The 109326-nt window shown below is 41.6% G+C and overlaps 2 protein-coding genes across 2 annotated transcripts; one reads left to right on the top strand and one right to left on the bottom strand.

Moving 5' to 3' along the window:
- The first annotated feature begins 7909 nt into the window (after window positions 1–7909).
- On the top strand, window positions 7910–86601 carry LOC135479080 (uncharacterized). The gene is given in 27 exon segments (XM_064758801.1): window positions 7910–8143; window positions 10755–10921; window positions 13676–13737; window positions 13740–13897; window positions 14553–14604; window positions 14607–14626; window positions 15493–15555; window positions 15557–15600; window positions 15602–15660; window positions 18331–18452; window positions 22646–22937; window positions 23637–23763; window positions 26359–26417; window positions 27176–28978; window positions 31681–31734; window positions 33776–33990; window positions 38119–38262; window positions 39565–39697; window positions 41447–41582; window positions 72119–72298; window positions 75553–75680; window positions 76991–77181; window positions 78564–78689; window positions 80175–80287; window positions 80825–81005; window positions 82467–82547; window positions 84179–86601. Coding segments are annotated over 27 exon segments (5091 nt in total). The 5' UTR covers window positions 7910–7936; the 3' UTR covers window positions 84353–86601.
- An 8367-nt stretch (window positions 86602–94968) lies between these two features.
- Window positions 94969–96969, bottom strand: LOC135479370 (oocyte zinc finger protein XlCOF6-like). The gene has a single exon (XM_064759195.1). The coding sequence runs from the start codon at window positions 96967–96969 to the stop codon at window positions 94969–94971; it is 2001 nt and encodes a 666-aa protein (XP_064615265.1).
- Between the last annotated feature and the right edge of the window lie 12357 nt (window positions 96970–109326).

The following is a 109326-nucleotide window of genomic DNA, read 5'->3' as shown; positions in this document are numbered from 1 at the left end:
AACTGGAAGTAGAAAGTCGCATAGAGGAAGCATGTTGCATATATAGTATATATTCATTTATTAAAAAAGGATCGATGCAAAATTGTACACACAATCTTAAGTTACAAACACTGTTACACGTGCACCATGTCCTGTTTTTCTTTCTAGCACTATGATCCCTGGACAGCTGGTTGTATGTATGTATATATGTATGCAGGTTTGCTTGGGGTACGTCGTACAAGCATGTATTTGACAATTTTTTTAATCGTATGACAACGAAAAGTCATAAGGTGTAGGCCTACATGGGTATACTGTGTCTTCTCCTGGAAGGGCGAGCCCATGCCATCACTGAAGTGTCATCCCAAAGACACCATACATGACACCCTACCCAGCCAAATACGGACACCTGGACAACCAGTCCCGCTTTTTTGCGCTAATGTTGAGCGCCAAACGAAGTAGCACCAACGTCTTTGGTATGACCCGGCCTGGGTTTGATCCCTCGTCATCCGACTTCAAGCTGCAGTTGTGTATCGCTTGACTCAGGAAGCAGTCGATTAATAAAGACAAATGCGAGTGACTTGAACCGAACTAGAATGAGACCATACATACCGTGTGAGAGTCTTTGTATCAGTCGGGAATTGAGTGTATAGATATACCCAAAGGGCCGTAAGTGGGAAGGTCTTCCAGCAACCTGCGGATGGTCGTGGGTTTCCCCCGGGCTCTGCCCGGTTTCCTCCCACCATAACGCTGGCCGCCGTCGTATAAGTGAAATATTCTTGAGTACGGCGTAAAACACTAATCAAATAAATAAAATGAATAAGATATACCCTATGCAAGACCAGGATGATTTATTTATTTATTTATTTGATTGGTGTTTTACGCCATACTCAAGAATATTTTACTTAAACGACGGCGGCCAGCATTATGATGGAAGGGAACCGGGAACAGCCGAGAATAAACCTACGACCATCCACAGGTTGCTGGATGACCTTCCCACGTACGAGGACTGTTAATGTTAGCTTCAGTGTTACAATCAGTAATAACAGGCTCAGTTACCGTAACCGGTGGTAGGGGTGACTGACAACTAGCAGCTGTAGAAGCATAGCATTAATGAGTACTGCCTTGGATATTAAGAACCAAAGCTTAGATTAAATCCTTTCCAAGTAAGCTATTGCCTTTCTGTACAATATGAAATACGGCAGGTACAGCTTTATCTTTATATGTGCATCTCTCAGGAAATGTTTATCAAACACATGTAAAGACAAAGGTGAAACATCAGAAGCAGTGTCAACAATTAAACTGAGTTTCACATAGCTCACTTCCACTGTACAATTCACTGTCTTCTTTGTAGGGGACCGGCCCAGCTAGCACAGTTGGAAGAAGAGGAAGTTGCAGCTTCCTTGCTTGGCGTTAAGCGTGAAGGGGATTGTGCAATAACTGGTTGACCTGTATCAGAATAATGGCTCGGGCGGGGTGCCTTACTTGCCTTCGGTAAGGCGGCTCAGTGAAGCGGCACTACATAAAAGAGGGGTGAAAATCCGTCCTGCAACAAGGAGGCACATTAAATGCTGTCTGAGGATTCCTTCGTCGTCATATGACTGAAAAATTGTGGAGTACGGCGTTAGACACCAAGCACTCACTGACTCTTTGTAGCGGTGAGTCTTTCTGCTGTACAGACAAAACGTTCAATTCATCGGAAAAGTCAAATGTCAGCTGTCGTATTTTGCCAGTCAGTAAGCATACAGTATCCAAGTGATTTTTCTTTTCACAAGTTCGGTAGGTTTTCCGAATAGCAGGACATTGGGGAAAGTTTGCCAGATGGGTTGGAGATCAGCGATAGGACTTTCTGGAACCTTTGGACTGGTTCCTGGACTGGTTTCCTGATTGTTTGTTTGATTCGTGCCGAAAGTTCCCCTTAGGTTTGGTATCGGTAACTGCTGCACAAACTTTACCAGGCTCGGGAATTCCAAAAATAGACTTTGCCTCCTCAGAAGATACATGAAACGCTTTGGTTTTATTTCTTAATGTACAGTTTATCATGTGTAATAACATATAACAGTGCAAACAGATTATCATGTGTAATAACATATAACAGTACAAACAGATTATCATGTGTAATAACATATAACAGTACAAACAGATTATCATGTGTAATAACATATAACAGTGCAAACAGATCATCATGTGTAATAACATATAACAGTGCAAACACATTATCATGAGTAATAACATATAACAGTACAAACAGATTATCATGTGTAATAACATATAACAGTGCAACCAGATCATCATGTGTAATAACATATAACAGTGCAAACAGATCATCATGTATAATAACATATAACAGTACAAACAGATCATCATGTGTAATAACATATACCAGTACAAACAGATCATCATGTGTAATAACATATAACAGTACAAACAGATCATCATGTGTAATAACATATAACAGTACAAACAGATCATCATGTGTAATAACATATAGCGGTGCAAACAGATCATCATGTGTAATAACATATAACAATACAAACACATTATCATGAATAATAACATATAACAGTGCAAACACATTATCATGAGTAATAACATATAACAGTGCAAACAGATCATCATGTGTAATAACATATAACAGTGCAAACAGATCATCATGTGTAATAACATATAACAGCATAAATATTTCATCTTTCGCTTTGGGAGGAAAAATGGCTTCAAAGTGCAACATTTTCAGGACCCATCGGTCAGTCCGGAAATTAAGTAGCTTGCAGCGTTGACGTCAACAAATGACCCTCTTTAAAATAACTCTGGGGAACAAACTGAATGGGTATGGTTAAATGGGGCATAATTTTCTCGATTTTCCATAGAAACATAATCTTTGTTTTAAAGTTCCTTTTCATGTAGGCTTTAAGAGTAGATTAATCTGACGAGCAGTTTTAATTGCCTTAACCATTTTGAGGACGGATTTTGTTGTTAGTTTTCTCAATAAGCTGATCACAGAAAGTACCAAAGTTAGCCTACATGCAGAAGCTAACTAACTCACGGAGAGCATCAATATAACTGTCAACAGTTTCATAAGGTACCGGTAAATGAGATCTCATATGAAAACGATTACGTATTGCACTGACACTCACTGTAGGCACGAAATGGGCTTTTCCTCTTATGTCTTATATAGACCGTTAGTTGTGTTATAAGTGGTTACAAGAACTTGTAAGTTTTAACTACGAAGCATCCCAAAGGAAATATAACGAACTGTCTTGCGTTCTGCGCAGGGGCAGTTTCAGAGCTGCAGCGGTTGTAAGCCTGTTCACGTTACCTTCCTTGATTAGATAACACCAGCGCTCTACCAGCCGGATGGCCACAGATCCCCATTAATTTCCAATAAGCGACAACGTTAACGTTTAGCGCTGTAGCTCAGCCCCAAACATACCGTGGTCAATAAGCTTTGGTGCATACCTGGCCCAGCCTGTGAGAAAGAAGCCGTTAAAATCTTGACATAGGCTGACCGTCAAAACCTGGACCTTTTTATGTCGGCAGCTGGGAGGGGTGCCCAGCAACGCCAAGGGGAGGTCACACGCAGCCTCATCACCACCTATCTCCTTGTGTCCTCTCGCCCAGAATTTCAAACTTTCATCAGTAAAACTCATACTTGCCCAAAGCTTAGACAATTTCCAGCATTTTGATACCAAGCATGTACCTGTACTACAAAAACGGCAGGCTGGCAGCAAAAAAAGACTTTACACCCTAAAATACACAGAATTACATCCATTACATTACAGAAGTTGTAATGGGGGTCTGTGTCCTGATAGGTCCAGGGGTGGGTCTCATGAAACTTAGGCCTACTTAGTGTTGAATTGCCTTTAGCTAAGTGCATCTCTACAACATACTTTGCCATGGTAGTTAAGGGATTACTTAACTAAGTTAGCTTCATGAAACCGGCCCCAGGCCTTGATGGTCAGTAAGGGAGGTACGTATAGCCAGGCAGCGAAGCAGCTTCGCTATCTGGCTGCCACGGTCCCTTCCATATGCGATGAAAAGAAGTTGAAAGACATTTAGGCCCAACAATAATATCAAGCAACTGGCGCTTTTGGTGCTAAATTCTTAAATGTTTCTGTTCAGGCAGATCCATCAGACAAACATCTGTGTTTGACGATGCATGTATAACACCACTGCTGTCAGTGCCGTAAACTATGCATTTGGAGACAAGTAATTCTGTTTGTTTCCACAATTTCTCAAACCAAATTTAGCTCTTGGCAAAAACCATGATGGAACTCTGGTTTAAGATCTACAGCTTGCGTGTGTGGCCTAGTGATTTTAAACATATGCAGATGCAAACAAAGAATCCACAAACACACATGTCCATACTGAGAAAAAAATGGATATCAAAGATCAAAACATTTTAAACAGGATTTGCAATTATTTTCGGTGCGCTCTTGCAACTGATTTCTTGGCCTCCAGTTATTCAGCTATTCGATTAAACAATATGTGTATCATGCATCAAATCTTGCCGTGTCCATGATTTATCATTGGATTGGTTATATCCTCATTCTGCTTAAAGCGTTTTCCTGCTTTCAGCATAATACTCTCTAAAAAGTACAGTGTACTAGTGGTACATAGTGTTGTGACAAAAATGCACATACACATAATTTTGTTTACCAGCAGTACACAAATTGTGTAATTCATGTGCCACATCCACAGTGAGTTGTGTATTTATGTGTTTACTGCTGATACACAAGTCTCTGTGGATGTGCAAATTTGTACACAAGAGAGTTCGAAAGGCAATTCCCAAGTGCATAAATGTACCATATGTAAGTGTTTTTTTTTTTTAAATGCATGTATTTATTTATTTATTTATTTATTTATAAGGGGCAACCCCTTGGCCAAGTAAACCCCATGTGTTGTTTTATGTTATGTAGGTATTATTACGGTTTTATCCGTTGTATTTTTCCTGTACGTCGAACTATCTGTCAATATTAATATTCTCTCTATAGTCACTGTCTCCTGGTTTAAACATATTCTAGGTCTGACATCAACCTGTGGATGGTTGTTTAGTTCCCCCGAGCTCTTCCCGGTTTCCTCCCACCATCATGCTGGCCACTGTCGCATGAGTGAAATGTTCTTGAGTATGGAGTAAAACACCAGTCAAATAAATAAACAAATAAATAACCAATCAAACTTGAATAAACCTGCTCTCACCACGTTTTGGATGAAATACTGTTTATATGCCTAACACTAATTCTGCTTGTTCAAAACTTTCCGCCTTTAAATCAACTTTGAAATGAAATGGAAGACTACTCTGAATCTATAACATGCTGGTCACCTGGGCGAACACCATCCCAGCCTCTTTAGAGGCGGCATAGTTGTGGCGATCGATATATCTTACCACCGTAGTCCCATGGCCCGACGATACTCGATGGAAGAAGCGATGGAACTCCTCGGCAAGCAATCGAAAGATTCGACGAAACAATTAATGATAGGCTGATCGTTCCATCGCTTCGCAGTATCAGGTCATCGCTTTGTTCCGTCGCTTCGCACTTTCCTCCCGTCACTTCACACGATCGTGTTTTCGATTCGTTTCATCGGCCTTAGGACAAGTGACGTTACTGCGTGCAGGATGTATTATGAATTTTTTCGCTAGGGGTCTACATGGTTGAATGTAGGCCCCCTATGTTTAGACACCGGAAGTATTTCAAAGTGTTTGTATACAGCTGATTAATATATCAAGGAGAAGAAAACATAAAAACGCTACAAACCGCGTGAGCAGTGACAGAATATTTCGGCACTTTATTTTGCCATCATCAGGAGAACTAAATTTCCTGGTGAACATTGCAGATATATATGCACGTATAGGCCTATAGGCACGTACAGGTGTCTAAAATACACGTGTTGAGCCATCATGAGATATAGATACAGGAGTATAAAATAGCAAGGTAACCTGTACACGTAACAGAGATATACAGATATGGTGATATAAAGTGGCAAAATGTAGGCCAAATACTAAACAAACTTAAGTACTATGTAAATACAAGATACTAGAACATTCACACGTTATCAGAACAGTATTAATTCCTTACTGACTTTAACGCCATGGTTAAGAGATGGCTTACACCTGCGAATTACCAAAGCTTCTTTAAACAACAAAATAGACCAGTGGCATGCTGTGTCATAGACTGATAATGTGTTGGCTAGAATACAGTCAAACATTTCAAATGGGTTGTTTTTACTTTTTACAATTTGTTGTAGGGCCTAAGCTCATGTAATATTGAAACGCAGTGTCAGCCGGTTTACTGTATACAAGCAATGAAGCTCTCCCTACATGATGTCAGACAGGCCGATACAGGCACCTCTCTCCAAGTGCAAAGACAATCCGTCTAATAATTGTTTTGGCCAAATTTACTAATTAAGGAACAAAATTTTAAAGATGTCAAGTAATACTAAAACAACTTCATATTTTATCGGACCCATGTCGTGAAAAGAAAATATCAATATCTTATCGAGATGAGAACAACATTTCAATCTTTCTTCTTGTAACTCGTAGAATTTCTCTGTGGTACGGTACATTAAGGAGTGCCTGAATGTACGAGCATGTAGCTTGTTTATACACTGGTCTACCATCAGCTGAATAATTTTGGTAACGGTATTCGAAACAAATAAAGGTAAGCGAATGAAGACAATAATTCCTTAGATTACTGTCAGCCATAGCCTGAAACTGTAGCATACCCGGAAAAGTACGGATACAGGCATAGTATAAATTTTAATCTGTAGTGAGGTTCCATTGGAGGGGAGTCGGAGTATGTCGACTTGTTACAAATCCTCAACCGCGTCAAGTTGACGAACATGGAGTTAGGTAGAAATTGTAAGTCTGGACAACAAGAATGAAGAATTCAGAGAATTGTCCACAGAACTATTTAAGAAATCAACTGTTGTTATTTTTGTCTGAGAACCCTTCGTAAATTTCATTTTAACATAGAGTCTGGATAATAATTTCCGTAAATTGACATTATTTCTAATTTTTATAAAACCTCCCAAAACGCGGGAATTGCGGGATGACAGGTCAGTGACTCTCCGCGAACTACGTTGTGATTGATCGCAGACTTTAATCTGACATGTAAGTAAGGGAGAAGTAGAAAAGTATTCGCTAATTTTGAGCCATAATCAATGCTAAGAAGCTTTTATCCACTGATTCATACTAAGTGGTAGCATGTCCTTGTTGAGATGGAAGCGGAAATTTTGAGTTCACTCATTACTTGCAGAAGTTTGAAAGTGTCGTATCTTCTGTAACTGAATTTAGATGCCGTTTGATTCTTTCAGTTTCACTTTCGATAATTTTAAGTTTAAGTTTAGCAAGTAGCCCCACGGGTCGTTAAATCAGTAAATAAAAAAAATATATACATAAAAAAACTAAACATAATGAAACCTTAATCCTAGGGGGCCTATGTCTTTTTAAGTTCTTGTCATTTAAGGTATATAGACTTGACTTTTGGTTATGGACGGAGTTTAGAAAACTTTTTTACCCACTTATCGGTAGCCATTTTATCTTACAAGTTACTTCTTGTTGATAGCCAGGTCGTGTAATTTGTAGTGCAGTTATTCAAGACAGCAAACAGGTGGGCGCTTTCCCATGATGTCCCACAAAAGCTTGAAGTCCCAAAGAACAACATACATTTTGTGTTGGGTTGTCAACATTGTTCATTACTCGTTATACTTTCCCTTGTTATCTTTCTCCTGATGTCAACATATGCTAGCCACTGCAGCTTTCCAGAGATGTGCCCGTCTGTGTGCAGTCCCCATTATGGTTAGTGTGGTAGTTGGTTCAGTTTTAAAATGAATGTCCCAAATCTCAGAAAGTGCCAGCATTACAGGTTTTAGTTTCATCTTTGCGCAGATGAGGCGACACGTCTGGTGGAATGACTACGGTGGAGGGGAAGGAGGAGGAGGAGGAGAATTGGGGCTCGGCGGCATGGAACCCGTTCAAGGTGTTAACGACATTGACATTGATATGTCGCTTTTTGATTTGGATCATCTAAATCGTCCTGGCCGATCAACATCAGCATTTTCCTACGTCTCTCAGCCAGAACCGATTAACCTAGAAGATGAAACAGGTGATGAAATTCTGTTTGGGTCATTGAGGGCAGATATTGTTGGCATCCGGTATTATCATGGAATGGTAGGTAAAATGGATCAATGGTTAACTCTTCCCATTGTGGAACAAGTGTAACTTTGAGAAAAACGAAAGATTGGGTTTGAGTACTAAAGTATCAAGTCAAAATGAAGCTGTGAAATGTTGAAATATCAGTGGTTAAATCTTCACTGTGTTGAACCAGTGAAACTGAAAAAAATGAAGGACTGAGTTTGAGAACCAAAATATTAAGCTAAAATGAAGCTATGTTGAAATATCAGTGGTTAACTTTTCACTGTGTTGTACTGAGAACAATGAAAAACCAATTTTATGTACCAAAATATCAAGTCAAAATGAAGCTATGAAATGTTGAAATATCAGTGGTTAAATCTCCACTGTGTTGAACCAGTGAAACTGAAAAAAATTAAGGACTGAGTTTGAGAACCAAAATATTAAGCTAAAATGAAGCTATGTTGAAATATCAGTGGTTAACTTTTCACTGTGTTGTACTGAGAACAATGAAAAACCAATTTTATGTACCAAAATATCAAGTCAAAATGAAGCTATGAAATGTTGAAATATCAGTGGTTAAATCTCCACTGTGTTGAACCAGTGAAACTGAAAAAAATGAAGGACTGAGTTTGAGAACCAAAATATTAAGCTAAAATGAAGCTATGTTGAAATGTCAGTGGTTAACTCTTCACTGTGTTGTACTGAGAACAATGAAAAAACAATTTTATGTACCAAAATATAGAGCCAAAATGAGACATTCTGTTCTCAGAGTTATACTACTTGTTAGGGTTAGAAATGATTCAAAAGTCTTACCTGTCGCAGTTGACAGGTTTTGACTTGTCATTTTTTGCCCTGACCTTTGCGCTTAAAGGTTAATAAATAGTGCTACTTGTCATGGGTCTTTTTTAAAACAATGTGCAAGTTCTATTCCATAAGAATCTATATCAATTTAAAAGAAATTGTAGTATTGCAGTGGTGTAACTTCAACTGGTGTAACTGGCATGCCAAATGCAGGCAAATATAGCTGCGGGCATGTTATAGGCTCATGTAGCCTGCCCCATCGGGCAGCCACTATTTCTTGACGACCATTTTCTCCTTTACAAATGAATTCAGCTTGTAAAATGTCTGATAGATGTCACGCGTTACCCGTTTACTCTTCTGTTGTTGATGTTAACTCAACAAACGTGCCTCTACCACACAAGAGTTCCACCTGTGGGTGATGGAGGTTTCTATGTTCTCCATGAGTCGCTTCTTTGTGGTACAGTAACCACGATGCATACATCCAGCACGAGAAAACAGGGCACGGGAGAGTTTGTATTTTTAACATCAAATCCATTGCTAAGGAGAAGCTGCAATTTTGTGGCGTGCACCGTTTTCTAATGAATTTACTCCCGAAAAATCCAAACAAAGGTAAAGCCACCGATTTTCTATCATCTGATCGTAAAAGGTTGTATGACTACAGTTCAGTTAATTAAACGTAGAGGTCTGCTTTCAAAAATTTCTGGAAATCAATTCGTAATGTAGGCACTTTGCCAAACGAAGTTGGCCATTAAATCCACTCCAAAACAGCGGCACACTCTGATTTCTAATGTGGACTGAGAAGAGATGGGTCTTTTTGATCACTCCTGTAAGTTTCAATCAATTTTAGACTAGTTACATGCAGAAAACCTGATAAAGTGTTTATTTTTTCTTTTCAATATCACTCTGTGCACACGCGACGCATTAGGTGCATCCAAAATCTGGGGTTTTTTGTGAGGCCACAGGCAGAAAACCTGGATAACAAAGCAGATGTGCACATGATATCTGCAAGCCTTGACTGGAACCTTCAGAATCGACTGACCCGGCAAATTGTTCTTTCTATTGTACATCCATCATGACCGATGAAATCATTGCTAGTTGTCATTTGAGACTGTTTTTGTGGTCTTGTCTTGTTAGGTTGATTTCCGTATCTTTTGTCATGCGGTTCTGAGATTAAAGAACACCTGACTTGCCATGACAGCACAAAGTTATTTTGACAAGGGAGAAGGATATATTTCTGTGGATTTCAACAACATTTTGACTTGGGAATGGATTTACACTTGTGGGAGTGGTAATAAAGGTCCTATTCTTTTAAATGCACTCCATAAATCGACGTGTGCATCCTTTTCAAAATGGATTTAAATGCCCACTTCGTCCTGCAAAGTGCCTCCCAGAATGGACCTACCGGCGTTTTTAATTCAATGATTAAACGTTGAGGCAGGTAAATATTAGAAATTGTTGAAAATTATAGACGTCAGCGTTTAATTTAGTTGAACTAGTATGACCAAGCTAGGAGAATGATCAATTTACATTATATGGTTATGCTTCTACATTTTAGTTGGTAATATTTGGCTTTGTCGAACATTGGCTGTGGGCAGGTAGATTAAGGCTGTTAAATGCCCTGACAGCAGACCCTTTTCAGTGAGGGCGGACTGACCTAAGGTGCGGGCAGCCCTGATGGCAGATGCTAAAAGAAATTAAGTTACACCACTGTTTTGTTACTAATGAAACTGGAGTAGCTCTCTAAAATACATGCAGAGTACATAATTTTTGAACAACTGTTTGAATTGTCTGGAAACTGCCAAAATATCGTATATACATATTAACATTAAGGTTGCCCTATTTTCAGGTGAACATCGGAGAGATGGTATCTCTAGAGCGTGACCCAGCCAATCGTTACGACCCTAATGCTGTCAAGGTGATCAACGTGGATGGTGTTCAGGTGGGACATATCAAGCGGGAACTGGCCAGAGCTCTTGCTGAGGTCATGGACAACAACCTTGCTAGAGTAAAAGGGTGGGTTTGATTTAGAAATAGTGACCAGTTTTGCTCACAACAGGGGCATAGATATGCAGGCCTCCTTTCATACCATTTAACTTCCTCTGATGTGACAGTTGTCTTCACAACCGAACAAAGGGAGATAACCTAGTCCTAGTAGATATGTCAGGGTGAACACAGTCCTTGAAACTCCTTGAAAGTGCTTGAAAAGTACAAAAGTCCTTATAAAAGACAAATACTCCTGGAAACTCCTTGAAAATCTTAGTTTGTCCCGAACTTAAATATTGTCTGCTGACTGCCGAGTTTGTATTACGGGAGCTCGCTGATAATTCTCCCATAATCAGGTCTTCCGCTCGCACTCGCCATTGTCCCAAATTTAGAACAATTTTTTGAAATGGCATTAAAATTTGAAAAAATGGGAATGTTTTTGGTTACAAATTTATTTACTTAAGAAAAAGTACAAGCATTATACAAAATCTACTATGAGAGTTTTAAGGAGGTGTTTAGCAGATTTTCGCAGTTTTTCTTATGAAAATAATCCACTTACTACATATCAAACAGCCTCATCTCGGCGAAACAACAGCAACACAGTTGTATGGCGATTACTTGACAGAAATCTACAAATGGAGTTCTGCATTGTTGCAAGTTGACTTACATTAAATAAATGTTGAAATAATTTTTGTTAAATAATGAATGAAAATCATGGCATTTTGTGGGATGCCTTTCGTCGCCAATTGTGAAAAAAAAAAAAAAAACAACTTATTAAGGGAAATAAATCAAGGTAGAGTTACACCTGTGAATGAAGTTATATCCTGTGAAAAATTTAAACTTTTCCACTTAATAAACTATTTATTTTGGATCCGAAGTAAAATTAAATGGCCGCTAAGGAAGTATGGCTATAGTATTTACCACAAAATCTGATGAGTGGATAAAGTGACTGGCTGAAAAAAATACTAAAAACACTGACCCGAAGGAAGCCCTGCATAATGATGTATGGCGTTGATTTTTTTTTTTGACTGAGCCAAGGCCGGTTCAAAGAATGTGTCGCATTCCAGAGGTGAAGGGCAGATATTTCTTGCAAAAGCAGGCGTACTATTCAATATAGCCTACATGCATGCAAATGAAAGCATCTATAATTCAGACTTAAGATATAGTTTATAAATTGTACCATTGTATGTTTAAACTAGCCTTGAAAATGACAAAAAACTCCTGGAAAACTCCTTGAATTTCATTTTCATATACCTGTACGAACCCTGTATGTGACCGGTGCTGGCCAATAAAAAGTGGAGTATCTCGTGTAATGTGGGATAATGTAAAATCTCACATTATTAACATCAAATTAATCAAAGTGAAAACATTTTAAAACTTTGAAAAGTCTTTAAAAATGTTAGTTAAAGTTGAAGGTCAAAGTCTGATGATTTATGTCTTTTGGAAAATGGCTATAGATTTCCACACTGGTAATGTCACAGCAGTGGTTAAGTTGGCCAGTCCTGTGTTCTGAATGGACCAATGGAACATTAGCAAGCTGGGTTGGAAACTGTTTTTGGTTTGTGGAAGCAGGAGATTTGGGTCACCAATATATAACAGGAAGGAGATGAATATAACTAACAAAATGAATGTGTTTCATTACTGTACAGATTTGGCTATGGTAGTAATCTGTTCTTTCTTAGTTTTATGGGTCTTACTCTATACCACCTCACCCAAACACACACCTACAACACACAAGAGCCAGCCCACCCACCCCTCAGGGGCCTCTGTGCTTAGTGTATTAGTGCGGTGCAATTTCCCAGGAGTCTCTCACCAATGTTGCCGAGTTCAAGTCCAACTCCAACCCATGATGACTTCCTTTCTGACTGTACATGGGAAGGCCTCCAGCAACCTGCAGATGGTTGTGGGTTTCCCCTGGTTTCCTTCCACCATAATGTTAAACTGCCGTTGTACAAGTGAAATATTCTTGAGTATGGCATAAAACACTAATCAAAGAAGTAAATAAATATCACCTCCTCCGTTGTCATCCTGTGACATAACAAGAGTTCGTGTAAACACAGCATACGCCCAGCAAATGCATTTGTTTGAAATTTTCATCCCAAGTGGCCAAATGTGTCCACTACAAATGAAAACTTTATGTAGAAAAGTTTGAGTTGTAGCCCGAAGATGAAATCGTTTCATGGTAACCATGGCAACTGTGGAAACTGATAGATGTGAGCCGTGATAGGTCATCTGTGTATATGTCTATCCACCAATATTACACTCTACACAGAAAACAGCTGGAGAAATCGGACACAAAATCATATCTATTTATATAGTATATTTAAGGAAAATGGGTATGTGGTTTCCATGACAACCGCTAAAATGGACAAAGTTGAGTCACGATACATCGTGATCTGTGTGTGTGTGTGTATATCCACCAAAAAATGGACGCCGGACACGAACATGGTCAGACACAGCGGCAAAATTGCTATGACTTACACCGATACGCTCCGCCTAATGGCAGGGCATATAAAATTTGTTAAGTACGATGTTTAAGCCCCAAGCACTCATTCACTCCCCATCCCCCCATCTCCTTTCCACAATTCACTTAGTGGTACACAGGGCTTTCATTATTTTTCTGAGCAGAAGGCTACCCGGGAATGAATTACATGAAGTGAAATAGGAGCTGTGGTCAGAGTTAGTGGCTTTCTGCTCAGTTTTGTACAGAAGTAGCTGATAACTGCCTCCTAATTAACCCTCAGAGTATAGCATCATTTTGACCGTTATTCGCATTGCTTTCAGGACAGTGCCATTCGGTGCAACAAATGAATTCACCATGCCAGTTGACCTTACCTTCTGGGGAAGACGGAGAACAAAGACATCACCCTCAACACAATGACTGCTCAGGGGTTCCACATTAGGCAGTCTATAGAGGAACTTGGTCCCTCCACGTCAGGAGCTGGCAGCTTGGCCGGGTTGAACAGAATGCTGGATACGAGGCGTGTCTTTCTTACTCCTGCAGAGGTTAGCTCCGACAGACCTGTCTAGAATTCCTTCAAGCTCTAAAACACTTTTTTCAGTGTAATTTATGCATACCATTATTATGAATATGACAGCAAAAAATGATTTGTTGGTGTCACTAAATTTGCAGGCTTATTTCTCTACACCCCCAACGTTCTCTGAGAATGTTTCAAAATGTTGAAGAATTAAGCTACCTGATTAACCTGCAGGAAGCAGCCTACAAAAATCATAAACTGATATTGAATTGATTATTCGTGGTAGGGTTTGTATGTAACCCTGAAAAGCCTGTAATTTTGAAGTAACTCTTCCAGGCCTTTCAAAGCCTGCAAAATCAGGCGTTATAGTTGAGCATGGAACATTTCATATTCAATCTGCAGAACCAGTCTGAGCTACTAGTTGTAGTTGGCTGATATTTTGTGGAAAAATTTGGTTTTCAGTGTCTTTCAAATTGCTTGACGCATTGCCATGCAAATGCGAAACAGTGAAAGTTTAATTAAGGTCATTTTGAATTGCATCAGGCTTCTATACATGTAAATGTAGACTAGGGAAGATGTAGATTTTGAGTGTGGAAAACCATTGAAGAAACCATGAAATTTGAACCCTGTTTGACAGCTAAGGGCAAGTGGTTGTTGTTTACACCTGGTGGATACACTTTCAGGTAAAAGGTGAACTGGACAAACTGTTTGATGACTTGGAAGAAGGCGATAAGACATCGAGGCTGAGCCAGCTGCGGTAAGCGATTCTCCAGTGTATTGGAATTAATTATATTTTCTGCAGGATGAGAAAATCTGTCATACACTCTGTCCTTCTTATCAATGATTCCCCATACAGATTAATCTGGTTGCAGATAACTATTATTTAAAGGAAGGGGCCTCCATGGTTGAGTGGTTAGTGTGCCAGCTTGATGCAGTGACTCCAGAGCCTCTTATCAATGTGGTTGCTGTGAGCCCAGCAACCTTCTGGACTCACAGTTCTTCTTTGATCATACGTTGTAAGGTTTGCCAGCAACCTTCAGATGGTCGTGGGTTTCCATCGGGCTCTAGCTGGTTTTCCTCACACTATAATGTGTATACACCATGGTATAGGTGAAATGTTGTTTAGTATGGCATGAAACACCAAGCAGGCAAATAAAAATTCCTCTACCGTCACTTTTTACTGATATGGTTGACATACCCAAAAGAAAGAGGGGCCTCTGTGGCCAAAATGGTTAAACCTCTGCGTGGCGCAATTACCTAGGATCCTCTCACCAGTAAGGCTGCTGGGAGCTCAAGTCTAGATTATGCTGGCTTCCTCTCCTACTGTACGTGGTAAAATGTTCCATCCAGGCTTTACCAAGTTTCCTCTCACCAGAATTGTGGCTGCCGTCATGTATGGGAAATACTTTTGAGTATGGTGTACAACAACAATCAAAGAATTCAACAAAACAAACAATGTTTTTAAGGATGGAATGAGAGGTTTGATATATTCCAGTACACTCTTATCACTTTTTCCCAGGAGCCTCTCACCCGAAGCTGTGTGTTCAAATCCAGCTCATAAATAAATATATCTTGCTGTATTTGCTGGTGGTGTTGTTCAATCAGTGTATCCTTTGTCACCAGGCTATTGTGACAAAGATGTACCCTCATCAGAAGCAGGCTTTACACTGGATGATGGCACGAGAAAAACGGGCAGACTCTTCCACCGTTCTGGGAAAAGAGGGGCAACAAACTACTTCAACTCCATCACTTTCATCAGCACACATAGGAAGCCCGAGAGTGTACATGGAGGTACGGGTTCGCCAAGCCATAGTAACTAGTATACAAATCAATTACCTAGCCAGCCCATTCACACTGACCCAAACAACAGTCATTCAGCCAGCCCATCCACACTAACCAAAACATCACTCACCCAGCCAGCCCATTCACACTAACCAAAACATCAATCACCCAGCCAGCCCATCCACATTAACAAAAACATCAGTCACCCAGCCAGCCCATTCACACTAACCAAAACATTACTCTCATCCAGCCAGCCCATCCTCACAGACCAAAACATCAGTCAGCCAGCCCATTCACACTAACCAAAACATCAGTCACCCAGCCAGCCCATCCACACTAACCAAAACATCAATCACCCAGCCAGCCCATCCACACTAACAAAAACATCAGTCACCCAGCCAGCCCATTCACACTAACCAAAACATCACTCATCCAGCCAGCCCATTCACACTAACAAAAACATTACTCACCCAGCCAGCCCATTCACACTAACCAAAACATCAGTCACCAGCCAGCCCATTCACACTAACAAAAACATCACTCACCCAGCCAGCCTATTCACACTAACCAAAACATTACTTACCCAGCCAGCCTATTCACACCAACCAAAACATTACTCACCCAGCCAGCCCATTCACACTAATCAAAACATCACTCACCCAGCCAGCCATTACACTAACCAAAACATCACTCACCCAGCCAGCCATTCACACTAACCAAAACATCAATCACCCAGCCAGCCCATTCACACTAACCAAAACATCAATCACCAGCCAGCCCATCCACACTAACAAAAACATCACTCACCCAGCCAGCCCATTCACACTAACCAAAACATCACTCACCCAGCCAGCCCATTCACACTAATCAAAACATCAGTCACCCAGCCAGCCCATTCACACTAACCAAAACATCACTCACCCAGCCAGCCCATTCACACTAACCAAAACATCAGTCACCCAGCCAGCCTATTCACACCAACCAAAACATTACTCACCCAGCCAGCCCATTCACACTAACCAAAACATCACTCACCCAGCCAGCCCATTTACACTAACCAAAACATCAGTCACCCAGCCAGCCCATTCACACTAACCAAAACATCAATCACCCAGCCAGCCCATCCACACTAACAAAAACATCACTCACCCAGCCAGCCCATTCACACTAACCAAAACATCACTCACCCAGCCAGCCCATTTACACTAACCAAAACATCAGTCACCCAGCCAGCCCATTCACACTAACCAAAACAGCAATCACCCAGCCAGCCCATCCACACTAACAAAAACATCACTCACCCAGCCAGCCATTCACACTAACCAAAACATCACTCACCCAGCCAGCCCATTTACACTAACCAAAACATCACTCACCCAGCCAGCCCATTGACACTAACCAAAACATCAGTCACCCAGCCAGCCCATCCACACTAACAAAAACAGCAATCACCCAGCCAGCTCATCCTCACAGACCAAAACATCAATCACCCAGCCAGCCCTTCCTCACTAACCAAGACAACAATCACCTAGCCAGCTCATCCTCGCTGACCAAAACAGCAGTCACCCAGCCAGCCCTTCCTCACTGACCAAAACATGCAATCACCCAGCCAACCCTTCCTCACTGAGCAAAACAGCAGTCACCCTGTCTGTGTTTTCTCACTAACCAAAACAGCAATCACCCAGCCAGCTCATCCTCACTAACCAAAACAGCAAGCCCTTCCTCACTAACCAAGACAGCAATCACCCAGCAGCCCTTCCTCACTGACAAAAAACAGCAAACACATCCTCACTAACCAAAACAGCAATCACCCAGCCAGCTTATCCTCACTGACCAAAACAGCAATCACCCAGCCAACCCTTCCTCATTGAGCAAAACAGCAATCACCCAGCCAGCTCATCCTCACTGACCAAAACATCAATCACCCAGCCAACCCTTCCTCACTGATCAAAACAGCAATCACCCAGCCAGCTCATCCTCACTGAGCAAAACAGCAATCACCCAGCCAGCTCATCCTCACTGACCAAAACAGCAATCACCCAGCAAGCCCTTCCTCACTAACCAAAACAGCAATCACCCAGCAAGCCCATCCTCACTAACAAAAACAGCAATCACCCAGCCAGCTCATCCTCACAGACCAAAACAGCAATCACCCAGCCAGCCCTTCCTCACTGACCAAAACACCAATCACCCAACCAGCCCTTCCTCACTAACCAAGACAACAATCACCTAGCCAGCTCATCCTCACTGAGCAAAACAGCAGTCACCCAGCCAGCCCTTCCTCACTGACCAAAAGAGCAATCACCCAGCCAACCCTTCCTCACTGAGCAAAACAGCAATCACCCAATCTGTGCTTTCTCGCTGACCAAAACAGCAATCACTCAGCCAGCCCTTCCTCACTGACAAAAACAGCAAACACCCAGCAAGCCCTTCTTCACTAACCAAAACAGCAATCACCCAGCCAGCTCATCTTCACTGACCAAAACAGCAATCACCCAGCCAGCCATTCCTCACTGACCAAAATAGCAATCACCCCAGTCAGCTCATCCTCACTGACCAAAACAGCAATCACCCAGCCAGCCCTTCCTCACTAACCACGACAACAATCACCCAGCCAGCCCAAACTTACTAACCAAATTTTTGAAAAGGTGACTTCCTCATTTTTTGTTTCTATTTCAGGCATCTTAGCCGATGACATGGGTTTGGGAAAGACACTGGAGATGATTGCATTGATTCTTACCAACTTTGACAAGGGCATGCCCCTGGCTGTACCTGTAGCTGGTGTGGTGAGGGAAACCAAGGTACAAAAATTTACTTCCTGACTAACTTTGACAATGGCATGCCCCTGGGTGTACCTGTAGATGGTGTGGTGAGGGAACCCAAGGTACACAAATTTATATGTCCCGACTGACTTTGACAAGGGCATGCCCCTGGGTGTACCTGTAGCTGGTGTGGTGAGGAAAGCCAAAGTACACAAATTTACATGTCCTGTCCAACTTTGACAAGGGCATGCCCCTGGGTGTACCTGTAGATGGTGTGGTGAGGGAACCCAAGGTACACAAATTTATATGTCCCGACTGACTTTGAAAAGGGCGTGCCCCTGGGTGTACCTGTAGCTGGTGTGGTGAGGGAAGCCATGGTACACAAATTTACATGTCCTGTCCAACTTTGACAATGACATGCCCCTGGCTGTACCTGTAGATGGTGTGGTGAGGGAACCCAAGGTACACAAATGTATATGTCCCGGCTGACTTTGAAAAGGGCGTGCCCCTGGGTGTACCTGTAGCTGGTGTGGTGAGGGAAGCCATGGTACACAAATTTACATGTCCTGTCCAACTTTGACAATGGCATGCCCCTGGCTGTACCTGTAGATGGTGTGGTGAGGGAAGCCAAGGTACAAAAATTTACATGTCCCGACTAACTTTGACAAGGGCATGCCCCTGGCTGTACCTGTAGCTGGTGTGGTGAGGGAAACCAAGGTACAAAAATTTACTTCCTGACTAACTTTGACAATGGCATGCCCCTGGCTGTACCTGTAGATGGTGTGGTGAGGGAAACCAAGGTACACAAATTTATATGTCCCGACTGACTTTGACAAGGGCGTGCCCTGGGTGTACCTTTAGCTGGTGTGGTTAGGGAAGCCATGGTACACACATTTACATGTCCTGTCCAACTTTGACAATGGCATGCGACTGGCTGTACCTGTAATGGTGTGGTGAGGGAAGCCATGGTACACAAATATACATGTCCTGTCCAACTTTGACAATGGCATGCCCTGCTGTACCTGTAGATGGTGTGGTGAGGGAAACCAAGGTTCAAAAATTTATGTCTTGACTAACTTTGACAATGGCATGCCCCTGGCTGTACCTGTAGATGGTGTGGGTGAGGGAACCCAAGTTTCACAAATTTATATGTCCCGACTGACTTTGAAAAGGGCGTGCCCCTGGGTGTACCTGTAGCTGGTGTGGTGAGGGAAGCCATGGTACACAAATATACATGTCCTGTCCAACTTTGACAATGGCATGCCCCTGGCTGTACCTGTAGATGGTTGTGGTGAGGGAACCCAAGGTACACAAAATTTATATGTCCCGACTGACTTTGAAAAGGGCGTGCCCCTGGCTGTACCTGTAGCTGGTGTGGTGAGGGAAGCATGGTACACAAATTTACATGTCCTGTCCAACTTTGACAATGGCATGCCCCTGGGTGTACCTGTAGATGGTGTGGTGAGGGAAGCCATGATACACAAATTTACATGTCCTGTCCAACTTTGACAAGGGCATTGCCCCTGGCTGTACCTGTAGTTGGTGTGGTGAGGAGGAAGCCAAGGTACAAAAATTTACATGACGTGATTAACTTTGATAAGGGGATGCCCCTGGCTGTACCTGTAGCTGGTGTAGTTAGGGGAGGCATGGTACAAAAATTTACATGTCGTGACTAACTTTGACAACGGCATGCCCCTGGCTGTACCTGTAGCTTTTGTGGTGAGGGAAACCAAGGTACAAGAATTTATGTCCTGACTAACTTTGACACGGGCATGCTCCAGGCTGTAACTGTAGATGGTGTGGTGAGGGAAACCAAGGTACAAAAATTTACGTCCTGTCTAACTTTGACAATGGCATGCCCCTGGCTGTACCTGTAGCTGATGTGGTGAGGGAAGCCAAGGTACAAATATTTACATGTCCAGACTAACTTTGACAAGGGCATGCCCCTGGCTGTACCTGTAGCTGGTGTGGTGAGGGAAACCAAGGTACAAAAATTTACGTCCTGACTAACTTTGACAATGGCATGCCCCTGGCTGTACCTGTAGATGGTGTGGTGAGGGAACCCAAGGTACACAAATTTATATGTCCCGACTGACTTTGAAAAGGGCGTGCCCCTGGGTGTACCTGTAGCTGGTGTGGTGAGGGAAGCCATGGTACAAAAATATACATGTCCTGTCCAACTTTGACAATGGCATGCCCCTGGCTGTACCTGTAGATGGTGTGGTGAGGGAACCCAAGGTACACAAATTTATATGTCCCGACTGACTTTGAAAAGGGCGTGCCCCTGGGTGTACCTGTAGCTGGTGTGGTGAGGGAAGCCATGGTACACAAATTTACATGTCCTGTCCAACTTTGACAATGGCATGCCCCTGGGTGTACCTGTAGATGGTGTGGTGAGGGAAGCCATGGTACACAAATTTACATGTCCTGTCCAACTTTGACGATGGCATGCCCCTGGCTGTACCTGTAGCTGGTGTGGTGAGGGAAGCCAAGGTACAAAAATTTACATGACGTGACTAACTTTGACAACGGCATGCCCCTGGCTGTACCTGTAGCTGGTGTGGTGAGGGAAACCAAGGTACAAAAATTTACGTCCTGACTAACTTTGACAAGGGCATGCTCCTGGCTGTATCTGTAGATGGTGAGGTGAGGGAAACCAAGGTACAAAAATTTACGTCCTGTCTAACTTTGACAATGGCATGCCCCTGGCTGTACCTGTAGCTGAGGTGGTGAGGGAAGCCAAGGTACAAAAATTTACATGTCCAGACTAACTTTGACAAGCTCATGCCCCTGGCTGTACCTGTAGATGATGTGGTGAGGGAAACCAAGGTACAAAAATTTACGTCCTGACTAACTTTGACAATGGCATGCCCCTGGCTGTACCTGTAGATGGTGTGGTGAGGGAACCCAGGGTACACAAATTTATATGTCCCGACTGACTTTGACAAGGGCGTGCCCCTGGGTGTACCTTTAGCTGGTGTGGTGAGGGAAGCCAGGGTACACAAATTTACATGTCCTGACTAACTTTGACAATGGCATGCCCCTGGCTGTACGTGTAGCTGGTGTGGTGAGGGAAGACAAGGTATAAAAATTTACATGTCGTGACTAACTTTGACAAGGGCATGCCCCTGGCTGTACCTGTAGATGGTGTGGTGAGGGAAACCAAGGTACAAAAAATTTATATCTTAACTTTGACAAGGGCATGCCCTTGGCTGTACCTGTAGATGGTGTGGTGAGGGAAACCAAGGTACAAAAATTTACGTCTTAACTTTGACAAGGGCATGCCCTTGGCTGTACCTGTAGATGGTGTGGTGAGGGAAGCCATGGTACACAAATTTACATGTCCTGTCCAACTTTGACAAGGGCATGCCCCTGGGTGTACCTGTAGATGGTGTGGTGAGGGAAGTCAAGGTACAAAAATTTACATGTCCCGACTAACTTTGACAAGGGCGTGCCCCTGGCTGTACCTGTAGATGGTGTGGTGAGATAAACCAAGGTACAAAAATTTACGTCCTGACTAACTTTGACAATGGCATGCCCCTGGCTGTACCTGTAGATGGTGTGGTGAGGGAAGACAAGGTACACAAATTTATATGTCCCGACTGACTTTGACAATGGCATGCCCCTGGGTGTACCTGTAGCTGGTGTGGTGAGGGAAGCCCGTGTACACCAATTTACATGTCCTGTCCAACTTTGACAAGGGCATCCCCCTGGGTGTACCTGTAGATGATGTGGTGAGGGAAGCCAAGGTACACAAATTTACATGTCCTGTCCAAATTTGACAAGGGCGTGCCCCTGGCTGTACCTGTAGATGGTGTGGTGAGGGAAGCCAAAGTACAAAAATTTACATGTCCTGTCCAACTTTGACGATGGCATGCCCCTGGGTGTACCTGTAGATGGTGTGGTCTGCATTGTATTTCTAAAAGGAATACATATGCGGTACTACATCTACATTAGTATCTGGTGTGGAAATGTATTACAGTTAGAACACATCTAAAGACAGGAAGGAATCTGTGACGTCAGTTTTGGCTAAAAATCCCACAATATAGCTGCAGTGTTTCCCCCCCTCTCCCACCCCATTTTATCTGCTATAAATATGCAAATCACAAGAACCATACATGAAGTCTGTATGAAGTAATCTCTCAGATAATGTGTATGTAATTAAAGGTGGTTGGTTTCTTTAATTACTAAGTTAATCACTTCTACTGAAACTGAAAACTGTCCTTTTGCAGAAAAATGTGAAGTGCACAAAGTCTCTTGCTGTGGCGAAAAAGCCCTCAGAAACCCCAGGATTTAAACCATCCAAAGTGAAATTTGATCTGAGAAGAAGGCTGAAGTTGAGGGAAAGTTTCACAGAGACGAGCACAAAGAATCCATCGCCAATACCTAGCATGCATTTCGACTCCAATGAAGAACCATCAGGATTTAAACGGAAAAAAGATCAACTGGTGGGTAACTTGCAGACAGATGACCCTTACAGATGTAGTCCTGTGTTAGATGAAGACGACAGTGTTACAGCCATGGGTAAGTATTGGAAGCATTTCTTAGTAGTTCTCTATCAGTGGTGACCGAGGGGACTGCTCTGTAGTTTCGAAAGACATGAGTGACTTCCCTTATCTTGTATTTACTGCCCTTGATGGTAGGTCTCTGACCTTTGTATCAGTATTAAAGTACATGGGACCTGGAAAATACTGTCGTTGACTTTTTCAGCTTCTCAAAGCACAGAAACAAATTGAAATTTTTTAGTCAAAAATTTTACATGCAGATTAGTCATAGTTGATCACTGCGTTTTTTTTAATTCAATCACACCATACTCCCAAATGCTAAGAGCTTTGGATTGTTGAACCACTGTACCTATCTTTGTATTATGAAATTCCCACGGTAAACGGCAGTGACAAGTTTCATGCACTTTTGCATAAATCTCACATTTTGAAGAAAAATTAGATGATTTGTGATATGTTTTTTGGTAATTATTTGAAAACCACAACTCGATTGGGAAAAATTCTGTAAAATTCATAATGCTCAGGTGAAGTTATTTTCAAAAGTTGCTTCATGTTCTTGGCTTTTCTATCTTCATTGGTTTTGGAGATATTGCTATTTTATGAACTATGAACAATAATGCTAAACCGAGCGACTTTAAAAGGTACCTCGGTAGGATAGCGTTGACGTTTTAGAAGCTGTTCTTCATGAGGGTGTAACAGTAATTCTTATTCCCCCTGACAGATGGTCTTGATGCAAATGTCACGGTGAAACTAGCAGATCCTGGGTATAAGCCAGCTCTGCCTGAGACAGAGGTCAGCTTGACCAGGCCAGCCCTGCGTTCTTCCAACATCAAGTCCAGACCTCAAAGGTAATATACTTAATTGTCATGGTTTTACTCAGAAACCTGTTTTACAAAGCCATCTCATCATTATTCTTAAGTCCTTGTTCATTAAATCCTTTTCCATGGTGACGTGCCTCCTCACCGGAAACGCTTCTGTGGCCTAAGGGTTAGAGCTTCTGGCTCAAAGTCTGGAGGCGGCCTCTGTGGCCGAGGGTGTTAGTACACCAGCACAGCGCAATGACCCAGGAGCCTCTCACCAATGCAGTACCTGTGAGTTCAAGTTCAGCTCATACTGGTTTGCTCTCCGGCCGCGTGTGGCAAGGTCTTCCAGAAACCTGCAGATAATCCAGGGTTTCCCCGATCTCTGCTCGGTTTCCTCCCACCAAAATACTGGCCGTTGAAATGGAATATTCTTGAGTTCGACATAAAACCACAAATCAAATAAATAAATAAATCAAAGTCTGGAGACCCTGGGATCAAACCCTGGTCCAGTCATACCAAAGACTAAAAATGATACTTGTTGCTGCTGTGCTTTGCGCTCAGTTCTGGTTGGCTCGGTGTCAGTATAACATGGCTGGGTGTGTTATCATGTCTGGTGCCTTTGGCATGGTACTTCAGTGGTGGCACAGGCTCGCCCTGCTATACACTGTTTGTACAGACACCCAATGAACATCATCGTCAAGTACGACATTAACCCTAAACATACATACATGTCTCCTAACAATACATGGAAGGTATACCAGGCAAATTCTGCGGCGGTTTTGCTAACACGCACTTACTTCCAAATAGAGATTATTTGAGGGGACTCCGTGGCTCAGTTGGTTAGCGCACTAACCCAGAAGCCTCTCACCAATGCGGTCGCTGTGAGTTTGACCAGCTCATACTGGCTTCCTCTCCGGCCGTATGTGGGAAGGTCTGCTAGCAACCTGCGGATGGTCGTGGGTTTCCACCAGGCTGGGCCTGTTTTCCTCCCCCCATAATGCTGGCCTGTGTCGTATGACTGAAATATTCTTGAGTACGACGTAAAACACCAATCAAATAAATAAATTATAAAGAGATCATGTTGTCATTAAGAATGCTCTGATTATATGGTTGTAAGATTTGTTCCTTTGCTTTATAGAAAGGAATATAAAAGAAATTATAGAATTTTAACTTGTTTGTTACAGATACAACATGACTCCCTTTTCAACAGTGAGTCGTACTGATTGAGTTTGCTCTGCAAATAAAAATTTGTACCTAAAGTGAACATAAAGTCTGCCACTAAAGCTGAATTAATGAATAAAGTAGTGTCCAGAGATGTTCTAAAAATATTTGAAAAATTCTACATGGCTTGTCAACGAAATAAATAACAAACAAACATCAGTACCTAAGTCACTCGTTTGTTGACGCCATTTTGCCCTGTATTGCCATCTAGAGTGACGTCACAAAACCTAGGAGCTCTCCCGTACCATCAGTATTAAACAATGTGGCAGTGAGAAAATACAAACAAAAACACCTGATGCCAAACCAAGAAGAATCAGCTCTGCTTCGTGTTCAAAGGGCTGATGTTTATTTTAGTTTGGCTATCTTTCAGGGCGATGTTCGTGAACATAAGTGTCATGTTTTAGCAGTACTGCTTGTCCTAGTCTTGCATTAGTGCAGGAATTTTGGCCTGGATGGCTGTGCCGACTGCAGGGAATTTACCGAATACAGTAGTACCGTCTGATTAATAACAGACTCTTTCATCCAGATTTTGGGAAGAATGAATGAATGATTATGGCTTAACGCCACATCGGCAATAGTTCAGCCATATCGTGGCGAAGATTTTGGGAAGATGTTTTTGTAATAAATCTGACTTTGCTAAGGAAAAATAATACAAAGTCACAATATTTTTCTTCAAGTAGTGACTCTCCCGAGAGTGGGGGTTTCTTGTCAGCTCATCCTGACAAGTTACTGCAGTATCCTGCCCAACATGTACACATTGTGAGCAGCTCAATTCTGTACTCATAATTGTGTAGTTCAAAATGCACCAGTTTTTAACTAACTGCAAAATCCAATTTATTGCATTGATATCTGTCTATCCTCTATAGGAAACCACACTGAAAATTAAGAGCTAACAGGTTTTTTGGCATGACCAATTATTAGCCAGTTATTATTTTACGCTTTCAGCACTTGTGATTGGCTACTCAGATTGAATTGTTTGTCAGTGCCATATCCCCATTGCTGAAGTTGGTTAGTGCGCTAGCGCAGCTTTATGACACAGAAGCCACTCACCAATGTTAAAGGGATTATTTGAGGGGGCCTCCATGGATCAGTTGGTTAGCGCGCTTGCGCAGCTTTAAAACCCAGAAGCCTCTCACCAATGCGGTGGCTGTGAGTTTGACCAGCTGATGCTGGCTTCCTCTTCAGTGGTATGTAGGTAGATCCATCAGAATACTGCAGATGGTGTTGGTTTCCTCTTAGCCGTATTCTTGAGTACGGTGTAAAACATCAAAAAAATAAGTAAATATATTTGTTTGTTAGTTACATGTGGGACTATCGTGTGCATTTCATTTATACACATCTAGCTTGATAATGTTCTCTTTTCTTCACTCTACCATGAGGCCATATCTGAAGGTTTCCAAATTTCTGTTTGAATTTTAGTTCATCAAGAAAGCCAGCCAGTGATGAAGAAGAGGACGGGGGTGTGCCTGTCAAGAAAAGTGAGTAATATTTCAATGATCCTTTGAGTTTGGTGTTTAGTTGATTTGCAACTTAAGCGGATCCGTGACATTTAGTAAGGTTATTAAGTAACCGCTGCAGTTCGCTAAATAGCATCACAGTTTGGCTCAGTGATGCGAAGGGAATCAGATCTGTCTGGTTCAGATTGCCTGCCCTCTTGACGACAGCTGTATTTATCCCATGGTGGCGTCTTTGACTAATAGGTTGTGGATGTTTTACCAATATCACACACCTGTACCAGAGTGGGCAGGATGGAAAGTTCTCTCCTTGGAATCTCTCTGTGAATTTGGAATCTGAATATTCAGTACAGGTTGTCTGTTTATATTCAGAAGAATTATTACAGAATGAATTACTTTTGTGAAGTTCTAAAGTTTCCGCCTGGAATCTATCATAAATATCATGGGATATTTTCGAGACTTTTGCCAAGTTGGTGTTGACTTGGACCTTTTTAAGTATAGGTATGAAAAATATTACATATGCTTCTAATGTTTTGAAATCATGTTTACTAATAACATCATACATGATAAGGTCTGCCAGCAAAGTGCGGATGGTAGTGGATTTCCCCCAGGCTCTGCCAGGTTTCCTCCCACTATAATGCTGATGGCCATGTAAGCGAAAGATCCTCGAGTGTCATTTAAAACACCAGTCCAATGAATGAATAAATAAATAAGTATTAGTAAGGTCTAAACCAGATATTGCATTCAAATGGTTTGAGCAGTCCAGCGTTTTTCTATTCCAGCAAGACTGATAAGTTCAGCATCTGCTGTGATCAAATCCAGTGAATGTCAGCCACCTGAATCCAGGAAAGGAAAAGGTGAAGGGAAGGGAAAAAAGCTCAAAGAAGTTGTGGCTTCAGCAAAAACAGTGGTTACCTGTGCTTTACCTAATGTACAGTTAACGTGCAGTGTACCAGAACCAGAGGTTACATGTACTCTTCCAGAACCAGAGCTCACATGTTCTGTACCAGAACCAGAGGCCACATGTACTGTTCCAGAACCAGAGGTCACATGTACTCTTCTAGAACCAGAGGTCACATGTTCTGTACCAGGACCAAAGGCCACATGTACTCTTTCACAACCAGAAGTCCAGTGTATTGTACCTGAAGCAGAGGTGGAGTGCACTCTTCCAGAACAAGAGGTGACATGTACTTTTATTCGGTCAGAAATCAGTTGTATTGTACCAAAAGGAAAGAGTACATATGCTGTATCAGAATCATCTAAAGACATAGACATGCCTGATATCACTGTCCAGGAAGGTAGTCAGAGTGCACAGAAAAACCATTCAAAGGCCATCACAAACACATTGCCAGGTGGAATTGTACAGCGGATTTTTCCAGATGGAACATTTGAGACGGTTTTCCCGTCTGGAGTTATACAGACAATTCTCCCTTCAGGGGCTGTGAAGACATCTGTTCCCTCTACAGGTGTTCAGACCATTCTGCCAAACAGTCAGGTGACTGTAGACCCAGTACAGCTGGCAGTGTTGTCTGACAGACATTCCAAAGGGGCCATTGAGTCCTCGGGAGTCATTACATCATTGCCCGCCCCACAGAATTGTGAACCATCTAACACCAAGCTCCCATCTCATTCACAAGACTCCCGTGCGTCAGTTATTCCTGACAGTACATCATCAGCACAAACATATCAAGCTTCTTCGGCTAAAATTCTGTCTACGGGTCCTCAAGGATCTCTCCTGGATACGCCAAGTATAACTGTCAAAGCTGATGCGTCAGGGAGTGGAATTCCTGAAAGTCCAGCAACACCTGTGATGCTCTTTATGCCTAACCTGTCTGCGGTGGTGCAGGCGTTCTGCGATGGTCTCCCTGTCCCGGTGACAAGGGGACAAAGTCCTTGTGCTGAACCTTTGTCTACTATGTGCGGTTCAGTTGGTCCCACTGCACTGGAAAAAGATGCAGCATATTTGGGTGCGACCAAGAGCCCTGTTGTTATGAACAAGGGTGCAAACATACAAACACCTAGTGCTGAGAACTCAAACATACAAATATCATCTTCTAGTGCTTCAAACATGCAGATACCTTCCCGTAGTGCATGGGTGTCAAACATACAAAAACCTGCTTTTAGTGCTGGGGTTTCAAAGGTGCTAACACCTTCCTGTACTGCTGGATTTTCAAACGTTCAAGCACCTTCCTGTAGTGCTGGAGTTTCAAACGTTCAAGCAGCTTCCTGTAGTGCTGGGGTTTCAAACGTTCAAGCAGCTTCCTGTAGTGCTGGGGTTTCAAATGTTCAAGCAGCTTCCTGTAGTGCTGGGGTTTCGAATGTTCAAGCACCTTCCTGTACTGCTGGAGTTTCAAAGGTCCAAACACCAGGAATTTGGAATGGAGTATCAAAGGCACACACAATATCCACCTGTACTACAACGTCAGGTTGTGCCTTACATATTGCGTCCACCTCTTGCGATGCAAATGGTTCCAAGCAGTCTGGTGCAAACCATGGCTCACAATCAAAGAAGGTCAACGCTGAATCTCTGACTCTATCACAGTTGCTACAGCTAGGAAAGTCCAAGTCCAGCTTTGTGGATCTGTGTGAGTATGAAGTTTTACCTTAAAGTGAAAGACAACACCTGACTAATATTTATGTCCACTGAAAGATTAGCATTCAAGGTATCTTAAACCAACATTAAATTTTTTTTTTTTTTTTTTAGATTTTTTCAACCCAATAAAGGTTTTGTGAAACGTCTTGATAGAGCTTCAGAGCGTCTCCATTATGGACAGCAAGGTGACGTCACGTTTACTCCAGCTCTCTAACGTCAGAGTTATTTTCCATAGCATACTGTTGAAATTAATGCGGTTTGGGCCGAGATGGTGTGCTTCTGTTTGGCATAATTTGTGATATCGTTTACTCCAGCTCTCTAACATCAGAGTTATTTTCCATAGCATACTGTTGAAACTAATGCGGTTTGGGCCGAGATGGTGTGCTTCTGTTTGGCATAATTTGTGATATCGTTTACACCAGCTCTCTAACATCAGAGTTATTTTCCATAGCATACTGTTGAAACTAATGCGGTTTGGGCCGAGATGGTGTGCTTCTGTTTGGCATAATTTGTGATATCGTTTATTCCAGCTCTCTAACATCAGAGTTATTTTCCATAGCATACTGTTGAAATTAATGCGGTTTGGGCCGAGATGGTGTGCTTCTGTTTGGCATAATTTGTGATATCGTTTACTCCAGCTCTCTAACATCAGAGTTATTTTCCATAGCATACTGTTGAAACTAATGCGGTTTGGGCCGAGATGGTGTGCTTCTGTTTGGCATAATTTGTGATATCGTTTACTCCAGCTCTCTAACATCAGAGTTATTTTCCATAGCATACTGTTGAAATTAATGCGGTTTGGGCCGAGATGGTGTGCTTCTGTTTGGCATAATTTGTGATATTGTTTATTCCAGCTCTCTAACATCAGAGTTATTTTCCATAGCATACTGTTGAAATTAATGTGGTTTGGGCCGAGATGGTGTGCTACTGTTTGGCATAATTTGTGATATCGTTTATTCCAGTTCTCTAACGTCAGAGTTATTTTCCATAGCATACTGTTGAAATTAATGCGGTTTGGGCCGAGATGGTGTGCTACTGTTTGGCATAATTTGTGATATCGTTTATTTCAGCTCTCTAACATCAGAGTTATTTTCCATAGCATACTGTTGAAACTAATGCGGTTTGGGCCGAGATGGTGTGCTACTGTTTGGCATAATTTGTGATATCGTTTATTCCAGCTCTCTAACATCAGAGTTATTTTCCATAGCATACTGTTGAAATTAATGCGGTTTGGGCCGAGATGGTGTGCTTCTGTTTGGCATAATTTGTGATATCGTTTACTCCAGCTCTCTAACATCAGAGTTATTTTCCATAGCATACTGTTGAAACTAATGCGGTTTGGGCCGAGATGGTGTGCTTCTGTTTGGCATAATTTGTGATATCGTTTACTCCAGCTCTCTAACATCAGAGTTATTTTCCATAGCATACTGTTGAAATTAATGCGGTTTGGGCCGAGATGGTGTGCTTCTGTTTGGCATAATTTGTGATATTGTTTATTCCAGCTCTCTAACATCAGAGTTATTTTCCATAGCATACTGTTGAAATTAATGTGGTTTGGGCCGAGATGGTGTGCTTCTGTTTGGCATAATTTGTGATATCGTTTATTCCAGTTCTCTAACGTCAGAGTTATTTTTCCATAGCATACTGTTGAAATTAATGCGGTTTGGGCCGAGATGGTGTGCTACTGTTTGGCATAATTTGTGATATCGTTTATTTCAGCTCTCTAACATCAGAGTTATTTTCCATAGCATACTGTTGAAACTAATGCGGTTTGGGCCGAGATGGTGTGCTACTGTTTGGCATAATTTGTGATATCGTCGTTGATTATCATGAGGCTTGTAAATCAACTAATTTTACATCTGTGGTGGTCAGAAAATGATACAGACCTGTCCCACAACACTGTGTGAAATAGCCCCTGGGCTATCTTAAGCAATCTCAAAATGATGTCTTATGCAGTAGTTCTGTGTTATCACATGCCACTTCATGGAGTGAATGGGTAAAGGCCGCACAATCCCATAGCAGTGTGTTTGATTGGATAAATTTCTCAAGATGTCTGCCTCGGTTCACACTAGTTATTTGTGCGGTATTGACATTTTGTTTTACATGATATTCAGTGAAATCTCATTAAAATAATAAAGTATGATACTTTGTAGAAAGCTTGAGAATCCTGCTATTGATTGAAATATGTTTTAGCCAGGTGCTGTCTTTGCCTTTAATAACGAAATGTGAACATTTTTGACTTTAATAATGCTATGTTCATTGCAGCAAATAACCACTCACATTAATTGACACCGTTGAGTCTTCTGTAATTTAATTTTGTTAACTAACTCAAATGAAGTACATGTTGCTGTTTTATCATGCAGAATTCCTACTGATCAATTTTTGCATGCAACATTATATCATACTTTATGAATATTACATTAACATGGTTAAATTTGTACAGTAAAAGTCTTCAACTTTATCCCAGAGAATTCCAAGTTTCATTTATTGATTTGATTGGTTTTTGATACTGTATTTAATAGTACATGTGTATATATTTGATTATAAATATTGACCAGCAGTTCTGGTTATGGGTCAGGTGTGATAAGAGTGGTGACCACTCCCAGACACCAATGAACCATGGTTAGAACCTAACTGCTCCAAAATGGCTGTGTATACATGTGATATAAATTGCGGGTTCTCGTTTTGTTGCAGGCCTGGATGATGAATTGCCTGATATTTGTGTTGTTGATGATGATAACGATTCAGGTAATGACAGCTATAGGCTGGATTTGTTTGCTTTGTTCTTATAGGGTAGTGGATTTCCGTGTCTTTGTGCATCACTGTACACAACAAACCAGCAAATCAGTAGTAACACAAGGACAAGGTCTTACGACAAATAGTATTTTGACAGGGGCAAACAGTTAGGTCTTGTACCCAAAGTCTTCCACCATTTTAATCACGTCTGCAACTATTATTTTGAAACATTCTGAGAGAACTTGTTGTGTGTGTGTGGGGGGGGGGGGGGTAGAGATATACAATCTCTTTTACAGTTTTAGGAAGCTTGTATCTTTAATGAATTGAACAAATCGTTCCTGGTGTCATTTTCATAGTAATAGGGTGCATAAATTCCCTCGAAATTAACAGTAAAGATTAACACTAAATACCGTTTTAACTGTTTTAATAATACCTTATGAATATCTGGAACATTTACCAGTGTCCTGCATCAACCCAAAGCTTATTTCCAGGCTTGCCCAACGCTATCATGCTCTCAAAACATGCCACAGTGTAGATTAGGTCATGGAAAGAGATGTTCAAGAATAACAGTACTTGTGTGTCTTTACAGGGTCAAATCCTACACAGTCCACATTTGATGTTATGTTTGGATCGATTTTGTCTCATGTGTTGTGACGGAGATGTAGGTTCGGCCTTTGTAATTAATGACATTCTGCAAAAGCTGGCTTATTTGCCTCTGGTATACTGTTGACAGTAAATATATTGGCAGTCGTACCGGATATGCACCTTAATAAAACCTGCACATGGAAAGGTTTTCCAGCAACCTGCGGATGGTCGTGGGTTTCCACCGGAATCTGCCCAGTTTCCTCCAACTATTATGCTGGCTGCCATCATACAAGCGAAATATTATCGAGTACGCTGTAAAACACGAATGAAATGAATGAAGATAATAAAACTATATGGCATAGACTTAGACAAAGGGTTGCCCATTCTCTTTGAGACACTTAAGTTCTGACAAAATTAACATGGAAGACATGGAGAAACCAGAAGAAAACTGGAAATGAGACGCCATGAATGTTGGCTAAAATCAATACATATGGCATGAGTAACAACCCACTAAAACTGTATTAGTAAACAACTTATTAAACTTCAATAACAATTAATTTATTTGAAGTTTATTTAAAGTGATATTGTTGCTAAAAGAAAAGAGCTATTATACACCTAACTGTTGGGGCCAGTGAATTGAAGTCAGCAGTTTAAATGCCGTGGCAGATTTGCCTGATTAAGAGGGCCGTAGAGTTAATCATTTAAGAAAATTTTTGTCAAGTCATAATCTCTGTTTCTAAGGAGTTGATGTACATGTAGGTTTGTATGGTGTGAAAGAACTGATATGGGGAATAATGAACCAAATGTGTGTTTGTGTTTGCTGGAAGAATTTTACAAGTGACAGAAGCATGAAATGTAACCCTATGTTTACTTACATACTGAAAGCACTTGTTCTGTTAGGAAGTGTGTAAATAGCTGTTTTAAGACTGCTGTTTTGTGTTGTAGCGCAATGATTGTACATGTATTATTGTTCAGTATATAAAAAATAGACATTGGTGAATATTAATGTATTATGTTTTGTAAGAATGTATACATATATGTACATACTGATGTTTACTTTCACTTTCACTTTCATTATGTGCTTGTAATAGACAGTAATTATGTGTACATTCTCACCATGTTAGATTAAAAGAGAGATTTGGTGTGCGGACTTTTAAATACAAGATGGTAACCAGTGGCTAGTGTGAACTCACTCCAACACATCAAAACATTTGAAGTCAAAATTAATTTACAGCATATTTGCAGAAATTGATGTGGTCTTACATATCGGAGCCTGTCACACACTGTCCTTACTAAATTGACGTGTTGGAGTGTTTACACCGGCTAGTGGCCGCCATCTCGTTAATCTCTGTACCCATCCTCCTTTTCGCATGGCCGTGAATAGAGTCTTTATACATGCTCATGTAGTATTGAGTGTTTAATACACAGAAAACAGCTGAATAAGAGAAGATGGCTATCATTGCTCCAGCAGGTGCTGGGCCCAGTGGGTTACAGTCTTCACACCCAGCAAGCTACAGTCGGCCTTCTTCCAGTGTATCACCACAGACAACATCCAGAGCTTCATCAGGTGCACCGTCCAGGGCGTCGTTGAGTGTGGCCCCCGCCCGGTCAGGCCACACACATTCAGATGGTCCCCGTGGTACACTTATCATTTGTCCTCTCTCCGTCATGAGCAACTGGGTGGTGAGAAAACGCTGTTGTATTGTCACCTTTGAATGCAATTTTCCTGTTTTTATTTTGATTTTGGAGGCAAAACTAGATTAGTGAGATTTGCCAGATTCAGGGCTTGACGAAAAGTATAATATTATCAGTCCACACAGAATAATGTCATGAGAATATGCAAACATGTGAAAAGGTGGAAGAATCAGGGTGTTTGACAAAAGAACTTCGCCTAAAACTGAGTTACTCATTTTGCTTGATTCTGTGTGTGCAGTTGATCTTGCATGTGTGTGCGGTTGATCTTGCGAGTGAGTGAGTGCTTGGGGTTTAACGTCGTACTCAACAATTTTTCAGCCATATGACGACAAAGGAATCCTTAGGACGGATTTCCACCACTCTTTTATCTATTGCTGCTTCCCTGATCCGCCTTACCAAAGGCAAGTAAATTGCAAGGTTTGTCTCAGTGGTTAAGATTTCCGAGGATAAATTAGTCCAACTTTGCAAAGTGATAAAAACAGGCGGACGAAGCAATCAGAAACTAGCTCACTCCAAAAAGGCTAAACTTTGGGTGAAGTAACCCGATAAAGCGAAGGAAGCAATCAGAAAATGCCTGACTCCAGAAAGGCTAAACTTTGGGTGAAATAACGCGATAAAGCGAAGGAAGCAGTCAGAAACTGGCTCACTCCAAAAAGGCTAAACTTTGGGTGAAGTACAGGAATTGTAACACTTCACTTAAACAGGGATAACATTGACCCATGAAAGTGCATGAATTTCTTCTTTCTTTTTTTTTCGAAACTGTTAAAAGACTTTGAATATCTTCAAATTACATGAAAAACATGGGTGTCATATTGCTTGTTAGCTTGCTAGTACATTGTACAGGTGCCATTCCCTGAAAACATATTGCTTGTTGTTAGCTTGCTAGTACACTGTAAATGTGCCATTCCCTGATATCACATTGCTTGTTGTTAGCTTGCTAGTACATTGTACAGGTGCCATTCTCTGATATCATATTGCTTGTTGTTAGCTTGCTAGTACATTGTACAGGTGCCATTCCCTGATATCATATTGCTTGTTGTTAGCTTGCTAGTACATTGTACAGGTGCCATTCCCTGATATCATATTGCTTGTTGTTAGCTTGCTAGTACATTGTACAGGTGCCATTCCCTGATATCATATTGCTTGTTGTTATCTTGCTAGTACATTGTACAGGTGCCATTCCCTGATAACATGTTCCTTGTTGTTAGCTTGCTAGTACATTGCACAGGTGCCATTCCCTGATATCATATTGCTTGTTGTTAGCTTGCTAGTGCATTGTACAGATGCCATTCCCTGGTATCATGTTGCTGGTTGTTAGCTTGCTAGTACATTGTACAGGTGCCATTCCCTGATATGTTGCTTGTTGTTAGCTTGCTAGTACATTGTACAGGTGCCATTCCCTGATATCATATTGCTTGTTGTTAGCTTGCTAGTACATTGTACAGGTGCCATTCCTGATATCATGTTGCTTGTTGTTGGCTTGCTAGTACATTGTACAGGTGCCATTCCTGATATCATATTGCTTGTTAGCTTGCTAGTACATTGTACAGGTGCCATTCCCTGAAAACATATTGCTTGTTGTTAACTTGCTAGTACACTGTAAATGTGCCATTCCCTGATATCACATTGCTTGTTGTTAGCTTGCTAGTACATTGTACAGGTGCCATTCCCTGATATCATATTGCTTGTTGTTAGCTTGCTAGTACATTGTACAGGTGCCATTCCCTGATATCATATTGCTTGTTGTTAGCTTGCTAGTACATTGTACAGGTGCCATTCCCTGATATCATATTGCTTGTTGTTAGCTTGCTAGTACATTGTACAGGTGCCATTCCCTGATATGGTGTTGCTTGTTGTTAGCTTGCTAGTACATTGTACAGGTGCCATTCCCTGATAACATGTTGCTTGTTGTTAGCTTGCTAGTACATTGTACAGGTGCCATTCCCTGATAACATGTTGCTTGTTGTTAGCTTGCTAGTACATTGTACAGGTGCCATTCCCTGATATGGTGTTGCTTGTTGTTAGCTTGCTAGTACATTGTACAGGTGCCATTCCCTGATAACATGTTGCTTGTTGTTAACTTGCTAGTACATTGTACAGGTGCCATTCCCTGATAACATGTTGCTTGTTGTTAGCTTGCAAGCACATTGTACAGGTGCCATTCCCTGATAACATGTTGCTTGTTGTTAACTTGCTAGTACATTGTACAGGTGCCATTCCCTGATAACATGTTGCTTGTTGTTAGCTTGCTAGTACATTGTACAGGTGCCATTCCCTGATAACATGTTGCTTGTTGTTAACTTGCTAGTACATTGTACAGGTGCCATTCCCTGATAACATGTTGCTTGTTGTTAGCTTGCTAGTACATTGTACAGGTGCCATTCCCTGATAACATGTTGCTTGTTGTTAACTTGCTAGTACATTGTACAGGTGCCATTCCCTGATAACATGTTGCTTGTTGTTAGCTTGCTAGTACATTGTACAGGTGCCATTCCCTGATATCATATCACATGTTGTTAACTTGCTAGTACAAAGCACAGGCGCCATTCCCTGAGGAAAAAAGCAATGTTAAGATAAATGTTCCTGGAAGTGGCTTAAAAAAGGGTAATGTGTGTTGAGCTCGGGCTCTGAGCACATGCAGAGAGGTAGTGTTCCACTGTAGATATTTTGTGTGCATAGGGATCATTGTAAACTAAAAAATTGACATCTTAACCTGTCATGTATTAAAATCAGTGTTAAGGTAAATGCTTGTATTGAGCTTGTGCGGGGGGTTCCACCATGGCCGAGTCTGTTAGCATGCCAGCGCAATAAATCAGGAGCCGCTCACTAAGGCGGTCGCTGTAGGTTTAAGTCCAGCTCATTGCTGGCTTCCTCTCCTGCCATATTTGGGAAGGTCTGCTAGCAGCCTGCGGATTGTCAAGATTTGCCCTGGTCCACAATGCTGGCTGCCGTCGTATCTGTGAAATATTGAGTACGACATAAAACACCAATCAAATAATAATATATAAATAAATAAGCAATTACAAATGTGCTTGACTTCATGTTTTGGATATTTAGTGCTCTATGTATTAAGCTGAAGTTTTACATTCATGCGTCACCTAGAGGTGAATTATTTGGAAGCCTTGCCTTGGATTGATAAATAAGCTGCCAAAATAGTACCCCTCAATCTCTACATGCAGGTTCATATAAATTGTTCTGGAAAGTGCTGGACCGTTTGGCATATCAGGTCCTTTGTACTGAGATCCACCATTTGCCTCATGTTCTTTGTACTGAGATCCACCATTTGCCTCATGTCCTTTGTACTGAGATCCATCATTTGCCTCAGGTCCTTTGTACTGAGATCCACCATTTGCCTCATGTCCTTTGTACTGAGATCCACGATTTGCCTCATGTCCTTTGTACTGAGATCCACCATTTGCCTCAGATCCTTTGTACTGAGATCCACCATTTGCCTCATGTCCTTTGTACTGAGATCCAGGATTTGCCTCATGTCCTTTGTACTGAGATCCAGGATTTGCCTCATGTCTTTTGTACTGAGATCCACCATTTGCCTCATGTCCTTTGTACTGAGATCCACCATTTGCCTCATGTCCTTTGTACTGAGATCCACCATTTGCCTCATGTCCTTTGTACTGAGATCCACCATTTGCCTCATGTCCTTTGTACTGAGATCCACCATTTGCCTCATGTCCTTTGTACTGAGATCCATCATTTGCCTCAGGTCCTTTGTACTGAGATCCACCATTTGCCTCATGTCCTTTGTACTGAGATCCACCATTTGCCTCATGTCCTTTGTACTGAGATCCACCATTTGCCTCATGTCCTTTGTACTGAGATCCACCATTTGCCTCATGTCCTTTGTACTGAGATCCACCATTTGCCTCATGTCCTTTGTACTGAGATCCATCATTTGCCTCAGGTCCTTTGTACTGAGATCCACCATTTGCCTCATGTCCTTTGTACTGAGATCCACGATTTGCCTCATGTCCTTTGTACTGAGATCCACCATTTGCCTCATGTCCTTTGTACTTTGTACTGAGATCCACCATTTGCCTCATGTCCTTTGTACTGAGATCCACCATTTGCCTCATGTCCTTCATTTACCACGTATTATAGGATCAGCTTGAGCAGCACGTTCATCCGAATGTCAAGTTGGAGGTGTACATGTACCATGGACCTAATCGTATTACTAACGCCGAATTTCTAAGCAGACAGGACATAGTCTTAACAACGTATTCCACCGTCGGCATGGACTCTAAGGTGAGATATGTCAGGTAATCGTGTATTAGTGGCAAATTAATGTCATCAGGCTTTGGACTTTAAACTTATTCAAAGATTATCTTCCTCTCCGGCCGTATGCGGAATGGACTGTCAGCAACCTGCGGATGGTCATGGGTTTCCTTTTACCATAATGGTAGCTACCGTGGTACAAGTGAAATATTCTCAAGTACTGTGTAGAACACCAGTCAAATAAATAAATAAAAGATTAACTTAATCCAAACCGATGTTGTGCAAAGCTACAATGACCAAGTGTGGAATCATAGTGATTTCCGTCCTCCGGTTTTCACAAAACATCTCTTCTTTTTAGAATCTGTCTGATTTCTTTGGATTTCTTACACAAAACATACTGATTTCTTTCCATTTCTTACACAAAACATACTAATTTCTTTCCATTTCTTACACAAAACATACTGATTTCTTTCCATTTCTTACACAAAACATACTGATTTCTTTAAATTTCTTACAAAAAACATAAAAGGTGCCTTTGCAAGTTTTTACCACTTTGCATTTGACCTCTGAAATAGAAATTATGAGCTTGTAAGGTTGTACAGAAGAGAACTGGGAAAGGTTAAGCATTCACTTTATTGAAGGTTACTACAACGTCAGTTATAAATGGTATAATTTTTCAATTAGGTCAGTCGGCTGGATGTATAATAACCTTAATTCTAACGTGTGTCACCCTGGATTTCTCACAGACTATATTTAAGGTTTCCCTGCAGATTTTTTCGACTTTTTCATGTTTGGTTATTGGCACCCTGCTTCCATGTTGCTCGTGGGTATGAATGCAGACACATCCCCAGGCAGTTGTTGCCGTGAAAATTTCTACTCTTCATGAGGGCTGTTCGCTTTGCAGGGAGAGTTAAATTTGGTATCATTGGTTAATCATTGTCCGATGATATCATAAAACCAGGTGTCTTCTAACACGGCATGCCTGAACTGGAATAGTCTGTCGTGGAGAAGAGCGATCAAGTGTTTTCGTTTTATTTACATGTTTGTGATTCCATAATTGGGAGTCTCTGTTGAGTATTGGTTAGTGTGTTAGCACGGCGCAATGACCCAGGAGCCTCTTACCAATGCAGCCAGTGTGAGTTCAAGTCCAGCTCGTGCTTGCTTCCTCTTCAGACAAATGTAGGAAGGTCTGCCAACCACCTGCGGATGGTCTTGGGTTCCCCCATTCTCTGCCCGGTTTACCTCTACTAATGCTGTGGTATAAGTGTAATATCCTTGAGAATGGCATAAAACAGTAATCAGATAAATAAATAAATGTTTGTGTGTTGTAAGTGTCGCCACGCGCTGAGGTCTATAGAGTGGCTGAGAATCGTCTTGGATGAGGGACACGCCATCAGGAACCCCTACACTCTGCAGACTAGGGCCATTATGGACCTGAGAGCCCGCAGGAAATGGGTGCTTACAGGTGAGTCAAGGGTTCAAATCCAACTTAAGCCATCACAGTTACATCTTCAATATCAAATGGTTTCAGATGTGATGCTTAAGTTTGTTTTTAACTTTGCTGAGCTTATAGCTTTGTAACAAGCCTGATTGCCATATACAATTCTCTTGTAATGTTATCACCAGTGTGAGAAAATTCTGTTTGATTGAAATGGCGAACACCTATACATGTACAGGCCTGCAATGACTGAACTATGTCAGATTTGATATAACCCAAATAAGCGGCAAAATTTCGGGGGGATCTGATATAACCCAAATAAGCAGCAAAATTCAGAAAGGTGAAATGCACAGGCACAAAAAGGGAGACACTTAACGTCTGATTTGATCACAGGTGACGGTTTAAAAAATTGTCTTTTATCCTCCACTAATAAAGAGATTTTGGCGAACACGGCAAGTCATATAGTGGAAAATACAATTACATCAAATTAGCGTGGTGCAAGAATTTTTCATGTCGCTGAAAGTGGGCATGCTGATGCCTTTGAAGAGGTTTTGGGGGTAAATGAGGACACTTTCAGCTTGAGACCTGAAGAAGACAGGATGGAACACTGTACCATATTAAACTTTTCACCCCATGAATGGCTCCTGGGATGAATACAGGGTCAAGTTGGCTATTTTAGTCCGTTTTACCTCACTACGCTGGGCAAAATTTTCCCAGTAAATCAAATGTGGAGAACTACAGAAAAATTCCTGGATCCAACAGTGTGTTCCTCCACTCTTTATTTGGCCATCTGATAGCTTCTCCCAGTATGCCATATCTGCACACAGATCGATTTTGTTTGTTTGTTTGATTGATGTTTTACACTGTACTCAAGAATATTTCACTTATACGACGGCGGCCAGCATTATGGTGGGAGGAAACCGGGCAGAGCCCGGGGGAAACCCACAACCATCCGTAGGTTGCTGAGAGACCTTCCCACGTACGGCCGGAGAGGAAACCAGCATGAGCCGGACTTGAACTCATAATGAGATGGATTTTGTCTCTGGCTGTTTATTGGCATGCTGATGAAGGAGAGAAACTTACCATGCACAGAGATTTTGTAGGTTTTTTTGATTGAAAAATGAATGTTTTCAGTAAAAATCTCAATTTCACGAACAGAAATAGATTAGTGGAAGGCAAACTGTGCAGCATTTCGGTCTTTTCTGTTGTCGGCTACAACAGCATGTTTCAGGTCCTTGACCAGTGAGGTTGTTTCAGGTCCTTGACCAGTGAGGTCATTTCAGGTCCTTGACCAGTGAGGTTGTTTCAGGTCCTTGACTAGTGAGGTCGTTTCAGGTCCTTGACCATTGAGGTCGTTTCAGGTCCTTGACCATTGAGGTCGTTTCAGGTCCTTGACCATTGAGGTCGTTTCAGGTCCTTGACCATTGAGGTCGTTTCAGGCCCTTGACCAGTGAGGTCGTTTCAGGCCCTTGACCAGTGAGGTCGTTTCAGGTCCTTGACCAGTGAGGTCGTTTCAGGTCCTTGACCAGTGAGGTCATTTCAGGTCCTTGACCAGTGAGGCCGTGTGGTCAAATAGGGCTCTACTTGTTTCATTTGTGGCTTTTAGTCAGGAGGTTTGTGAGGTTCTTGTCGAAGGTTGGTGGTTTTAACTGTGGTTCAAGTTTCCTCCACCGATAAACCTGACCTATACATGGAAGTGAAACATTCTTCATCAAGGCAACAAACTGTCATCAGTCAATCAATCAATCATCGATCATTTGTTTGTGTATGATACAGGAACGCCTATCCAGAACTCAATGCAAGACTTGTGGTCTATCGTGAATTTCCTCCAGATCAGCCCATTCACAGACAAGAAGTGGTGGGATCGAACCATAGAGCGGCCGTTGTGTAACAGGGATAAGTCTGCTCTACAGTAAGTGTAAAATACAGGGGGTGTGCCTGTTGAGAGCGTACCACAACTGTAGTATGTACAGGCTAGGCTACACCGTATGGCTAGGGTGCACTGTATGATTACACCACACCGTATGGCTACACTACACCGTATGGCAAGGCTGCACGGAATGGCTACATTACATCGTATGGCCACACCACACCCTCTGGCTAGGCTGCACCGTATGGCTAGGCTACACTGTATGGCTACACTGCTTCGTATGGCTAGGCTGCACCATATGGCTACACTACACCATATGGTTAGGTTGGGCTACACCATATAGCTAGGCTACACCGTATGGCTACGCCACACTGTATGTCTAGGCTACACCATATGGCTAGGCTACACCATATTGCTAGGCTGCACTGTATGGCTAGGCCGCACCGTATGGCTAGACTACACCATATGGCTAGGCTAGACCATTTGGCTACACCACACCATATGGCTACACCACACCGTATAGCTAGGCTGCACCGTATGGCTACACTATACTGTATGGCAACATTGTACGGTAGGGCTACACTCCACCATGTGGCTAGGCTGCATAGTATGGCTTGGCTGCACTGTATGGCTAGACTGCACTGTTTGGCTACACCACACCCTATGGCTAGGCTACACCCTATGGCTAGGCTGCACCATATGTTTAGGCTGCAGCCTAGGGCTAGGCTAGGTTCCAATGGTATGTAAACAGAATACAGGATGTAGAATGGCAGGTGAACAGAATACAGAGTGTGAAATGGTCAGTGAACATAATACAGAGTGTGGACTGGATGGTGAACAGAATACAGAGTGTGGAATGGTCGGTGAACAGAATACAGAGTGTGGAATGGATGGTGAACAGAATACAGAGTGTGAAATGGTCAGTGAACATAATACAGAGTGTGGAATGGATGGTGAACAGAATACAGAGTGTGGAATGGTCGGTGAACAGAATACAGAGTGTGGAATGGATGGTGAACAGAATACAGAGTGTGGAATGGTCAGTGAACATAATACAGAGTGTGAAATGGTCAGTGAACATAATACAGAGTGTGGAATGGTCGGTGAACATAATACAGAGTGTGGAATGGTCGGTGAACAGAATACAGAGTGTGGAATGGTTGGTGAACATAATACAGAGTGTGGAATGGCAGGTGAACAGAATACAGAGTGTGGAATGGTCGGTGAACAGAATACAGAGTGTGGAATGGTCGGTGAACATAATACAGAGTGTAGAATGGCAGGTGAATAGAATACAGAGTGTGAAATGGTCAGTGAACATAATACAGAGTGTGGAATGGTCGGTGAACAGAATACAGAGTGTGAAATGGTTGGTGAACAGAATACAGAGTGTGGAATGGTCAGTGAACATAATACAGAGTGTGGAATGGTCAGTGAACATAATACAGAGTGTGGAATGGTCGGTGAACATAATACAGAGTGTAGAATGGCAGGTGAATAGAATACAGAGTGTGGAATGGTCAGTGAACAAAATACAGAGTGTGGAATGGTCGGTGAACATAATACAGAGTGTAGAATGGCAGGTGAATAGAATACAGAGTGTGAAATGGTCAGTGAACAGAATACAGAGTGTAGAATGGCAGGTGAATAGAATACAGAGTGTGAAATGGTCAGTGAACATAATACAGTGTGGAATGGTCGGTGAACATAATACAGAGTGTGGAATGGTCGGTGAACAGAATACAGAGTGTGGAATGGTCAGTGAACAGAATACAGAGTGTGGAATGGTCAGTGAACATAATACAGAGTGTGGAATGGTCGGTGAACATAATACAGAGTGTAGAATGGCAGGTGAATAGAATACAGAGTGTGGAATGGTCAGTGAACAGAATACAGAGTGTGGAATGGTCGGTGAACATAATACAGAGTGTAGAATGGCAGGTGAATAGAATACAGAGTGTGAAATGGTCAGTGAACATAATACAGAGTGTGAAATGGTCAGTGAACATAATACAGAGTGTGGAATGGTTGGTGAACATAATACAGAGTGTAGAATGGCAGGTGAATAGAATACAGAGTGTGAAATGGTCAGTGAACATAATACAGAGTGTGGAATGGTCAGTGAACAGAATACAGAGTGTGAAATGGTCAGTGAACATAATACAGAGTGTGGAATGGTTGGTGAACATAATACAGAGTGTAGAATGGCAGGTGAATAGAATACAGAGTGTGAAATGGTCAGTGAACAGAATACAGAGTGTGGAATGGTCAGTGAACATAATACAGAGTGTGGAATGGTCAGTGAACAGAATACAGAGTGTGGAATGGATGGTGAACATAATACAGAGTGTGAAATGGTCAGTGAACATAATACAGAGTGTGAAATGGTCGGTGAACATAATACAGAGTGTGGAATGGATGGTGAACATAATACAGAGTGTGGAATGGTCGGTGAACATAATACAGAGTGTGGAATGGATGGTGAACAGAATACAGAGTGTGAAATGGTCAGTGAACATAATACAGAGTGTGGAATGGATGGTGAACAGAATACAGAGTGTGAAATGGTCAGTGAACATAATACAGAGTGTGGAATGGATGGTGAACAGAATACAGAGTGTGAAATGGTCAGTGAACAGAATACAGAGTGTGGAATGGTCGGTGAACAGAATACAGAGTGTGGAATGGTCGGTGAACAGAATACAGAGTGTGGAATGGATGGTGAACATAATACAGAGTGTGAAATGGTCAGTGAACATAATACAGAGTGTGGAATGGATGGTGAACAGAATACAGAGTGTGGAATGGATGGTGAACATAATACAGAGTGTGAAATGGTCAGTGAACATAATACAGAGTGTGGAATGGTCGGTGAACATAATACAAAGTGTGGAATGGATGGTGAACATAATACAGAGTGTGAAATGGTCAGTGAACATAATACAGAATGTAGAATGGCAGGTGAACAGAATACAGAGTGTGAAATGGTCAGTGAACATCATACAGAGTGTGGACTGGATGGTGAACATAATACAGAGTGTGGAATGGTCGGTGAACAGAATACAGAGTGTGGAATGGATGGTGAACATAATACAGAGTGTGAAATGGTCAGTGAACATAATACAGAGTGTGGAATGGTCAGTGAACATAATACAGAGTGTGGAATGGATGGTGAACATAATACGGAGTGTGAAATGGTCAGTGAACATAATACAGAGTGTAGAATGGCAGGTGAACAGAATACAGAGTGTGAAATGGTCAGTGAACATCATACAGAGTGTGGACTGTTTGGTGAACAGAATACAGAGTGTGGAATGGTCGGTGAACAGAATACAGAGTGTGGAATGGATGGTGAACATAATACAGAGAGTGAAATGGTCAGTGAACAGAATACAGAGTGTGGAATGGATGGTGAACAGAATACAGAGTGTGGAATGGTCAGTGAACATAATACAGAGTGTGAAATGGTCAGTGAACAGAATACAGAGTGTGAAATGGTCAGTGAACATAATACAGAGTGTGAAATGGTCGGTGAACATAATACAGAGTGTGGAATGGCAGGTGAACAGAATACAGAGTGTGGAATGGTCGGTGAACAGAATACAGAGTGTGGAATGGTTGGTGAACATAATACAGAGTGTGGAATGGTCGGTGAACAGAATACAGAGTGTAGAATGGCAGGTGAATAGAATACAGAGTGTGCAATGGTCAGTGAACAGAATACAGAGTGTGGAATGGTCAGTGAACATAATACAGAGTGTGGAATGGTCAGTGAACAGAATACAGAGTGTGGAATGGATGGTGAACATAATACAGAGTGTGAAATGGTCAGTGAACATAATACAGAGTGTGAAATGGTCGGTGAACATAATACAGGGTGTGGAATGGATGGTGAACATAATACAGAGTGTGGAATGGTCGGTGAACAGAATACAGAGTGTGGAATGGATGGTGAACATAATACAGAGAGTGAAATGGTCAGTGAACAGAATACAGAGTGTGGAATGGATGGTGAACAGAATACAGAGTGTGGAATGGTCAGTGAACATAATACAGAGTGTGAAATGGTCAGTGAACAGAATACAGAGTGTGAAATGGTCAGTGAACATAATACAGAGTGTGAAATGGTCGGTGAACATAATACAGAGTGTGGAATGGCAGGTGAACAGAATACAGAGTGTGGAATGGTCGGTGAACAGAATACAGAGTGTGGAATGGTTGGTGAACATAATACAGAGTGTGGAATGGTCGGTGAACAGAATACAGAGTGTAGAATGGCAGGTGAATAGAATACAGAGTGTGCAATGGTCAGTGAACAGAATACAGAGTGTGGAATGGTCAGTGAACATAATACAGAGTGTGGAATGGTCAGTGAACAGAATACAGAGTGTGGAATGGATGGTGAACATAATACAGAGTGTGAAATGGTCAGTGAACATAATACAGAGTGTGAAATGGTCGGTGAACATAATACAGGGTGTGGAATGGATGGTGAACATAATACAGAGTGTGGAATGATCGGTGAACATAATACAGAGTGTGGAATGGATGGTGAACATAATACAGAGTGTGAAATGGTCAGTGAACATAATACAGAGTGTGGAATGGATGGTGAACAGAATACAGAGTGTGGAATGGTCAGTGAACATAATACAGAGTGTGGAATGGTCGGTGAACAGAATACAGAGTGTGGAATGGTCGGTGAACAGAATACAGAGTGTGGAATGGTCGGTGAACAGAATACAGAGTGTGGAATGGTCGGTGAACAGAATACAGAGTGTGGAATGGTCAGTGAACAGAATACAGAGTGTGGAATGGATGGTAAACAGAATACAGAGTGTGAAATGGTCGGTGAACAGAATACAGAGTGTGGAATGGATGGTGAACAGAATACAGAGTGTGAAATGGTCAGTGAACATAATACAGAGTGTGGAATGGTCGGTGAACAGAATACAGAGTGTGGAATGGTCAGTGAACATAATACAGAGTGTGAAATGGTCAGTGAACATAATACAGAGTGTGGAATGGTCGGTGAACATAATACAGAGTGTGGAATGGTCGGTGAACAGAATACAGAGTGTGGAATGGTCAGTGAACAGAATACAGAGTGTGGAATGGATTGTGAACATAATACAGTGTGTGGAATGGTCAGTGAACATAATACAGAGTGTGGAATGGTCGGTGAGCAGAATACAGAGTGTGGAATGGATGGTGAACAGAATACAGAGTGGAATGGATGGTGAACAGAATACAGAGTGTGGAATGGTCGGTGAACAGAATACAGAGTGTGGAATGGATGGTGAACAGAATACAGAGTGTGAAATGGTCAGTGAACATAATACAGAGTGTGGAAAGGATGGTGAACAGAATACAGAGTGTGGAATGGTCGGTGAACAGAATACAGAGTGTGGAATGGATGGTGAACAGAATACAGAGTGTGGAATGGTCAGTGAACATAATACAGAGTGTGAAATGGTCAGTGAACATAATACAGAGTGTGGAATGGTCGGTGAACATAATACAGAGTGTGGAATGGTCGGTGAACAGAATACAGAGTGTGGAATGGTTGGTGAACATAATACAGAGTGTGGAATGGCAGGTGAACAGAATACAGAGTGTGGAATGGTCGGTGAACAGAATACAGAGTGTGGAATGGTCGGTGAACATAATACAGAGTGTAGAATGGCAGGTGAATAGAATACAGAGTGTGAAATGGTCAGTGAACATAATACAGAGTGTGGAATGGTCGGTGAACAGAATACAGAGTGTAGAATGGCAGGTGAATAGAATACAGGGTGTGAAATGGTCAGTGAACATAATACAGAGTGTGGAATGGTCAGTGAACAGAATACAGAGTGTAGAATGGCAGGTGAATAGAATACAGAGTGTGGAATGGTCAGTGAACATAATACAGAGTGTGGAATGGTCAGTGAACAGAATACAGAGTGTGGAATGGATGGTGAACAGAATACAGGGTGTGAAATGGTCAGTGAACATAATACAGAGTGTGGAATGGTCGGTGAACAGAATACAGAGTGTGGAATGATCAGTGAACAGAATACAGAGTGTGGAATGGTCGGTGAACAGAATACAGAGTGTGGAATGGTCGGTGAACAGAATACAGAGTGTGGAATGGATGGTGAACATAATACAGAGTGTGAAATGGTCAGTGAACATAATACAGAGTGTGGAATGGATGGTGAACAGAATACAGAGTGTGGAATGGTCGGTGAACAGAATACAGAGTGTGGAATGGATGGTGAACATAATACAGAATGTGAAATGGTCAGTGAACATAATACAGAGTGTGAAATGGTCGGTGAACATAATACAGAGTGTGGAATGGATGGTGAACATAATACAGAGTGTGAAATGGTCAGTGAACATAATACAGAGTGTGGAATGGTTGGTGAACAGAATACAGAGTGTACAATGGCAGGTCAACAGAATACAGAGTGTGAAATGTTCAGTGAACATCATACAGAGTGTGGACTGGATGGTGAACAGAATACAGAGTGTGGAATGGTCGGTGAACAGAATACAGAGTGTGGAATGGATGGTGAACAGAATACAGAGTGTGAAATGGTCAGTGAACAGAATACAGAGTGTGGAATGGATGGTGAACAGAATACAGAGTGTGGAATGGTCAGTGAACATAATACAGAGTGTGAAATGGTCAGTGAACATAATACAGAGTGTGGAATGGTCGGTGAACATAATACAGAGTGTGGAATGGTCGGTGAACAGAATACAGAGTGTGGAATGGTCGGTGAACATAATACAGAGTGTGGAATGGCAGGTGAACAGAATACAGAGTGTGGAATGGTCGGTGAACAGAATACAGAGTGTGGAATGGTTGGTGAACATAATACAGAGTGTGGAATGGTCGGTGAACAGAATACAGAGTGTAGAATGGCAGGTGAATAGAATACAGAGTGTGAAATTGTCAGTGAACAGAATACAGAGTGTGGAATGGTCAGTGAACATAATACAGAGTGTGGAATGGTCAGTGAACATAATACAGAGTGTGAAATGGTCAGTGAACATAATACAGAGTGTGGAATGGTCGGTGAACAGAATACAGAGTGTGGAATGGTCGGTGAACAGAATACAGAGTGTGGAATGGTCGGTGAACAGAATACAGAGTGTGGAATGGTCGGTGAACAGAATACAGAGTGTGGAATGGTCGGTGAACAGAATACAGAGTTTGGAATGGATGGTGAACAGAATATAGAGTGTGAAATGGTCGGTGAACATAATACAGAGTGTGGAATGGTCGGTGAACAGAATACAGAGTGTGGAATGGTCGGTGAACAGAATACAGAGTGTGGAATGGATGGTGAACATAATACAGTGTGTGAAATGGTCAGTGAACATAATACAGAGTGTGGAATGGTCGGTGAGCAGAATACAGAGTGTGGAATGGATGGTGAACAGAATACAGAGTGGAATGGATGGTGAACAGAATACAGAGTGTGAAATGGTCAGTGAACATAATACAGAGTGTGAAATGGTCAGTGAACATAATACAGAGTGTGGAATGGTCGGTGAACAGAATACAGAGTGTGGAATGGTCGGTGAACAGAATACAGAGTGTAGAATGGCAGGTGAATAGAATACAGAGTGTGAAATGGTCAGTGAACATAATACAGAGTGTGGAATGGTCGGTGAACAGAATACAGAGTGTGGAATGGATGGTGAACATAATACAGAGTGTGGAATGGTCAGTGAACATAATACAGAGTGTGGAATGGTCGGTGAACAGAATACAGAGTGTGGAATGGTCGGTGAACAGAATACAGAGTGTGGAATGGTCGGTGAACAGAATACAGAGTGTGGAATGGTCAGTGAACAGAATACAGAGTGTGGAATGGATGGTGAACATAATACAGAGTGTGGAATGGATGGTGAACATAATACAGAGTGTGGAATGGTCGGTGAACAGAATACAGAGTGTGAAATGGTCAGTGAACATAATACAGAGTGTGGAATGGTCGGTGAACAGAATACAGAGTGTGAAATGGTCGGTGAACAGAATACAGAGTGTGGAATGGTCAGTGAACATAATACAGAGTGTGGAATGGTCAGTGAACAGAATACAGAGTGTGGAATGGTCGGTGAACATAATACAGAGTGTGGAATGGTCGGTGAACAGAATACAGAGTGTGGAATGGTCAGTGAACATAATACAGAGTGTGGAATGGTCAGTGAACATAATACAGAGTGTGGAATGGTCAGTGAACATAATACAGAGTGTGGAATGGTCGGTGAACATAATACAGAGTGTGGAATGGTCGGTGAACATAATACAGAGTGTGGAATGGTCGGTTAACAGAATACAGAGTGTGGAATGGTCAGTGAACATAATACAGAGTGTGGAATGGTCGGTGAACAGAATACAGAGTGTAGAATGGCAGGTGAATAGAATACAGAGTGTGAAATGGTCAGTGAACATAATACAGAGTGTGGAATGGTCGGTGAACATAATACAGAGTGTAGAATGGCAGGTGAATAGAATACAGAGTGTGAAATGGTCAGTGAACATAATACAGAGTGTGGAATGGTCGGTGAACATAATACAGAGTGTAGAATGGCAGGTGAATAGAATACAGAGTGTGGAATGGTCAGTGAACATAATACAGAGTGTGGAATGGTCGGTGAACATAATACAGAGTGTGGAATGGATGTGAACATAATACAGAGTGGGAAATGGTCAGTGAACATAATACAGAGTGTGGAATGGTCAGTGAACATAATACAGAGTGTGGAATGGTCGGTGAACATAATACAGAGTGTGGAATGGATGGTGAACATAATACAAAGTGTGAAATGGTCGGTGAACATAATACAGAGTGTGGAATGGTCGGTGAACATAATACAGAGTGTGGAATGGTCAGTGAACATAATACAGAGTGTGGAATGGTCGGTGAACATAATACAGAGTGTGGAATGGTCAGTGAACATAATACAGAGTGTGGAATGGTCAGTGAACTTAATACAGAGTGTGGAATGGTCAGTGAACATAATACAGAGTGTGGAATGGTCGGTGAACAAAATACAGAGTGTGGAATGGTCGGTGAACATAATACAGAGTGTAGAATGGCAGGTGAATAGAATACAGAGTGTGAAATGGTCAGTGAACAGAATACAGAGTGTAGAATGGCAGGTGAATAGAATACAGAGTGTGAAATGGTCAGTGAACATAATACAGTGTGGAATGGTCGGTGAACATAATACAGAGTGTGGAATGGTCGGTGAACAGAATACAGAGTGTGGAATGGTCAGTGAACAGAATACAGAGTGTGGAATGGATGGTGAACATAATACAGAGTGTGGAATGGTCAGTGAACAGAATACAGAGTGTGGAATGGTCAGTGAACATAATACAGAGTGTGGAATGGTCGGTGAACATAATACAGAGTGTGGAATGGCAGGTGATTAGAATACAGAGTGTGGAATGGTCAGTGAACAGAATACAGAGTGTGGATTGGTCGGTGAACATAATACAGAGTGTAGAATGGCAGGTGAATAGAATACAGAGTGTGAAATGGTCAGTGAACATAATACAGAGTGTGAAATGGTCAGTGAACATAATACAGAGTGTGGAATGGTTGGTGAACATAATACAGAGTGTAGAATGGCAGGTGAATAGAATACAGAGTGTGAAATGGTCAGTGAACATAATACAGAGTGTGGAATGGTCAGTGAACAGAATACAGAGTGTGAAATGGTCAGTGAACATAATACAGAGTGTGGAATGGTTGGTGAACATAATACAGAGTGTAGAATGGCAGGTGAATAGAATACAGAGTGTGAAATGGTCAGTGAACAGAATACAGAGTGTGGAATGGTCAGTGAACATAATACAGAGTGTGGAATGGTCAGTGAACAGAATACAGAGTGTGGAATGGATGGTGAACATAATACAGAGTGTGAAATGGTCAGTGAACATAATACAGAGTGTGAAATGGTCGGTGAACATAATACAGAGTGTGGAATGGATGGTGAACATAATACAGAGTGTGGAATGGATGGTGAACATAATACAGAGTGTGGAATGGATGGTGAACAGAATACAGAGTGTGAAATGGTCAGTGAACATAATACAGAGTGTGGAATGGTCGGTGAACAGAATACAGAGTGTGAAATGGTCAGTGAACATAATACAGAGTGTGAAATGGTCAGTGAACATAATACAGAGTGTGGAATGGATGGTGAACAGAATACAGAGTGTGGAATGGATGGTGAACATAATACAGAGTGTGAAATGGTCAGTGAACATAATACACAGTGTGGAATGGTCGGTGAACATAATACAGAGTGTGGAATGGATGGTGAACATAATACAGAGTGTGAAATGGTCAGTGAACAGAATACAGAGTGTGGAATGGATGGTGAACAGAATACAGAGTGTGAAATGGTCAGTGAACATAATACACAGTGTGGAATGGTCGGTGAACATAATACAGAGTGTGGAATGGATGGTGAACATAATACAGAGTGTGAAATGGTCAGTGAACATAATACAGAGTGTGGAATGGTCGGTGAACATAATACAAAGTGTGGAATGGATGGTGAACATAATACAGAGTGTGAAATGGTCAGTGAACATAATACAGAATGTAGAATGGCAGGTGAACAGAATACAGAGTGTGAAATGGTCAGTGAACATCATACAGAGTGTGGACTGGATGGTGAACATAATACAGAGTGTGGAATGGTCGGTGAACAGAATACAGAGTGTGGAATGGATGGTGAACATAATACAGAGTGTGAAATGGTCAGTGAACATAATACAGAGTGTGGAATGGTCAGTGAACATAATACAGAGTGTGGAATGGATGGTGAACATAATACGGAGTGTGAAATGGTCAGTGAACATAATACAGAGTGTAGAATGGCAGGTGAACAGAATACAGAGTGTGAAATGGTCAGTGAACATCATACAGAGTGTGGACTGTTTGGTGAACAGAATACAGAGTGTGGAATGGTCGGTGAACAGAATACAGAGTGTGGAATGGATGGTGAACATAATACAGAGAGTGAAATGGTCAGTGAACAGAATACAGAGTGTGGAATGGATGGTGAACAGAATACAGAGTGTGGAATGGTCAGTGAACATAATACAGAGTGTGAAATGGTCAGTGAACAGAATACAGAGTGTGAAATGGTCAGTGAACATAATACAGAGTGTGAAATGGTCGGTGAACATAATACAGAGTGTGGAATGGCAGGTGAACAGAATACAGAGTGTGGAATGGTCGGTGAACAGAATACAGAGTGTGGAATGGTTGGTGAACATAATACAGAGTGTGGAATGGTCGGTGAACAGAATACAGAGTGTAGAATGGCAGGTGAATAGAATACAGAGTGTGCAATGGTCAGTGAACAGAATACAGAGTGTGGAATGGTCAGTGAACATAATACAGAGTGTGGAATGGTCAGTGAACAGAATACAGAGTGTGGAATGGATGGTGAACATAATACAGAGTGTGAAATGGTCAGTGAATATAATACAGAGTGTGAAATGGTCGGTGAACATAATACAGGGTGTGGAATGGATGGTGAACATAATACAGAGTGTGGAATGATCGGTGAACATAATACAGAGTGTGGAATGGATGGTGAACATAATACAGAGTGTGAAATGGTCAGTGAACATAATACAGAGTGTGGAATGGATGGTGAACAGAATACAGAGTGTGGAATGGTCAGTGAACATAATACAGAGTGTGGAATGGTCGGTGAACAGAATACAGAGTGTGGAATGGTCGGTGAACAGAATACAGAGTGTGGAATGGTCGGTGAACAGAATACAGAGTGTGGAATGGTCGGTGAACAGAATACAGAGTGTGGAATGGTCAGTGAACAGAATACAGAGTGTGGAATGGATGGTAAACAGAATACAGAGTGTGAAATGGTCGGTGAACAGAATACAGAGTGTGGAATGGATGGTGAACAGAATACAGAGTGTGAAATGGTCAGTGAACATAATACAGAGTGTGGAATGGTCGGTGAACAGAATACAGAGTGTGGAATGGTCAGTGAACATAATACAGAGTGTGAAATGGTCAGTGAACATAATACAGAGTGTGGAATGGTCGGTGAACATAATACAGAGTGTGGAATGGTCGGTGAACAGAATACAGAGTGTGGAATGGTCGGTGAACAGAATACAGAGTGTGGAATGGATGGTGAACATAATACAGTGTGTGGAATGGTCAGTGAACATAATACAGAGTGTGGAATGGTCGGTGAGCAGAATACAGAGTGTGGAATGGATGGTGAACAGAATACAGAGTGGAATGGATGGTGAACAGAATACAGAGTGTGGAATGGTCGGTGAACAGAATACAGAGTGTGGAATGGATGGTGAACAGAATACAGAGTGTGAAATGGTCAGTGAACATAATACAGAGTGTGGAAAGGATGGTGAACAGAATACAGAGTGTGGAATGGTCGGTGAACAGAATACAGAGTGTGGAATGGATGGTGAACAGAATACAGAGTGTGGAATGGTCAGTGAACATAATACAGAGTGTGGAAAGGATGGTGAACAGAATACAGAGTGTGGAATGGTCGGTGAACAGAATACAGAGTGTGGAATGGATGGTGAACAGAATACAGAGTGTGGAATGGTCAGTGAACATAATACAGAGTGTGAAATGGTCAGTGAACATAATACAGAGTGTGGAATGGTCGGTGAACATAATACAGAGTGTGGAATGGATGGTGAACAGAATACAGAGTGTGAAATGGTCAGTGAACATAATACAGAGTGTGGAATGGTCGGTGAACAGAATACAGAGTGTGGAATGGTCAGTGAACATAATACAGAGTGTGAAATGGTCAGTGAACATAATACAGAGTGTGGAATGGTCAGTGAACATAATACAGAGTGTGGAATGGTCAGTGAACATAATACAGAGTGTGGAATGGTCAGTGAACATAATACAGAGTGTGGAATGGTCGGTGAACATAATACAGAGTGTGGAATGGTCGGTGAACATAATACAGAGTGTGGAATGGTCGGTTAACAGAATACAGAGTCTGGAATGGTCAGTGAACATAATACAGAGTGTGGAATGGTCGGTGAACAGAATACAGAGTGTAGAATGGCAGGTGAATAGAATACAGAGTGTGAAATGGTCAGTGAACATAATACAGAGTGTGGAATGGTCGGTGAACATAATACAGAGTGTAGAATGGCAGGTGAATAGAATACAGAGTGTGAAATGGTCAGTGAACATAATACAGAGTGTGGAATGGTCGGTGAACATAATACAGAGTGTAGAATGGCAGGTGAATAGAATACAGAGTGTGGAATGGTCAGTGAACATAATACAGAGTGTGGAATGGTCGGTGAACATAATACAGAGTGTGGAATGGATGTGAACATAATACAGAGTGGGAAATGGTCAGTGAACATAATACAGAGTGTGGAATGGTCAGTGAACATAATACAGAGTGTGGAATGGTCGGTGAACATAATACAGAGTGTGGAATGGATGGTGAACATAATACAAAGTGTGAAATGGTCGGTGAACATAATACAGAGTGTGGAATGGTCGGTGAACATAATACAGAGTGTGGAATGGTCAGTGAACATAATACAGAGTGTGGAATGGTCGGTGAACATAATACAGAGTGTGGAATGGTCAGTGAACATAATACAGAGTGTGGAATGGTCAGTGAACTTAATACAGAGTGTGGAATGGTCAGTGAACATAATACAGAGTGTGGAATGGTCGGTGAACAAAATACAGAGTGTGGAATGGTCGGTGAACATAATACAGAGTGTAGAATGGCAGGTGAATAGAATACAGAGTGTGAAATGGTCAGTGAACAGAATACAGAGTGTAGAATGGCAGGTGAATAGAATACAGAGTGTGAAATGGTCAGTGAACATAATACAGTGTGGAATGGTCGGTGAACATAATACAGAGTGTGGAATGGTCGGTGAACAGAATACAGAGTGTGGAATGGTCAGTGAACAGAATACAGAGTGTGGAATGGATGGTGAACATAATACAGAGTGTGGAATGGTCAGTGAACAGAATACAGAGTGTGGAATGGTCAGTGAACATAATACAGAGTGTGGAATGGTCGGTGAACATAATACAGAGTGTGGAATGGCAGGTGATTAGAATACAGAGTGTGGAATGGTCAGTGAACAGAATACAGAGTGTGGATTGGTCGGTGAACATAATACAGAGTGTAGAATGGCAGGTGAATAGAATACAGAGTGTGAAATGGTCAGTGAACATAATACAGAGTGTGAAATGGTCAGTGAACATAATACAGAGTGTGGAATGGTTGGTGAACATAATACAGAGTGTAGAATGGCAGGTGAATAGAATACAGAGTGTGAAATGGTCAGTGAACATAATACAGAGTGTGGAATGGTCAGTGAACAGAATACAGAGTGTGAAATGGTCAGTGAACATAATACAGAGTGTGGAATGGTTGGTGAACATAATACAGAGTGTAGAATGGCAGGTGAATAGAATACAGAGTGTGAAATGGTCAGTGAACAGAATACAGAGTGTGGAATGGTCAGTGAACATAATACAGAGTGTGGAATGGTCAGTGAACAGAATACAGAGTGTGGAATGGATGGTGAACATAATACAGAGTGTGAAATGGTCAGTGAACATAATACAGAGTGTGAAATGGTCGGTGAACATAATACAGAGTGTGGAATGGATGGTGAACATAATACAGAGTGTGGAATGGATGGTGAACATAATACAGAGTGTGGAATGGATGGTGAACAGAATACAGAGTGTGAAATGGTCAGTGAACATAATACAGAGTGTGGAATGGTCGGTGAACAGAATACAGAGTGTGAAATGGTCAGTGAACATAATACAGAGTGTGAAATGGTCAGTGAACATAATACAGAGTGTGGAATGGATGGTGAACAGAATACAGAGTGTGGAATGGATGGTGAACATAATACAGAGTGTGAAATGGTCAGTGAACATAATACACAGTGTGGAATGGTCGGTGAACATAATACAGAGTGTGGAATGGATGGTGAACATAATACAGAGTGTGAAATGGTCAGTGAACAGAATACAGAGTGTGGAATGGATGGTGAACATAATACAGAGTGTGAAATGGTCAGTGAACAGAATACACAGTGTGGAATGGTCGGTGAACATAATACAGAGTGTGGAATGGATGGTGAACATAATACAGAGTGTGAAATGGTCAGTGAACATAATACAGAGTGTAGAATGACAGGTGAACAGAATACAGAGTGTGAAATGGTCAGTGAACATCATACAGAGTGTGGACTGGATGGTGAACATAATACAGAGTGTGGAATGGTCGGTGAACAGAATACAGAGTGTGGAATGGATGGTGAACATAATACAGAGTGTGAAATGGTCAGTGAACATAATACAGAGTGTGGAATGGTCAGTGAACATAATACAGAGTGTGGAATGGATGGTGAACATAATACGGAGTGTGAAATGGTCAGTGAACATAATACAGAGTGTAGAATGGCAGGTGAACAGAATACAGAGTGTGAAATGGTCAGTGAACATCATACAGAGTGTGGACTGGATGGTGAACAGAATACAGAGTGTGGAATGGTCGGTGAACAGAATACAGAGTGTGGAATGGATGGTGAACATAATACAGAGAGTGAAATGGTCAGTGAACAGAATACAGAGTGTGGAATGGATGGTGAACAGAATACAGAGTGTGGAATGGTCAGTGAACATAATACAGAGTGTGAAATGGTCAGTGAACAGAATACAGAGTGTGAAATGGTCAGTGAACATAATACAGAGTGTGAAATGGTCGGTGAACATAATACAGAGTGTGGAATGGCAGGTGAACAGAATACAGAGTGTGGAATGGTCGGTGAACAGAATACAGAGTGTGGAATGGTTGGTGAACATAATACAGAGTGTGGAATGGTCGGTGAACAGAATACAGAGTGTAGAATGGCAGGTGAATAGAATACAGAGTGTGCAATGGTCAGTGAACAGAATACAGAGTGTGGAATGGTCAGTGAACATAATACAGAGTGTGGAATGGTCAGTGAACAGAATACAGAGTGTGGAATGGATGGTGAACATAATACAGAGTGTGAAATGGTCAGTGAACATAATACAGAGTGTGAAATGGTCGGTGAACATAATACAGAGTGTGGAATGGATGGTGAACATAATACAGAGTGTGGAATGATCGGTGAACATAATACAGAGTGTGGAATGGATGGTGAACATAATACAGAGTGTGAAATGGTCAGTGAACATAATACAGAGTGTGGTATGGATGGTGAACAGAATACAGAGTGTGGAATGGTCAGTGAACATAATACAGAGTGTGGAATGGTCGGTGAACAGAATACAGAGTGTGGAATGGTCGGTGAACAGAATACAGAGTGTGGAATGGTCGGTGAACAGAATACAGAGTGTGGAATGGTCGGTGAACAGAATACAGAGTGTGGAATGGTCAGTGAACAGAATACAGAGTGTGGAATGGATGGTGAACAGAATACAGAGTGTGAAATGGTCGGTGAACAGAATACAGAGTGTGGAATGGATGGTGAACAGAATACAGAGTGTGAAATGGTCAGTGAACATAATACAGAGTGTGGAATGGTCGGTGAACAGAATACAGAGTGTGGAATGGTCAGTGAACATAATACAGAGTGTGAAATGGTCAGTGAACATAATACAGAGTGTGGAATGGTCGGTGAACAGAATACAGAGTGTGGAATGGTCGGTGAACAGAATACAGAGTGTGGAATGGTCGGTGAACAGAATACAGAGTGTGGAATGGATGGTGAACATAATACAGTGTGTGAAATGGTCAGTGAACATAATACAGAGTGTGGAATGGTCGGTGAGCAGAATACAGAGTGTGGAATGGATGGTGAACAGAATACAGAGTGGAATGGATGGTGAACAGAATACAGAGTGTGGAATGGTCGGTGAACAGAATACAGAGTGTGGAATGGATGGTGAACAGAATACAGAGTGTGAAATTGTCAGTGAACATAATACAGAGTGTGGAAAGGATGGTGAACAGAATACAGAGTGTGGAATGGTCGGTGAACAGAATACAGAGTGTGGAATGGATGGTGAACAGAATACAGAGTGTGGAATGGTCAGTGAACATAATACAGAGTGTGAAATGGTCAGTGAACATAATACAGAGTGTGGAATGGTCGGTGAACATAATACAGAGTGTGGAATGGTCGGTGAACAGAATACAGAGTGTTGAATGGTTGGTGAACATAATACAGAGTGTGGAATGGCAGGTGAACAGAATACAGAGTGTGGAATGGTCGGTGAACAGAATACAGAGTGTGGAATGGTCGGTGAACATAATACAGAGTGTAGAATGGCAGGTGAATAGAATACAGAGTGTGAAATGGTCAGTGAACATAATACAGAGTGTGGAATGGTCGGTGAACAGAATACAGAGTGTAGAATGGCAGGTGAATAGAATACAGGGTGTGAAATGGTCAGTGAACATAATACAGAGTGTGGAATGGTCAGTGAACAGAATACAGAGTGTAGAATGGCAGGTGAATAGAATACAGAGTGTGAAATGGTCAGTGAACAGAATACAGAGTGTGGAATGGTCAGTGAACATAATACAGAGTGTGGAATGGTCAGTGAACAGAATACAGAGTGTGGAATGGATGGTGAACAGAATACAGGGTGTGAAATGGTCAGTGAACATAATACAGAGTGTGGAATGGTCGGTGAACAGAATACAGAGTGTGGAATGATCAGTGAACAGAATACAGAGTGTGGAATGGTCGGTGAACAGAATACAGAGTGTGGAATGGTCGGTGAACAGAATACAGAGTGTGGAATGGATGGTGAACATAATACAGAGTGTGAAATGGTCAGTGAACATAATACAGAGTGTGGAATGGATGGTGAACAGAATACAGAGTGTGGAATGGTCGGTGAACAGAATACAGAGTGTGGAATGGATGGTGAACATAATACAGAGTGTGAAATGGTCAGTGAACATAATACAGAGTGTGAAATGGTCGGTGAACATAATACAGAGTGTGGAATGGATGGTGAACATAATACAGAGTGTGAAATGGTCAGTGAACATAATACAGAGTGTGGAATGGTTGGTGAACAGAATACAGAGTGTAGAATGGCAGGTCAACAGAATACAGAGTGTGAAATGGTCAGTGAACATCATACAGAGTGTGGACTGGATGGTGAACAGAATACAGAGTGTGGAATGGTCGGTGAACAGAATACAGAGTGTGGAATGGATGGTGAACAGAATACAGAGTGTGAAATGGTCAGTGAACAGAATACAGAGTGTGGAATGGATGGTGAACATAATACAGAGTGTGGAATGGTCAGTGAACATAATACAGAGTGTGAAATGGTCAGTGAACATAACACAGAGTGTGAAATGGTCAGTGAACATAATACAGAGTGTGGAATGGTCGGTGAACATAATACAGAGTGTGGAATGGTCGGTGAACAGAATACAGAGTGTGGAATGGTCGGTGAAGATAATACAGAGTGTGGAATGGCAGGTGAACATAATACAGAGTGTGGAATGGTCGGTGAACAGAATACAGAGTGTGGAATGGTTGGTGAACATAATGCAGAGTGTGGAATGGTCGGTGAACAGAATACAGAGTGTAGAATGGCAGGTGAATAGAATACAGAGTGTGAAATGGTCAGTGAACAGAATACAGAGTGTGGAATGGTCAGTGAACATAATACAGAGTGTGGAATGGTCAGTGAACATAATACAGAGTGTGAAATGGTCAGTGAACATAATACAGAGTGTGGAATGGTCGGTGAACAGAATACAGAGTGTGGAATGGTCGGTGAACAGAATACAGAGTGTGGAATGGTCGGTGAACAGAATACAGAGTGTGGAATGGTCGGTGAACAGAATACAGAGTGTGGAATGGTCGGTGAACAGAATACAGAGTTTGGAATGGATGGTGAACAGAATACAGAGTGTGAAATGGTCGGTGAACATAATACAGAGTGTGGAATGGTCGGTGAACAGAATACAGAGTGTGGAATGGTCGGTGAACAGAATACAGAGTGTGGAATGGATGGTGAACATAATACAGTGTGTGAAATGGTCAGTGAACATAATACAGAGTGTGGAATGGTCGGTGAGCAGAATACAGAGTGTGGAATGGATGGTGAACAGAATACAGAGTGGAATGGATGGTGAACAGAATACAGAGTGTGAAATGGTCAGTGAACATAATACAGAGTGTGAAATGGTCAGTGAACATAATTCAGAGTGTGGAATGGTCGGTGAACAGAATACAGAGTGTGGAATGGTTGGTGAACAGAATACAGAGTGTAGAATGGCAGGTGAATAGAATACAGAGTGTGAAATGGTCAGTGAACAGAATACAGAGTGTGGAATGGATGGTGAACATATTACAGAGTGTGGAATGGATGGTGAACATAATACAGAGTGTGGAATGGTCGGTGAACAGAATACAGAGTGTGAAATGGTCAGTGAACATAATACAGAGTGTGGAATGGTCGGTGAACAGAATACAGAGTGTGAAATGGTCGGTGAACAGAATACAGAGTGTGGAATGGTCGGTGAACAGAATACAGAGTGTGAAATGGTCAGTGAACAGAATACAGAGTGTGGAATGGATGGTGAACATAATACAGAGTGTGGAATGGATGGTGAACATAATACAGATTGTGGAATGGTCGGTGAATAGAATACAGAGTGTGAAATGGTCAGTGAACATAATACAGAGTGTGGAATGGTCGGTGAACAGAATACAGAGTGTGAAATGGTCGGTGAACAGAATACAGAGTGTGGAATGGTCAGTGAACATAATACAGAGTGTGGAATGGTCAGTGAACAGAATACAGAGTGTGGAATGGTCGGTGAACATAATACAGAGTGTGGAATGGTCGGTGAACAGAATACAGAGTGTGGAATGGTCAGTGAACATAATACAGAGTGTGGAATGGTCAGTGAACATAATACAGAGTGTGGAATGGTCAGTGAACATAATACAGAGTGTGGAATGGTCGGTGAACATAATACAGAGTGTGGAATGGTCGGTGAACATAATACAGAGTGTGGAATGGTCGGTTAACAGAATACAGAGTCTGGAATGGTCAGTGAACATAATACAGAGTGTGGAATGGTCGGTGAACAGAATACAGAGTGTAGAATGGCAGGTGAATAGAATACAGAGTGTGAAATGGTCAGTGAACATAATACAGAGTGTGGAATGGTCGGTGAACATAATACAGAGTGTAGAATGGCAGGTGAATAGAATACAGAGTGTGAAATGGTCAGTGAACATAATACAGAGTGTGGAATGGTCGGTGAACATAATACAGAGTGTAGAATGGCAGGTGAATAGAATACAGAGTGTGGAATGGTCAGTGAACATAATACAGAGTGTGGAATGGTCGGTGAACATAATACAGAGTGTGGAATGGATGTGAACATAATACAGAGTGTGAAATGGTCAGTGAACATAATACAGAGTGTGGAATGGTCAGTGAACATAATACAGAGTGTGGAATGGTCGGTGAACATAATACAGAGTGTGGAATGGATGGTGAACATAATACAAAGTGTGAAATGGTCGGTGAACATAATACAGAGTGTGGAATGGTCGGTGAACATAATACAGAGTGTGGAATGGTCGGTGAACATAATACAGAGTGTGGAATGGTCAGTGAACATAATACAAGGTGTGGAATGGTCAGTGAACATAATACAGAGTGTGGAATGGTCAGTGAACATAATACAGAGTGTGGAATGGTCGGTGAACATAATACAGAGTGTGGAATGGTCGGTGAACATAATACAGAGTGTGGAATGGTCGGTTAACAGAATACAGAGTGTGGAATGGTCAGTGAACATAATACAGAGTGTGGAATGGTCGGTGAACAGAATACAGAGTGTAGAATCGCAGGTGAATAGAATACAGAGTGTGAAATGGTCAGTGAACATAATACAGAGTGTGGAATGGTCGGTGAACAGAATACAGAGTGTAGAATGGCAGGTGAATAGAATACAGAGTGTGGAATGGTCGGTGAACAGAATACAGAGTGTGGAATGGTCGGTGAACATAATACAGAGTGTAGAATGGCAGGTGAATAGAATACAGAGTGTGGAATGGTCAGTAAACAGAGTACAGAGTGTGGAATGGTCGGTGAACAGAATACAGAGTGTGGAATGGTCAGTGAACATAATACAGAGTGTAGAATGGCAGGTGAATAGAATACAGAGTGTGAAATGGTCAGTGAACATAATACAGAGTGTGGAATGGTCAGTGAACATAATACAGAGTGTAGAATGGCATGTGAATAGAATACAGAGTGTGGAATGGTCGGTGAACATAATACAGAGTGTAGAATGGCAGGTGAATAGAATACAGAGTGTGAAATGGTCAGTGAACAGAATACAGAGTGTGGAATGGTCGGTGAACAGAATACAGAGTGTGGAATGGTCAGTGAACAGGATACAGAGTGTGGAATGGTCAGTGAACATAATACAGAGTGTGGAATGGTCGGTGAACAGAATACAGAGTGTGGAATGGTCAGTGAACATAATACAGAGTGTGGAATGGTCGGTGAACAGAATACAGAGTGTGGAATGGTCGGTGAACAGAATACAGAGTGTGGAATGGTCAGTGAACATAATACAGAGTGTGGAATGGATGGTGAACAGAATACAGAGTGTGGAATGGTCAGTGAACATAATACAGAGTGTGGAATGGTCGGTGAACAGAATACAGAGTGTAGAATGGCAGGTGAACAGAATACAGAGTGTGAAATGGTCAGTGAACATAATACAGAGTGTGGAATGGTCGGTGAACAGAATACAGAGTGTGGAATGGTCAGTGAACATAATACAGATTGTGGAATGGTCAGTGAACAGAATACAGAGTGTAGAATGGCAGGTGAATAGAATACAGAGTGTGAAATGGTCAGTGAACATAATACAGAGTGTGGAATGGTCGGTTAACAGAATACAGAGTGTGGAATGGTCAGTGAACATAATACAGAGTGTGGAATGGTCGGTGAACAGAATACAGAGTGTAGAATGGCAGGTGAATAGAATACAGAGTGTGAAATGGTCAGTGAACATAATACAGAGTGTGGAATGGTCGGTGAACAGAATACAGAGTGTAGAATGGCAGGTGAATAGAATACAGAGTGTGGAATGGTCGGTGAACAGAATACAGAGTGTGGAATGGTCAGTGAACATAATACATAGTGTGAAATGGTCAGTGAACATAATACAGAGTGTGGAATGGTCGGTGAACAGAATACAGAGTGTGGAATGGTCGGTGAACAGAATACAGAGTGTGGAATGGTCGGTGAACAGAATACAGAGTGTGGAATGGTCGGTGAACAGAATACAGAGTGTGGAATGGTCGGTGAACAGAATACAGAGTTTGGAATGGATGGTGAACAGAATACAGAGTGTGAAATGGTCGGTGAACATAATACAGAGTGTGGAATGGTCGGTGAACAGAATACAGAGTGTGGAATGGTCGGTGAACAGAATACAGAGTGTGGAATGGATGGTGAACATAATACAGTGTGTGAAATGGTCAGTGAACATAATACAGAGTGTGGAATGGTCGGTGAGCAGAATACAGAGTGTGGAATGGATGGTGAACAGAATACAGAGTGGAATGGATGGTGAACAGAATACAGAGTGTGAAATGGTCAGTGAACATAATACAGAGTGTGAAATGGTCAGTGAACATAATACAGAGTGTGAAATGGTCGGTGAACAGAATACAGAGTGTGGAATGGTCGGTGAACAGAATACAGAGTGTAGAATGGCAGGTGAATAGAATACAGAGTGTGAAATGGTCAGTGAACAGAATACAGAGTGTGGAATGGATGGTGAACATAATACAGAGTGTGGAATGGATGGTGAACATAATACAGAGTGTGGAATGGTCGGTGAACAGAATACAGAGTGTGAAATGGTCAGTGAACATAATACAGAGTGTGGAATGGTCGGTGAACAGAATACAGAGTGTGAAATGGTCGGTGAACAGAATACAGAGTGTGGAATGGTCGGTGAACAGAATACAGAGTGTGAAATGGTCAGTGAACAGAATACAGAGTGTGGAATGGATGGTGAACATAATACAGAGTGTGGAATGGATGGTGAACATAATACAGAGTGTGGAATGGTCGGTGAACAGAATACAGAGTGTGAAATGGTCAGTGAACATAATACAGAGTGTGGAATGGTCAGTGAACAGAATACAGAGTGTGGAATGGTCGGTGAACATAATACAGAGTGTGGAATGGTCGGTTAACAGAATACAGAGTCTGGAATGGTCAGTGAACATAATACAGAGTGTGGAATGGTCGGTGAACAGAATACAGAGTGTAGAATGGCAGGTGAATAGAATACAGAGTGTGAAATGGTCAGTGAACATAATACAGAGTGTGGAATGGTCGGTGAACATAATACAGAGTGTAGAATGGCAGGTGAATAGAATACAGAGTGTGAAATGGTCAGTGAACATAATACAGAGTGTGGAATGGTCGGTGAACATAATACAGAGTGTAGAATGACAGGTGAACAGAATACAGAGTGTGAAATGGTCAGTGAACATAATACAGAGTGTGGAATGGATGGTGAACATATTACAAAGTGTGAAATGGGCGGTGAACATAATACAGAGTGTGAACTGGATGGTGAACATAATACAGAGTGTGGAATGGTCGGTGAACATAATACAGAGTGTGGAATGGTCAGTGAACATAATACAAGGTGTGGAATGGTCAGTGAACATAATACAGAGTGTGGAATGGTCAGTGAACATAATACAGAGTGTGGAATGGTCGGTGAACATAATACAGAGTGTGGAATGGTCGGTGAACATAATACAGAGTGTGGAATGGTCGGTTAACAGAATACAGAGTGTGGAATGGTCAGTGAACATAATACAGAGTGTGGAATGGTCGGTGAACAGAATACAGAGTGTAGAATCGCAGGTGAATAGAATACAGAGTGTGAAATGGTCAGTGAACATAATACAGAGTGTGGAATGGTCGGTGAACAGAATACAGAGTGTAGAATGGCAGGTGAATAGAATACAGAGTGTGGAATGGTCGGTGAACAGAATACAGAGTGTGGAATGGTCGGTGAACATAATACAGAGTGTAGAATGGCAGGTGAATAGAATACAGAGTGTGGAATGGTCAGTAAACAGAGTACAGAGTGTGGAATGGTCGGTGAACAGAATACAGAGTGTGGAATGGTCAGTGAACATAATACAGAGTGTAGAATGGCAGGTGAATAAAATACAGAGTGTGAAATGGTCAGTGAACATAATACAGAGTGTGGAATGGTCGGTGAACATAATACAGAGTGTAGAATGGCAGGTGAATAGAATACAGAGTGTGAAATGGTCAGTGAACAGAATACAGAGTGTGGAATGGTTGGTGAACATAATACAGAGTGTAGAATGACAGGTGAATAGAATACAGAGTGTGAAATGGTCAGTGAACATAATACAGAGTGTGGAATGGTCGGTGAACAGAATACAGAGTGTAGAATGGCAGGTGAATAGAATACAGAGTGTGAAATGGTCAGTGAACATAATACAGAGTGTGGAATGGTCGGTGAACATAATACAGAGTGTAGAATGGCAGGTGAATAGAATACAGAGTGTGAAATGGTCAGTGAACATAATACAGAGTGTGGAATGGTCAGTGAACATAATACAGAGTGTAGAATGGCATGTGAATAGAATACAGAGTGTGGAATGGTCGGTGAACATAATACAGAGTGTAGAATGGCAGGTGAATAGAATACAGAGTGTGAAATGGTCAGTGAACAGAATACAGAGTGTGGAATGGTCGGTGAACAGAATACAGAGTGTGGAATGGTCAGTGAACAGGATACAGAGTGTGGAATGGTCAGTGAACATAATACAGAGTGTGGAATGGTCGGTGAACAGAATACAGAGTGTGGAATGGTCAGTGAACATAATACAGAGTGTGGAATGGTCGGTGAACAGAATACAGAGTGTGGAATGGTCGGTGAACAGAATACAGAGTGTGGAATGGTCAGTGAACATAATACAGAGTGTGGAATGGATGGTGAACAGAATACAGAGTGTGGAATGGTCAGTGAACATAATACAGAGTGTGGAATGGTCGGTGAACAGAATACAGAGTGTAGAATGGCAGGTGAACAGAATACAGAGTGTGAAATGGTCAGTGAACATAATACAGAGTGTGGAATGGTCGGTGAACAGAATACAGAGTGTGGAATGGTCAGTGAACATAATACAGATTGTGGAATGGTCAGTGAACAGAATACAGAGTGTAGAATGGCAGGTGAATAGAATACAGAGTGTGAAATGGTCAGTGAACATAATACAGAGTGTGGAATGGTCGGTTAACAGAATACAGAGTGTGGAATGGTCAGTGAACATAATACAGAGTGTGGAATGGTCGGTGAACAGAATACAGAGTGTAGAATGGCAGGTGAATAGAATACAGAGTGTGAAATGGTCAGTGAACATAATACAGAGTGTGGAATGGTCGGTGAACAGAATACAGAGTGTAGAATGGCAGGTGAATAGAATACAGAGTGTGGAATGGTCGGTGAACAGAATACAGAGTGTGGAATGGTCGGTGAACATAATACAGAGTGTAGAATGGCAGGTGAATAGAATATAGAGTGTGGAATGGTCAGTAAACAGAGTACAGAGTGTGGAATGGTCGGTGAACAGAATACAGAGTGTGGAATGGTCAGTGAACATAATACAGAGTGTAGAATGGCAGGTGAATAGAATACAGAGTGTGAAATGGTCAGTGAACAGAATACAGAGTGTGGAATGGTTGGTGAACATAATACAGAGTGTAGAATGACAGGTGAATAGAATACAGAGTGTGAAATGGTCAGTGAACATAATACAGAGTGTGGAATGGTCGGTGAACAGAATACAGAGTGTGGAATGGCAGGTGAATAGAATACAGAGTGTGAAATGGTCAGTGAACATAATACAGAGTGTGGAATGGTCGGTGAACATAATACAGAGTGTAGAATGGCAGGTGAATAGAATACAGAGTGTGAAATGGTCAGTGAACATAATACAGAGTGTGGAATGGTCAGTGAACATAATACAGAGTGTAGAATGGCAGGTGAATAGAATACAGAGTGTGGAATGGTCGGTGAACATAATACAGAGTGTAGAATGGCAGGTGAATAGAATACAGAGTGTGAAATGGTCAGTGAACAGAATACAGAGTGTGGAATGGTCAGTGAACAGAATACAGAGTGTGGAATGGTCAGTGAACAGAATACAGAGTGTGGAATGGTCAGTGAACATAATACAGAGTGTGGAATGGTCGGTGAACAGAATACAGAGTGTGGAATGGTCAGTGAACATAATACAGAGTGTGGAATGGTCAGTGAACATAATACAGAGTGTGGAATGGATGGTGAACAGAATACAGAGTGTGGAATGGTCAGTGAACATAATACAAAGTGTGGAATGGTCGGTGAACAGAATACAGAGTGTAGAATGGCAGGTGAACAGAATACAGAGTGTGGAATGGTCGGTGAACAGAATACAGAGTGTGGAATGGTCAGTGAACATAATACAGAGTGTGGAATGGATGGTGAACAGAATACAGAGTGTGGAATGGTCAGTGAACATAATACAGAGTGTGGAATGGTCGGTGAACAGAATACAGAGTGTAGAATGGCAGGTGAACAGAATACAGAGTGTGAAATGGTCAGTGAACATAATACAGAGTGTGGAATGGTCGGTGAACAGAATACAGAGTGTGGAATGGTCAGTGAACATAATACAGATTGTGGAATGGTCGGTGAACAGAATACAGAGTGTAGAATGGCAGGTGAATAGAATACAGAGTGTGAAATGGTCAGTGAACATAATACAGAGTGTGGAATGGTCGGTGAACAGAATACAGAGTGTGGAATGGTCGGTGAACAGAATACAGAGTGTGGAATGGTCGGTGAACAGAATACAGAGTGTGGAATGGTCGGTGAACATAATACAGAGTGTAGAATGGCAGGTGAATAGAATACAGAGTGTGAAATGGTCAGTGAACAGAATACAGAGTGTGGAATGGTCGGTGAACATATTACAGAGTGTGGAATGGATCGTGAACATAATACAGAGTGTGAAATGGTCAGTGAACATAATACAGAGTGTGGAATGGTTGGTGAACATAATACAGAGTGTGGAATGGTCGGTGAACAGAATACAGAGTGTGGAATGGATGGTGAACAGAATACAGAGTGTGAAATGGTCAGTGAACATAATACAGAGTGTGAAATGGTCAGTGAACATAATACAGAGTGTGGAATAGTCGGTGAACAGAATGCAGAGTGTGAAATGGTCAGTGAACATAATACAGAGTGTGAAATGGCAGGTGAATAGAATACAGAGTGTGAAATGGTCGATAAACAGCATACAGAGTATGGAATAGTCGGTAAACAGAATACAGAGTGTAGAATGGCAGGTGAACAGAATACAGAGTGTGGAATGGTCAGTAAACAGAGTATGGAATGGTCGGTAAACAGAAAACAGAGTGTGGAATGGCAGGTGAACAGAATGCAGAGTGTGGAATGGTCGGTAAGGTATGGAATGGTCGGGAAACAAAATGCAGAGTGTAGAAGGGCAGGTGACCAGAATGCAGAGTGTGAAATGGTCAGTAAAGTATGGAATGGGCGGCAAACAAAATACAGAGTGTAGAATGGCAGGTGAACAGAATGCAGAGTGTGGAATGGTCGGTAAAGTATGGAATGGTCGGCGAACAAAATACAGAGTGTAGAATGGCAGGTGAACAGAATGCCGAGTGTGGAATGGTCGGTAAAGTATGGAATGGTCAGCAAACAAAATACAGAGTGTAGAATGGCAGATGAACAGAATACAGAGTGTGGAATGGTCGGTAAAGTATGGAATGGTCGGCAAACAAAATACAGAGTGTAGGATGGCAGGTGAAAAGAATACAGAGTACGGAGTGGTCGGTAAACAGAATACAGAGTGTGGAATGGCAGGTAAATAGAATACAGAGTGTGGAAGGACAGATCAACAGAATACAGAGTGTGGAATGGTCGGTGAACAGAATACAGAGTGTGGAATGGTCGGTGAACATAATACAGAGTGTGGAATGGTCAGTGAACATAATACATAGTGTGAAATGGTCAGTGAACATAATACAGAGTGTGGAATGGTCAGTGAACAGAATACAGAGTGTGGAATGGTCAGTGAACAGAATACAGAGTGTGGAATGGTCAGTGAACATAATACAGAGTGTGGAATGGTCGGTGAACAGAATACAGAGTGTGGAATGGTCAGTGAACATAATACAGAGTGTGGAATGGTCAGTGAACATAATACAGAGTGTGGAATGGATGGTGAACAGAATACAGAGTGTGGAATGGTCAGTGAACATAATACAAAGTGTGGAATGGTCGGTGAACAGAATACAGAGTGTAGAATGGCAGGTGAACAGAATACAGAGTGTGGAATGGTCGGTGAACAGAATACAGAGTGTGGAATGGTCAGTGAACATAATACAGAGTGTGGAATGGATGGTGAACAGAATACAGAGTGTGGAATGGTCAGTGAACATAATACAGAGTGTGGAATGGTCGGTGAACAGAATACAGAGTGTAGAATGGCAGGTGAACAGAATACAGAGTGTGAAATGGTCAGTGAACATAATACAGAGTGTGGAATGGTCGGTGAACAGAATACAGAGTGTGGAATGGTCAGTGAACATAATACAGATTGTGGAATGGTCGGTGAACAGAATACAGAGTGTAGAATGGCAGGTGAATAGAATACAGAGTGTGAAATGGTCAGTGAACATAATACAGAGTGTGGAATGGTCGGTGAACAGAATACAGAGTGTGGAATGGTCGGTGAACAGAATACAGAGTGTGGAATGGTCGGTGAACAGAATACAGAGTGTGGAATGGTCGGTGAACATAATACAGAGTGTAGAATGGCAGGTGAATAGAATACAGAGTGTGAAATGGTCAGTGAACAGAATACAGAGTGTGGAATGGTCGGTGAACATATTACAGAGTGTGGAATGGATCGTGAACATAATACAGAGTGTGAAATGGTCAGTGAACATAATACAGAGTGTGGAATGGTTGGTGAACATAATACAGAGTGTGGAATGGTCGGTGAACAGAATACAGAGTGTGGAATGGATGGTGAACAGAATACAGAGTGTGAAATGGTCAGTGAACATAATACAGAGTGTGAAATGGTCAGTGAACATAATACAGAGTGTGGAATAGTCGGTGAACAGAATGCAGAGTGTGAAATGGTCAGTGAACATAATACAGAGTGTGAAATGGCAGGTGAATAGAATACAGAGTGTGAAATGGTCGATAAACAGCATACAGAGTATGGAATAGTCGGTAAACAGAATACAGAGTGTAGAATGGCAGGTGAACAGAATACAGAGTGTGGAATGGTCAGTAAACAGAGTATGGAATGGTCGGTAAACAGAAAACAGAGTGTGGAATGGCAGGTGAACAGAATGCAGAGTGTGGAATGGTCGGTAAGGTATGGAATGGTCGGGAAACAAAATGCAGAGTGTAGAAGGGCAGGTGACCAGAATGCAGAGTGTGAAATGGTCAGTAAAGTATGGAATGGGCGGCAAACAAAATACAGAGTGTAGAATGGCAGGTGAACAGAATGCAGAGTGTGGAATGGTCGGTAAAGTATGGAATGGTCGGCGAACAAAATACAGAGTGTAGAATGGCAGGTGAACAGAATGCCGAGTGTGGAATGGTCGGTAAAGTATGGAATGGTCAGCAAACAAAATACAGAGTGTAGAATGGCAGATGAACAGAATACAGAGTGTGGAATGGTCGGTAAAGTATGGAATGGTCGGCAAACAAAATACAGAGTGTAGGATGGCAGGTGAAAAGAATACAGAGTACGGAGTGGTCGGTAAACAGAATACAGAGTGTGGAATGGCAGGTAAATAGAATACAGAGTGTGGAAGGACAGATCAACAGAATACAGAGTGTAGAATGGTTGTTAAGCAGAATACAAAGTGTGGAATTGTTTATACAGAGTGTAGAAAGGTTGTTAAACAGAATACTGAGTGTAGAATGGTTGATAAATAGAATATAGAGTATGGAATGGTCGGTAAACAGAGAATAGAGTATGAAATGGTTGATAAACAGAATATAAAGCTGGACTAAATCTCTTCAGATGTACATATACTGAAATGCTTTTGCTGAAATTTGTTTTTGTGCATCTTTGAAATTACTTGATGCACCTCAGTGTTTATGTGAAGTTTAATTACTCTAATTTTTCAACCTTTTCAGCCACTTCCACAACCTGTGTTTTGATATATTGTCAGAGAATTGGGGGGGGGGGTGTGGCACCATTTTCATGATAATTATATGCATACATTCCACTGTAATAGGTGCTTTGGTGGTTGAAAAGGTCGAATGTTTACAGCAGTGAGATCTCTGGTCTGGTGAAATATTCTTGAAGATAGCATAAAACTGAAGCAGTTTAAGGTTTCCAAATCTCACTTCTGCTCACGCAGGAGAGTCCGTCAGCTAATTGGGTTGATTGCGCTGAGGCGCACCAAGACACAGGAGATGAATGGAAAGCCGCTCCTGGACTTGCCTGAAAAGCGCATCTTCGTCGAACACATCAAGCTGAGTGATGAGGAGAGAAAATTGTACGACTCCATGCAGAACACTGGACAGCTCATTATCTGCAGGTAGGCCCCCGATCACTGGACAGTTCATTATCTGCAGGTAAGCCCCTGATCACTGGACAGCTCATTATCTGCAGGTAAGCCCCTGATCAGTGGACAGCTCATTATCTGCAGGTAAGTCCCTGATCACTGGACAGCTCATTGCCTGCAGGTAAGCCCCTGATTACTGGGCAGCTCATTATCTGCAGGTAAGCCCCTGATCACTGGACAGCTCATTACCTGCAGGTAAGCCCCTGATTACTGGGCAGCTCATTATCTGCAGGTAAGCCCCCGAATCACTGGGCAGCTCATTATCTGCCGGTAAGCCCACGATCACCTGACAGCGCATTGTCTGCAGGTAAGCCCCCGATCACTGGACATCACATTATCTACAGGTAAGCCCACGATTACTGGACAGCTTATTATCTGCAGGTAAGCCCCTGTTTACTGGACAGCTCATTATCTGCAGGTAAGCCCCCGATCACTGGACAGCTTATTATCTACAGGTAAGCCCCTGATCACTGGACAGCTAATTATCTGCAGGTAAGCCCCCGATCACTGGACAGCTCATTATATGCAGGTAAGCCCCTGATCAGTGGACAGCTCATTATCTGCAGGTAAGTCCATGTTCACTGGACAGCTCATTACCTGCAGGTAAGCCCCCGATCACTAGACAGCTCATTGCCTGCAGGTAAGCCCCTGATTACTGGACAGCTCATTATCTGCAGGTAAGCCCCTGATTACTGGACAGCTCATTATCTGCAGGTAAGCCCCTGATCACTGGACAGCTCATTACCTGCAGGTAAGCCCCCGATCACTGGACAGCTCATTATATGCAGGTAAGCCCCCGATCACTGGGCTGCTCATTATCTGCAAGTAAACCCCTGATTACTGGACAGCTCATTACCTGCAGGTAAGCCCCCGATCACTGGACAGCTCATGATATGCAGGTAAGCCCCCGATCACTGGGCTGCTCATTATCTGCAAGTAAACCCCTGATTACTGGACAGCTCATTATATGCAGGTAAGCCCCCGAATCACTGGGCAGCTCATTATCTGCAAGTAAACCCCTGATTACTGGACAGCTCATTATATGCAGGTAAGCCCCCGATCACCGGACAGCTCATTATCTGAAGGTAAGCCCCTGTTTACTGGACAGCTCATTATCTGCAGGTAAGCCCCCGATCACTGGACAGCTCATTATCTGCAGGTAAGCCCCTGATCACTGGACAGCTCATTGCCTGCCGGTAAGCCCCTGATTACTGGACAGCTCATTATCTGCAGGTAAGCCCCTGATCACTGGACACCTCATTATCTGCAGGTAAGCCCGCGATAACTGGACAGCTCATTATCTGCAGGTAAGCCCCTGTTTACTGAACAGCTCATTATCTGCAGGTAAGCCCCCGATCACTGGACAGCTCATTATCTACAGGTAAGCCCCTGATCACTGGAGAGCTCATTATCTGCAGGTAAGCCCCCGATCACTGGACAGCTCATTATATGCAGGTAAGCCCCTGATCACTGGACAGCTCATTATCTGCAGGTAAGTCCCCGAACACTGGACAGCTCATTATCTGCAGGTAAGCCCCTGATCAGTGGACAGCTCATTATCTGCAGGTAAGTCCCCGATCACTGGACAGCTCATTATATGCAGGTAAGCCCCTGGTCAGTGGACAGCTCATTATCTGCAGGTAAGTCCCCGAACACTGGACAGCTCATTATCTGCAGGTAAGCCCCTGATCACTGGACAGCTCATTATCTGCAGGTAAGCCCCCGATCACTGGACATCTCATTATATGCAGCTAAGCCCCTGATCACTGGAGAGCTCATTATCTGCAGGTAAGCCCCCGATCACTGGACAGCTCATTATATGCAGGTAAGCCCCTGATCACTGGACAGCTCATTATATGCAGGTAAGCCCCTGATCACTGGACAGCTCATTATCTGCAGGTAAGCCGTCGATCAGTAGACAGCTCATTATCTGCAGGTAAGTCCCTGATCAGTAGACAGCTCATTATCTGCAGGTAAGCCTCCGATCAGTAGACAGCTCATTATCTGCAGGTAAGTCCCTGATCACTGGACAGCTCATTATCTGCAGGTAAGCCTCCGATCAGTAGACAGCTCATTATCTGCAGGTAAGCTCCTGATCACTGGACAGCTCATTATCTGCAGGTAAGCCTTCGATCAGTAGACAGCTCATTATGTGCAGGTAAGTCCCTGATCAGTAGACAGCTCATTATCTGCAGGTAAGCCTCCGATCAGTAGACAGCTCATTATCTGCAGGTAAGTCCCTGATCACTGGACAGCTTATTATCTGCAGGTAAGCCTTCGATCAGTAGACAGCTCATTATCTGCAGGTAAGTCCCTGATCAGTAGACAGCTCATTATCTGCAGGTAAGCCTCCGATCAGTAGACAGCTCATTATCTGCAGGTAAGTCCCTGATCACTGGACAGCTCATTATCTGCAGGTAAGCCTCCGATCAGTAGACAGCTCATTATCTGCAGGTAAGCCCCTGATCACTGGACAGCTCATTATCTGCAGGTAAGCCCCCGATCGGTAGACAGCTCATTATCTGCAGGTAAGCCCCTGATCACTGGACAGCTCATTATCTGCAGGTAAGCCTCCGATCAGTAGACACCTCATTATCTGCAGGTAACCTCTCCTTGAGCAGGGCAATATCCAGAAAAACATTAAAGCTTCTGTTCCCAAACTTTAAGGGGGATATTGTGAATGTCTGTGGGGATATTGTGAATGTGTGTGGGGATATTGTGAATGTGTGTGGTGATATTGTGAATGTGTATAAAGAAACTAATGATGATGCTGTCTGAGAACTTTGATGTCTGCGAATGTAAGAAATTTGTATGAAAACTTAAGGGTTTTCGCGGTAAATCATCCTATTTTTTGTTAAATTTACTAGTTGGTTTTAATAGAGCTTGTTTAGTTTTAGCGGTGCATAGTTTAGGAGTCTAAATATTTTCCAGAGCCAAAGGGACTCCAGATATAACCATAATTATGTCTCGTGCACTTTGAATGTAACAGAAAACTTTGGTTTGCTCAAAAAAAAATGTAACAAATCGTACATGACCAATATATTCTAAAGTACTGGCTCTGTGTAATTTCTGTTTGTTTTCTGATGATCTCTTGTGTACACTTTGAGCCTAATGTAACAGAAAATTTTTGGTTTCCTTTGAAATTCCAAACGAAATCTATGTGAGAAGAATGTTCTTGTTTATTGCCGAGTACTTGTTCCGTATGATTTTTGTCTGTGCTCTGACAGTTATTTTAACCAGGGCACTCTACTGAATCACTACGGGGAAGTGCTAGCCATCCTGATGAGGCTGCGGCAACTCTGTTTGCATCCTCGACTAGTTGCCAAGGCAGCTGCAATGGCCACTCAGGCAGTGGGTAGGTACACCTGCTGCAGACGATAAATAGCATGGAATACAGTAAAGTCTAATTGTGCAGAAAATTGTTCTTTTTGGGAGCGGGGCGGGGTCTTCCTGTTTAGATGGCATGATGGAATCTTCTATGACAATTCTCTCGCCAGTGAAAAGTCTTCATTCATTGTACATATATTTCAGGAAATTAATCTATTTGTCGTTGCAAATATGTACACGAAGACGTGTACAGAAAAGTGCTAGTGCTTCCTGGTTTGGAAGGTTTCCGGGAAACCACATATTTGAGAATGACGGTCGCTTATGGCAGCTAAAAATTAGATTGTCACACACAAGATGTACAGAGGTACAGAGGTATTTTTATTGAGTATTGCAGATAATACTGTTAGCATACATATTGGATGAAATATCCTTTAAAAAGGAGACTAGATGAGACAGACGACAGAAAAACCACACCTCTGTAACCCCTACAACAGCCAAATAAGGGCAGTCAGTGCTCAGAGATTCCTGTTTTAGTTAAAAACTGTTTGGCAATTAAATATATAAAAAATTTCACACCAGCTTACAAGGAGTGGATATATTGTCCCTCAGCTGTAATCCACTCACATACATGTATACCCTCGAAAACATCATTATTTTCTCTCTGAATTGTGAAATGCCAGAGAAGGTAAATTTGACAATACCCCTAAATACAGTTCCAGCAAATACTGAAGTAGCAGTTTAGCAGGACTTACGTCATGTTCGAAACTAACCTTTCCCCTAGATTGTGTTCTGCCTATAGCGCTAGCAAATACTGTCCTAAATTATATTTTTGAATAAAATAAAGTAAAATTTAAAATAAAAATAAAGTGTAGTTTTAAGCAAAATGAAGACAGGTATGTGAAACAAATGTGTTTTATATTTCTTAATTATGCTTGTATTGTATGCATATTTTTCGTGAATATTTAGAAATGACACTATCGATGAAAATATTGAAAATGAAGGACAAGTTGAGCGCCCCCAATTTGGACTCACCTTCCAACAAAGTTGTTTGGACAGCAGTCTCTGCTGACGTCACCACCGAAGGATTTTTACACCTTTATGAAGATAGCTGAGGATTTGTTTTTGTACTTTCATATCTTTTCCCACCACACATACTTCATATTAAGAAATAAGAACCAAACATGTCATGTATCCTTCAATCACACAGTGAAAAATTCTTTTAGTACTTGTATGGTGTTGAGCAACAGTCATTTGAAAAAAAAATCTCTAGCTAGATGTACGATACAAGTTGGCACTTTAAAATAAATTAAAAAAATAATATTTGTACTTGTTGAATAGAATCAGCTCCCAAAGACACGAGTGAAGATGAGATGAAGCAGGGATTGGTGACGGCGCTGTTAGAGGTTCTCCAGTCTGGCTCCGATGAGGAATGCTCCATTTGTTTCGAGTCACTGCGTGACGCCGTTATTACGCCCTGTGCGCATGTATACTGTCGTACATGCATTGAAGCCGTCATCCAAAATGAACAGGTACTGTGGAATAATTCAGATGTGTTTATGGGAAATGTTGGATGTAACTTCAACATTTGTCCCATTAAGATTGGACAAAAAAGTGTATTTCACTTTTAGTTTAGTATGTGAAAATGTTCTGTGAGAAGTACAAGAGAAGATCTTAACATGATACTTGTGCTTTTTAAGTTTTTGTGGTAAGAAATGAAACTTCACAAAAAACTTTGAAGTTGTCCAATACAGACGTAAGATTGATAATTCAGTCAGAATTAAGCAGTAATACAATTACAGTTCAGAGCCCAGTTGTTTGAAAGTGTATTAGCTGATATTGCTATTAAGTCGTATTTTAAATTGTAGCAAAACTCAGGAGCCATTGCAGTTCTCCAAAGTCTAAGTATAACAGCCGAAGTTTTAGGTTCATATTTAATGTGGCAGTACACACTTTTTTTAGACTAAGTACAAAATTGAAGACTTGGCCTAAAGTTAAGTCTGGTATTATGTCATAAACCAGTTTGAACAACCAGGGCCCTGGTGCTGTAACTTAGATTTGTCCAGTAGGTGATCTTAATACGTTCCAAACAAACTTCAAAACACGTTTCTACAGTGTATACTAAAAGATCATTGAAACTCTTGGAATCAGGGGGGATGAGACTAAGTTTATCACGGTCGGAATTTTAGGTCGAGCATGGTACATTGCTTTGTGTTGTCCAGTGTCAGATATTAACAGTAAGATCTCCACAATAACCTAGTGATCAGTGTAATATTGGGTCACAGGATCTCTACAGTAACCTAGTGATGAGCGTACTATTGGGTCACAAGATCTCCACAATACCCTAGTGATGAGCTTACTATTGGGTCACAAGATCTCCACAATAACCTAGTGATCAGTGTACTATTGGGTCACAAGATCTTTACAGTAACCTAGTGATGAGCGTACAAATGCATGAGCTGGACTTGAACTCACAGCAGTCACATCTGTGAGCTTCTCTGGCTTCTTCTCGTCCTATGTGGGAAGATCTGCCAGCCACCTGCTGGGGGCTCATGGGTTACCCTCAGGCTCTGGCCGGTCTCTTCTCACCATAATGCTGGTCGTTGTTGTACAAATTGTATTCTTTAGTACAGGGTAAAACACCGATCAAGTAAATTATTCATTTGTCAACAAAATTTGCTTGAAACCTGATGACATAGACCTAAAGAAGTCATCAACTGTTGTGGTTTGTTCTTTTGCTGATTTGCCACATTTTTGACATTGTTAACCTTGTCCATGCAATATCTCAACAAGGTGAGTGTGGGAAGTCATGTATCAACAAATTTAATCAAATATGGTTTGAAATTCTGCAAAAAAGACATTAGGAAGCAACTTGTTTATATGTCTTTTGATTGTTGTTGTATTGTTCAAACAGCCGGAAGCCAAATGCCCACTTTGTCGTGGAGATCTGAGGACAGAACAGTTGATTGAGGTTCCCCCGGAAACTGAAACGCCTCAGAGACAGACATTCTCTGATGGGGACTTTCAGTCTAGTTCCAAGGTGAGTCAGTCTACTGTGATGGTGTAGTGCTGAAGTGAGCCAGGGTGAAGTGCTAAGGTGAGTCAATGTACTTTGATGGTGTGGTGCTGAGGTGAGTCAGGGTGTAGTGCCGAGGTGAGTCAGTGTACTGTGATGGTGTGGTGCTGAGGTGAGTCAGGGTGTAGTACCGAGGTGAGTCAGTGTACTGTGAGGGTGTGGTGCTGATGTGAGTCAGGGTGTAGTACCAAGGTGAGTCAGTGTACTGTGATGGTGTGGTGCTGATGTGAGTCAGGGTGTAGTACCGAGGTGAGTCCGTGTACTGTGATGGTGTAGTGCTGAGGTGAGTCAGGATGTAGTGCCAAGGTGAGTCAGTGTACTGTGATGGTGTGGTGCTGAGGTGAGTCAGGGTGTAGTGCCGAGGTGAGTCAGTGTACTGTGATGGTGTGGTGCTGATGTGAGTCAGGGTGTAGTACCAAGGTGAGTCTGTGTACTGTGATGGTGTAGTGCTGAGGTGAGTCAGGGTGTAGTGCCGAGGTGAGTCAGTGAACTGTGATGGTGTAGTTCTAAGATGCGTCAGGGTGTAGTGCCAAGATGAGCAGTGTACTGTGATGGTGTAGTGCCGAGGTGAGTGTGGGAGTGTCATGCTGAGGTGAATGAGGATGTGTTTTACTGGTAGTGTAGTGCCAAGGTGAGTGTGGGAGTGTCATGCTGAGGTGAATGAGGATGTGTTTTACTGGTAGTGTAGTGCTGAGGTGAGTGTGGGAGTGTCATGCTGAGGTGAATGAGGATGTGTTTTACTGGTAGTGTAGTGCTGAGGTGAGTGTGGGAGTGTCATGCTGAGGTGAATGAGGATGTGTTTTACTGGTAGTGTAATGCTGAGCTGAGTGTGGGAGTGTCATGCTGAGGTGAATGAGGATGTGTTTTACTGGTGGTGTAGTGCCGAGGTGAGTGTGGATTGTCATGCTGAGGTCATGCCAAAATTGGAATAAAACTAAACATCCACATTTTTGGTTTTGTTCAACTTTGATATTTATACCCTTTCAAACTGGCAACATCGGGAACAGATTTATTCTGCCTCCAAAACAACAGTTGCATTGGATTACATTGGGCAACTTTCTGCTGATGTCACCCAAACTATGTTGTGCATTATATACCTAGATTACTTTGAGCCAGAATAAGCAGGTCTGTAAACTTCAGACATAACTGTACCTCCCACCGATAGCAGATAGCTCCAAACATGAATGCAGAAGTTTGAGCAGTTATCAGATCAGGGAGTGTATATGGGAACTAGAGGGAAATTTATGGATATCATTTGATTTTGAATAGTACATTGTAAAAATAATTTTTTTTACAGATTGATTATTATTATCAGATACCAGTTGTGATGTACTTGCTTGGTAGATGTATGCAATTCTGATGTATTTTTGCTGTCCAGAGTTTGTGTTTGACTACTGTACTATGTGAGTGTCGTGTTGATGTCTGACATAAATTACCTCCCTTGTCCAGGTGGATGCCCTGCTAAATGCACTGATCACTCTACGGCAGCAAGACCCGTCCATCAAGAGCCTCGTCGTCTCACAGTTTACCTCGTTACTTCAGCTCCTGGAGATTCCTCTCAGGTGAGAACAGTGTAGTCCTGGGCCTGCTCGCATCAAGTCCATTATTAAAGTATTACATGCAGGCAAAGTACCAGTGGCATTTCTGTGCCCGTAACATTTAGAGGGTTTTGTGCATTTTATTTATTTGATTTCTCTTTCACGATGTATTCGAGAATATTCCACGTCTACGACAGCGGTCAGTATTATAGTGAGAGAAATCCGGCAGTCCTTTGGGAACCCACAACCATTCGTAGTTTGCGGGCAGAAGACAAGTTTTCAAAACTGTATACACAGACCAGGAGCACTTACGCTTTCAATACGCTTTAGACCTCATACAGGGCAAGCTGGTCAGAAGATTCAGCCTTTATATGTGTGAAGTGTTCATAAACTTGGTAAAAAGTTAGTTGGTTGTGGTGGTAATATGAACAGTTCAGTGCATCATTCGATTTAATAGTGTATCATTAGTTATATTAATATCAGTGTATTTTCTAGTCTGTATTTTTATTTTAAATGGATGAATGTTGGAGTTAATTGTTAATTGGTTGTCCTATTTTGCAGAAAACAAGGTTTCATATTCACCAAGCTGGATGGCACCATGTCAGCCACACGGAGGATCCGGTCCATTGCCGAATTCTCTGAGACAGGCCCTGGCACCCCTGAAATTATGCTACTCTCACTCAAAGCTGGAGGGGTGGGGATCAACCTGACGGCTGCCACACAGGTTTTCCTCATGGACCCGGTAAGCTGGCTAACCTGAAGGGGAATACTAGTATAGGTAAAGGTGTTGTTTGTGTTTTGCTGCAACCAGAAGAGCAATGTTTTGATCAGTGTTCATGAAGGAGAATACTAGTATAGGTGCAGGTGTTTGTGTTTCTGTTTTCATTGGAGCCCAGTAACAGTAGAGCAATGATTTGATTAGTGTTTAGGAGAATGCTAGTTTGGGTAATGGTTTTGTGTGTGTTTGATAGGCCTGGAACCCTGCTTCAGCAGAGCAATGTTTTGATCATTGTTTCGGAGAATGCTAGTATTGGTAATGGTTTTGTGTGTGTTTGATAGGCCTGGAATCCTGCTTCAGCAGAGCATTGTTTTGATCAGTGTTTAGGAGAATGCTAGTATTGGTAATGGTTTTGTGTGTGCTTGATAGGCCTGGAACCCTGCTTCAGCAGAGCATTGTTTTGATCAGTGTTTAGGAGAATGCTAGTATTGGTAATGGTTTTGTGTGTGTTTGATAGGCCTGGAACCCTGCTTCAGAAGAGCAATGTTTTGATCAGTGTTTAGGAGAATACTAGTATTGGTAATGGTTTTGTGTGTGTTTGATAGGCCTGGAACCCTGCTTCAGAAGAGCAATGTTTTGATCAGTGTTTAGGAGAATACTAGTATTGGTAATGGTTTTGTGTGTGTTTGATAGGCCTGGAACCCTGCTTCAGAAGAGCAATGTTTTGATCAGTGTTTAGGAGAATACTATTATTGGTAATGGTTTTGTGTGGGTTTGATAGGCCTGGAACCCTGCTTCAGGAGAGCATTGTTTTGATCAGTGTTTAGGAGAATGCTAGTATTGGTAATGGTTTTGTGTGTGCTTGATAGGCCTGGAACCCTGCTTCAGAAGAGCAATGTTTTGATCAGTGTTAAGGAAAATGCTAGTATTGGTAATGGTTTTGTGTGTGTTTGATAGGCCTGGAACCCTGCCTCAGAAGAGCAATGTTTTGATCATTGTTTCGGAGAATGCTAGTATTGGTAATGGTTTTGTGTGTGTTTGATAGGCCTGGAACCCTGCCTCAGAAGAGCAATGTTTTGATCAGTGTTTAGGAGAATGCTAGTATTGGTAATGGTTTTGTGTGTGTTTGATAGGCCTGGAACCCTGCTTCAGCAGAGCATTGTTTTGATCAGTGTTTAGGAGAATGCTAGTATTGGTAATGGTTTTGTGTGTGTTTGATAGGCCTGGAACCCTGCTTCAGAAGAGCAATGTTTTGATCAGTGTTTAGGAGAATACTAGTATTGGTAATGGTTTTGTGTGTGTTTGATAGGCCTGGAACACTGCTTCAGCAGAGCAATGTTTTGATCAGTGTTTAGGAGAATGCTAGTATTGGTAATGGTTTTGTGTGTGTTTGATAGGCCTGGAACACTGCTTCAGCAGAGCATTGTTTTGATCAGTGTTTAGGAGAATGCTAGTATTGGTAATGGTTTTGTGTGTGTTTGATAGGCCTGGAACCCTGCTGCAGAAGAGCAATGTTTTGATCGCTGTCATCGCCTGGGCCAGACCAAAGATGTGACTGTGACTAAGGTACATTTTACAAATATCACTTATAGCAAACAAAAGCCTGTGAATGGTGGTGGGATTCCCTTGGGTTCTGCCCGCCTTCCTCCCACCATAATGCTGGTCGCCATCGTACATGTGAAGTATTGTTGAGTATGGTGTAAAATACTGTTAAAATAAAAAATTAAATTGAAAAAATAATTTCAGGAAGATTTAAACTGTGAACTATTCTCAGAAGTGTCAATTTGTCCACTGCATGTGAAATTTTAGGGTTGTTGAGCTTTTCGTACATGGTCTTTGTGTGGGGATTGAGCAGTCCAGATAATGCTCCATGACATGCAGCATGGCCATGAAATGAAATGCTCTAATCCTGTAAAGGGTACATTGTGACTGTGCATTGAAAAAAGGTTTATAAAATGCAAATCAAAATATGAATCAGAGAAAATGTTTTTCTTTTTTTTTTTTTGAAAATATGTAAAGTTGCTTTATACATTTCAAGCTGTAAAATGGACATCAGAAATAGACAGATAATGGCATGATACAACGTTAAATTTAGTTCTGTTTTTAAAAAAATTCGATCTCATTATGGACTCCAAAATGGTCGGTAAATTTTTTTCAACTCAATTTGGTGAAAAAAAAAAGGCTCAAAATTTGGAATTCTTGACATGACTTGTGGGTGAATATGTAGAGAATGGATTGTTTGTATTTCAGGCTTATTCATTTTATACAACACATTATTGCAGACTTCTTACGTGTTTGAGATTCCCTGTAAGACCCACTACCCAGTCTGTCTGAATCCAGCTGCTTCAGGGCTTTTCAAAGATCTTATGGTGAAAGATGTCATTCAAGTTTTTTGAAACTTTTTACTAACATTGTTTGTTGTATTGAGCCATGAAAAGCAAACAGATATTGATGTGATGGTTTTCAAGTATATTGAAACCTTGTATTAACATTGTGTGTTGTATTGAGCCATGAAAAACAATCAGACATTGATGTGATGGTTTTCAAGTATATTGAAACCTTGTATTAACATTGTGTGTTGTATTGAGCCATGAAAAACAATCAGACATTGATGTGATGGTTCTCAAGTATATTGAAACCTTTTATTAACATTGTGTGTTGTATTGAGCCATGAAAAACAATCAGACATTGATGTGATGGTTTTCAAGTATATTGAAACCTTTTATTAACATTGTTTGTTGTATTGAGCTATGAAAAACAATCGGACATTGATGTGATGGTTTTCAAGTATATTGAAACCTTTTATTAACATTGTTTGTTGTATTGAGCCGTGAAAAACAATCAGACATTGATGTGATGGTTTTCAAGTATATTGAAACCTTTTATTAACATTGTTTGTTGTATTGGGCTGTGAAAAACAATCAGACATTGATGTGATGGTTTTCAAGTATATTGAAACCTTTTATTAACTTTGTGTGTTGTATTGAGCCATGAAAAACAATCAGACATTGATGTGATGGTTTTCAAGTATATTGAAACCTTTTATTAACATTGTTTGTTGTATTGAGCCATGAAAAACAATCAGACATTGATGTGATGGTTTTCAAGTATATTGAAACCTTTTATTAACATTGTTTGTTGTATTGAGCCGTGAAAAACAATCAGACATTGATGTGATGGTTTTCATCTGTTTTCAGTTTGTGGTCGAGGACTCGGTAGAAGAGAAGATGCTGGAACTACAGGAGAAGAAACGCCAGCTGATGCAAGGCGCATTCGGCAAGAAGCCCAACGCCGAGCAGCGTCGTCAGCAAAGGATCGAAGACATCCGGAACTTGATCAACTTGAAGACCTCACCTGAAGATGATCAATGATGTCCGTAATTTGATCAACTTATTGCCCTCACCTGTGGAGGATCATTGACATCTGGAACTTGATTGACTTGTTGTCCTCACCTGTAGAGGACCAGTAGAATCTGGAGCTGGATCAACTTGATGTTCTCACCTGTAGAGGACAAGTAACATCTGGAACTTGATCAACTTGTAGCCCTCATCTGTAGAGCATCAATGACATCCATACTACATCACCTATGGGACCACTGTTTTTACTTTTGGACTTAACCAATATACAATTTTTTACATTATTTTCATCGATTTTTTAAAAATATTTTTATATTTTTAATGAAATCATAGTTTCTTGTATTCATCAGAGATTGTCTTTGAATGAAGAAACACAATCTGTCATGACCGTGGATTTTGTGTAAAACGTCAGTGTTTTAAAACGTGTCAGACTTTTGCCATTGTGGCCTGTTCATTTTAACAGGACTGTTGTAGGGTGGCATGTTGTCACACTTCTGGTGTAGAGGTGACTTAGTCAAACTTACCCAGTATTGCCTTGACTTCATTTCATATCTTGATAAAATGTAAAATAGAATGTGTTCACAACAATTTATTTAAGACAAATGCATGTATCCAGTGTTTTTGTGCTTTTTAAAAAAATATGTACATTCTAAAGTTTATTCTTCAACCTCAGAGTAAACTGCATGGACTACTGAAATTAATATCAAAGAGCTGATTCCTGTAAACTGTATGTTTCCAGTGTGCATGTACCATTTCTAAACCACTTTCTGATATCAAATTTTAGTGCTTGTACCATTTCTAAACCACTTTCTGATATCAAATTTTAGTGCATGTACCATTTCTAAACCACTTTCTGATATCAAATTTTAGTGCATGTACCATTTCTAAACCACTTTCTGACATCAAATGCCAGTGCATGTATCATGTCTACATCATTTTCTGATATCAAATTTTAGTGCATGTACCATTTCTAAACCACTTTCTGATATCAAATTTTAGTGCATGTACCATTTCTAAGTCACTTTCTGATATCAAATTTTAGTGCATGTACCATTTATAAACCACTTTCTGATATCAAATGTTAATGCTTGTACCATTTCTAAACCACTTTCTGACCTCATATGTCAGTGCATGTACCATTTCTAAACCACTTTTTCTGATGACGAATGTCTGTGCACATACATTTCTCTAGCACTTTCTGATATCAAATTTTCGTGCATGTACCATTTCTAAACCTCTTTCTGGTATCAAATGTTAGTGTATGTACCATTTATAAACCACTTTTCTGATGACGAATGTCTGTGCGCATACATTTTTCTAGCACTTTCTGATATCAAATTTTCGTGCATGTACCATTTCTAAACCACATTCGGATATTAAATGTCAGTACATGGACATCAGCCTACATTATAATTGCACTGTCTTAAATGTGGGACTCCTCGAACACACAGAGACGTTGATTTTTCTTAAACCTGGACAACAGTGGACAGTGTACCCCCAAAATCACATATTTTTTGGCCCTGCTGGCATACATGTACCTAATAAGGTTTTAGTTAGACTGAACATCAATTTAATGCAGACGTATTAGTTCTCCATGTACACATGCATGTCTGCCAAATTTACAGGACAGCTAATCAGAAATTGATTTTCTTTTGTTATTTGGTTATTATGATTTATGCTGACGTGTCCTTTGGTTTTGGTACCAGGAACTACAAAACTTGTGAACCAGTAGTTGTCACCATCAGCGAGAACTCATGAAACATTTTAAGCAATCCAAGGGTTCCGTCAATCTAATGATGAACATCGCTGCATTAAGATCTTCGTGTACTTTGGAAGATGAGCTAATGAAAGCAAAAGTCTCTCTGCGCGGGTTTTCTCAAATTCTCTAGTGTTAAAGGTATGATTCAAGGGAATTTGAATGAAGATTGACCATGTAAAGGTTCTCAGTGTTATAAGCTTGATGCAATGGTACTGGTCGCAATGTGTCTCCTTGGTGGAAGTAATCTGAGATGTGTGGGGGAAACTTTAGCATCACTGGCTATAAAGGGAAGGTATTCCAATGGCAGTATCTGTGAAATGACTAGTGTCAAAGACCTACATTAGTAGGTAGATGTTCATGCAAATGTTGCAAGTCTTGATTTTTGTTGTCTTGGATGTTCTTGCTGTAGCTATTACACTTTGCTTTTTGGGTTTTTTTTTGTGTGTTTGTTTTGAATCGTTATTAGGAATGTCTATTCTTTATCGGTTCATGTAGATCACAGTACATGTACATGTTTATGTAAATCAGGGCTTAGGCCTATGTAAAACAAGCAACCTGCATGAAACCTGTGCTTTTTTTTAACCCTATTGTTTTGTCAATTCTTATACTTTTCTTTCTGGTGGTTGCTAGTGTTTCATCAAGTACATGTCCCTAGTGAAAATGGCTCGGGAATCCCACTGGAAGTCCAGTGGAAAACAGTAGAATTCCGGTGAATAGTAGTGGAATTTCACATTCCAGTGGAATTCCAGCGCCAGCACTGGAATTCCACTGACAGCACTGGAATTCCACTGGGATTCCTCCAGTGGAATTACCAACGGAGCGAAATTCCACCGGGATTTACCCACTGGAAAGGAATTCTAGTGGGATTTTTCCCATTTAATATACAAATTGAATGAGATTCAAGCTTTTGCTTTCAAAGTAATGGAATTTCAATGGAAATAATCTGATCGAAACAAGGAAAGTTTATTATTATGAGGATGGTGTAATATAACGTGTGGAAATTAATGAAATAAATTGAGTGAGTGAGTGAGTACTTGGGGTTTAACGGAAATAAATTGAGGTCAAGCTTGAAGTCAAGTTGATTATGTCTTATTTTACTTAAATCATATCATATAAAATTAGTCTGCATTAATTTTCTCCCTATGAAGATAATACAAAGCTGTAAACATGTTTACAAGAGCAATATCATGTACAATTTATATATAGTCCTAATAAGCTGCATTTGTGGGCTATTTATAACAGTTAGTGTGACGTTTCGCTTGTGCTAGGCAAAGATGGCTGCCACCGAATAACATGGCTACAGCTAGCGGAAAATTCAAACCGGTGCGCAAGTGTGTGTACAGGTGATCATCACATGTTCAGTGTCATTTACCTATTTCTGTATCATAACGTTATGTTATTCTGTAGACTTTTCTATTGCTTTCAGCTTGATAAATGGTTCGTTCTATGTTGAATTTTGTTATGACGTGGTATTACCACTGTAAATTGTCAATGTAGCTATGTGAGGATATGTTTCACTGAATTGTCGTACAGTTGTACCAGACTTCGATATATTTGTCAATTCAGCTGAAGTGATTCATATCAAAGTGCCCGATTAGGATTTCTTGTGTCTAGTAGCATGTAATGGCTACTTGCTTTACACAATTAATGTTTGTGTATTTAGGTGGACACAGATGTCTTGACTGTGTGATGTACCGTTATCCTGAGCAATAAACACGAATTGTTTATTGCATGTGTTTGAAATGAACATATCCGTGTAACATTACGTATGTCATATTCTGTGTTTATGTTCATAGGGTTATTCGCGGGACCAGTGAATAAAATTATACGCATGAAGACCTCGCAACGACAAGTTGTGTGTACGTTTTGTTCATTTCCCACGTCACATTATGTCAGTTCAGCTCATTATGCACATATATAAACTGGTAAGTGACTTGCCCACTTCATATCTGGTGTATTTTGCAGAAAAATATTAGACTAAATCTGTTAGGGAAATCTTCCATCAAGAACACCATGTCCATGTGTTAGCATGTATCGACATTTGTACAGATTAACCTGAAATGTGGAATGTCTAAATTATTGTGGACTAGCAGGTTAAAAATAAATAGTAAAACTAACAAGCACATATTAATTACTGAAGCTGTCAACATCTCTGTTGGATGTATATATACGGGGTCACAACTTGAAATTTCAGACACATCAGATGAAGAAACACAAATTAACATTCACTAAAAATATTTTTGTTTATTTCTTTATTTTAGGATCTATATTGAAGAAAACGTATGTACTCTAATAGCTTAGGAGGGAGAAGACAAACGGAAGATAAGACACGGAAACAAATACAAAAGAGGACAGAAAGGAAGAAAGCCATGAAATGAAACAAACTATTTAATATCCATTCGATTGGAATAAATAAATTTGTGCAGACCTATGTGGAAAATATACGTAGATACCAAATGAAAGGATTGGAAGCCTGATGCGTGTTTTGTTGACTAACTTTTAATAAATTTGGTTACCTTTAAAACATAGGAAGAATTATTGGAATGGAATTAAGACTTTAAATGAACAAGTGAAACTGTACCGCCACACGCACATGTGCTTGCATTATTTATGCGAGAGCATGTGACAGCGCCACTAACGCCTTAGTCAATAAGAAAATGGCTATTCCCTCCGACGACTCGGGATCGAGGACATCGGCATAAAATCAACACCTGTATTGTTGTCAGTGAGACCGTTGGTGATGTTATTTCCATTTCTACAACTGTATGTAACATGATTAGAGTAGGAAAAGAGCCACAACCATACAGATATAGCTACAACATTGATCGAAGTGGGCAATGTCTACTCTTTTGATGTCTCACAAGACTTAAAGGAAAAGATAATTTAAAAACATTTCACTATAGGCTGAGAAGAGCACATTTTTGTCTATCTGGTGGTGCCTGCTGCATAATTTTGTGATTTTTCCTCGCCATACACATAAAGCCTGATCTTTATTTATTTAATTGGTGTTTTACACAGTACTCAAGAATATTTCACTTATACGATGGCGGCCAGCATTACGGTGAGTGGAAACCGGTCAGAGCCCGGGGGAAACCCACGACCATGCGCAGGTTGCTGGAAGACCTTTCCACGTACGGCCGGAGAGGGAGCCAGCATCAGCTTGACTTGAACTTCTCCATCTTTAACACTTTGTAATTTATACTGGGGATATGTTGCCTCTCAGCCAATGAGAGCCGTTAAAACTACATTTTCTGGCGGAAATGTACGAACTGCACTTCGGCGGTTTCCGACAGAAATTCTCCTCGTAACACAGAAGACTTCAGGACAAGGTCCTAGGCAAAATGGAGTCGCCCACAGCGGATTTTGGCACTGAATTTATTTATAATTTATCAATTTGAGGTGCACCTTAGAATTTTTTATGGCAGTCACGTGGGAGGATATACATACTCTTTTCAATGGCATTTGTTTGATATTTAAGTTTTCTTCTTTAAAAATGTCGAAACGTTATATCTCGTCGTTACAACCCGTAACCCTTGAGAAGAAGGTTACAAATGATGAAAGAAGAAAATAAAACCCTCATTTCCCCTTAACAATAACTGATGGCCACAGTATTTATGAACTGCATCTAGGGAAAACAGCCCTCATTTCCCAATCAAAACTGACATAGCTACAATACTCCTGCACTGTATCTACAGGAGAAGGCTGGCCGCATTTCCCCTTAACAAGAACAGATAGCCACAATACTTATGAACTTAAGTATACTTATGAATCATTACTCTGCGCTACCGTGCTAACCAGCAGAGCCACGGAGGCCCTCTTCTGGAATTGTGCATCGTTGCTGTGAACATGTTTAGGATAGAACCACCCAAGATTTTCTTCACGTTAGTCTATAAATATGAGCGACGGACTTGTGAAGCTGGCAATGATTTTCTCACACCCATGTGAGAACAGTCATTTACTCAAGTCCACTTGAGAGCAGTCATATTTACTGTCATTCGCTGTGAAGGAATTTGTTGGGTTTGGAAATATCGGCTTTCACGATATTCGACATTCGAACTCCATTTTCTTTACGCAGCACTTTATGAGCTTGTGTTTCGCCACTTGCTATTTTTAAGACGTTATTTTGGAGCTTGTATCGCTCATTGTCTCTTTGTGCGATCACGTACATTTCATCCCAATTTACCCTGAAACATACATCGACAGCTCGGCATCACGGACGCTACTGTCAACCTGTCCGCCCCGAGAAGTTACACCTCCATACGCAGTTGGGGAATGAAAGATCGCCAGCGTGCCGTGCGCTACAGCTTGTCATCCTGTCATCCGTCGCTAGAGGAATTACTCTTGATTGTGGGCTCTACAGCATTACATGGATCGACTGGCCTTTGGAAACCAGATATTCCACCCGGATTTAGACGCAGTTCTCAGTATGAAACTACATATTTTGTAGTCAGTTGTATTGTTTTGTGTATTATTGTCAGTTGTTCTATTTATCTATTTTGTTCAAATATATGTATTGAACTTATTCAAGCATCTTCGTGTTTGTATTGTTTGATCTTGTGTTGGCCTTTCGCTGATCTGAGAGTTAAACAAGCCAGTTGTTTCTCATCTTTACTCTCTGACAGTGGTATCCTTACACCAGGGGAACATCTCTGCTAGATCACATATCATGGACGGCATCAAGGTTCTGTGCGCAAGTACACTTGTCCTCATTTACTGAAAAGTAATCATCCAAAACACCGATTAATTCCTTGATACCGCTTTGCACACCATTCTAGTGCTGTACTGAAAAACTCGAAAATACGACAGGAGGATGAGCCCCCCATGGGTAAGCAGCGGTCATAGAAATACTGTTCGCGCGGCTCATGAAACCCAGGCGGTGATGTGATGCATGTGGACACAAACCCGCCATTACAACTTCCGTTTTTCGGTAGAACTACGATTGTAGTTCTGTGTATTTTAGGGTATAAAGTCTTTTTTTGCTCCCAGGCGGCCATGTTTGGTGTACAGGTGCATGCTTGGTATTAAAATGCTGGAAACTGTCTAAACTTTGAGGAGGTACGAGCTTTATTGATGAAAGTTTGAAATTCTGGGCGAGAGGACACAAGGTGTGAGGTAGTGATGAGGCTGCGAGTGACGTCCCCTTGGCGTTGCTAGGCACGCCTCCCAGCTGCCGGCATGGAAAGGTCCAGATTTTGACGGTCAACCTATGTCAAGATTTTTATGGCTTGTTTCTCACAGGCTGGGCCAGGTATGCACCAAAGCTTATTGGCCACGGAATGTTTGGGACTGAGCTACAGCGCTAGACGTTAACATTGTCGCTTATGGAAAATCAATGGGGGGTCTGAGGCCATGTGTGGGCAGAGGTTATAAATCTGCTCCCATGTTTGTGTTAGGTTTGAGTTATCTCCCTGTATTTACCGTTATGTAAGGTTAAATTGCCTAAGCCATTAGATGACCTTCTCTGGCCTCAAGGTTAGCATGTTTTTTGGATTGACGCCATCATCGTTAATGTTCCGATGCGGGTGAGTATCAGACCGACCTTGTTAATAAACTATTTGTGTGCGGCTTTGGTACTTATTGAACCTAGTTCGTATGTTTCCTGTATTCTTAAGGCATATGAAGATGCTATGTATCATTAGTTGATATGAGGATTTAAGTCATAATCAGTGACATTTGTTTACCGATGATTCAGGCATCTGTTAAAAGGTTAAACCTTAAGTAATTCAGAATTCATGTGATTTCGTCACGAATCGCTTGATCCTGTTCAAGGAAAACCACATAATTGTCACGTTGGAATTGGTGTTAATGGCCGTTCATGCCATGAGATGATTGGTCGCTTAATTCACCTAGTCCATAATTGTTTTGTTAGTTACGGTTTTAGAGTTATCATTTATCATTTACAGTGATGTGGAATGCTGGTTACTGACCTGTTCGAAGTGCTGACCTGGGTGTCTACAGGTGTTTACTGGTGGAATAGCATACCTGACGAGACACATAGTTGTCACTGTCGTTTAGATTGCTTTGGTAAGCCGACTGTGTAATGTTTAATGTAGTAACATCATGTTATACTTGTGCAACGTATTTACCAGTATAGTCTAATGATATATGTAATTCGGATAGATGCGATGATGAACAGTGCATCACAGTGGTATTTACCATCGGTGATAACGGTAGAGGCCATACGTTGTTGGGAACGTTGGATTTCATTTTAGTCATATCAGAGATATCTGCAGATTATTTACTCTCAGTGTAAGATCTATTTCAAATTATTCCCATTAAAGAAATGAAAGTGGCATCTTGAACATTGGTGTTGTGGATTTATTTCTACCTCCCCATGGGCCACACATGCACTGGTATTAGAGAGCACGCTGACTCAATGGCTAAACAACCCCTAAGTTCGTTAAGCAGAATGAGATTGATTTCTGACATACTGGATAGACATACCGTCATTGACTGTAAAAACCGTGTGGGAAAGACAAGTGGTGAATCAGTCTATTTGCCCAAAACTTTTTCTCCATTATGTTCAATTGAGAATAGTGAAGTGAGGGAAAGGGCAGTTTATTAGAAGGGACACAACTGCGGCCGGCTCTGCGTTCTGTGTCAAGCTTGCGATCAACTACTAGAGAGAGAGATGAGTTGCTAGTGGTAGTGGAGTGTAATGGAGAAGGAGTAAAACTTCAACTAACTCAGCTGATTGAATTAGTGTCTTTCGAGGAAACACCGATAGTTGGCAGTGCCTGCAGAGTCTCCTGTATAACCATGCGAGCAGCTTCTGTAGCAGCATCTCTAGCAGCCTGTGAAGCCATGTCTCGAATCTCCTGGGTTTTAGGTGATGAATTTATGCAGTTCCTTTTTGAGCTAAGGCAATCTTCCAGGTTTCCCATTTGGATGGGGGTCCAGCCTGTCTTCTCCCTGAGGCAAATCCTAAAGCAGATACTGTGCACCGAGACTGTTATCTGGCCACTGCCTCTTGGGCTCCTCTTCTAGCTGCGCGGTTAGGAGACACGCCACTGACATTAGACTAATGAAAAACAGTTAATTCCGGATTACTAATTTTATCAGCCCATATGGTTCTTACATGTTACAAATAAGGCGAGAACGTCAGCCCATATGGCCTAAACATATTAAAAATAGGCCGAGAACATCAGTTGATATGACCATTATATATTACAAATAGGGTCAAAACATCAGCCCATATCGACACAACATATTACAAATAGAGCGAGAACATCAGGCTTGCTATGGGTGCAGTATTACACTCATAGCGAGAACATCACCCCATATGACTATTACATATTACACTCAGAGCGAGAACATCACCTCATATGGCCGTTGCATATTACACTCAGAGCGAGAACATCACCCCGTATGGCCTTACATATTACACTCATAGCGAGAACATCAGCTCTTATGAGTGAGTGATTGGGGTTTAACGTCGTACATAGCAATTTTTCAGTTAAATGACTCCTTAGAGTGTATGTGATGTGCCTCCTTGCTGCAGGATTTCCACCGCTCTTTTATCTAGTGCTGCTTCACTCAGACGGCTTACCGAAGGCAAGTAAGCTGCACCGCCCGAGCCATTATACTGATACGGGTCAACCAGTCGTTGCACTGTCTCGTTCATGCTGAACGCCAAGCGAGGAAGCTGCAACTTCCTCTTTTAAAGTCTTAGGTGTGACTCGATCCAGGATTGATCCTAATTCTACTGCTCTCGGAGCGGAACATCACCCCATATGGCCATTACGTATTACACTCATCGCGACATCAGCCCACAGAGGTACTAAAGTGTCCCTAATTGTTGCATATGACTTTGAGAGCAATCTGTCTGGTGGATACCTGGCTTTGAAAACAATCTGTGTGGTGGATACCTTCTTTTGAGAGCAATCTGTCTGGTGGATACCTCGCTTTAAGAACAATCTGTGTGGTGGATACCTTCTTTTGAGAGCAATCTGTCTGGTGGATACCTCGCTTTAAAAACAATCTGTGTGGTGGATACCTTCTTTTGAGAGCAATCTGTAGAGAAGAATTTGTACATTAACTTGCCGCCAACTTTCTTACCTTGTTTTGTGGATACCCTGGTTTGCGAAATAATGTGTCTGGTGGATATCTTGCCTTGTGGTCAAGTTTACCTGATGTATGCCTGGCCCTGTGAGCAAATTTGCCTCGTGGATACCTTGCCTTGTGGACAAATTTGACTGATGGATATCCTGTTTAAGTATGGAGAAATTGCACATTTCGCTGGCGGTTTTTTCGGCTGTTCCCTGTAGGGAGAAGTCATTGACATCTCGGTTATTACACAATGCTCTTTTTGTACGTATATACAAGGTACAAAGTATTTCCACTCCTATATAATAGGTTTCATTAGACATCCATGCAATCGTTTGCATTTTCTATGCATTGTTCTATGCACACAAGAACTGTATAAATGTACAAATGTATAATTGGACACTGACCTCAATGTATAAAAAAAATACATACATATACCCAGTATGTCCAAGTTTGACTGACACGTGTACAATGAGAGAATAAATATCAAAACGACTGCCCAGAACACGCATCCATATATCGTCAATTCCAGGATACTGAGGAGAAGACACCAGGCACATGTCAGTATGGGCACATATCAGTTTTATTCACAGATACAAATTTAAATCATATGCTAAAAAGACGGTTCAGTTGACAGACTCATCAAGGTCAATTTCAGATCAGACTCAAATACTCGGCAAGATGGCGTCTGCAGTAGGCGTCACTTGTTTCCACAAGTGTATTCCACGGTATTCCGCCCCGTATGGATTATAGTCTGGTCGTGCTTTCTCAGAAAACCCTTCGCACCACATTTGTAATCACAATGTGTTCATTTCAATGGTTTCTCTCAGCGTGAGCTCTGAGGTGTTAAGTCAGATTTCTCGCCAGAGTGCTTTTTGACATGGGTAGTGAGAGTCGATTTGTTCGCACATCGGTAATCACACGAGGAACATTTAAAACGCTTTTCTCCTGTGTGAGTTCTGGCATGGGTGTGTAAAGAGCTATTTTGACTACACGTGTAGTCACACAAGGTACATTTGAATGGTTTCTCCCCAGTATGAATTCTGGCATGTGCAGTTAAGGAGCTCTTGTCTTTACATCTGTAGTCACACACGGTACACTTGTATGGTTTCTCCCCTGTGTGCCTTTTGACATGCGTAGTTAAATGGCTCTTCTGGGAACACCTAAAGTCACAGAAGGGATACTTGAATGGTTTCTCCCCTGTGTGAATCCTGACATGAGTTGTTAGATTTCTCTTATCATTACACCTGTAGTCGCAATAGGTACATTTAAATGGTTTCTCCCCTGTGTGAGATCTTATGTGCATTGTTAGATGAGCCCTCAGCTTAAATTCTTTATCACACAAGGTACATTTGAATGGTTTCTCGCATGTGTGAGCTCTGATATGTATAGTCAAAAGTGTCCTTTCGGCACATCTGTAGTCACGCCAGGTACATTTGAATGGTTTCTCTCCTGTGTGAGTTCTTTCATGCCCGGTTAGCTGACTCTTTACACAACATCTATAATCACATCTGGAACATTTAAATGGTTTCTCCTCTGTATGTGTTCTAGTATGGATTCTCAAGCTTGACTTTACACTACATCTGTAATCACACAAAGAACACTTAAACGGTTTCTCTCCTGTGTGGGTTCTAGTATGGATTCTCAAGCTTGACTTTACACTACATCTGTAGTCACACAAAGAACACTTAAACGGTTTCTCTCCTGTGTGGGTTCTAGTATGGATTCTCAAGCTTGACTTTACACTACATCTGTAGTCACACAAAGAACACTTAAACGCTTTCTCTCCTGTGTGGGTTCTGGTATGGATTCTCAAACTTGACTTTACACTACATCTGTAGTCACACAAAGAACACTTAAACGGTTTCTCTCCTGTGTGGGTTCTGGTGTGGATTCTCAAACTTGACTTTACACTACATCTGCAGTCACACAAAGAACACTTAAACGGTTTCTCTCCTGTGTGGGTTGTAGTATGGATTCTCAAGCTTGACTTTACACTACATCTGTAGTCACACAAAGAACACTTAAACGGTTTCTCTCCTGTGTGGGTTCTAGTATGGATTCTCAAGCTTGACTTTACACTACATCTGTAGTCACACAAAGAACACTGAAACGGTTTCTCCCCTGTGTGGGTTCTGGTGTGGATTATCATATGACCTCTTACACTACATCTGTAATCACAAAAAGTACACTTAAACGGCTTATCTCCTTTTCTAGGTCGAACTTGTTTTGGGTGATGCTTCTTCTCTTTAGATTTGTCACGAAGGCTGCATTTAAAAGCGTCCTTTCTTGTGTGAGATCTGGCATGTATAATCAAAGCTCTTTTTTGATGACATCTGTAGTCACATACGGGGCATTTAAATGCTTTATCTCCTTTGTGAGTTCTCAGATGTGCTCTCAAACAACTCCGTTCACTACTTTTGTAGTTACACAAACTGCATTTGTAAACTTTCACGCCAGAGTCTGTGACGTCGGCCAAAAGGTTTCCAGATGTTAATGGCAGAGAACTCTCAGAGGTGCTGGGCTCGTGAACAGTATCAGGCTGATTTTGATTCATAGCTGTTAGATAAGGAAATGCATCTGGCTTGATCTCATGCTGGTTTGGAGTCGTAACTGTCAGACAGGGAGTGACATCTGGCTTGATCTCATACTGGTTTTGAGTCGTAACTATCAGACAGGGAGATGCTTCTGGTTTGATCTCATACTGGTTTGGAGTCGAAACTGTCAGACTGGGAGAGACATTTGGCTTGATTTCTCGCTGGTTTTGAGTCGTAGCTGTCAGACAGGGAGAGACATCTGGCTTGATATCAGGCTGGTTTTGAGTCATAACTGTCAGACAAGGAAAGACATCTGGCTTGATCTCATGCTGGTTTTGAGTCATAAATGTCAAATGGGGAGAGACATCTGGCTTGATCTCATGCTGGTTTTGAGTCATAAATGTCAAATGGGGAGAGACATCTGGCTTGATCTCATGCTGGTTTTCAGTCGTAACAGTCAGACATCTGGCTTGATATCAGGTTGTTCCCTAAACACATCTTTGGCATCTGAAAATTAGAATCCAGCTCCAGTCTCAAAAAAGTGGTATCATCAAAAGTGGACAACAGAGACTATATACCAGAATAAATCAACTGAACTTTGGTACCACAATTTGAGGCGGGAGTCTCATGAGACTTTTCCCAGTCCCAAAATTCTGGGACCCTCCAGACTCACGAAACCTGGGAATCCAGCTTCAGTGCCATGCAAGTAGAAATTATCTGAGATATCAAAAGTGGACCACAGTGGACTATATACTAGACTAAATCTACTGAACTTTGGCATCATAATTTGAGACAAGAGTCTCGTGAGACTTTGTCTCATATGACACTCAACTGGGACTCTGTCCTATATGACACTTAACTGGGACTCTGTCCCATATGACACTCAACTGTTTGGTACTTGTGTCAACTGCTGGTTCCTCCCTCGTGATAATAAATATTCATCGTCTGATTCACTGAAAATCTGTTGTTGGAGAACTTTCATTTCATATAAGAATTTCAAATCTCATGTACAAGTCATACTGGAGAACAGCCCGAGTTCGGGAACTGCTATGAAATCGGGTCCAAATAGTTGCGTCATCTCCGAGTTCAGGGGAGAGAATCCTGATTGGTTTGTTCATTTAACAAGCTGTGCTCGACACGTTAAATATCAAACAGGATTAAAGTGATTGAATGGTGTCGCACTTATAGGTACCTGCATGTTTGAGAAGACACCATAAGAAACGAAAGCACATAAGACAAATACCAACAACATCGGAACCGCTACAATCGTACCTAGAATCAAAACATCACTTTTTTTTTACCTTGTTTTGAGAACTAATATCTGTTTCAACATTCAGAACACAGCCTGAAAGCGTTTTACAACTACATGTGCTAAAGGCTTATTTACATCTGCCGAGAGTAAACAGCTGTTGACATATGAGCAGTCCCGATATGCACAGAGTTGACTTGAAGGCTTGGGTCTAGATAATGATTGGCAGGGATATTACATGCTTCTGTCTGGGGATTTCCCACGGGGGTGTGAGGTAGGGGGTGGGTGGGGACTACTGGGATACCTCCTACTACATTGGTTTCTTCAAATGACAGCGCGTGGGTGTCAACGTGGATGTAGATCTAAGCCTTTGACATGCAAGTCAATGGCCCAGCCGAGCATTAGTAGGTAGACCGGTATTAAAGATGACAGGGGAGGGGTTAGTAGAGGACTGGGCGTGGAAATGTGTGTGTGTGTGTGTGGGGGGGGGGGGGGCAGTGCATATACGTATCGTTATGGGTTTTTTTTTTTACCACCATTAAGCCCATAGTAAAGTGCGCAAACATTCCAGCTCTCCCGTTTTGAGATGTGTGTGGTGGAACTAGCTCCCATTTACCTACATCCAGTTGTTTGGCCTACGATACGTACAACCATCAATTATATCAACTCTGGTGTAAAAAAGTATTATTTAATTGCGATTACCTACCATGTAGATGTGAACTTGCCAACCGTAAATCACCGTGAACTCTTACGATAATTTCCAACAACATGAAACAAAATAATAATTCATGCGTAAAAAGGCAAAAGCCCAGCAGACAAAACGCCCAGAGAACAAAAAGCTCAGCAGACACAAAGTTAAGCGAACAAACCCTCCAGCAAACAAAATGCCCGCTGACAAAAACCACGTCCCCTAATTTAACCCAAAACGTATCGAAACACGGTGAACAAAACATATTTATTACTTGTTGACGGGTCTATTTCCTTTCGCTTTTATGTACTTCTTGGACTTTTAAAGCTTATCGCAATCTGGTCAGCAAAACTATGGCAAAACTGTCCTTGTGTAATATCAAGCCATTATTTTATTCTGTATATTTTCGACCATATATAAGCCCCTGTGTTAAACACCGGAGCATAACAGATATGCAAAGAAACCATGAAGTGACTTATGTTGTTTGACCACCCTGGATTTGTAGTGCTACCCACACAGCAGGCACTAATCGCTGTTTACAGGAGGTCTTTAAGTACACGTAGTTCACCAGTGACAACTACTCAACATGCCACAACAATACACAAAGTCATGAATGTTAATTTAGATAAGAAGATAAGAAAATCTAAACTCAAGATAAGTTACATGAGAGTATAATAATTCTTGAGAATACAACATTAGGGCAGTCCTGAAAGGAATACAATACATTGTGAAATTCAAACATAAAACAATAATGTGCTTAGGCATTTGAAAAACATTTGAATTTTATTATATATATTTCTACCTTACAAAATAGATCAACACCAAACCCCAAAATAATTTTATTTGGTATAAAGTAATTTAACAGCGGCTTGAGTGTCTTTGGCACGTTGTCGTGCAATTGTCCTGATGTTTTGGTGTATACTGTAAAACACCAAACTATTGTATTTCACACCAAGTTGGGTATGTGAAAATACGCTTTTAGAAACACATTAAAGCCTTAACATGATACGTGGATGACAACATCTATTTTTCTTAGAAGAAATTAGACAGACTCCACAGAAGGCCCCAAAATTTGGATTAATTATGGAAAATGTGACACTTGAAAAATGCTAAACTTGATAGGTGAAATACGGTGTATAATAAACGCTTACAAATTATTGAACTTGAATAAAATAGGACATCAAGAAACTGACTTGATTACTGCAAGGCATACAAAAAGTTGTTCTCAATTTTTTATGCTTAGAAAAGATTTACTTTCTTGACTTTATGCTCAAATATAGATGCACAAAAAAGTTATTTGTTATAACAAAAAAGATATTTCTGTTATGCGAACACATTTCATATCTTTAGAAAAATTGGTGCTTCGAGCCATTTTCAAAATCAAATGATGATTTTGAATTTGCTTCAAAAATGCATTCTGTGAAAATGATGTGTGCGTGTGTGAATGTGGAAAACCTGATTTGATGGAAGATATGATCGGGTGTGAAAGTGAAGTGTGTGTGTGTGAATGTGGAAAACCTGATTTGATGGAAGATATGATCGGGTGCGTGCGTGCGTGCGGAAAAACCTGATTTGATGGAAGATACGATTGGGTGTGAAAGTGATGTGTGCGTGCGTGCGTCCGTGCGGAAAACCTGATTTGATGGAAGATACGATTGGGTGTGAAAGTGATGTGTGCGTGTGACTGTGGAAAAACAGTGGGACATGCTGGATATTCAATTGGTAGAGTTCAGCAGGCCCATGTTGTACTGGAGAGCGACATTAGTAAGGCCTTAACTGCTATATCGACTTCACCGTAACTTCTAATGCCTGTTTCTGACACTGCCATATTTGAAACTGTTTACACGGTTTAGAATAATATAACCTTAATAGTTGAATTACACTTTATCATTTGTAGCATCTGATCTCAGGGCTGAATAATTTTTGACGTAGATGTCAGGAAATTCTATTACAATAAACGAAGTGTAACGGTTTGGCGACAAACCGTTTAAGTTTCTCCAAAGTTGGAATAGGCTATTTTGCAAATGCAAAGTCGCCACGAAGCTTCTGTCCACGACTATACTTTCAAAATTGAAGTCAAGGTGTATTTTGTGACAGCGTTGGAGATGTACAGTCGAAGTCCAAACAACGGCAAGAGTGCGGGACTGAGGAAAACGATGGCCGAGAACAGTTAGAAATAAATACGACTACAGACATTGGAACGTAGATTAATGGAATATGCTGAACCGTTCTATCCAAACCTTTAAGCTCCACTGAGTACTACTGGAGCATGGATCCCATTTCCTCTAGATGAAGAATCTAGTCTGCATTAATCTTACTCAACCTCCTTCGTCACCGATAAACTCGTCATTTGTTTGGTAATATGTAGTATGGCGGGTAGCATTGACTGTCAACAGCCAAAAAGACTCAAATAAATCACCGAATGTAATTTTTAATCCTTAACTAAAGAAATTTAAGGGTGCCTAAACCCCGTAAATCTATTTTTACATATCTGACTGTTGGTTGAGGAATATTTGGATACGCCATATTCATGGCTGTTAAACCAACAGTCCGAGATGAGCAATGATACGGCGTATCCAATTATTCCTCAACCAACCGACAATCCACTCGGTCTAGTGGGAACTTTGTGTAGCGTAAAATACAGAGGAAGGTAGGTAACTCCATTCGAATGTGATGATAAGAAAGACTTCTAAATGCCGAAAACTTCAATGGATAGTAATTTAAGTATACAAATCTGTTCTACCCTATAACATACATCTTACAACTAGCTCTACAGAGCATGTTAGCTGCCCTGTATGTATAAACATGATAGGAAAACTGACACCTAAAAAGACTACACAGCCAACCGCCCACACTTATGCACAAAAACAACTACCGGTACTTCATCCCACAGTCAAAAAGTAGCTGTGCTACAGCATATTTCTTTGACTGGAAAAGACAAAATCTCCATCAGTTAAAAAGAAATTCCGTGGCGCCGTGAAAGGCTAGCGCCTCGAACATAGAGTCCAAAGCATCGTAGTTTGACCTTGACCTTGAGCTTCAAAACCAGCCTACATGTGTTAGCGGACTGCAAAACTTGAATAATAATGGACTATAATAACTTTCAAAAACCTGAACACTTTTTTCCTAGCTTTTATAATATATCGGGTACGTGGAAAGGTCTTCCAGAAACATGCGGATGGTCGTGGGTTCCCTCCGGGCTGTGCACACGATATAATTGTGCATTTTTATTGGTCAGTTATCTCATGCTCTCGAAATTCTTATAAAGTCGTGGGAATGAGATCTTTATAAAGTCGTGAGCATGAGATCTGTACTCAGACGGCTTATTAAAAAAAAAACAAAAAATGAAGCTTTAAAAGTTGTGTTGTTATATTTTTTACAACATTTTTCTAACCATAAATGACTGCCGTCGTGTACGTGATAGATTACTGAACATGGCATTAAGACGTAATGAAGAGAAGAAATCGTACAGCTGACGGTCGTGGGTCAGCAGTGTGATACTTTGGTAGGCTACGAAGTGTTGCCGGCAATAATAAATTTCTCAGTTTACGTCGGTACTGATAACTGACTTTGTTGTTGCATTGCTGTTCCCAAAAAAAGTTGGTGTTTCGTTTACATATGTGTATCCTTCTCTACAATTGCACTGAATGCTGCGCGTTGAACGTTGCAGCATAGCCATTGGCTAATATTACGTAAGTAAGATACTGCGAGACTGGTAATGATGATGAGTTCAGTTGAATAAAGTGACTGTTTGAATGGAGACGCTGTTTCCAGTCCTTTATTTATTGATAATTTAGTACGTCAAAAGACGTTAACGTTAAAGTATTACATGGTGTCAGAAGTTCAGAAGAACCCTCGAGATGGCAGCAAGCGTGAAACAGATGTATCCCATGGATTTCAACAGCGCAAGTGTTGCAGAAAACTAGTCACGATGGAAGAAACTGATGCACCTCGCGTTCACCGGACCGGATGCAGACAAGGGGAAAGCGGAGCAAAAAGCCGCACAGTTCTTGATAAACATCGGACAAAAAGGCATAGACATTTCCAGAGCATGGCGCTCTAGTGGTGAACTTTCAGAGGAAGATTCTAAGAAGCCAGAGAAACTGTTCGAAGTTTTTGAGTACTACTGCAACCCGAAGAAAAACACCTCGGTACAACGTAAGTTATTTTATCAACGGGATCACGTTCAGTCAGAGTCGATGGACGAATGAGTCACTAGGTTAAAATTCAATGGCCGTGACTGTAGTTTTCATGATCTAGACGACATGATTAAAGACAGGATTCTCATGGGCTCAAATTCATCTGAGGTTCAGGAAAAGCTCCTCTCAGAAGACGATCTGGACTCTAGAAAAAGCAACAAAAATTGCCAGGGCTCATGAAATGTCACGTGAACAATTAAAAGTGTTGAACAAAACTCCCCATGAAGTCCACGAACTAAAATTTGACAATAAATTTGGAAAGAAAAAATTCAAAACTAGTCAACACAAATTTCAGGGACAAAAACAACCCAAATGTGGTCGGTGTGGATATATGAACAGACGAAGTCAGAAACTTGCCCAACAATGGTTAAAACTTGTATGAAATGTGGCATCAAAAATCACTTCATGACAATGTGTAGCTCTAAATCAGTTCCTGCTGTTTGTGAAGATGATCATAACACAGATACTGACATTCAAGACAATGTGCTGTTTTTGGGTACAGTTAACAACACTGAAAACAAAGAAAACGAAGCTTATGTAAACAATGAAATAGGAAACCCAGGCAAAGCTCTCAGGTGTAAACTGGATACGGGAGCACAGGTAAACCACATTCCCACAGAAACGTACAACAGACTACTATCAAGCGTAGTACCTCTACAAACACGCTTTTTCATCAAGTTGTCAGGATATGGTGGTAAGCAACTCAAAGTGACAGGTAAATGCACGGTACCATGCAAGTACAAAAACATTGTTCGGAACATAGAGGTTGTATTTGTTGATAGCCCGGCAAAACCTCTCCTGGGTTTCAACGTCTATAAGCTGCTACACCTGGTGAAAGTGCTCATGACAATTGATCAGCCACTCACAGAGCAGTTTTTGACTAAAGAATCAGTGGTCAGGGAGAACAAGGATATCTTCACAGAGCTTGGTTGTCTTCGAGGAAAAGCCAAAATTAGACTCGAATACGACGCACAACAAGTTGTGCACGCACCACGACGTGTCCCAGTAGCATTAAGGGATCGTGTCAAGAATGAACTAAAACGTATGGAGTCAATGGGCCATTGACGAGCCTACAGAATGGGTAAGCTCAATGGTGGCCGTCGAGAAACAGGACAAGACAACTCGGATATGTATCTACCAGAAGGATTTGAACGTAAACATAATACGAGAGCACTATCAACTTCCTACAATGGATTACATAACACAAAAACTGGCAGGAGCGAAATACTTCAGTCGGCTCGACGCGAAATCCGGGTACTGGCATATCCAGCTAGATAATGAAAGCAGTAAACTCACAACATTTAACTCTCCTGCAGGTGGGCATTTACACGCTTACCTTTTGGCCTTGTATCAGCCCAGGAAATCTTTCAAAAGAAAGCACACGAAGCCCTGGAAGGCCTTGACGGCGTTAAGGTCTTGACTGATGGTTTTCTCAACCCGAAAACTGCACGACAAGCGACTCAGAGAACTATTTCGGAGATGCCGTGTCAAAAACCTGCACCTGAATTCTGCAAAAATAGAAATTGGGGTAACAGAGACAAAGATCTACGGGCACACTCTCACGTTGGGAGGTCTGAAACCTGACCCAGACAAGATTAAATCGATTGAACAGATGCCGACCCTTACCTCGAAAAAGGAACTGGAAACAGTGATGGGTATGATCAATTACCTCACCAAGTTTGCCCCAGGATTGGCCACAGCCACAGCTCCAATCAGAGAACTCTTAAAAGAAGATGTTGAGTGGCCGTGGGACGCAAATTGTGACAAAGCATTTGCACAGGTGAAATCCATCATCACGCGAACACCAGGACCGGTGTTAGCATACTATGACTTCACCAAGGACGTCACCCTCCAAGTAGACGCGTCAAAATCGGGCCTTGGCGCAGTCATTCTTCAAGAATGCAAACCTGTTGCCTACGCCTCACGACCACTTACACCGACACAGCCAAACTATGCACAGATAGAAAAAGAAATGTTGGCAATTCATTTTGGGTGTGAGAAGTTTCTTTCTTATATCTATGGAAAACAAGTCGCAGTACACACTGATCACAAGCCGTTTGAGATAATCATGTGCAAACCACTGACTCCGATTGCGGACACACTCTCGAGAAATTACAAATTTGGACATGACGCACATGAAGATCCAACCCTGGAAGAGCACGTTCATGCAGTATTTGAATAGATCCCAGTAAATGATAAAAAACTGGAAAAAAATCCAATCTGAAACACAGATGGATCAAAATCACATCAAACTTCAATCTGTCATTCACAGAGTCTGGCCACAGACTAAACAACAAGTGGACGGTGTACTGAGAGAATTCTAACATGTGCTAACATGTGCGAGACGAACTGATTGTTTTGAACGGCATAGTGTTCACGCTGGCCATTTCGGCATGGAACTTTGCAAACGACTTGCTCGAGAATTTCTCTACTGGCCGCACATGTGTTCACAAATTGGGGATATCTAGCACATATCTTGAACACAGACCCTCCCTACCGAAGGAACCGATGATATCACCGCCGATACCAAACGGGCCATGGAAATTGTTAGCCACAGACCTGTCTGAGTGGGTCAACCATAACTATCTCATTGTGGCTGATTATAGTCACTATTTTGAGATCAGCATGTTACCTAATATCACCGTCAACCACATGAAATCTTTGCCCGGCACGGCATATGTGAAGAACTGATATCTGACAATGGAAGCCAATACACATCTGCAGAAGATTCGCTGCAGAAGGGAGTTTCAAGCACACCATGAACATCCCCTACCATCAGCAATCTTCTGGACTTGTTGAAAAGTCTACAGAAATACACCCGCTGATGGAACCGCTACACCAGCTCAACTCCAAATGACTTCGAGACAACCTCCCAGTCCAACAAAAACAGCTCCGTCCATCTGAATAATTTATTTATATATTTGGTTGGTGTTTTACGCCGTACTCAAGAATATTTCTTATACGACGGCGGCCAGCATTATGGTGGGTGGAAACCGGACAGAGCCCGGGTAAACACACGACCATCCGCAGGTTGCTGAAACAGCCCATCTGTACAAAACGCAAAACATGTACAAAGGCGACTTTCACAGAAACGGATGAACAGTGAGAAATAGTACAACCGTAACAGCCAATCTCAAAAACCGTTAAGGGAAGGAGAGGATGTGTACATGCAACAACTCTGTGGGGAATGGACACCAGCAATAGTGAGAAAAGTAGCCGAGATACCACCATCATACATTGTCTCCACATCTAACGGTGGAAATTATCAACGGAACCGTCGTCACATCATTCCGTCCAAACCAGCTCAGCTAGCCAACAGCCCAAACAACAAATCAACAGTTCTGACTTTGAGACCTGGTAATAGACAGGGAGAACTTTGTTCTTAGCTTGTGGCCTTTTAGAAAGGGTTAATTCTTAAAGGGGAAGACAAAATAAAAATGATGCCACAAACAATAGAAAGAGCATCAAAACTTATTTACAAATATGGTCTTCAATATATACATATTTTTTTGGATTTTTTTTTCAGGAAAAAATGGTATTTAGATATATTATATATTGTAACAGACGAGCTGTGGTGTCAGCATGCAACAGAAAGCTTCAAATGACTTATATATGGTTCATCTTAAATAGTAGTCTGTTATGATCATATTTATTATGGCAACATAGCCTTTTGAGTCATTCTAGACCAGTGATGTCAAATAAATTACAGTTATCATCACTGCATTTTTGATACCTAATTCTGCTTGGTGCTTGGTGATATGGTGCTAAACAGTGTGTAATTTATGCATTTACATGAACAGTTAGAATAAAACTCTGAGCCAAACTGACAAGCGTCGGTGACACAATGTCGTCGCTGCTCTGGTCTTACTCTCTATGCTGGGTCCTTTATCGTATTTCACATATACATGTATAGTTACAGACCGTGTTTGAGGAACTAGAAGCAAATTTTTCCAAACTGTCGAAGAAATATAAAACAAACAAAAATTATCCTTCGTCTGTTATAAGAAGAAAAAGAACTTGGGAACATTGGATGTATTTGACGGATTATGTCACCCTCGGTAAGTTGGGCGGAAGTCGTTGTTGTACATCTTTCCTTAATATTCATTTACAATACAAAGAAAATATGAAGTCTTACATGATATGACTCGCACATTAAAGCTGAGTTGGACGAAACAAGGGTATAAGAGAAGATTTTCTCATACACAACTAACGAGAAGGTCAAGAGATGGCTCATATATTATAAAGCTTAGCGAAGGAGTCATCTGCAATTTAAAAAAAACAAAACTAAAACTAAAAGTGCAAAGAACGAACAATTCGAAACCCAGACGAAAGGTTAATTGCCTCAAATATCCCCAGTTTAGCCAAAGGGGATGTCACTGGTATTACACAAAATTTGAACACACAGTTTGCACCTTATGAATTACTCCCAGTGCTTCTCCGTGTTAATTAACAAATGAAGAACTATGACTTTATAGTATATTTTTGGGTTTAACGTCGTACTTAACAATGTTTCTGTCATATGGCTACGAAAAATCTGGGTACATATAGCGTGTCTTCCTGTGGCAAGGCGAGTCCATGCCGCCAAAGTGATGTCGCCACTGAACACCAAATATGACATCCCTCCAGTCACAGTATATTGACACCGAGCGAACCAGTTCTGTTTTCATGCTTTAATTGCGATCACCCGCAGGGTTTAGGAAGATCTTCCCACGCACTACCGGACAAGAAGCCAGCACGAGCTGGATTTGAACTCACAGCGATCGCCTGAGCACGCTAGCCCCTCGACCACGGAGGCTCCCACCGCCAATGGTCTTGAGAGCATTTTATTCGTTGATAGAATAATTTATTTGTCTAAGGAAACTAACTAAGACATTCATAGGGTGGCTCCAACACCTCCTATGTCAACTGATTTAACATTGTGTTTGATAATTTTCCACAAACACAGAGGCAGCCAGGCTTGCAGGTATTGGTAACAACAACTCGGAATACACCACCGACCTTCACCAGGTTCCTGAAAAAACCTTTTGACCTAAGGCCACAGCCCGGAAGGAGCATTGGCAGGACCCCATCCCCTCACTGGTCAATATATTTATTTATCTGACTGGCGTTTTACGCAGCACTCCAGAATATTTCACTTATACGACGGAGGTCAGCATTACGGTGGGAGGAAACCGAGCAGAGTCCGGAGAAAATCTACGACACACCGCAGTCTGCACGTCACTGATTATGCGTCTGTTAGATAGTTACGTTGGATATATGAGCGGATGCTATTAAAGCGCGACTGAGATATATATTTTGATTATCGAGAACTTATATAGCAGCATAGTAAACGATTTGGCCTTGCGATTATTGAGCCGGAAATGACCGTTTTGATTAACGGTTGGTGTCTGGATATCTAGATTCGACGCATAGATTGATAGTGGCAGAGCGTTCAGGGAAATCTTACGGCCGTACGCTACCGAGACAACATCCTGCAGCCACACCTCTTACCTGTCATTGACGTTCAGCGGGAGTTGTTCCAGCAGGACAACGCCAGACCGCACACGGCACGTGTCACAAGGGACTTCCTCTCCGAAAACAATGTAAATGTGCTTCCCTGGCCGTCCCGTTCCCCGGATCTTAACCCAATTGAGCATCTGTGGGATGAACTTGATCGACGTCTACGCCAACGTCAACCTCAACCCCAAACGCTTCAAGAGCAAGTTGCATGTTTGCAGGAGGAGTGGCAGAACATTCCCCAGGCCTCTATCCAGCGTCTCATCCAGTCCATGACAAGGCGTGTCAGAACTGTTATTCGTGCCCCGTGGTGGTCACAACAGATACTGACATTCCACTCAAGTGGGAGACTCATTGTGAGTGTCTTACCTCAAGTTGATGGCCTTGTTGTCTAGATATGGACCCTTCCTTAATCTGTGTATAAAATATTTGCAAAATAGCAATTCTTATTTAGTTATGCAGAATTGAAAAGACTGCATCACCTCCGCAAAAAACCGGGTTATGCGTTTCTTTTTTTTGGATAGTATAGTATATTTTTGGGTTTAACGTCGTACTTAACAATGTTTCTGTCATATGACTACGAAAAATCTGGGTACATATAGCGTGTCTTCCTGTGGCAAGGCGAGTCCATGCCGCCAAAGTGATGTCGCCACTGAACACCAAATATGACATTCCTCCAGTCACAGTATATTGACACCGAGCGAACCAGTTCTGTTTTCATGCTTTAACTGCGATCATCCGCAGGGTTTAGGAAGATCTTCCCACGCACAACAGGACAAGAAGCCAGCACGAGCTGGATTTGAACTCACAGCGATCGCCTGGGCACGCTAGCCCCTCGACCACAGAGGCTCCCACCGCCAATGGTCTTGAGAGCATTTTATTCGTTGAAAGAATAATTTATTTGTCACACCCCATCCCCTCACTGGTCAATATATTTATTTATCTGACTGGCGTTTTACGCAGCACTCGAGAATATTTCACTTATACGACGGAGGTCAGCATTATGGTGGGAGAA

This window comes from Liolophura sinensis, chromosome 12 (genome assembly GCF_032854445.1).
Source record: "Liolophura sinensis isolate JHLJ2023 chromosome 12, CUHK_Ljap_v2, whole genome shotgun sequence".
NCBI classification, from domain to species: Eukaryota; Metazoa; Mollusca; class Polyplacophora; order Chitonida; family Chitonidae; genus Liolophura; species Liolophura sinensis.
The sequence above is the reverse complement of the archived record's forward strand: the minus strand, read 5'-3'. Positions and strand labels throughout refer to the sequence as shown.

What these genes read in the sequence shown, in the direction of transcription:
- LOC135479370 (XM_064759195.1), bottom strand. Translation starts at nt 96,969, where the DNA reads ATGACTCAAAACCAGCCTGATATCAAGCCAGATGTCTCTCCCTGTCTG.